Source organism: Chiloscyllium punctatum, chromosome 31 (assembly GCF_047496795.1).
Source record: "Chiloscyllium punctatum isolate Juve2018m chromosome 31, sChiPun1.3, whole genome shotgun sequence".
Classification (NCBI taxonomy): domain Eukaryota; kingdom Metazoa; phylum Chordata; class Chondrichthyes; order Orectolobiformes; family Hemiscylliidae; genus Chiloscyllium; species Chiloscyllium punctatum.
Window position 1 is genome coordinate 12,928,454 of NC_092769.1, and position 144,179 is coordinate 13,072,632.

Genomic DNA, 144,179 nt, shown 5'->3' on the forward strand with positions numbered 1-144,179 from the left:
GAGAGCTTACAAACTCCTGTGATACGAGAGGGTGGCAGACCCTGAAACAGTGTATTGCTATAGAGCTGGAGTCGGGTAATAAGCAGTTAAGAGAAAGAGAGTCCCAGAATTGTGAATAGTTGATGTAAAATGTTCACTTTCAGAGTGAAAAAAACGAAATTGGTCGTTTTATTTAAACAGTGGAAATTGGCAGATCTGTCCCTCATATTTTAACAGTTTACGAGGCGAATTGAGCATTTCTTTATGTTTCATTTAAGTTACCAGATGAGCTTCACACCGTGTCCTAACCATCCCCGTGTGTGTATCTGTGTGTCTCTGTGTGGGGCAGGTCTGGCAGTCTCAGTGGTGCTTAAAGTGCTGCAATGCCACCCTCTGCTGGCCTCCACACGCCACTGCACAGGCATTGGCGGAGGGTGAAAACCAACAGGGATTCATTCAGAGAGGGGGAGGGAGAGGGCAGCTGCTCGCAGCACCATCCAAACTGATGTCTTATCCATGTACTGATCTAAATGTCCTTTAAATGTTGTAACTGTCCCTGTTTTCACCACTTCCTCTGGAAGTTCATTCCACACACAAGCCAGCTTCTGTCTAAAATAATTACCTCTCATGACTTTCGTAAATCTTTTTTCCTCGCACCTTGAAAATCCCTCAATTTTGATTCCTCAACTCTAGAGAAAAGACATCAGTCCTTCAGCTTCTCTGTACCCCTCATTAATTTATAAACCTCTGTAAAGTTACTGCTTAATCTCATATTCTTCAGTGAAAAAAGTCCCAGCCGATCCAGCCTCTCCTTGCAGCTCACTCCCTCCTTTCCCAGCAACATCCAGGTTAATCTCTTCTCAATCCTCTCCAGCTTAATAATATCAAGGTCAATAATATCAAAGTGAATAGTCAAGGTATTTTCTAAGGGTACGGGGAGTTCAAAACTAGAGGACATAGGGTTAAGGTGAGAGGGGAAACATTTAAAAGTGACCTAAGGGGCAAATTTTTCACCCAGAGGGTGGTGTGCCTACGGAATGAGCGGGCAGGGTGACCAGACTAGACACAATATTCTAGAAGAGGTCTCAACAATGTCTTGTACAACCACAACATGACATCCCCATTCCGATACTCAAAGGGTCTGACCAATGAAGACATGTGTGTTAAACACCTTCTTAACCACACTATCTATATGAGATGCAAATTTTAAAGAATTATACCTGACGGCCGAGGTTTCTGTACTACAGCACTGCCAAAGGCCCTGCTTTTAATTGTATAGGTCCTGCTGTTGTTTGATTTACCAAATCCAATACCTCGCATTAATCCAAACTAAAATCCATCCGCCACCCCTCAGCCCAGTGAGTGACATTACTGTCACCTCAGCCTCTCCCTTCAATTTTAAAATGCCCATCCCTTTCCAGGAGGCCTACACACTCCGGCCTTGAGTTTCACAAAGACCCTGAGCTTGGGTTGCCTTGTGTGGTTAGGGGGAGGAGGGACAGTTTGCAGACACAGTCAGTGGGGAGGAGAGGCTGGACAGTAATCAGTGGTCTGGTATCATTTAAAGGTTTTAGGAAAAGGGGAGTCGCACGTGAGAGTTGGGTAAGAGTGATCGGTGTTTTGGGGCCAGAAATTAAGCTCTTCCTTCGTCTCTGGTGTTCAGTAATACATATCTATTTGAGACCCTTCATTGGGCAGAGTGTGTTTGCAGGATTTCTTTCCTTAATATTGTAGACTATAGATAATAGCGATTAAAGATTTTTATAGTTAATTTTGATGGCACAGCACGTACCCTCAATATCCTACAGTTGAGAACAACTATCTTGCGTTTGCTTAACAATACAAAGTGTTTTGTGCAGTTCAGTAATGGGAACCTGATTATAATAAATCCACACTGAGCTGAAAGTGGGCAATAAAATATGACCCAACATCTTGGTATGGTAGTGTAGTGTGTAGTGTCCCTGTGTATGAGCCAGAGCTCTGGATTTGATTCCAATTCCTGTACTAGTGTTCCTAGCTCTGGACTAGAAGGCCTGGATTCAAGTCCTGCCTGTTGCAGAGGTATGTCCCAGCATGTCAGAACAGTCTGATGAACAAACACACAGGAGAATAATGTTACAGCTTTATGGGTATTGTTGAGTGATGCTAGTGTCCCTGCCTCCGGGCACAAAGGTCCAGGCGTAAAGCCCACAGAAGTGTCTCAGGATACATCTGAACAAACTGATTAAAATGGATTTAAAATTGTGACTTGATGGAGAAGGAAGAGGTGTCAATATTGCATTTCAGAATGTAGCCCAGAATGAGTGAAAGTACATCCATCCGTGTTGATTGGGGTCACATTTCACACCAGTGAAGGGTTTATAAAGTCAAAATGGCCATGGATAGGGTGAGTTGTCAGAGGTTTTTCCCCAGGTTAGGGTCGTCCAAAAATAGAGGGCATTGCTGGAAAGTGAGATGGGAAAGGTTTTGAGGAGGCCTAAAGGGCAACATTTCACACAGAGGGTGGTGTGCGTATGGAATGAGCTGCCAGAGGAAGTGGTGGTGGCTGGTACAACTACAACATCTGGGTACTGAGAGACCTGGTGAGCTTCTCCAGCAATTCCTGTATTTCTTTTAAAAATGCATTCAGTTTAACACAGGTATTCTGAATAAATTAAACATTTTTATTTTTTAATGACGCAGGGACATATAAATATATCTTCAAATTGACCGAGACCATTTTCTGTGAAGGGTATGGCTCTGTGTATGACAGCAGCAATGATGCACCGACATGCAACAGGGAATGTGATGGAGACATAGTTTGGACAATGTACAAGGAGACCTCACATGGTCCAGTTTGGGAGAGGATGACATTACTGTGTGATTCAACTCAGAGAGTGAGAAAATGTAATCTGCCTGAGAAGGAATGGCCTATTGCACTCTCTCTCCTTCATTGTTCCTCATCACAGCAATGTGTGCGAGCTAAAAAAAAACCTCGACAGTCATCGTTACCATTCTTATTTTTATGGAATCCCTGCAGTGTGGAAACATGCCCTTCGACCCAACAAGTCCATAACAACCTTCCCAAACCATTCCCCTATACTTACCCCTGACTAATTCACATAACCAAGATTTCCATGAACATTACAGACAATTTAGCATGACCAACCCACCGAACCTACACAGTTTGTGGTCGGAAACTAGATCACCCATTAGAAGTTCACACAGGTAAGGGGAGAATGTGCAAACTCCACACAGACAGTCACCCAAGGCTGGAATCGACCCCAAGTCCCTGGTGCTGTGAGGCAGCAGTGCTAACCACCGTGCTACCCTTTGGATGATCCCGAACCAGAATTCACTGGAATCTATTCACTGCCTAAAGCAAAGGGAGTTCAGCCAAATCCAAACTCTCCCAGGATGAAATCACATTGCTAGCAGCTTGTGTGAGTACAATATCTTCAGAAGCAGAATAACGTTTTGGACAATCTCACAATTTTTCCATTGTCATGAGTTCCAATAATACTTTGGACCAAGTTCTTTCAAGTTAAAATTGTGTGTGTGTTTGTGTGTGTGTGTGTGTGTGTGTGTGTGTGTGTGTGTGTGTGTGTGTGTGTGTGTGTGTGTGTGTGTGTGTGTGTGTGTGTGTGTGTCTCAGTGTTTTTAGAATGGGAAATATTGATTATATAATTACAATACCCAAACAGTTTGCCATTCAGCTTTCCACCATAGTTTGAGTAACATTGCTCTGGATCATAAACGTGTTGGTTTAGCAGATTAAAGAAACGAGCCTGATTTGTTCCTAAAATTGACCCTGACCCAGTCTGAGACCGATATCATCGGCCATATCACCGACCTGGTCACATTTAACATTTGTTGTGAGCAGTGGAGGAGTAGGACTAGAAAAGGAAACAGTGACCCAAAAGTCGGGGAACGATAGACGGGTGAGCCTGATGTCAGTGGTGGGTAAGTTGTTGGAGGGGTTTCAAAGGGATAGCATTTACATACATTTGGGAAGGCAAGGGCTGATTGGGGTAGACAACGTGTCTTTCTGTATGAGAAATCATGTCTCATTAATTTGGCTGAGTTTTTTGAAGAGATGACAAAGAAGATTGATGAAGGCAGTTTGGTAGACATTGTCTATATGGACTTCAGCAAGGTGTTCATTTAAAGAACAAAGAACAAAGAAAATTTACAGTCCAGGAACAGTCCCTTCGCCCTCCAAGCCTGAGCCGATCCAAATCCACTGTCTAAATCTGTCGGTCAATTCCTAAGCATCTGTATCCCTCTGCTCACCACCTACTCATGCATCTGTCCAAACGCATCTTAATTGAATCTACCGTGCCTGCCTCTACCACCTCTGCTAGCAACACGTTCCAAACGCCCACCACCCTCTGTGTGAAGTACCTACTGCGTGTATCCCCCTTAAACTTTCCACCTCTCACTTTGAAAGCACGACCTCTCATTACTGAATCCTTCAACCTGGGAAAAAGTTGATCTCTATCCACCCTGGCTAGATTTTGCAAACGTTAATCAGGTCCCCCCTCAATCTCCTTTTATCTAGTGAAAATAAACCTAGCCTACTCAGCCTGCCTTCATAGCTAGTATTTCATTCTGATTGGAAGACAGATTAGTAAGTTTCAGTCACATAAGATACAGAGGAAGCCAGTCACAAATGGCGTGAAGGAAGAGGGATATTTTTTAGCCTGGAAGCTTGTGAGCAGCAGTGTGCTGCAAGAATCAGTACTGAGTTCACTGCATTTCATCATTTATGTAAAGGATTTAGATGTGAATATTGGGGCCATAGTTAGTAAGTTTACAGATGACATTAGAAAGGTGGTGTGGTAGATTATCTCAGAGTACAACTAGACCACAATTAGATGGGACAAAGGGGCAAGGAGTGACAGATGAAGTCTAATTTAGATAAATATGAAGCTTTGCATTTTGGGAAGACAAATCAGGGCAGATATTATATACTTCATGGTCAGGTCCTGGGGCATGTTGTGAATCAAAGGGACATAGGGCTGCAGGTGCATTGTTCCTTGAACGTGGAGTCGCAGGTAGAAAGTGTGGTACAGAACACATTTGGCACATTTGCCTTAATCAGTCAGAGCATTGAGTATAGGAGTTGTGGTGGTATGTTGTATCTGTACAGGATGGTGGTGAGGCCACTTTAAGAATACTGCGTACAATTCGGTTTTCTGCAGAAATGACTTACACGGATGTTCCAGGACTGGAGGTTTAAGCTTTAGGGAGAGTTTGATTAGGTTGAGGTGTTTCCCCCTGGAGTGTCAGAGGCTGAAGGGTGACATTGTGGACGTTTATATAATCATCAGAGGCATGGATATTCTGAACAGCCACGTTCTGCTCTCCAGGATTGGGGAGTCCAGAACAAGAGGGCATAGGCTGAAGGTGAGGGGGATTGATTTAGAAGGGACCTGAAGATAAATGTTTCACACAGAGAGTGGTGTGTACAGAAAGTGCTGTCAGAGGAAGTGCTGAAGGCGGTTACAACCGCACATTTAAAAAGTATCTGAAAGAAGAGGGATATTGGCCAAATGCTGACAAATGGGACGAGATCGGATTTGATATCTGATCGGAGTGAACAGGTTGGACTAACGGGTCTGCTTTCGTTCTGCATGACTCTCTGATTCTATAAGAGGGATGGTGAAACAATCTGTAAGGTCCTTTCAAGTCGGACTTCTCTTCTCTGGAAGTTTATCGTGCCTCTATGTTTACATTGATTGAAAGCTGCATTAGTTAAATATTTGACAAAGAAGTGAGTCACGGATATTGGGATACAGACAGGAAAGTGGGGCTGAGACCCCAACCTGATCAGCCACAATCTTCGTTCCTGGTGGAGAAGGCTCAAAGTATCTAATGACCCACTCCTGCTCCCACGTCCCATATTCCTGTGTGCCATTCAGCCCCTCATACCTGCTAGACAGGAACAGTTGGAGACCATTTGCTCCTATAACCTAGTGCACAGAAACAGAGGAGACCATTCAGTCCCTCAAGACTGTCACACACACTTTGAGGTGATTTGGAAAATGTAATTGGAAAATCCAGCCTGGGTATGAAAGAGGCCCCTCATCTCTCTTTAGAAAGCTTCCCCTAACTGCAGCTTGTGCTCCATTTGTTGGTCATGTTGTACACCCAGATTCAGTGTGAATACAGCCCACATACCTCATCCAGAGATGGCTCACAAAATCATCTAGTCTCCCTGACTGCAATATGCAATACCAGAATCATTCATAAAAATAACACCCACTAACTTTCCAATAACAGAAGGGGAGAACATCAGAAACAGGGGCATGTCGTTCACTCCCCAAACCTGCCTTGCCCTTCACTAAGATCATGGCTGATCTGCTCCTGGCCTCAAATCCTCTTTCATACCCAATTCTTCATAGCCCTCACCTCTCTGACAGGTCAATATCCATCTACTCCTCTTCAAATACTTTCAGTCATCTAGCTCCCCGAACACTCTTGAGAAGAGAAATCCTGACATTCAATCCCACCTGTTTGAAGAAAACACGTGCTGCTCCTATATCATGGACTATTGATATGAAAAAAAGAGGTTCCCGGTAAAAATGAATGGCCCTGATATCAAGACAATGGTTGACTTCTGTTGACATCAAGGAGCTGAACTTAATGGGAATCAGAGTAAACTCTCCAGTGTTTGGAGTCAAACATGGCACAAAGGAAGATGTTCATCATCTCAGTCCTGGGCCAGCTCTGTGGGAGATCCTCAGGGTAGCTTCCTCTTCACAAACATCTTTAGCTGCTTCATCAATGTCTCCCCACCCTCACCCGCCCCACCATAAGATCAGAAGTGGGGATGGTCACTGAAGATTTTGTCCCCCGTCAGCTCCTGAATTGGTCTGTGTCTGTGTGCAGCAAGACCCAGACTCCATTGAGGCTTGTGCTGCTGAAGTATCAGTAACATTCATATACCAGCACTGCCTGACACTGCACATTGTCACAATAAAACAAGAGTTCATTCAGCACCTCACTCTGGTTTCACAGGAATATGAGGAAGTCGTTCAGCCCATTGACGTTACTGGAGATGAACTGGGATAGCCTATTCAGTGCCTCCAGCCTATTACTCAGGAGGAGAAGAAGTCTAGTATGATGGACCACAATAGAGCACCTCGAAAATATTTGATGGCAATAGCCTAGATTTTTATGTTTTCTTATTTTAAAGGAAATGTAAAGTGTCTGTTCCAGATGCAATGTGACTGGTCAAACTACGCGGTGTGAAGCAAAACACCATCTATTTCAACACGAAAGAAGAAATAACACCACAGAAAGAGGAATTTAGAATAACGTAATTGTATTGACAGCTTAACAGAATAATAGATCTAGGAACTATTACTAATGAACTGTTCCAATATAGGGAAATCCCATAAACACAGCCCTTGGCAAAAAGAAATATTCAGACACAGAATGTCACAAATATTTCTCCAATCCAGGAATTAAAAACAGCATCAAGAGAAAATTCAGAGAGAGTAGCAGCCAGGAAACATTCCCTGAAGCTTCCAACTCTGTGGAGACCCCAATAGTTTCTGATGTTACTGAGAAACCAAAACCCAGAGATCCTTATCTGTGAGAGCTGGCCACACCCATTCAGGCTGCATTAAAATAAACACAAGGCTTCCCTAGCTGTTACTCAAGTGGTCTTAACTAGCCAGCTTGGTAACAATCGTTCAATCTCTCTCATAAAAGAAACCAGGATAAAAATAACCTCTTTAAGCTGCAGCATTGTCACACTTGTCAGCACATCTAGCTGTTAAACAGGAACCAGGGGTAACCAGCCAGTCCCTTGGCCCTATCCAATTGGACGAGGAAGAAGCCAGTCAGTCCCTTGAGTCACTTATACAGGAACAGTAGGAGGCCATTCCCACCTCAATGCACTTACACGGGGGCAGAATGAGGTAATTGATGCTGATTCCGGATGAATGTCTTATGCCCAATACGTCGATTCTCCTGCTTCTCGAATGCTGCCTGACTTGCTGTGCTTTTCCAGCAATGACTCTCTACTCTGATCTCCAGCATTGGCAGTCATAGGTGTCTACTAAATGATGCTCTAACATGATGAACAAGTGGGGCAGAGGCTGCACAGACAGACTGTTCCACGTTGTGCCAGGTGGCTCCGTTGCTCATGATAAACATGTGGGACTTTAACATTGCTTTCTAGTGGTAAGCAGGGAAGCCATATGTCTTGTGTGAAGTCTCAAGAAGGCACCTTACATCTCTGAGAAGACAGTCTGGTGTTCCCGATGTAGGGCGGAAGCTGGTGGGAATTGGTACCTGCTTCAGACGGAAGGTATTGTGGCTGCTGTTGGGGATTGTGAGCAACCTGACGTTCAGTACAGGGTTCACGCACCGACTGCACAATAACATGGGGAGAGTTATTTTAGGCATATAAACTATTAGGATAGTCACGTTAGACTGATAAATGGACTCTCTAAGTTCAAATAATCGTGATCTTGTTCATGTTGATCTTGTCCAGTGCACGTCCTGTGCAGTGTAACCTGTGTGCCTTACTCTGTCCAAGACTATTTGCTCACTATGATCTTCCTCCACTGCTCATAAACAAAGTGTTTCCCTGGACTGAGATACACATGGCAATAAATCAAACCAATCAATCCTGGGTAAAGTATGGAATTTCTCACCCTATCAATGTCTCTTTTGGAAATAAGAGTTCGCTGTCACTCCTCGTGATTCAGCATCACCATTTCTTCATCTCTCACAGCTCTCCAGATTAAACACTCAGCTTATTCACTCTATCCCCATGTTACCATCACCAGTGTCTGTCGTAAGGAGATCATTCCTTACAAAGGAGATCAAATCTGCACAGAGTGCCCCTAATGCTCTCTCAGGAAGGCTCTACAACAGCAGGAAGATGGCTTTACTTATGTACTTGAATCATCTTACAATAAAGGACAACATACCATTGACTGCATCCCTTCCTTACACAGGGTTTGATTCAGACCGGTCAGCATAGACTTGTGAGTGGGAGATCATGCTTGCCAAATTTCTTAGAGTTCTTTGGTGAAGTGACCAAGAATGTTGATGAGGGCAGAGCGGTTAACGTAGTTTCTATGGATTTCAGTAAGGCCTTTGATAAGTTTCCACATGGCAGGCTGCTCTGGAAGGTTCCATCACGTAGAATACTGGGGGAAATTGGCCAATTGGATACACAGTTGGCTTGTTGATAGGAAGCAGAGGGTTTACTGGAAGGATGCTTGTCAGACTAGAGGTTGGGTCCATAGCTGTTTGTTATCTATGATTTGGTTGAGAATGTACAAGGCATGATTAGTATGTTTGCAGATGACACTAAAGTAAGTGGCAGCATGATCAGTGAGGAAGTTTATAAGAAATTGCAGCAGGACATTAATCAGGTGGGGAAGTGGGCTGAGAAATGGCAAATGGAATTTCATATAGATGTGTGAGGTCTTGCAGTTTGGAATCTCAAATCAAGGTGGGAGTTTCACAGTGAATGGGCGGGCCTTAAGGGGTGTAATGGGCAGAGAGACCTTGTAATTCATGTGCACAGTTCCCTGACAGTGGAATCACAGGTAGGCATTGAGTATAGAAGTTGGGAATTTATGTTGCAGTTTCACAGGGCATTGGTAAGGCCGCACTTGGAGTATTCTGTTCAGTTTTGTCAACTTGTTATAGGGAGGATATCATGAAATTAGAAAGAGTGCAGAAGACATTTACAAGGACGTTGCCAGAACCCAATGGTCTGAGTTATAGGGAAAGGTTGGACAAGTTAGGACCTTTTCTTTAGAGTGTAGGAAACTGAGGGGGACCGTATAGAGCTGTATAAGATCATGAGGGATATGGATAGGGTGAATGATCTCAGTCTATTCCAAAGTTTAGAGAATCAAAGACGAGAGGGGACCAGTTTAAGGTTAAAGGGGAAGGAATAAAAGGGACCCTGAGGGACCACTTATTTACATAAATGGCTGGTACGTGGATGAGCTGCCAGAAGATGTGGCTGAGGGGGGTGTATTAACAACATTTCAAAAGCATTTGGATAAATATGTGGATAGGAAAGGACTAGAATGATATGGGCCAACTGCAGGGAAATGGGGTTAGTGTGGATGGACATTTGCAAGCTGGAGTCAAACCCCTTTGTTAATTAAAACCAAACACCCAGAAAAGCTCGCCTCACATCGTAATCTGTTAACATATGAGTGACACAGATCTCCTACATTCCACTATTTAAACAAAAATTAACAAGTTAGTTTCTTAACTTTTATAGTGAACACTAAACAAAAACTATTCGCAAATACAAGCCCCTCTTTTCTTAGCTACTTACTATCTGACTCCAACTCTGTAAAATATATGCTGTTCCAACAACCCACATATTAAACGTTACAATCTCAAGACCGCACAGTCTCTATCTTCCCCGCTGTGTTCACTCTTTCAGCTGCTGATCTCCCTGGGTCATTTTTTTTAATGCAAGTACGTTTTACATGAACATGTGTCTTTGATAGAGAGTGTTTGAGATGGTCAGTTAGCACTCCTGCTCTACAGCATTTAATCTGCTGTTGGATGGCAGCGGCTCTCCCTCTATTTTCAAAATGCTGGATTTATTTACTTTCCATGATACAATAATGATCATATTTTGATTGATTTCCAGGTGTACGAATAATAATATTCAAATTCCATTGGCTTCGGATATTCTGAGCATTATTTAAAGTCTAAAATTGCATTTGAATTGCTGTCAAAACAGCAACCAAAACTCATGCTTCCATTTCCCAGCTAATTGTTACATTTGGAACAGTCTGACCTTTATCTGGCATCTGTGGATGTACTTTCGATTCAGCAAAACCCGTCCTATCTTAAAGTGAACAGACATTGATTACATTCCAGGCAGTAACACATCCCGGGCTATCTGTTATTCTGTATACTAACCTCCTTGAACCCCTCGATTAGATTCCAGGCTGTAACTCAATCCGAGATATCCGTTAATCTGTATATAAACAACCCTGAACCCCTCAATTACATTCCAGGCTGTAATTGAGTCCGGGGTATCTGTTAATCTGCATATAAACCACCCTGAACCCCTCAATTAGATTCCAGTCTGTAACACACCCCAGAATATCTGTTATTATGGATATAAACCACGCTGAACACGTCGATTCGATTCCAGGCTGTAACTTCGTGTCAGGGTTGAAAGGGTAGGCTGGTAGTTATAGGGAATGCTGGCTGACTAATGAAATTGAGGGTTTCGTTCAGAAAAAGAAGGAAGCATATGTCAGGTATAGATCGAGTGAATCCTTAGAAGCGTAGAAAGGAAGTAGGAGTATACTTAAGAGGGAAATTAGGAGGGCAAAACGCAGACATGAGATAGCTTTGGAAAATAGAATTAAGGAGATTCCAAAGTGTTTTTACAAATATATTAAGGCCAAAGGGTAACTAGGGAGAGAATAGGGCCCCTCTATGATCAGTAAGGCGTCCTTTGTGTGGAGCCACAGAAAATGGGGGAGATAGTAAATGAATATTTTGCATCAGTATTTACTGTGGAAAAGGATATGGAAGATATAGGCTGCAGGGAAATCGATGTTGACATCTTGCAAAATGTTGCAGATATACAGAGGAGGAAGTGCCGGAGGTCTTGAAATGGTAAAAGGTGGATAAATCCCCAGGTCCTGATGAGGTGTACCTGAGAACTCTGTGGGAAGCTAGAGAAGTGATTGCTGGGCCTCTTGCTGAGATATTTGTATCATCAATAGTCACAGGTGAGATGCTGGAAGACTAGAGGTTGGCAAACATGGTGCCAATATTTAAGAAGGGCGGTAAAGACAAGTCAGGGAACTGTAGACCAGTGAGCCTGACCTCGGCAGTGGGAAAGTTGTTGGAGGGAATCCTGAGGGACAGGATGTACATGAATTTGGAAAGGCAAGGACTGATGCGGGATAGTTAACATGGCTTTGTGCGTGGGAAATCATGTCTCACAAACTTGATTGAGTTTTTTGAAGAAGTAAAAAAGAAGATTGATAAGGGCAAAGCAGGAGCAGTAGATGTGATCCATATGAACTTCAGTAAGGCATTCGACAAGGTTCCCCATGGCAGACTGATTAGCAAGGTTAGATGTCATGGAATACAGGGCGAAGTCGCCATTTAGATACAGAACTGGCTCAAAGGTAGAAGACAGAGGGTGGTGGTGGACGGTTGTTTTTCAGACTGGAGGCCTGTGACCAGTGAAATGCCACAAGGATCAGTGTTGGGCCCTCTACGTTTTGTCATTTATATAAATGATTTGGATGCGAGGATAAGAGGTACAGTTCGAAAGTTTACAGATGACACCAAAATTGCATGTGTAGTGGACATCGAAGAGGGTTTCCTCAGATTATAACAGGATCTGGACCAGATGGGCCAATGGGCTGAGAAGTGACAGATGGAGTTTAATTCAGATAAATGCGAGGTGCTGCATTTTGGGAAAGCAAATCTTAGCAGGACTTCGACATTTAATGATGAGGTCCTAGGGTGTGTTGCTGAACAAAGAGACCTTGGAGTGCAGGTTCATAGCTCCTTGAAAGTGGAGTCGCAGGTAGATAGGATAGTGAAGAAGGCGTTTTGTATGATTTCCTTTATTGGTCAGAGTACCGATTACAGGAGTTAGGAGGACATGTTGCGGCTATACAGGACATTGGTTCGGTCACTCTTGGAGTATTGCGTGCAATTCTGTTCTCCTTCCTGTCGGAAAGATGTTGTGAAACTTGAAAGCATTCAGAAAAGATTTACAAGGATGTTGCCAGGGTTGAAGGATTGGAGCTACAGGGACAGGCTGAACAGTCTGGGGCTGTTTTCTCTGGAGAGTCGGAGGCTGAGGGGTGAATTTATCGAGGTTTACGCTGGGGTAAGGGAGTCCAGAACCACAGTGAATAGGTTTGGTTTGACAGGGGAAAGATATGAAAGAGAACTAAGGGACAACTTTTTCACGCAGAAGGTGGTACGTGTATGGAGTGAGCTGCTAGAGGAAGTGGTGGAGGCTGGTACAATTGCAACATTTAAGACGAATTTGGATGAGTATATGAATAAGAAGGGTTTGGAGGGACATTGGCCAGGTGCTGCCAGGTGGAACTAGATTGGGTTGGGATATCTGGTCGGCATTGACAGGTTGGACCTAAGGGTTTGTTTCCATGCTGTACATCTCGATGATTCTATGACTCTATAACTCACTCCGGGCGACCTGTTATTCTGCATATAAACCACCCTGAAACCCTCGATTAGATTCCAGTTTGTAAGTCACTCTGGAGTATCTGTTATTGTACATATAATCGTCCCGAATCCCCTTGATAAAATTCCAATCTGTAACTGACTTCCAATTTTAAGGGACTCTGTACATTAGCCACTTCAATCGTTAGATCAGATTCCCATCTGTATCACACTCCTGGGTATCTGTTATTCTGTATTTTAACCATCCAATCCAAACCCTGTTGAAATTGTCCACAGTGTTCAAGGATATGTACGTGACGTGCATTAGTCAGGGGCAAATGTGGGGAAATGGATCTGGATGGGTTATTCTTCTGTGGGTCAGTATGGTCTTGTTGGGTTGAAGGGCTTGTTTCGCCACTGTCGGGATTATATGAATCACCTGGAACCCTCTCGATTAGATTCCAACGTGTAACTCACTTCCATGTATGTGTGACTGGCATGTTTCAAAAACACCCCAAAACCTTCAATTCTATTCCACTTCGATAAACACGAGGCGCTGCATTTTGTGAAAGCAAATTTGAGCAGGACTTATATCTTAATGGTAAAGTGCGAGGGAGAGTTGCTGAACAAAGAGACTTTGAAGTGCAGGTTCGTAGCTCCGTGAGAGTAGAGTGGCAGGCGGATAAGATAATGAAGGCTGCGTTTGGTTTGCTTTCCTTTATTGGTCAGTGTTTTGAGTATAGGCATTGAGAGGTCATGTTGTGTCTGGACTGGACATGGTTTAGGCCACTGTTGGAATATGGCATTCAATTCAGGTCTCCTTCCTATCGGAAGGATGTTGTGAAACTTGGAAGAGTTCATAAAAGATTTACAAGCAGGATGCCAGGGTTAGAGGATTTGAGCCACAGGGAGAGGCTGAATAGGCTGGGGCTGTTGTCCCTGGAGTGTCAGAGGCTGAGGGGTGACCTTATCAAGGTTTATAAAATCATGACGGGCATGGATAGGAGAAATAGACAAAGTCTTTTCCTTGGGGTGCGGAGTAAAGAACTAATGGGCATAGGTTTAGTGTGAGAGGTAATATGAAAGAGACCTAAGGGGCAACTTGTTCACTCAGAGGGTGGTACATGAATGGAATGAACTGTCAGAGGGAGTGGTGGGGGCTGGTATAATTGCAACATTTAAAATGCAGTTCGATGGGTATATGAATGGGAAGGTTTGGAGGGAGATGGGCCAAGTGCTTGGAAATGAGACTAGAGTAGGTTGGAATATCTGGTCGGCATGGTCGGGTTGGACCAAAGGGTCTGTTTCCATGCTGTACATCTCTATGACTGTATGACTCCGTGATTTTGTGACTCATTCCTTGTTATCCGTTGTTCTGTATGTAAACCACCTTGAACCCATCGATTAGATCCCAGTCTGTAACTCACTCCTGGGTATCTCTTCTGCTGTGTGTAAACCCTAAACCCCTCAATTAGATTCCAGTCTGGAACTCACTCCTGAGGATCTGTTATTGGATCTGTGAAGTGATCCTTGTTGGATGTTAGGCCGAAGACAAGATAAACTAAATGGTCAAATGTTACATTGAGAGCAAGAACACAGAAAGCTGCTGGTTCATTTCGGTCCTGTTACATATCTCCAAGTTTCAGATTGAGACTGAATTTCTGTCACAATGGGGAAAGTCTCAAAAGCTGTTTACTGTCCTGCATGAATGCATCATCATAACATGAATTCTCTTGCAAGATAGGAAATGGAGAAAGCTCCTGGAAGGTGTCTGTATGTCTGTGTGTGTGATTCTGTGTGCGTGTTCAATGTTTTATATATTTTCAAACTGCATTGATGTTGCCAGTCTAATTTATACACACTCAATAGACAATAGACAAAGACAATAGGTGCAGGAGTAGGCCATTCAGCCCTTAGAGTCTGCACCGCTATTCAATATGATCATGGCTGATCATTCCTAATCAGTATCCTGTTCCTACCTTATCTCCATAACACTTGATTCCACTATCTTCGAGAGCTCTATCCAACTCTTTCTTAAATGAATCCAAAGACTGGGCTTCCACTGCCCTCTGGGGCAGAGCATTCCGCACAGCCACCACTCTCTGGGTGAAGAAGTTTCTCCTCATCTCTGTCCTAAATGGTCTACCCCGTATTTTTAAGCTGTGTCCTCTGGTTCGGCACTCACCCATCAGCGGAAACATGTTTCCTGCTGCAAGAGTGTCCAATCCTTTCATAATCTTATACGTCTCAATCCGATCCCCTCTCAGTCTTCTAAACTCAAGGGTATACAAGCCCAGTCGCTGCAGTCTTTCAGTATAAGGTAATCCCACCATCCCAGGAATTCACCTCGTGAACCTACGCTGCACTCCCTCAATAGCCAGAATGTCTTTCCTCAAATTTGGAGAACAGAACTGCACACAGTAGTCGTGCAGTTTTACTGATATAAAATGGTGGCTGTGGACAAATCTAAAATGTTTGCCTGACCGATTTGTGTCAGGAATACTTTCAGCAAGGGAGAAGGGGCAATGTGTCAAAAGTCATTTCCATTCATTGATGCCAGTTGAGATAGGAAATGGAGACAGCTCTTTGAAGGTGATTAAAATGCAAATACCAGAACCTGTTTACAGTGAATGCGGAGAGACAATGTGACATTCCAGTAAGGTCTGCCTTACTTTCCAAGCTCCTAATATATGAGAGAGACATACTATACAAAACCTGATAGAGCTCAGACACTGAATTGTAGATTTGCAGCGTTGGATCAGAATCCTGCCTGGCTAGGCCTCATCCCAAATTGAAGGGTTTCTCAAATTCCACACTGAACTTCTGTGGGTTCAAATTTGTGTTATCTACAAATAAAAGAAAATAATGCACCTTCAATTGAACAAAGCGTTTCTGGAACTTTGTGTCTCTGTTGGTTTAAGTATCTTTCAACGGGATTGAATATCAATGAGACAGTGAGAGATAGGTCGCACTATAACCAGAATGTCAGTGCAGTATAAAAGGTATATTAATACTTTCAGTGAAAGGGGAAAACAGAGGAGGATAGTCCTCAAACAAGGAAAATTGGGAGTCAGTAAAGTTGTGTAGTTTGTGACTGCATTATGTTTATTTGAGTCAAGATTTGAAACCACTTGGCCAATAGTACACTTTGTGACTCACTCCCAGTTACAGGTTATTTCACATAAAAAGGTGAACATATCCCTCGATTAGATTCCAGGCTGTAACTCACTCCGGGCTATCTGTTATTCTGTATCTAAAACTCCCTGAACCCCTCCATTAGATTCCAGGCTGTAACTAAATCCTGGGTATCTGTTATTCTGTACATAAACCATCCTAAATCCCTCGATTAGTTTCCAATCTGGAACACACTCCAGGCTATCTGTTATTCCGTATATAAACCACCCTGAACTCCTCGATTAGATTCCAGACTGTAACTGACTCCATGGCATCTGTTATTCTGTACATAAACCATCCTAAACCACTCGATTAGGTTCCAACCTGTAACACATTCCAGGCTACCTGTTATTCCGTTTATAAACAACCCTGAACCCCTCAATTGGATTCCAGGCTGTAACTCACTCTGGGCTATCTGTTATTCTGTATATAAACCACCCTGAACCCTGCAATTAGATTCCAGGCTGTAACTCACTGCGGGCTACCTGTTATTCTCTATATAAACCACCCTGAATCCCTCGATTAGATTCCAGATTGTAACTCAATCCGGGGTATCTGTTATTCGTATATAAACCACTCTGAACCCCTTGATTAGATTCCAGATTGTAACTCAATTCGGTGTATCTGTTATTCGTATATAAACCACCCTGAACCCCTTGATTAGATTCCAGATTGTAACTCACTCCGGGGTATCTGGTATTCTGTATATTAACCACCCGGACCCCTCGATTCGATTCCAGTCTGTAACTCACTCCGGGCTATCTGTTATTTTGTATATTAATCACCCTGAACCCATTGATTTGATTTCACTTCCTGACATGTTAAGCTCATGTTTCCAACACAATTTAATCTCAATAATGATTAATGTATCACTGGTCCTCCTATCTGCTGGCACTACCATCATATTAACTTTCTGATGTTAACATACATGATTACATTTAGCAGTGAGTCGCAGGTAGACAGAGTGGTGCTGAACACATTTGGCACATTTGCCTTAATCAGTCAGAGCATTGAGTACAGGAATTGTGGTGGCATGTTGCATCTATACAGGATGTTGGTGAGGCCGCTTTTAGAATACTGCGTACAACTCGGATTTCTGCAGAAATGACTTACCCGTATGTTCCAGGACTGGAGGTTTGAGCTATTGGGAGAGGCTGATTACGTTGAGGTGCTTCCCCGTGGAGTGTCAGAGATTGAGAGGCAATATGATAGAGGTTTATAAAATCATCAGGGGCATGGATATTCTGAACAGCCATGTTCTACTCCCAAGGATAGGGGAGTCCAGAACAAGACAGCATAGGTTGAAGGGAAGAGGGCGAATGATTTAGAAGGGACGTGAAGGTAAATATTTCACACAGAGAGTGGTGTGTGGACAGAAAGTGCAGTCAGAGGAAGTGGTCAAGGCGGGTACAATCACAGAAGGAATATTGACCAAATGCTGGCAAATGGGACTAAATCAGATTTGATATCTGATCGGAGAGAACAGATTGGACTAATGGGTCTGTTTCCATTCTGCATGACTCTCTGATTCTATAAGAGGGATGATGACTAATTCTGAAAGGACCTTTCAAGTCGGAATTCTCTTCAGTGGAAGGTTATCGTATCTCTATGTTCACATTGATTGAAAGCTGCGTTAGTTAACTATTTGACAAAGAAGTGAGTCATGCACAATGGGACGCAGACAGGAATTTGGAGCTGAGACCACAACCTGATCAGTGACAATTTTAGTGCCTGGTGGAGAAGGCTCAAAGTATCCAATGACCCACTCCTGCTCCTCAGTCCCATGTTCCTGTGTTTCATTCAGCCCGTCAAACCTGCTAGACAGGTGCAGTTGGAGGCTACTTACTCCTGTAACCTGTTGCACAGAAACACAGGAGACCATTCAGCCCCTCAGTACTGTCCCACGCGGTTTGAAGTGAATTGGGAATGTAATTGGAAAACCCAGGCTGGGTATGAAAGAGGCCCCTCATCTCTCTTCACAGAGCTTCCCCTCTCTGCAACTTGTGCTTCATTTGTTGGTCATGTTGTACACCCAGATTCAGTGTGAATACAGCCCCCATACGTCACTCAGGGATGGCTCACAAAATCCTCTGGTCTCCCTTTCTGCAACATTCAATAAGAGAACATTCATGAAAATAACACCCACTAACTTTCCAATAACAGAATGGGAGAACATCAGAAACAGGGGCATGTTGTTCACTCCACAAGCCTGACTTGCCCTTCACTAAGATCATGACTGATCTGCTCTTCGTCTCAAATCCTCTTTCATATCCAATTCTTCATAGCCCTCAACTCTCTGACAGGTCAATTTCCATCTACCTCCTCTTCAAATACGTTCAGTCATCTAGCTCCTCGAACACTCTTGAGAAGAGAAATCCTGATATTCAATCCCACCTGTTCGAAGAAAACACTTGCTGCTCCTATAACATGGCCTATTGATGTGAACAAAAGAGGTTGAGACAAGGGTTCAGGTAAAAATGACTGGCCCAGATATCAAGGTAGTGGTTAACTTCTGTTGACATAAAGGAGCTTAACAAAACTGGACTTAGTGGGAATCAGAGTAACCTCTCCAGTGTTTGGGGTCAAACATGCCACAAAGGAAGATGGTCATCATCTCAGTCCTGGGTCACCTCTGTACGAGACCCTCAGGGTAGCTTCCCCTTCACAAACATCTTCAGCTGCTTCATCAATGTCTCCCCGCCCCCACACTCCACACCATAAATCAGAAGTGGGGATGGTCGCTGAAGATTCTACAATGTTCAGAACATTTTGTCCCCCGTCAGCTCCTGAACTGGTCTTTGTCCATGTGAAGCAGGATCCAGACTCCATTGAGCCTTGTGCTGTTAAAGTGTCCATAACATTCATGTAACAGCACTTCCTGACACTGCATATTGCCACAGTAAAATAAGAATTCATTCAGCACCTCGCGCTGGATTCACAGGAATATGAGGAAGCCATTCAGCCCATTGACACGATTGAAGAAGAACAGGGACAGCCCATTCAGTGCCTCCAGCCTATTACTCAGGAAGGGAAGGAGTCTAGTGTGATGGACCACACCAGAGCCCCTCAAAAATATTTGAAGGCCGTAGCGTAGATTCCAATGTTTTCGTATTTTAAAGGAAATGTAAAGTGTCTGTTCCAGATGCAATGTGACTGGTCAAACTACTCGGTGTGAAGAAAAACACTATCTCCTTAAACACGAAAGAGAAAATGAAACCAAAGAAAGAGGAATTTAGAATAACGCAATTCTATTGGACAAGTTAACAGAACAATAGAACTAGGAACTATTACTAATGAACTGTTCCAATATAGGAAACTCCCATAAACACAGCCCTTGGCAAAAAGAAATATTCAGACACAGATTGTCACAAACATTTCTCCAATCCAGGAATTAAAAACAGCACCAAGAGAAATTTCAGAGAGGGTTGCAACCAGGAAAAATTCACTGAATCTTCCAACTCTGTGGAGACCCCAATAATTTCTGATGTCATTGAGAAACCAAAACCCAGTGATCCTAATCTGTGAGAACTGGTCACACCCATTCAGGCTGCATTAAAATAAACACAAGGCCTCCCTAGCTGTTTACTCAAGTGGTCTTAACTAGCCAGCTTGGTAACAATCGTTCAATCTCTCTTAAAATATTCCAGGGCAAATTAACCTCTTAAAGCTGCAGCATTGTCACACTAGTCAGTACAATGAGCTGTCAAACAGGAACCAGGGTTAACCAGTCAGGCCCTTGGCCCTTTCCAATCGGACGAGGTTGAAGCCAATCACTCCCTTGAGTCACTTACACAGGAACAGCAGGAGGCCATTCCCACCTCAATGCACTTATACGGGGGCAGAATGAGATAATTGTTCCTGATTCGTGATGAATGTCTTATGCCCAAAACGTTGATTCTCCTGGTCCTCGGATGCTGGCTGACCCACTGTGCTTTTCCAGCAATTGATGCTCTACTCTGATCTCCAGCATTGGCAGTCCTCACTGTCTCCTAATTGATGCTCTAACATGATAAACAAGTGGAGCAGAGGCTGCACAGACAGATTGCTCCACGTTGTTCCACTTGGCTCTGTTGTTTATGATACACATGTGGGACTTTAACGTGGTTTTCTAGTGGTGAGCAGGGAAGCGATATGTCTTGTGTGAAGTCTCAAGAAGGCATCTTCCACCTCCAAGAAGACAGCCTGGTGTTCTCTATGTAGGGTGGAAGCTGGTGGGAATTGGTACCTGCTTCAGACGGAATGTATTGTGGCTGCTGTTGGGGATTGTGAGCAACCTGACGTTCAGTACAGGGTTCACACGCCAACTGCACAATAACGTGGGGAGCGTTAATTTAGGCATATAAACTATTAGGATAGTCACGTTAGACTGATAAATGGACTCTCTAAGTTCAAATAATGCTGGTCTTGTTCATGTTGACCTTGTCTAGTGCATGTCCTGTTCAGTGTAACCTGTATGTCTTACTCTGTCCAAGTCTATTTCCACCCTATGATCTGTCTGGCCATGCTTACTTTGATCTGTCTCCACTGCTCATAAACAAAGTGTTTCCCTGTACTGAGATACACGTGGCAATCAATCAAACCAATCATTCCTGGGTAAAGTATAGAATTTCTCTCCCTGTCACTGTCTGTTTTGGAAATAAGAGTTCGCTGTCACTCCTCGTGTTTCAGCATCACCATTTCTTCATCTCTCACAGCTCTACAGATCAAACACTCAGCTTATTCACTCTATCCTCATGTTACCATCACCAGTGTCTGTGGTAAGGGAATCATTCCTTACAAAGGACATCAAACCTGTACAGAGTGCACCAAATGCTCTCTCAGCAAGACTCTACAACAGCCGGAAGATGGCTTTACTTATGTACTCGAATCATCTTACAATGAAGGACAGCATACTATTGTCTGCACCCATTACTTTCACCGGGTTTGATTTGGAGCAGTCAGCATAGACTTGTGAGTGGGAGATCATGCTTCCCAAATTTCTTAGAGTCCTTTGATGAAGTTACCAGGACGTTTGATGAGGGCAGAGTGATAGACGTAGTCTCTATGGAGTTCAGCAAGGCCTTTGATAAGGTTCCACATGGCAGGCTGCTCAGGAAGGTTACATCTCGTAGAATGCGGGGGGACCTGGCCAACTGGATACACAGTTGGCTTGATGGTACGAAGCAGAGGGTTGTGTGGAAGGATGTTTGTCAGACTGGAGACTGGGTCCATTGCTGTCTGTTATCTATGATTTGGTTGAGAATGTACAAGGTATGATTAGTAAGTTTGCAGATGACACTAAAGTAATTGGGAGCATGATCAGTGAGGAAGTCCATCAGAAATTGCAGCAGGACCTTAATCAGGTGGGAGATGGGCCGAGAAATGGCAAATGGAATTTAATATAGAAGCGTGAGGTCTTGCATTTTGGAAACTCATATCAATGTAGGAGTTTCCTAGTGAATGGGAGTGTCCTGAGGGGTGCAGTGGGCAGATGGACCTTGGTGTTCAGATGCACAGTTCTCTGAGAGTGGAGTCACCGGAATACAGGGAAGTGAAGAAGGCTTTTGGCACATTGGCCTTCATCAGGCAGGATATTGAGTATAGAAGTTGGGACCTTATGTTGCAGTTACACAGGACTTTGCTAAGGCCGCACTTGGAGTATTGTGTTCCGTTTTGTCACGTTGTCATGGGGAGGATGTTATTAAATTAGAAAGGGTGCCGAAGAAATTTGCAAAGACGTTGCCAGGACCCAATGGTTTGAGTTAGAGGGAGAGATTGGACAAGCTAGGACCTTTTCTTTAGCGTGTAAGAGACTGAGGGAGTCCTTATAGAGCTGTATAAAATCACGAGGGGTCTGGATAGGGTTAATGCTCTCAGTCTTTTTCCAAGGTGTAGAGAATCGAGGATTAGCGGGGATCAGTTTAAGGTTAAAGGGGAAGCAATAAAAGGGAACCTGAGGGGCCACTTCTTTACACAGAGGGCTGGTACTTGGATGAGTTGCCAGCAGATGTGGTTGAAGGGGGTACATTAACAACATTTCAAAAACATTTGGATAAATATGTGGATAGGAAAGGACTGGAAGCATATGACCCAACTGCAGGGAAATGGGGTGAGCGTGGATGGACATTTACAAGGTGGACTCGAACCCCTCTGTTAATTAAACTCAAACCCAGAAAAGCTCGCCTCACCTTGTAATCTGTTAAAATATGAGCGATACAGATCTCCTACATTCCACTATTTAAACAAAAATTATCAAGTTAGTTTCTTAACTTTTATAGTGAACACTAAACAACAACTATTCACAAATACAAGCCCCTCTATTCTTAGCTACTTACTATCTAACTCCAACTCTGTAAAAATATGCTGTTCCAACAACCCACATATGAAACATTAAAATCTCAAGACCATACAGTCTCTATCTTCCCCACTGTGTTCACTCTTTCAGCTGCTGATCTCCCTGGGTCATTTTTTTAAAAATTGCAAGTAGGTTTACATGAACATATGTCTTTGATAGAGAGTGTTTGAGATGGCCAGTTAGCACTCCTGCTCTACAGCAGTTACTCTGCTGTTGGATGGCAGTGGCTCTCCCTCTCTTTTCAAAATGCTGGTTTTATATATTCCCCATGATATAATAATTCACATAATCTGATTGCTGTCCAGGTGTCCAAACAATAATATTCAAATTCTGTTGGTTTTGGTATCCTGAGCGTTATTTAAACTCTTTGGTTGGATTTGAATGGCTGTTAAAACAACAACCAAAACTCAGGTATCCATTTCTCAGCTAATGGTGACATGTGGAACAGTGTGACCTTTTGCTGGCATCTGTGGCTTTAATTTCTAATCAACAAAACCCGATGTGTCTTAAAGTGCCCATACATGTTTTTGGCTTCATAAAATCTTCCCACTTCAGAAAATAAAATGAACCAGCAGAATGAAAAGATGGCATCATTTCTTTTCCTCTAATTCTTAATCCCAACTATATGAAATACAAAAGTATTAATCTCAGTTATATCATTCATATTAATTCTGCACACCAATACAACACTGGAATAAGTCAAATCTTATCTCCACTGCTTTCCTTTAAATCCGCGAAAACCCATCTGCTATCACATTGTAGGAGCCGCAGCATGTACATTTTGTGAGTTTAAAGTCGGTAAGGTAAGACTCCAATGAAATAGTCTCATATTCTGGTCTTTAAATATTCCAAAAAATGCGAGAGATTTGTCGTTGTCCACAACCATCTCCGACAATTTGTTTGTCATATACACATTAAAATATTGTCAGGCCAGTGTGAAACTTAATCATTCTTGTTCAATAATGGAGATTTTGTATTTTTTTTTCTGGTGGATATTGAGTTTTTCAACAAGTAGCCAATTAGCCATTCAATTCCATCATCCGAATTCTGTATCAAAACATCTCTGACCCCTATATCCCAAGCATCAAAAACAATTTTCAAAGGGTTTCAGAATATTTGGTGTATCTAAAACTGGTGTGGTGATTAATCCTGCTTTAAAATTCTCAAATGCCTCCTGGCATTGTTCTGTCCACCACAACTCTGTGTTCCTCTTTAATAAATCCATCAGTGGTGCCCATACGCTGCTGACATTTGGAACAAACTTCCGATAGAATCCACTCAGTTCCAAAAATCGAAGCACCTCTTTCTTCGAGGATGGTCGTGGAAATTCCTCAAATCCCTTCGTCTTTGTGTTCCATGGGGTCAACCTTCCATGTCCAATGTAATGTCCCAAGAACATCCATCTCTGCTTTCGTGAATTCTGTTTTCTTTAAGTTTATTACCAAGTTTGCTTCTTGTAATCGTTCAACATGCTCTGTCAACTGTAAAATGTGAGCTTTCAATCACTTGGTAAAGATCACTACATCATACAGATAAGCTGCACAATTTGTTCATCTGGCCACAACTCTGTTTCTGGGTCTTAAATGTGGCTGGTGCATTATTCATCCATATGAAATACTCGATAAAGTTTTTTGTCATCTCTGGTATCTTTACTAGATAGTTTAACTGACTCCACGTTTTTTAAAATTTGAAACGGGCCACTAAACCTGGATTTAAAGAGATTTCTTACCATTGGTGGCAATACTAATACGTCATCCCCACGGGAAATCTTCAATTTTTCAGTGTTTTTATCTGCCACCTGCCACCTATTCTGTGCTCTTCATATACTGTTTAGCAAACTCACCGACTCCATTTACTCTCTCCTTTACCTCGTACACATAACCCAGGTGTGAGATTTCCGACTTCGGTCCTGTCAATTTATATTTAATTAATTTCAAAGGACCTCTCACTTCATGTACGAATATTATCTCAAAGGAAGTAAAGTGAGTAGATTTATTTGGGGCATCGCTAATGGCAAGCAATTTAATGGGGCACCTTTATCCCAATCGTTTGGCCAACCATGACAGTACGCTGTTAATATGGTCTTCAGCGTCTGATGCTAACTTTCCAAGGCTCCCTGGGATTCAGGATGGGACGCCCTTGATTTGAAGTACTGTATGCCTAAGCCATCCATGACTTCCTGAAACAGCTGAATGGTAAAATGAGACCCTTGGTCTGACTGAATCTCTGTGGGCAGTCCACAGTGAGTAAAGAAAGCTACCAACTCCTCCACCTCCCTTTTTGCCTTGATACTCCAATCATTGAATTGCCTCTGGAAATCTGGTAGACACATCCATTATGGTCAGCAAATATTGGTTTCCACTTTTACTTTAGAAAGGGGAGCGACACAATTAATCATAACCCACGTGCAAGGTTCTTCAAATGCAGGAATTGGCAAGAAAGGTGCTGGTTTTATTACTGCCTGTTACTTACCTACCATTTGGGAAGTATGTCACGCACAACAAAAATTAACAGCGTCCTCGTGCATTCCAGGCCAGTGGAAATGCTTCTGCACCTTATCTTGAGTCTTCTGTACACCTAAGTGACCGCCTGCAGTTAGTTTATGAGCTACCCGTAACACTGTACGTTACTGCTAACACAATCTGGTGCACTTCGGACCATTTCCTTTCTGCAGTAACCTATCGGGGTCTCCATTTTAATTTTATGATTCTTTCTTTAAGTTAATAACGTTCAACAATATATTCTGATTCCTTTTCTGTGTGTGTGCATGTGTATGTGTGTGTGAATGTGTGTGTATATATCTGTTGTAAGTCCATTAGCCTTTCTGGACTAAATCTCCCTGCCTGACCCTCTGCCTGTTTAGGTTTATCCTGCACCGTTACATCAAACAGGGGGTCAGTTCACTGAGCATCACCCCATTTGTCTTTTTCGTTCGTTTTTCCTTCCTGCTGTAACTTATGACAGTGGGATCTTGTTACTACACAGTCTGGAAATTTTTCTTTTAACTCACCAATTCCCTCGTCTTCCTTTGGCTTCTCCACCACAAGGGGTGCCTCTCCCACCTCACCTCCTGCTAAATCGTTCCCAAGAACAAACTATATTCCTGGATCTGACACTCTATTACTCACTGTCACTGTTACTTCCCTAATCTTGTTTGGCATTCCATCCCGATGTTACACAAGGGAATGCTTAATTTCTGTTCTCATTCCACATGTTAACACGGTCTTGATTAACACGCCAGAAAGAGTGAAAAAGACTTTCATCTCTTACTATTAGAGGGTGAAAGAAAGTGAGGGCTGCAGATGCTGGAGATGAGAGTTGAAAAATGTGGGGCTGGAAAAGCACAGCACGTCGGCAGCATCCGAGGGGCAGGACGTTGACGTTTCAGGCATAAATGCTTCATCAGGAAAGTGGGAGGTAAGGGAGGGGGAAGGAGGTTGAAAAATAAATGGGAGGGTGGGGGTGGAGCTGGGTGGAAGGGAGCTTGGAAGGCGATAGGTAGATGCAAGTGGGGTGTGATGGTGATAGGTCGGACAGGAGGGTGATAGGACTCCTATCGGTGGTAGGACAGCTGGAACCCTCAAACCGTATAGCATCAACGCTGACTTCACCAAATTCCAAATCTCCCCTCCACCAACCTCTCCCAGATCCAACCGTTCAATCTAGCATTGCCCTCTTGGACTGCCCTAACGAGCCATCTTCCTTTCCACCTATCGACTCCACCCTACCCTCCGACATATCACTATCAATCCCACCTATATCTTCTTATTGCCTTCCCAGTGACCCTTCCACCAGCTCAGCTACTACCCTCGTATTTATCTTTCAGCCCCCTTGTCCCCCCGCCATGTTCCTGATGTTGGGTTTCTGCCTGATATTCGACTGTCCTGCTGTCTGGATGCTGCCTGATCTGTTGTTCTTTTCCGGTGTCTCACTTCTCAACTATTAGAGACTGAGCAGATCCCGTATCTCACAAAATTATAACTTCTTGTTCTTCTCCCCCTGTTCTTTCTGAGTAAACTTTATCCACAGAGGTGAATTCTGTAGAGAGATCAGGCACTGCCTCCATACCCAGCCCTTGCCTCGGCTGTGCAATTTCCTGCAGCTCCTCGGCTCCACTTGGGGTCTCCTTTACCAGTTTCACTAATGCCACTGGGCTTAGCCTCTTCTACAACATCTTTCCCCAAAGTGTCTTCCTTTAACGCCCAGCACGGTGTGTCCCAGCTTACTGCAGTGAAAACAACTTTTTCCCTGTGCCCTTCTTAAACCACCAGCATTGTAATTTTATGTTTTCCACTCCCTTATCGTGAGAGCACCTGAGGCCTTTCACCACCTTTCAACCCCCTTGGGCTTCTTACTTCACCTGTAGTAAACTATTGTGAGCTACTGTTCCCTTTGTAATGTGTGATCGTCCCTTCTCCCAATTTCTATCCCTCACAGGATGAAATTCCTGCCAGAAGCTAAATGTCATCACATGCCCCAGTGCATATTTACCTGCCATTTCTGCCGCACTTCTCACTTCTTGAACTTTCGATTCATTCACATGAATTCTTACTATCTCTGGAAGTGAGTCTTTTAACTTCTCCAGCAGATTAATCTCCCTTCAAGCCTCACAGGTCTTATCCATTTTTAAGGCCAGCACCCACCTGTCAAAATGACTGTGGTTAATTCTTTCAAACTCAATATAAGTCTCTATTTTTCTGAACTTCTGTCTATATACTTCTAGTACCAATTCATAACCAATCAAAATAGCCAATTTGACATCTTGATAATCTCTTGATCCCTCATCTGACAGCGCTGCACATACCTCACCAGCTGTGCCCACCAGCTTAGTCTGAACTAGCATGATCCACAAGTTCACTGGATACTACATCTGCCTAGCCATTTTTCAAATGAAATAAAAAAGGTTTTGACATTTTTCTCACCGAAATATGGCAAGTTACTAACCTAGTTGTATACATCCCTACGTTCTCCCTTCATCTCTATCCTGTTAATTTAACTTTCTTGTCTAATTCCTAACTTCTGAATTTCAAATCCCCTCTCTCTTTCTTTTTCCTCTCTTTCTCTTTCGTCTCTCTCTGTTTCCGTTCCTTTATTTATCTTCTATCTCCAGTTGCCACATTTGCAATTTAAGTTTTTATAACTCTACTGCAATTACCTATTTCTCTGATGCATTAAAGTGCTTAACTAACTCCATTACAATTTCCGCTTCCCTTTTCTCCCTGGTTAAACACAATTCCAACCTATTTGCTAATTCTAAAAAAATGTCCTCCTTCTGTCTTTCTAAACTTCCTTGGAAAATTTGGGAACCTCTTTCGTAATTGTAAAAGCTATTTCCCTCACATTTCATTTTACCAACCACAAGTAACAAAATTAAATGAATTTTCCCACTGGTTTTATTTGAAGATCAAAGACACTAATTCCAATGAGTTGGAATTTACTGGGACCTGTTGTATCTCAAATCTGTTCAAGTCGGTCCAAGTGCCACATGGCAAGGCCCCAAACTGTTATGACATCAATGTCGAACCCCTTTGTTAATTAAAATCACACACCTAGAAAAGCTCACCTCACATCATAATCTGTTAAAACGTTAGCGACAGAGAACTCCTAAATTCCACTAATAAACAACAAATAACAATTTATATCTCTGCAAGTTAGCTCACTGAGCTTGAAGGCATGTTTTCAGAAGTTTCGTCACCATGACTAGGTGACATCATCAGTGAGAGTATCTGCTGAAGTGCTGGTGGGATGTCCCGCCTCTCTATTTATAGGTCTTGGTTTCTTAAAGTGGGTGATGTCATTTCCGGATATTTTAACAAGACAATGTAGACAGGATCTAAATTAATGTGTTTATTGATGGGCTTCTGGTTAGAATACCATTCCTCTGAGAAGGTCCTTGCGTGTCTTAATATGTGTGTGTGCTTTGTACCAGTCAAAGTGGTGCCCTTCTTTGTCTGTATGTATGGAACATAGTGATAGTGCGTCATGTCTTTTGGTGGTTAGCTGGTGTTCATGTATCCTCGTAACACAACAACAGGACAGTTTCAATGGTGGAAAAATGATTTTATACACACTGTTTAATCAATGTGTGTGTGCAGATAAGTCGCATTTTTCATATGTGCACAACACATTGTAAATGAACAACAGAGACACAGTTAACGAAAAATGATGCATATGATGTATAAAATTGATAAAAAAATTAACTTGATTTGATCCTCTCAACGTTCCCTCCTTTTCTGGAATTCCCAACTCTAATCTCTCATTCTTACCAGGATGTGTGCTCCAAATTCTTGATTCTGGTGTCCCAACTTATTTCAGTTAACCCCCTTTCTACCGGGACTTCAATATGTTGGCCTGCTGGTATCTTTCCAAAGCTAGGGTCTGTCATATTATTGGAGATAAATATTCTGGCATCAGTTCAGCATTTCAACATATTACTCTGTTGTGCATGCACTGTACCAAGGACCACAGCACAGAGGCATTGCTAAAACATTGGGGGATGTTCATCTACTTCTTTCGATAATGTAGTTTTCTCATTTTCCACATCTACATATCTGTATCCTGTCTCTCGTTCTCCCTTTGTATCTAGTTGAGAAATCCACCAATTATTCTTCGTGTCCCATCTCCCAAAACTCCTTTTTTTCAGTTTATATCTAATGCTCTCTTCAAGATGTAATGTGGTTATAATTAAGCAATGTAACTACCGAGACATGCAGGAGGAGCTGGCCAGAGTTAATTGGAAGGGGAGCTGAACAGGGAGGACCATGGAGCAGCAATGGAAGGAGGTTCTGGGGATAATTCGGAAGATAATACCAGAAATGCAACCCCAAGAGCTTGAAACATACTCATGGGAGAACATGGCAGCCATAGGTGATAATGCATCAAACCAAAAGAGAAAATATACAATGTGGTGAAGATGATTGGGAATCCAGAGAATTCATTGGCTTTGCAATTACATAACGCTGGCATCACTGACACTACAGAGCTCTTAATCATAGTCAGGGAAAGAAACAGAGGAAAAAACATTCACTTTAAATACAGAAGATGCTATTTCTCAAGGAAAAAGATTCAGGTGAATTAAACATTTGCATTAAGATCAGTTAAATTCTTTTGCGGAATGTGTCAGATTGGAAGCAAGACCCAGGGAGAGACCCTCAGCAGAAAGAGATTATGAAAATGGAAGTATTTCCACATCAGAAACCAGGTTAGGCCACTGAGTGCAGGGCTGATGGGTGAATGGGTCTCAGGGAGAATTGGGGAACAGACAGCAGAATTGCATTGCAGATATTGCAGCTCGAAACTGCGTATTCATGTCGTGCTGCAGACCACAGCAGCAGGAGAAGGAGAACACCATTCAACCACAAACTGTAACTTTTTGCCAGGATAACACCTCAGTCTGTCATCACCATCAACACCATCTATGGCTCAGTGACGAGTGTGGGTGAAGATATCAGAGTCAGAATCACATGAACTTTAACCTGATGCTAACTCATTAAAGCTACCAGACTTGACCAACAGATCGGATCGAAGCACTGCAGTCCTGTCACATTCAGTCATAAATGATGATGGACGATTAAACAAATGACTGGAGGAGAGGGCTCCACAAACATTCCCATCCTAAATAATGGAACAGACCTGCACATCAGTGTAAAAGATGTTTTATCTGCATCATCTTCTGCCAGAAGTATTGAGTCGATGATACACATCACCCTCATCATGATGCCCACAAAATCGCAGATGCCAGTCTTCAACCAATTTGATTCGCTGCACGTGACAGGAAGAAACAGGTGGACACAGTGGAAAGGACACAGACAATGGGTCCTGACTCCATTCCTGCAATAGGACTGACGACTTGTGCTGCACAACAAGCCGTGTCCCTGGGGAAGCTGTTTCATTCCGGCTCCAACTCTGGCATCTCCCTGGCAGTGTGGAAAATTACTCAGCTATTTCCAGTCCCCTAAAACGGGAAAAATTACAATCTGAACAATTACCACCTCCTCAGTCCCATCATGACAGTCAAATTGGTGGGAGTTCTTTTTGACAGAGCTGTCCAGCAGTACAGAAATAACCTGCTCAGTGTGGTTTTTGACAGGTGAAGATGATGTGAAGGTGGTGCTGTTGTGGAAATGTTACTGGATTACTAATCCAGACCAGGCTAATGATCTGGCAGCGGGTGGAAGTTAAAGACAATTAATAAAATATCGAGATCTAAAATCTGGGGTCAGTAACAGTGACCTTGAAGCCAATATCGATTGCAAACAGAATTTCCTTCTCCAATGTAGTTTTAGGAAGTGAATCTCCCATGATTTCCTGTGCTGGCCTAAAAGTGACTCCAAAGACGCTAACATGTGATAAACATTTCAATGGTCTCTGAAATTGTCAAGCAAGGGCACTCATTTGTATCAAACTACTCCAAGGTCTGAAAGGATGAAACCGGACAGAACACCCGGCCTCAGCATCAATGGGAACACAGTCCTGTCAACCCTGCAGAGACCTCCTTCCGAACATCTGAGAGCTTGTGATAGCGTTTACAGAGCTTTCCCAAGGACTGCACAGAAACATCGGGAATGGAAAACACATTTAGCCTCCCCATTCTAATTCATGGAAAAAAATCTCCTAAATGCACTTACCCCACACGATATACATATCTGTTAATGTGAGTAACCTTGGGAAGCTATAAAAATAGGTGGTGCAGTAGTACGTTTGGTCCTTCGAGTATGCTAACCAATTCAATATAATGATGGTTGTCCCTTCATTTCCACACCGTACTCCTGCTCTCCCACCATCCCTTTACTGTCTCTAAATCCTTATTTATAATCAGTGTCTCGGTTTCCAGGTGCGAGCGAATTCCCCAGGTTCCCCAGTCAGCGAGAGCAGACATTTATTATCATCTAAATGCAGAGAGACTGCCTGTACCTAATATTGTGGCCCCGTGTTTTAGAAGTGCCAGCCAGGGGAATTATCATCCCTGCTTCCAATCTGTCTCACCCTATCAGAGTTTTATATATCTCACTGAGATCTCCACTCATTTTCCTAAATCACATGAAATACTGGCCCAGTCACCCCAAACTCTGCTCCCACAACAGGCCTGTCATCCCAGACATCAGTCTGGTCATCCTTCGCTGCTCTCCCTCAATGTCAGTTTTGTCCTTTATTAGGTAAAGAGACCAAAACTGCACACAATACTGCACAAGGTTCAAGATGATATCTCACCAAGGCCCTGTACAGCTGCAGTAAGACACCTTTTCTCCTGGACTCACATTCCCCTGAAATGAAGGTCAACACTCCATTTATCTTCCTCACTGCTTTCTGTTTCTGCAATATTACTTTCAGCGACTGGTGTACAAGGAGATGCAGATCCTTTTCAATGTTACAGCTCCCCACTTGGTGGATCTGTGTACACTGGGCAGCGTGCCAATGCCATGCCCAGTATTGACTTCTGGTTGCAGAACTCACTGCACTGCATGGGCCTCAGAGGTTTATGCAGAAGGAAACAACAAAAAGGAGCATACGTCCCTTTGTAGATCAACATGTTTCAACCAATCCCTTTCAACTGGTAGGCTGCCAATTTATCGTTGCCACCAAAAGGCACACTGTCTCCTCTATCCACATTGTTCTCCATCTGTCACGTATTTACCCATTCACTCCACGTGTCTTACTCTTCTCGGTGCTTTTTTATAACCTCCTCACCCACTCATAATTCCACATCCGTTAGTGCTGTCAGCAGGCTGGGATATATTGTATCTGATTCCAGCAACCAAATGTTTAAAGGGCATTGTGAACAGCTGGGCCCCAAGCACCGATCCCTGCGACACCTCAGCAACCGTCCTCTGTTAATTTCTATTTATTTAGTTTGTGAATCTCGGAGTCACTGGCTGGGCCAGCATTTATTGCCCGTCCCTAGTTGCTCTTGAGAAGGTGGTGGTGAGCTGCCTTGTTGAACGCTACAGTCTCCCTGCTGTGATTGACCTCCAATGCCATTAGGGAGGGAATCCCAGGATTGTGACCCAATGACTGTGAAGGAGCGGTGGTATATTTCCAAGTCAGGATGCTGAATGGCTTGGAGGGAACCTGAAGACAATGGTATTCCCATACATCTGTAGTCTTTGTCCTTCTAGATAGACATGGTCGTGAGTTGGGAAGATTGTCTCTGAGGATCTTTGGTGAATCATTTCATTGCAGCATGTAGATAGTAAAACACTGCTGCTGCTGCTGAGCGTTGATTGTGGAGCATTGTTGATGAAGGGACAGTCAAACTGGCTGCTTTGTCCTGGATGGTATAAAGCTTCTTGAATGTTGTTGGTGTTGCACTCATCCAGGCAAATTGGGAGTCTCCTATTACACTTCTGACTTATGCGTTGTAGGTGGACAGACTTTTGGGGGTCAGGATGCGAGTTACTTGCCGCAGTATTCCTAGCTTTGGACCTGCTCTTATAGTTACTGTGTTCATGTGGCGAGACCAGTGTGTATCTGAGCAATGATTACCCACCAGTTATCTAATACTGGGGGAATTCAGTGATAGTAGCACCATTGAATGCCAAGGGGCAGGTTAGATTGTATTTTAGTGGTGATGGTCATGGTCTGGCATTCCTGTGGGCTGAATATTACTTGCCACTTGTCAGCCTGGATACTGTCCAGATCTTGTTACGTTTGAATATGGACTGCTTCAGTATCTGAGGAGCCACAAATGTTGCAGAACATTGTACAATCATTGGCGAACATCCCCACTTCTGACCTTGAAATGGAAGGAAGGTCATTGATGAAGCAGCCCTGAAGAAGTTTTCGGTCAATGCTTGAGGGACTCCTACAGGCTTGGAGCTGAGTTGACTGAACTTCATCAACCGTGACCATGGCCTTCGTGTCAGGTATGATCCTAACCAGCAGGGAGTTTGCCCCTGATACCCATTGATTCCAATGTTGCTAAAGCCCCTTGATACCACACTTGGTCAAAGACAGCCTTGACTTAAAGGGCTGTCACTCTCACCCTACCTCTGGAATTCATCCCTTTTTTCCATGTTTGAACCACGGTTATGAAGTCAGGAGCTGAGTGGCCCTGGTGGAGCCCAAACCGGGCGCCATTGACCAGGGTATTGCTGAGCAGGTGTTGATTAAAAACACTGAGATCTTCCACCACTTTACTGATGATCGAGAGTTGATTGATGGGGTGGTATTTGGCCGAATTGGATTTGTTCTGCTTTTTATATACTGGAGATACTTGGGGTATTTTTCCACATAATGAGGAAAAGCCATTGTTGTAACTGTATTGAAATAGTTTGGCGAGGGATATGGCAAGTTATGGAGCATAAGTTTTCAGTACTATTGCCAGAATGTTGTCAGAGTATGGACTCTTTGGAGAGTATCCAGTATCTCCAATCGTTTCTGGATATCGCGTGGACGGAACCAAATTGGTTGATGACTGGTAACTGAATTGCTGAGGACCACTGGAGGGGGCTGAAATGGATCATCCACTCAACATTTCTGACTGAAGATTGTTGCGAATGCATCAGCCTTATCTTATACACTGAAGGGTTGGGCTCTTCCATCATGGAGGAAGGGGTTATTTGTGGAATCTCTTCCTCCAGTGAATTGTTTAATTGTCCATAACTATTCTCGACTAGAAGTAGATAGACTGCAGAGCTGAGATCTGAACCGTTGCTTGTGGGATAACTGAGCTCTGTCTATCACTTACTGCTTATGCTGTTTGGCACGCGCGTTGTCCTATTTGGTGGTTTCACCAGGCTGACACCTCATTGTCAGGTATGCCTGATGCTGCTCCTGCCATCCTGCACACTCCACTGAAACAATGTTGATCCTCGGGATTGATGGCAATTGTTGCGAGGGGGATATGCCAGGCCATGAGGTTGTGCAGGAGTATAATTCCACTGCTACTGATGACCCACAACACCTTATGGACATCCAGATTTGAGCTGCTAGATCTGTTCGAATTCTGCCCTATTCAGCACTGTGATAGTACCACCCAAAATGGTGGATGTTATTCTCAATGTGCAGGTGTGACTTTGTCTCCACAATGACTATGCGGTGGTCACTCTTACCGGTACTGTCATGGACAGATACTCCTGCAACTGGCAGATTAGTAAGGCTGTGGTCAAGTATGTATTTTCCTCTTGTTGGTTCCTTCACCAACTGCTGCAGAACCAGTCTAGCAGTTATGTCCTTTGGGATCTGGCAAGCTCGATCAGAAATGCTGTAGCTGAGATACTGTTGGTGGTGAATATTGAATTCCCCCACCCAGAGTACATCTTGCGTCCGTGCTAACCTCAGTAGTTCCTCCAAGTGTTGGTCAGCATGGAGGAGTACTGATTCATCAGTTGCGAGAGGCTGGTACATGGTAATCAGAAGGAGGTTTCCTTTCCCATGTGCAAACTAATGCCATGAGACTTCATGGGATACGGAGTTACCGTTGAGCACTCTAAGAACAACTCCATTCCAACTGTATCCCACTGTGTCGCCACTACTGCTATGACCATCCTGCTGATGAGACAGGAGACACACGGTGAAGGTAATGGGGAGTCTGGGACATAGTCATACTCATAGAATCATACATTACAGACAATGTCAGGCTATTACTTGATGAGTCTGTTTATTTCTATTCACTGTTTCCTGCCAGCTGTCCCATTCTAGAAACATGTCCATATATTAGCCCCAATCCACTCAGATTTGATTTTGCAAATTGGGCTTGGAGCTTTACCAACATTTTTCTAAAAATCAAAATGTTTTACATCCATTGCTTCTCTTTCATTTGTCTCCCAGTTTGTTTCTCAAACATAATTCCTATTTCATAAATCTATGTTAGTGTTGTCTATGGCCATTCATTTCAGCCACAATAATTTCTGCTAAAACATTTACTTACTATGTTCTATGTTCCATGTACTCTATCATTTTCCTCCACCAGACTTGGTTTTCCTTGTATTGTTAGAAAGTTTTGTGAAGACAGAACTGAAGTAGTGGCTTCATAGTTCTGCCATTTCCCTGTTTCCCATTCTCTATTCTCTGGTTTCAAACTGTAAGGAAACTGCACTTGTTTTCTCATATTTCTCACATTGACACAATTTAACAAGCTATTACAGTTCACTCTTATAACCCTTATGAATATAACTCTTCAGAAACCCATCCATTCCTGCCTTAAACTGCTCAATAATTGACCTTCCACACCATACACTCACAGGAGCATGGACTCTGTGCCAACAGAAATACAGCACGATCTATACTAGTCCCACTTTCCTACACCAGGCCCATAGCCTGGAATGTTATGACACTTCCAATTACTCGTCCATGTGCTTTTTAACGATTGTGAGGTGATCATTCCCCTCTCAGGAAGTAATCCCAGAACCCCACACTCCGAGGTGAAAAAATATTTAAATCCTCTCTGAACCTCAAACTCTTCACTTTAAAAGTGTGCTTCTTTGTTCTTGACCCTCTCACTAAAAAGAATAGCTGCTGTCAATCCACCCTGTCCATGTCCCTCATAATCTTATCCTTCTGAATCACTGACTCCTCAGCTTTCTCTGCTCCAAAGTAAACAACCCGAGCTTATCCAGCCTCTCTCCATAGCTGATATGCTCCATTCCAGGGAACATCCTGGTGAATCACCTCTGCACCTTCTCCAGTACAATCACATCTTTCCTGAAATGTGGCTCCCAGAACTACATACAATACTTCATTTTGGCCGAACCAAAGCCCTGTATTGCTCTTATAATCTACACCCTGGTTAGGAAACGCTACACCCAAGGTCCAATTCTTAACTAGTCCATTAACCTGTCCAGGAGAAAGTGAACACTGCACTTGGTGGAGATCAGAGCTCAAAAAAATGCGTTGCTGGAAAAGTGCAGCAGCTCAGGCAGCATCCAAGGAGCAGGAGAATCAACGTTTCGGGCATAAGCCCTTCTTCAGGAATTTGCCCGAAATGTCGATTCTCCTGCTCCTCTGAGGCTGCCTGATCTGCTGCGCTTTTCCAGCAACAAAATTTTAAGCATTATCTTGTCCAGTCACATTCAGGGATGTGTGGAGAAGCACAATCTGAGCTTCCTAGTGTGCTGCCATTCATTGAGTCCTCCCCTGCCTGGTTCCATCTCCCAAAGTGCATAACCTCATATTTATCAGGGTTACATTCCATCTGCCATTGATTTGCCCATCTGACCATTCCATCTGCATCTTCCTATAACTTAAGGCCTTCCTCCTCACTGCTAACCACCCAGCCAATCTTTATGTCAAACATACACTTACTTATCACACCTCCCCCACTCTCCACCGAACCCACTCCACATTCACATAGTTTTTAAATGAAAAACACAAACAATAAGGGACACAACACTGATCCCTGTGGTGCACCAGGGGACGCTTGTCTCCAGTCACACAAACAGCCTTCTCCCACCACCCTCTGCCTCCTGACGCTAAGACAATTTTCCTTGTAACTTGTCAAGTTATCCTTCATATTGTGAGATTTTACTTTATTTTTTAGTTTCCCAGCTGGAAATTTGTCAAATTCCTTCCCACAAACTAAACAATCGACATCCTTAAACTAATTCAATCAAACCCATTGGATGTGACTTCCTTCTGATAAAGTCAAGATGATTATCCCTGATCAAACCTTGTGACTCTGATTGGAGTTCAATTTTCTCCTTCTCTATTTTCTCCAGTAGTTTCCTTAACAGTGATCTAATACTCGTTCGTCTATAGTTCCCTGGTCTATCTCTCCCACCCTTACTGTGAAGTGGAATCGTATTAGCAGTTCTCCAGTTCTCTGGCACCTCCCTTATGGTCAGATTCTAATTAAAATATTCAGTCATGGTCTTTCCTCCCTTGACCCCAACAGCCGCCTGTGATACAACTCATTCAGACAGGGAGATTGGTCCAAATTTGTACAGAACAAAGTCTCAAAATCCTGATAGTATGTTACATCAATCTGTTCAAGAGTTGTCCAGCCCATCTTTTTGAATTCTGTACCTGCATCCTTCTTCTCCCAAGTAAAATAAATGTGAAGGTCTCATGTAACAATCCATCAATGTTCTCCAATTTGACAAACAGATTGCCCGTTTGGTTTCGACCAGACACTAACTGTTTGCTGATTATTCTGTTTGACTTGTCCGTGTAGAATATCATGGGATTCTCCCAGATCTCGCCTACTTGTACTTCTTCATGTCCCTCTGTTCTTTAGTCCTTTCGATGTTTCTAAGATTCACTACAATCACCTCTCATGTTTCGAAAGTCGAGATTACAGGCTGAGTTACCCCGTCAGACAACCTTGCCAACTTAGGGGTTAATTTGGAGAATACCTTTTGCAGTTCCTCTGTAGTCATTATATTCTTTCTTAGATTGGGACTCCGAACGATACTCAATATTCTATGTTTAGTCTCACCAACACTCGATGCAACTGGTGCACGACATCCTCTATTCTCCAATTACATTCACATGAATTTTTACTTCCCCATTTGCATATGTTCTTCCCAATACCTCTCGCTTTATATCGCTTTAACTTTTCTTCTGAGCTCAGTGTGTGAGTTCTTTTAAAAAAGCTCATGAATATCCAACTATACGTTATCCATTGGTTCTTCATTGCCTATGTCCACAAGAATCATCTTCAAAACATTCCAAAAAATGTGTGCCACTTCTGGTTTTCCTTTCATCGGTACACTCTCACACTCCACAGTTATGTTGTTACCTTCTAAATATCTAGTAGCATGTTCTTTGTAATCGAGTCCACCAGACATCCGACTGCGGATGACAAGATAACTGGTCTGTAGTTCACCATTCCCAAATCCATCCTTTCTTAAACTGTTGGATAATATTTATAACCTTTGCTTTATCCAGTTTGGCTGAATGCCTTTCGGGAATGTGTCGGAAAATAAAGTGAAAATCCGCGATGCAATCAACATGTCTATTGCTGCTTCCTCTGAAATTTTTGAATGAAGTACATCTAGTCTGTCAGATTTATAAATACTCAATCCAGCTTTCTTTTCAAAGATGACCTCAACATTGATAAGAATGATCTTAGACTTTATTTACACAAGTCCCATGGTCACTTGGTATTTCTGGGAGAATTTCTGGACATTCTTCCATGAAGATAGACACAAAGAAACTGTTTCTTTCCCCTGCGATTTCTCTGTTCTAAGCAATAAATTATCCTGAACGCACACCAACCGTTCCACATTTGACCTTGTTTTTATTTTTTTCATACATTGATCGACGCTTTTTAGCAGTCTTTGTGTTTTTCTTTCATTTGCACGCTTTTTCTCTTTCTGATTTTCTTCTCAGTTTCTTGGTTATCCTTTGCTGGGTCCTACATCTCTCTGAATCCACTGGCTTACTGCAACACTTGGCATTTTTCTAAGCTGCCTCCTTTCATCTGATAGGTAGATGAAGGTGGGGTTGAAAGTGATAGTCGGAGAGAAGGGTGGACCAGATTGATAGGAAGGAAGGTGGACACATAGGAACATTCAAAAGGGCGGTGCTGACTTGGAAGGTTGGAGTGGGATAAGGTGGGATTAGGGGAAATGGGGAAATGGGGAAATCCACTATGATCCCCTTTGGTTGGAGGATCCCAAATCAGAAGAGGAGGCTTTCTTCCTCCAGGCTTCTGGTGGCTCAGGTTTGGCAATAGAGCAGGCCCAGGACCCTTATGTCCTTGGTAGAGTGGGAATGGGAGTTAAAGTGCTCTGCCGCAAGGCAATGGAGTTGTTCAATGTGGCTGTCCCAGAGATGTTCTCTGAAATAATCCACAAGTTGACCTCCTGCCTCGCCAATGTAGAGAAGACCACATCGGGTTTAATGGATGCAGTAGATGAGGCGTTCTGTCTCCCTTCGTCACCTATCATCTTCATCTATCTATCGTAATCCCAGCTACCTCCCCCTGGCGCACCCCCTTCTCATTTATTTCCCAGCCCCTTTGGCCAATATGCTTAATTCCTGATGAAGGGCTTATGCCCGAAACATCGATTTATCTGCACTTAGTATGCTGTCTGACTGTGCTTTTCCAGCACCACACTCTTCGACTCTGATCTCCGGCATCTGTAGTCCCCACTTTCTCCTCACACCCTCATGGCCTGCATGAATCAGATTTATAACAGTTACTTCAAATAAAACAAAAACTGTTGTGTACTCAAACATCATAAAAGAAAACCAATACATTATGGTCACTGTTCCCAAAAGGTCCTTTCCAGCAAAAATTTCAATTAGCTCTTCTGATCATTCAACAGCAATTCCTAAATAATCTGATCTTGAGCTCAGTGCTCGACATACTGTTTATGTAAAACATCTCACACGTGGTCACGAAATCCATTTTTCCCAGCAATGGTATTCAATTGGGTTAACACAGTTTAGATATAATTTAAACAGTACATTATTACTGCAGTACCCACAAATGTGAATATCTCATTTCCTGTTTTATAACATGCCCAACATTTGTATTGCAGGTTTCAATTTGACATTTAACTCCCATCAATGTTTGTTCCTCCTTGCTGTTTTTGTGCTCCACCTTACTAGATTCTGTGGAATCTGACCGACGTGGGCTGTGGGGAGATTAATGGTAGAGATCATCTCGCCACATCATTTATAATGTTCTCAAACTTTAATTTCTCCAGATCTCCCGTGATGCTGTGGAATGGAGAAGGACAATGATCTTCCAACAATGCTTTGTATTCCCCCAGAGAGCTGAGACAGCTCTAACCTGGGAGGGAACCTTACAGCAGGCTGGTAACGTGTTGCTGCTGCTGTACAGGGTCTTAGTGAGTTCACATCTGGAGAAGTGTGTACAGACTTAATCTCTTCAATGAAGAAATTATGTGGTATATTGGAAACAGCTCAGAGATGATTCCTGCATGAAGGTGCTAGCTTATAACGAAAGGATGGTCAGGTTGACCCAGTAGCCATTGGAGTTTACAAAAATTAAGGATGATCTTATTTCAACATAGATGATAGAAGGAGTCAACAAGTGAAGTGAATTACGCAGATAGTGGAGGAATCCATTCCGTTCTCCAGCCTGTTACACAGGAACAACAGAAGGATATTCCGGCCTTTGAGCCTGTTACACTAAAACAGGACGAGGCTATTCAGCCCCTGGAGCCTGATGTACATTTACAGAAGGATGTCAATCAGCCACTGGAGCCTATAACACTCGACCCAGAGTAGGCCATGCTACACCAGTATCATGTAACAGAGCAACAGGATCGGTCCATTCAGCCTCCTCAAGTCCGTAACATAGGAACTGGAAGAGGTCACACAGTGACTGGAGATTGTTACACTGGGATATCAGGAGGCCATTCAGACCCACCGAGCCGATTTCAAGGGAATTGGACAAGGATAAAAACTATCTGACACTTCTTTCATGATAAAGGAAGAGGTCATTCAGACACGTCTGCAGTTTGGGAACAAGAGAAGACCAATCACTCCCTCGGTCCCATCTCCAGGATACATGCGGAGACCGTTCACTATCTCCACCTGTTATGGAGAAGTATGACAAGACCCATCAGCCCCTCAATATATTACACTGCAACGGGAAGTTTCCATAATAACCCACCCCTCTAACGCATCAACGGGAGGAGGTCATTCTGGCCTTGGAGATGACAACATGTGAACACCAGAAAGACGTCACCCCATCGATTTTGTACACCAGCAGAATGCTGAGTCCAGTCAGCCACACATGCCTCAAGCAGGAATTGGAGCAGATCTCTTAAAACCTTTTGCCGATTAAACAGGATTCAAAGAAAACGTAAACGTTTTTGAAAGGGAAGAAATCATAACTGTATACATTTGGGAGGAAAACGTAACGATAAACTATTGTAATTTAAGACAATTACTAGAATCCATTGTTGAGGACATTTGCATGGGAAAAAAAAAGTATATAAAAAGGAACCTGAGGGGTAACGTTTTTACACAGAGTGTGGGATGCATACAGACTGAGCTGCCAGTGGAAGTGATTGAGGTGGGTACAATAACAACATTGAAAAGGCATTTGGACAAATACACAGATAGGTAAGGATTAGAGGGATACAGAACAAGGGCAGGGGAATGGGGTGAGTCAGGATGGACATTCTGGTTGCCATGGTCCAGTCATACTGGGAGTCTCGTGCAATATGACTGTAAATGAGTGTGTTTTGGAGTGAAAACAGAGTGGGGGAGACTGAGAAAAAATGTCATTGAAGGATATGTTCACAGGTTTCAGAATGCTGAAATGAAGACATTTCGATAGTATCATGCAACACGGCTCAGTACTTTGAAGAATGATGAGTGAAAGGGATATTGCTGTGAGTTCAGGCAATGGAGACTTTTGGATGAGCATTTGTTCTGCAGCTTTGTAACTAGGAGTGAGGACAGCAGAGTCTTCGCCTCACTGGGCTGAATCTAACAAAAAACTATCTCAGTGACATTTTCATTAAGTGTGACAGGGATTGTCTGCACGAGGCTGAACTACTTTCCTGGTGCTATCTTACCAAACTCATCTCATTAACTACCCACCCCACTCCATTGTGTCGCTCTCATACAATGCCAGCTCGATTCTCCCACCCATCATGACTGGAGGTACTCAAAATCGCCCGGATGCTCCTGGATATTCCATGACACTGGGCCATTTTTAAAAGGCCAAGGGGCACACGGTTGAGCTTTCTCAGTTTGCAGCTGTCCGGCACAGTTTACCCTGAGCATGGCAGATAAGGGGAAATTACATCACGGTTTTCGACAGGGGCACAGAGGTCCTGGTGGATGAGCTAGTACAAAAGGAGACCATTCTCTTCCCAGAGGGATCGCTCCACCAGACACACCGAGCCTGGTCTGAGCTCACCACCCAGCTCAGTGCAGTGTCTGTGGTCTGAGTAAATGTCCAGCAAAACAGGACAAGCTTCAATAACCTTCCCCACTCTGTCAGGATAAGGGTCACCATATTCTCTCTGCTCCCTCACACTCACTGTATATCTGTTAGAGCACCGGTTCCCGAACAAGGCTCATGCTCTCCCACTCTCACTACTGCATACAGCACCATCCCTCTCTTTCTCTCTGCATCTCTAATGCCCCCCCACAGAGTTACAGAATATTCTGGGGAATGCCAATTATGGAATTTTCCAGATCATGTTCCAACTTATTCCCAGTTTCAGTAAAGCGGCTGTGCCCCAGTGTGTGACATGTAAGAGGATGGAGTAGAGATGTACGTTTTTCAAATCACACACAATTGAAATCCATCATGAGGCCATTCAGTACTTCAAACATGCTCCAACATTCAATACGTTTGGAGGTGAAATGATAGTTTTCTCAGCTCCACGTTACAGGAACTTTCAGTCATTCAACTCCCAGCTTCCTGTTACCGAGCAGACGATTCTCAGAAACTTTTTACCCAGTGTTTCTTCTTGCATGTGTCCGATGGCATTTCCCATGGGGACAGACTCCTCGAACAATATATTTCATCTGCTTTCGAAATTCATACAATAGTCAGCATGCTTTCCACAGACCAATCAAAAACATGCACTTAATTTACGGTTATCGATATCCAATCACAATTAGACATTCTGGTTATTTCACTTGTCTCACCTTATTGTATTCAGTAAAAGAAAGCTTCCAAAAACTTGTAAAATACAATTTCAAGAAGAGAACGTTTTTATCCTCAGCCCTTATCATGACGATTATCCCAAATACACCTTTTTTGTGTCATGAATGTTTCTTTTGCCCTTTGTCTGTGACTGATTCTGTGTGTAACAGTTACACAGTCTCCCACTCAGTTGGCTGGATGGTTGGTTTGTGATGCAGAGGGAGGGCACCAGCGAAGGTTCAATTCCCCAAACTGACTGAGGTTACCATGAAGAGGATGCTCTCTCAACCTCACCCTGTCACCCAAGGTGTGGTGACATTCAGTGTAAACCACCATGAGTGATCTATCTAATGAGAGCTCTTTGGGACTCTATTCTATCAATGTTAGCATTTTAATTTTTTTAAAAAAATTTTGACTGAAAAATAGATTTTTATTATTATGTTAAAACAAAGCAAAACAACTCAAATAACTGAACAATATTTCACCCATGTGCATGTACATACAAAATAAGTTAAAGTCTATAAACGGACAGAAGAAAAACAAAAATAAACAATAAATAATAAATAAATAATACAGCTCAGAAGAAGAAAGCGATAGCTCTTGTTCTTCGAGAGCATTAACTGATATACATTAATATGTTCACAATTCTTCATATTAGTTTCATTAGACAATATCGTCATTGCTATATAAAAGCCATTTTTAGACTGGCAGTTAAGCCTAATCGTGATAATCCAAAAAAGATTGCTATATCTTATATAAGTCTCTGCTTTCTGGCGCACCATACAGGTCAAAACGTCCAAAGGGATATTCTCCATGATGAGCTTACCACGAGCCAGCAGACCCGGGGGGTGGAGGGGGGAGGCGGGGGTGTTTCAGACATCAGACACAACACAATACTTTTCCTAGTAAAGGAAGTGTGGGGGAGGTACGAAACGAGTATTTTGCATCAGTATTTACTGTCGAAAAGGATACGGAAGATATCACATGTAGGGAAATAGATGGAGACACCTTCCAAAATGTCCATATTACGGAGGAGGAAGTGCTGGGTGTCTTCAAACGTTTAAAGGTGGATCTATCCCCAGGACCTGATTAGGTGTACCCTAGAACTCTGTGGGAAGCTAGAGAAGTGTTTGCTGGGCCTCTTGCTGAGATTGTTGTAATATGGATAGTCACTGGTGAGGTGCCGGAAGACTGGAAGTGGCAAACGTGGTACCACTGTTTAAGAAGGGTGGTAAGGACAAGCCAGGGAACTCTCGACCAATGAGCCTGACGTTGGTGGTGGTCAAGGTGTTGGAGGGAATCCTGAGGGACAGGATGTGCATGTTTTTGGAAAGGCAAGGACTGATTAGGGATAGTCAACATGGCTTTGTGCATGGGGAATCATGTCTCACAAAGTTGATTGAGTTTTTTGAGGAAGTATCAAAGAGGATTGATGGGGGCAGAGGGATAGATGTGATCCATATGGACTTCAGTAAGGGTTTCGACAAGGTTCCCCATGGGAGACTGATTTGCAAGGTTAGATCTCATGGAATACAGGGAGAACTAGCCATTTGGATACAGAACTGGCTCAAAGGTAGAAGACAGAGTGTGGTGGTGGAGGGTTGTTTTTTAGACTGGAGGCCTCTGACCAGTGGAGTGCCACAAGGATCGGTGCTGGATTCACTACTTTTTGTCATTGACATAAATGACTTGGATGCGAGCATATGAGATACAGTTAGTAAGTTTGCAGATGACAACAAAATTGGAGGTACAGTGAACAGCGAAGAGGTTACCTCCGATTACAACAGGATCTTGACAAGATGGGCCAATGAGCTGAGAAGTGGCAGATGGAGTTTAATTCAGATAAATGCAAGGTGCTGTATTTTGGGAAAGCAAATCATAGCAGGACTTATACACTTAATTGTAAGGTCCCAGGGAGTTTTGCTGAACAAAGAGACCTTGGAGTGCAGGTTCATAGCTCCTTGAAAGTGGAGTCGCAAGTAGATACGATAGTGAAGAAGGCGTTTGGTATGCTTTCCTTTATTGGTCAGAGTATTGAGTACAGGAGTTGAGAAGTCATGTTGCAGCTGTACAGGATATTGGTTTGGCCAGTGTTGGAATATTGCGTGCAATTCTGCTCTCCTTCCTATCGGAAAAAGTTGAGAAACTTGAAAGGGTTCAGAAAAGATTTATAAGGATTGGAGGATTTGACCTATAGAGAGAGGCTGAATAGGCTGAGGCTGTTTTCGCTGCAGCTTCGGATGCTGAGGGATGACATTATAGAGGCTTTCAAAAATATAAGGAGCATGGATAGGTTATATAGGGAAAGTCTTTTCCCTGGGGTCAGGGAGTCCAGAAGTGGAGGGCATAATTTTAAGGTGAGAGTAGTAAGATTTAAAAGAGACCTACAGGGTAACTATTTCACACAGAGGGTGGTACGTGTATGTAATGAACTGCCAGGTGAAGTGGGGGAGGCTAGCACAAGTGCAACATTTAAGTGGCATTTGGATGAGTATATTGAATAGGAAGGGCTTGGAGGGTTATGGGCCGGGTGCTGGCAGGTGGGACTAGATTGTATTCGGATATGTGGTTGGCATGGACGGGTTGGACCGAAGGGTCTGTTTCCATGCTGTGCATCTCTATGACTCTATGACTTATATTAATCTGTTTTTTGGTGCACCATACTGGTGAGAAAGTCCAAAGGGATATTCACCATGATGAGCTTACAAAGACCCAACACATCCTGGGAGTTTCAGACATCCAACACAACAGAATATTATTTCCTAGCACAGAAAGTAAGGATATATTTTTTCCCATGTGCATCTGCGTAAGATACTCTGCGCAGGTGCAGGGAAAGAGAAACCATGTCCATCTCCAATTCGGTCCCCCAAGACCCACTCTACCACACCGAACACAGTGATCCGATATATACGAAACCTGCAGCAGGACCACATACAATGAGTAAGAATGCCTGTAGTCATTCTGCATTTAGGACATGCTGAAGATAATCCCACTTTGAATTTTGAGAGATAATGTGGTGTTAGATAGGCCCTATGAAGAATTTGCAACTGCATGGAATTGGTCCTTTTACAGATCAAAATCCTTCGAGCATTTTCACAAATATTCTCCCATGTCTCCAAAGAGATCTAAACCCCCTAACTCTCCCGCACAGACATCACGAAGCTGCACAGTCTTGTCTGAGGGGACACTCTCCAACAAATGATAAAGGGTACTGACAGAGAGTGTATTCTTAGCAGTAAGCACCCGCTTCTCTGTATCGGATCTATAAGAGTCTGTTAAAAGAGTGTGTTTTTAAAATCAAATCTCTAATCTGGAAAAAAACAGAAGAAATCTCTACTAGGTAGTTCATACTTACGAGTTATTTGATCAAATGATATCATTGTTTCTCCCTCAAGTAACACGTGGTGGCTCAGTGGTTTGCACGGCTGATCCACCGCACCAGGGTCACGGGTTTGGTTCCAGCCTTGGGTGACTGGCTGTGTGGAGTTAGTATGTTCTCAACTGTGACTGCGTAGGTTTCCTCCCACAGTCACAAAGATGTGCAGGTTAGATGAATTGGCCAATGCTAAATCACTCAAAGTGTTCAAGGATCTGTAAGTTCAGACATTAGTCAGGGTAGGTATAGAATGGTAGGGGAATGGGTCTGGGTGGGTTACTCTTCAGTGGTTCGAAGTTGACTTGCTGGGCCCAAGGGCTTGTTTCCACACTTTAGGGATTCTACTAATTCTAAATCACTCAAGCAAGGTACTCCCCTGGCTGCCCACAGTTTACACCTGGAATCCATTATCCCCGGTTGACAACCCTGGTATAGCAATTAAAGCGGTAAGAAACATGATTTTGGCTGTATTGCTCTCGATCTGACGCATTGTTCTTCAAGTTTTAACAGTATTGATAATCATTAGTTTTTGACAATACTCCATAAATCCCAGGCACGAACATAGGATGATTAAAAAAGCTTACTTGATTGCTTTTAATCTGGGAGATCTACCCCCCGCAATCTGTGGGGCAGTTGCAATTTTGTTAGCTTGATAAGGAATTGCTTATGGTGGCAAATAAAAGAGCTAAACCAGCCATTCTATTTCCGAAATATCTGTCTGGGAAACATCAAAGAAAACATTCACACGGCGTCTCGGAAATGAGGAAGGACAGTCATTTTAATAACAGCTATCCGATCTAGCCAGGATATTTGAATTGCCTCCCATCTTTGAAGGTTTTGTTTAATTTTGTCAAACAAATGGACACCGTTCACATTAAATAAATGATCAAAGACAGATGTAATGACTATACTGAAATAGGGAAACCACCCCCGTGACCATTTAAAAGGAAACCAGGATTTGCCCTTAGTATCAGGTATTTCCCTAAGATCTCCCATAGGCATGGCCTCCCACTTTGTAAAATTAATTTATTGCCCGGAAAGGCGACAAGCGAATTCATGCATTGCATCACATGACCTACCGAAATTACGGGATTTGACAAAAAACATAAGACTCTCATCTGCATACAATGTAATCTTTCGTGACTTCTATCCCACTTCTGGGTCAGATGTGTTGACATCCCTACGGATGGACTCCTCCAGTGGCTCAATCCCCAACGTAAACAACAATGGTGAAAGGTGTCAACCTTGTCAGCTGCCTGGAGAAATATTAATATTACTGGTTGGCCACACTATTAGTGAGAACCGCAGCCAGAGGATCAGGGTAAAGGATCCTCACCCACTTGATAAAATCTTTGCGTAGACCAACCCGTTCTAATGTACAGAAGAGATCCGGCCACTCAACCCAATCAAATGCTTTCCCTCATCAAAAGAGATCAATAATCCCTGGACAGATTGTTGTTGACACTCTTGGATCATATTGAGTAAACTCTTCACATTGTAGGAAGATCTGCGGCCCTTTATAAAGACTGTTTGGTCCTCTTTGGTAACGGAAGGCAGCAAAGTTTCCAGCCTTAATGCACGGGTCTCAGAATGGATTTTGAAACCAACATTTAAATTTGAGATTGGCGTGTAAGAAGCACAATCCTCCAGGGTCTTCTTTTCTTCATCATCATAGAGATATGAGCCTCTCTTAAGGATAGAGGGATGGGTTCGTGACTGTATGAGTGACAGAACATGTTAAACATCAGCCCTGACAATAGGTTTATAAATTATCTATAAAATTCACGAGGAAATCTGTCAGGAATGTGCACCTTTGCATTCTGAAGCTGCTTCACACCCTCCTGCGCAGACAATGGTGCATTAAGGCACACCACTTATTCAGGGTTACTCCTGAAAAATGAAAAGTGACTCCATTTTAATCCATCTGTCCTCATAATGCTCAGTCTGAAATAATTCGGAGAAAAATCTTGGACAGGAGACACCAAACTTTTTGGAATTGAAGGTAAGGATCCCAATACCTTCCCTAATTGAGGTAATGGCTTAGAGGGGCGCTTGTTTTCCTGGCAAGATAGAATAAATACCTGCCTGACTTATCACCATGCTCAAACAGCCTTTGTTTAGCAAAAGTAAGTTCCTTCTTGGCTGTCTGTGTGAGCGTGGAATTCACTGTAGACCGAAGCGTTGTAATCCTCTGCAGCTTAGCTACTGAGGGTCTATCACAGTATGCCCTCTCGGCTGCCCTCAGCTGTGCCTCAAACCAGCGTTCCTGCTCCCCCTTCTGCTACATCCTAAGGAATAATTATTCCCTTGGCATAAGCCTGAACAATTTCCCATAGAATGGATGGTTTACTGGTTGAATCTGAACTAATGGCTAAGAAAGATCTGAATTCATTACAGAAATACTCAATGAACTAACTAGTCTTAACAATAAAGGGATACATTCGCCAGTGTCTCGAATCTGTTATATTTCCCTAAATCTTTATCAATAAGTATGGTCAGAAATGGTAATATTCCCAATTGTGCAGGATGCCACCGAATCTAAGATTGTTACAGGGATGGGGAAGAAATCGAACCTGGTGTGGCATTTCTGCGGGTAAAAGAAGATATTAAAAGCCCTACTTGTGAGGTAGATGTACCTCCAGACATCCACCAGCTCTAGTTCTGCACACAAATCCACCAATTACTTACATTATAAAGAGGGTATTGAGGGACCTTCGGACATTCTGTCCACTGTGGGTTCCATAAGACAGTTGAAATCTCCTACGATAATGTGCCATGATGCTAGAAAATGCATCTACCAGGATTTTAAGAGGGTACGCCGAGGTGGGGGTGGGGGGTCGCAATTACTGTTCAAAATATTGGATTATTTACCATAGTTCAAGGCTTGGGGGATTATGATCCTTCTGTGAGTATCAAATACAATCTAGCAATTTAAATGGAAGATTCTTCTTATCCAGTATGGCTTCTCCCCTACTCCTACTATTAAAAGACGAAAATTAAAACCCATTCAAACCCGCCCTGCTGTAACGTCAAATATTTCTTGTCATCGAGGTGCATCTGCTGCAATAGGACAAGGTCAACCCTCTCCTTGTTAAGGCTAGAAAGTACCTTTTTCCTCTTAACTGCGTCCCCTTAATGCTCAAGATATACCATTGAAGCATGACATTAGCCATAACACACTGGAACAACATTTGAACTCCAGAGAGGAAGAACTTGAATGACAAATCGCTGAGCATCAATGAAAAAAGACTCATCGAGCCTAAAAAAAACATACTAACTAAAACTACAACAACTAACACGCTTTCAAAATGTTCTACAACTAAATACATATAAAAACAAACAAAAAACAGGCTAAAAAGTGTCAATGACACTCAGGAGGGGCATTTACACCTCCCCCCTCCCCCACTGGGGGCAGTTGTGTGCGAGATAAGTGGCTGTCCAGCCCCATCTACGGCACTTTTTTAATTTCCCTTCCCAGGAACAAAGACACGGAGGAGTCTGTCCAAAACGTTTTCATTCAACTTTGCAAAGTCGGGTGCTGTTCCCAAAGGTACACACACACAAGCATAGTAATCTCCACGCATTATATACATGTATATGTGGGCTGGGTTTCCTACTGCTGCCTTGACCAACGAGTGCTCGGATTCCCCACTGTTTTCCTTATTTGGGTTCTGGTGCCTGCGATTCTTTTATCATTCACTTGGCCAATCAGTGTTTGAGCTTCCCATTCTTCCCTTATATGGATGATGTTGTACAACTGTGGTTAAGGGCGGCCTCTCAACTATCGAGGAAAGCTGTTACAACTGTTTCATTCATATAAACGTGGGGGAGGTCCGGCAACAGTTGAGTGTCTGCTTGTGTTTACTATGAGGTAGAAAAGACTAAAAGGCAGCTAACCGTTTAAAAATTACACTACCCCCTACAGTTGCACGTCGCAAATCTTTATCTTCTACCGCATTATCAATACAGCATCCCGGGCAATTAATCACAAACATCGGGATTGAACTTCCCTAACGTAGGCATTCAGTCTTCATGATCAGCTTCATAACTCCCTCCAGCTTGAGCCGAACCCGACACACAATCTAAGCCCGAGAAAAACGAATAGTAATGTTCATCAAGTTAAAATTGTGTACTCTACCCTGACTGTAATTTAACATTACTTAATACCAAGAAAGATTCAACAAACGTTGTTTAAAACGAGAGAAGAATGATTATCGATATCTATTAAAGCATCCAGCCTGCTTTATAGCGTCCACAAAGTTTTCGCGTCCTCTGGAGCGCCAATGGATCTATTGAAAGATCCACCAGTGCATAGAACTATTGAAAGCATATGGAGCACCGCTGCGTTCATGAAGGAATACTGAATCTCAAGTTCCCTTAATCTTCTCTTGATATCATCAAAAGATTTTCTTTTCTGAATCTGCCGCTGAAAAGACCTGGAGAAAAATAATCCTGGAGTCCTCGTCGGATCTTTTCCCTGTGTTCTGGAAGATTCCATAAGTCTTTGATTGTCTCTGCAACTACGTAATTGCACAAGAACAGGGTGAGGGCTTTGGTCTGAGTCTGACCTACGCTCCATAACCCGATGAACTGTCTCACTCTTCACTCGTCCCTCTTCAGCTTCGAAGTGAAGGAACACGGCAGCCAGTTCTCGAAAAAAACTCACTGGCTGAACACCTTATGTCTCCAGCAGACCGATGATATGAACATTCTTCATTCTGCCCCTGTTTTCAAGGTTGTCAAATTGTTCATTTAAGATACGGACCTGTTTTCCAAGGGCGAGGATCCGCTCCTTAGAGGAATCGATCACTGACTCTGCCCCTGTAGTTTGACGCTCGACCTCATCTGTTCTGTTTCCAAGACTTTCATATTTGCTGCTCATATTTTTTGGAGCATGGCTGAGAGTGGTTCTAGCCTCCTGCTGAACTTTTCTTCAATCATGCCTTCAATCATTTCATGTAACTTGGTGAATTTGATGACCAAGACCTGCTGAGTAACTGGGTCCATCGAACGAGCAGAGGGGGTTGCAGGTGCGGCCACAGGCATGCTGAAAACTTCTGACGGGTGCCCTGTGTGTTGGGACTTAGTCAATCCTTTCCCTTGTTTTGTCATTTCCACTTGACAAATTGGCATTATTCAGTATTCTGTAGCTCTTTTATTGTTGACCTTTAAGTAAATGACTGTGGTGGGGTGGGATCGAGCATTACATTCAGGACTTTCAGATCGCTGCAATCCTGATCCCCTTTAAAACTTTATCGATCTTATCCATTTTGACTAATTCCTGGATTTTCTGGAGCCGTGTCATTCGGAACCACTGTCTACAATTTCCCCAACACTGCACATTGCTGCTCGATAATCCTTGACTCCTTTGTGATTCGTGAACATTGCCTCAAATGTATCCAATATCTCTGCCTCCCATGTTCTGCGGGGAAGAGTGTTTATAAGACTCACTCCACTCTGAGAAAACAAAAATAAACTGATTCATCGGTGTGAGATTAGCTTTATTTTTGCATTCGTATCTGAGCAATGATATTGTAACACTGGAAGCAGTTCATAGATGTTTCACTTCATTTGTTCCATGCATGAAGGGCTGATATTATGGCGACTTTAACAGGCTACCGTTGGAATGAGAGCTGATTTTATTGAAATATACAAAGCCTTGTGGCGAGTGGATCAGGTATATACCAACTGGGAGTTTGTATAGCCCAATCTTGACGCCGTTGTCATTGAAACCCTACAGGGTGGCAACAGGACATTCGATCCATCGAGTCCACACCAACCCACCGAACATTATCCTATCCAGACCTGTCCCCTTACCCTATCCATGTAACCCTGCATTTCCCATGACTAACCCACTTAACCTACACATTCCTGGTCACTCTGGGTAATTTAGCATGGTCAATCAAATTAAGCTGGATATCTTTGAACTGTGGGAGGAAACTGGAGAACTGGGAAGAAACTCACACAGACATAGGAAGAATGATCAAACTCCACATCGAGGGTCGGACGAGGTTGGAATTGAGTTCAGCTCCTTGTTGATATGAGGCAGCAGTACTGACCACAAATCTAACATTCTGCTCCATTAGCCCTATTTGTTACCTGCAGCTGATGAAAGAAATCTGCCTGACCTGTTCCTAGCACTGAACCTGACCCAGTCTGAGACCTTTATCATTGGTCATATCACCAACCTGGTTGCATTTAAAATTTGTTGTGAGCAGTGGAGGAGTGGAACTAGGAAAGGAAAAAGTGACACCCCCCAACCTCAGTCAGAACCGGAGTGAGGAAAAAATCACAAAGTTGGATTTCATTCAAGTGGGAATTCTCTTTCCCAGAAGTTTGAATCTTTATATTAATATTATATAATATTATATTATCTTTTTATGGCTTTGTCTGATTTTCCGTAGACAGATGAATCAGGGATAACGCTGCATGGAGAGAAAAATGCAGCTGGGAGCACAATGAGAGGAGCCATGACCTTCTTTACTGGTGGAGTAGTGTCAAAGGGCCGATTGGCCCACTCGTGTCCCTCAGCCCTGTATTCTGATGTCCGTTTCAGCCCTTCGGATCTGGTACACACAGACGGATCAAGGCCACGCCGATGGTTAGATGTAGTTACGGAAATACACTTCGAAATTCCAGGTTTGGTCAGGAAGTGACCCCCCAGCCGCAATCCCTTTTTCCAGGCTTCCCCACTCTGTAACTTCTGCTCTGGAATTGCTCAGAATACTGCCCTCATATCCCATCCAGGGTTAACTCAGGCATTTTTTCTCCTGTCACGAATGCAACATTGTACAACACGACTTCCAGGAAAATAACTCATTAATTTCCAAAATCGTAACATAAAAACTTAAGAAGTAGGAACATGACTCGGCTATTCGGCCCCTCAGGCCTGAACTCTCATTCAATAAGAACATGGCTGATCTACTTCCGGGTTCAACTCCAATTTCCGACCAAATTCCCTGTATCCCTCCACAACTCTCTAGTTTAGGGAATTCCAGACGTTCACTTCCTTATGAGAGAGTACATCATTTTTCACCTCAGATTGAAATCGATGTTCCTTATTCGTTACCTACCACCTCGAGTTCGAGACTCAGGTGAAACACCTTCTCAGCATCTACCTAGTCAAGCTCCCTCTGTATCTTGTACATTTCAGTAATATCACCCTCATTCATTTCAACCACAATGAATAATCTCCTCACCATTTTAGATGTATTCAATAATTCAACCCTTCCATCCCAGGAAGCCGCCTCATGAACCAACCTAGTTACTTGCTGCATCAGCATGCTGACGTTATGATTCATACACAGGAACACTCCAATCCCTTTGTACTGCTCCTTTTTTGGGAGTCCTCTTCATTAAAAACACAGCCAGCATTTTGGTTCTCAGTGTCATCCACAAACTCGGATGTATATTGCACTCAGCTTTCACCTTCAGGCTATCAGTATAGATTGTAAATAACTGATGCCGTCAGACTTATATTTGTGGTAATCCAGTAGATACGTCTTTATCATAAAGATCAATTAATCCTGACTCTCTGATTTCTATGTGTTAAGCAACTGTCATCCCATGCTAATATATTTTTCATCATACTACGAGTCTCTGTCTTGTGACAGAGCGTTTATTTTGTGATACCTTGTGTAAAATCTCTGGAAAGCCTCATGTTGACCAGTTCCCTTTATCAAATCTGCCTGTCACATTCTCAGGTGTTCCTGATGAAGGGCTCCTGCCCGAAACATTTAATTTCCTGCTCCTTGGATTCTGCCTGCTATGCTTTTCCAGCATGACTCTAATCTTGATATACTCGATTTTACAGGACAAAAATAGTTTCCCCTTCATAAAACCATGCCAACTCTGCATTAAGCTTTTCTAAGTGCCCTGCAATTCCTTCCTTAATAACAGGCTCTAGCAGATTCCCAGCAATAATGGTTAGGCTAAATTGTTCCTGCCTTCTGTCTCATTACTTTCTTGAAGACAGGCGCCACATTGGAAGTTCTCCAGTTTCACTGGAACACTCCTGTAATCCAAAGAGTTATGGAATATTTCACACAATGCCGCTAGTCACTCTGTGACCACTTCTTTTAAAATTAACTATGAATTACTGCTGACCCGCCTACCCTTATTCTTATCTGTTAGTTAAAAACCTTGTTCCTTTTGTTAGAGACAGTTCAAGAACTGCCCTCCTATTACCATACTGTTTATACAATTGACATGCTTACAGTACTTTTTCCACGAACAGTGAATTAAAATACTAGTGTAAATTATCTGCCTGTTCGCTGTGGCCGGTTCTCCAGTCACACCCTCCTAATGGCCTCAATGTACTTTCCTCACTTCACTTCTGCTTCAGCTCACACACACATCTTCAAGCTTTTTTTATGGAGATACGAAAGCTCTTGATGCATGTTCTATATCTCTGTCCGATTTATTACATCATATCTTTTCGTACATTTTCCTCACTTTCTAGATTCATACAGTCATATCGTGCACAAACAGACCATTTGATCCAACTTGTCCATGCTGACCAGGTTTTCTTATCTAAACTAATCTCATCTGCTTGCACTTGGCCCATATGCCTTCAAACGTTTCCCATTCATATGTTGGTCTAAATGCCTTTGAAATATTGTAGCTGTACAAGCATCTACCACTGTTTCTCTGGCAGCTCATTCCATAGATACATCACCCTCTGTGTAAAAAATGTTGTCACTTTGTCCCTTTCAAGTTTCTCCCTTCCACCTTAAAGCTATGCATTTGTGTTTGAACTCCCCGATCCTACAGAAAAGACCTTCGGTATTCACTCTATCCATGCCTCCCATGATATTATAAACTTATAGAATGCCACCCCTCAAACTCGTACACTCCATCTGATACTAACTTCAAGATCAAACATTTAACGATAAGCTCGACAAATTGGAAAGAATATTAAAAATGACAGGTAAAGAAAACAGCCCAAATGTCATACTGTTAGTTTTGTTCTATGTTACAAAACTAAGGCAGCATGAAACTCTTACTCGTGCTAATAAGAGGTCAAGCACCTGACTTCCATAGTGTGAAGGCAGTGATGATGTATACTGTCAAAACGTATAGATCTGGATCTATTTAATACCACATGGTCAACATTCTCCCTCCTGTTCTTCCTATGACCTTGTGTGGTTGTGTCTTCTTCATCTTACGCTCAGTTCGAGAGAACCCCTTTCCCCCATTTACACCTGAATTGAAACCCATTTTGCATTATCTTCTCGTTTACCACTGCTAATAGCCCGCTTATCTTTTGCCATGCCCTCTTTTCCAAGTCACCCATCCCCCATCTACGGCAAGGGATTACAAAGCCCAGTTTCCAACCTTTTTCAGTTCTGAACAAGTCACACTGGGCTTATAACGTCAACTCTGTTTCTGTTTTTCTGCAGATTCTGTCAGGCCTGCTGAGTTTCTCCAAAAACGAATAGGCACAGCAAAAAATTCAATTAAATAAATAACTATGGATACTGGAAATAAATACATAAATTGCTGGAGAAACTGTGAGCTTTGTAGAGGGTCACTGGATCCGAAAGATTAACTCTGCATTCACTACAGAAGATGCCGCCGGACGTGCTTTATTTCTTCAGCAATTTCTGTTTTTGAACAAGTTCCAATGACGTGTGTGAAAGCTGCTCAAACGCCCTGTCCAACACGGAGTGCCCAACACTGGGTACTGAACAATAACGCAAAGTGCTTATTTTCATTCGCTCAGAACCTGCATAAGGCTGGCATCACTGACACCAGAGAGCTCATAATCATGGTCAGGGAAAAAAACAGAGGGAAACACATTCAATTCAAATGCAGAAGATGGCATTATGAGAAAGGAACCGTTTCAGATGAATATGTTAAAGGGTTTGAGTAATGTAACAAATTTGAAGCATGACACTAAGGAGAACTCTCAGCAGAATGAGAATATGAAAGTGTTACTGCATCAGAAACCAGGTTCGTTCACTGAGTACAAGGCTGATGGGTGAATGGGTTTCGATGTGAACTGGGGAACAGTCAGTAGAATTGAATTGCAGATATTGCAGCTCAAACTAGGCTATCACGTGATGCTGTAGACAACAGCAGCAACAGAAGCAGGATTGTATTCAAACATAATCTGCCACATTTTCCCCAGGATATTCCATCAGTCTACTATTATCATCAAGCCGAGCGATGGTTCAGTGACGAGTGTGGGTGAACATGCCACGGTCAGAACCATGTTTAGCTAAAGCTGATGACAAACCATCAAAGCTACGGCGCTTGAGTGGTTTCATTCCAAACAGCAGAACTAACATCTGATAGAGAGGATGAAATGATCCCAAGACCAACAGATCAGATCTAAGCTCTGCAGTCCTGCCACATGCAGACATAAGTGTTGGTGTACTCTTAAACAACTTACTGGAGGAGAGGACACCAGAAATATCCCCATCCTAAATAATGGAACAGCCCTGCACCTCAGTGAAAATGACAAGGATATAGTATCTGCACCATCCTCAGCCAGAGGTGTTGAATGATTCAACTCACCCTCGCCATGATGCCCACAGAATCACAGATGGTAGTGTTCAACAAATTCGATTCGCTGCATGTGACATGAGGAAACAGCTGAACACAGTAGATACGACAAAGGCAATGGGTCCTGACTCCATTCCTGCAATAGGACTGAAGACTTGTGCTGCACAACAAGCCGTGTTCCTGGGGAAGATGTTTCATTACAGCTCCAACTCCGACATCTCCCTGACAATGTGGAAAGTTACTCAGCTATGTCCAGTCCCCTAATAGATGAATAATTACATTCTGACCATTTCACACCCCCTCAGTCACTTCACGATAAACAAATTGGTGGGAGTTCATCTTGACAGAGTTGTGAAGCAGTACAGAAATAACCCGCTCAGTGTGGTTTCTAATAGGTTCCTATGTGGAGATGGTGCTGTTGTGGAAATGTCACTAGATTACTAATCCAACACAGGATAATGCTCTGGCAGCTGATGGAAGTTTAAAAAAATAAAATATCAAGATCTCGAATCTGGTGATGGTCACAGTGACCTTGCATCCAATGTTGATTGTAAACATCGATCTCCTTCCACAATGTATTTTCAGGAAGTGAATCTCCCCTGCTTTCCTGGTCTGGTCTAAAAGTGACTCCAGACACACAGACATGTGATAAAGTCTTCAATGGTCCCTGAAACAGCCAAGCAAGACTCTCAATTGAATCACACTGCTCCAAGGTCTTAAAGGATAAAACCAGTTAGAATAAACGGCACCAGCCACCATATCAGAAAAGGGAACGGGAATCACAGTCCTGTTGACCCTGCAGCAACCTCCTTCCTAACATCTGCGAGCTTGTGACAACATTTACAGTGCTTTCCCACAGACTGCACAGAAACATCGGGAAAGGAATAGGTCATACAACACATTGCGCCTTCCCCATTCTAGTTCATGGAGAAAATCTCCACAATGCAGTTTTCCCGAAACAGTGTTCATATCCATTAGTATGTTTAAACATTGTGAAATATAAAATAAGAACTGTTGTAGTCCCTTCAGTCCATCAATCTTACTCCTCGATTCAATATACAGGCAGTTTTCTGATAACGCGGGTTTATTAAACGTGATTTGACAGCAATGCGATTCGTGAATTGTGCACCTTTTCTCTATAAAGTGAGCTCCCGCTCACTGTGGCGCGATTCGTTGCCAGGCACCAGCTGGACAACAAAACCCAGCTTCAGGATCCTCTGTCTGCAAAATGCACCCTCTGAGTGTTCAGCTAAAACAGGAATGCAATCCGCTCTGCAAAGCCTTAAACCTGAGCCTGAATCGGGAAAGTGTTCTCTCCAATTAGAAGGAACTTTATTTCAAACTGGGGGAGAATCTTGAGGAGAAATGGAATTCCATGTTGGCATCAGGTGGTCAGTCAGCCCTGCGCGCTTTCAGGTGAAGAATTTGGTGAAAGGTGCAGGGATGTAGCCAGTGACTGTATTGTGAAAGTGTTGTGTTTACAGCACTATTTCATTACAATATATGATTTAAAGGTTTTATTAGACTGCGCTAGGGTGTGTGTGTTAGACGAACTTTAATTTTGGTTTTTTACTGATATTTTGCGGTTTACCCATTATTCTGTTTTCCCCATAGGCCACATTATTAATATTACATGATTTTCTGCAACACATGTGATGTACAGGAACACAGCTACCACGTTATTGAAGAACAACCTGTAATGATATTTGATCCTCTATCTTCATACCATACCCTGCTCTCTCCCTATCCCTTTAGTTTCCAGAAATCCATTTTTATATTCAGTGCCTTGGTTTCCACAGTCTGATCTGGGAGATAATTCTCCAGGTTCACCAGTCTCTGAGTGCAGACACTTATTCTCATCTCAATGCAGAGTGGTCTGTCTGTACCTAATACTGTGGCCCCTTGTTTTGATGTCCCAGCAAGGGAAATAGTCACCCCTGCTTCCAATCTGTCTTGTCCTGACAGAGTTATATATATTTCACTGAGATCTCCACTCATTTTCCTAAAGCCCATGGAATTCAGGCCCAGCCACCCCAGATTCTGCTCCCACAACAGCGATCAGTCTGGTCATCTTCGCTGCTCTCCCTCAATGTCAGGTTTGTCCTTTATTAGGTAAGAAGACCAAAACTGTACATAATACTGCACAGTGTTCGAGATGAGGTCTCACCAACGCCCTGCAGTAAAACACCCTTACTCTTGTATTCAAATCCCCCTGAAATGAAGGTGAATACACGATTTATCTGCCTATCTGCTTTCTGCTCCTGCAATATTGCTTTCAGTGACTGGTGTACAGGGAGATCCAGATCCTTTTCAATGTTACAGCTCCCCACTTGTTGGGTCTGTGTACACTGGTCAGCGTGCCAATGCCATTCCCAGTACTGACTTCATGATTCAGATCTCATTGCCCTACACTGACCTCGGAGGGCTGCACAGAAGAAACAAAAATACAATTTAAGTTCCTTTATAGATCAACATTTTTCAACCAATCCCTTTTCAAATGATAGGCTCCAGTTCTGTTTTTCCCATCAAAGGTCACAATATCACATAACCCCCCCCTCCCCTCCCCATTGCTCCTCATGTGCCACATATTTGCCCAGGCACTCCACTTGTCTCAATCACCTTGGAGCATTTTGACATCCTGCTCACCCACTCACAATCTGATATTGTTTAGTGCCACCTGCAAACTTGAAAATATTGTACTTGATCCACTCAATCATACATATGATGTGTATTGGGAATAGCTGGGGCCCAAACCCCAACCCTTGCTATATCATCCAAGCCTTCCATTCAAAAAATGCATTCTTTTATTTCTACTCACTGCTTCCTGACAGCTCTCCCATTCTAAAACCATATTAGTCCCAATCCCAGAGGATTTGAATTTGCATAATAGGCTTTATCAAAACTCTTACTGAAAATGCACATATTCCATTGATTGCTTCTCCATAATTATGCTAAAGGCACTTTCTCAAATATGATTCCCATTTGATCAATCTCTGTTGAGTTCGTCTGTGCTCATTACTTTCAGTTCCAATACTTCCTCGAAAACTGTTCAGGTGCTAATTTCATTCTATTCCCTTTTTCTAAACAAACTAATGTTCACTAGTTTTGTTGGGAAGTTTTCTTTTTTGTTTCGTTTTCTTATGTGAAGACATAACTGAAGTATTTGCTCCACAGTTCTGCTTTTTCCCTGTCCTCAATTATCTGGTATCAGACTGTCAGAAAGCTGCACCTTTTTTTTCCCGTAATTTTGCCATTGACATATTTTCAGAAGATATTACAAGTTCAATCTTAAAATCCTTGTTAATATACTCTTCAGAAACCCATCAATTCCTATCTTAAGCTACTCACTTATTGATCTTCCACAGCCATACAAACACAGAAGCACAGACTTTGTCCCATCAACAATACAGCACGGTCGACATAAGCCCCACTTACCAACACAAGACCGTAGCCGTGAATCTTATGGCATTTCATGTTCACAACCGTGTATTTTCTGATGGTTGTGAAGTTACCTTGACAATTCTTCTCTCAGGAAGTGCATTCCTGACCCCAGCACCCTCTGAGTGAAAAACAATCCTCAATTCCTCTCCACATCTAAAATCCTTCACTTTAAAATGTGCTTCATTGTTCTTGGCCCTTTGCCTAAAAGGAACAGCTACCATCTATCCATCCTATCCATGTCCCTCGTAATCCTATCCTTCTGAATCTCGGCCCACTCAGCCTTCTCTCCTCCAAACTAAACAGCCCGAGCTTATCCCGCCTATCTCCATAGCTCATATGCTCCATCCGAGTGAACATCCTGGTGAATCTCCTCTGAGCCCTCTCCACCACAATCACACTCTTCCTGTAATCTGGCTCCCAGAACTACAATCAGTATTCCATCTTGGCAAAAGCAAACTTCCGCATAGCTCTTATAATCTATGCCTTGATGAATAAAGGTTATATCTACGGTCCCTATGCTTTCTCAAATTGTGCAAAAACCGGTTTAGTCACAATCAGGGATTTGTGGAGAAACACCCTCTGAGCTTCCTCGTGTGCTGCCATTCATTGAGTTCTCCCCTGTCCAGTTCCTTCTTCCAAAGTGCATCAATTCATATACATCAGGGTTACATTCCATCTGCCATTGATCCACCCATCTGACCATTCCATCTGTATCTTCCTGTAACATAAGACCTTCCTTCTCACTGCCAACCACCCGGCCAATCTTTGTATCAAACGCAAACTTAGTTGTCACACTCCCGCCACCCCCGTCTATATTCACAGCTGCATCACTTATGAATACCACAAATAATCAGGTTAAAGATGACACAACACCAGGTTATAGTCCAACAGGATTATTCGGAGGCACTACCCTCGAAGAGCTGCTTCTTCATCAAGTGGTTGTGCGCTTTGAAATCTCGTTCCTCTGAATAAACCTGCTGGACTATCACCTGGTGGTATGTGATTTTTAAGTTTGTCCACCCCAGTCCAACACCAACACCTCCGTATCACAAATAATAAGGGACACAGCACTGATCCCTGTGATACACCATTGGACACCTGTCTCAGTCACACTAACAGCCTTCAACCACTACCCTCTGTCTCCTAACAGTAAGGTGATTTGGATGCAACTTGGCAAGTCACGAATGACTCCTACTTGTTCCTTTGTTATTCTTTTCAGCTTGACACACTTACAGAATATCTGGGGATTCTCCCTAATCTTGCCCTACCAGCAGTTTTCTATGCCCCTGTTTTAGGCAGTTCTCACAAAGTGAAGAATTTCCTCATTATTGCGGTCTTAATTGCTCTGTCTCTTAAACTGCAATTATTTGCCTTGTATGTGGAACTGACAGCCAGGGAAACGTCATGTTTATTTCCAACTTGACATATGTTTTGTGAAGTTTCCAAGTTTCATTGTGACCCTCCTCTCATTCGTTCAAACTCTAAAGAACACAGGCCGAGTTTCCTCATCAGGCAATCTCGCCATCTAGGGATTAATCTGGACAATGTCCATTGTACTTTTTTGTGGTCAGTATATTCTTTCTCAGATTGGGTCACCAACACTTTACACAATGGATGTAGGTTTGCTCACTTCATTTCCAGACGATTCTTTATCTTACAAGGTTACATCTTCAGTGGACCTCATGCGAAACAATGCTTAAAATTTTTTGCTTTCCATTTATATGTTTGGATTTCTTTGTATTGCTGATGCTATTTCCTGTGGCGAAGTCACTTCCTGTTTCTTTTCTCAGAGGGTGGTTGTTGGGGTATGAAAACTAATAGCACATCGAGTTAGACATCTGTCAGGAAGACATATGGATTTTCTCCATTATTACTGTTAATCCCTAAATATCCAATATCACATGCTGTATAATAGATTCCAACAGTTTCCAACTTGCAGATGTCAAGTTAATTGGTCGGCAGTTCTCCAAACTATGTCTTCTTCCCTTTATAGATGCTTTGATTCCTTCCATTAATCTATAGTGCTTGGACCACGTTTAATAACTTCCATTTATCCGGAATGGCTTCCAGCCTCTGCAGAATGCACAGGAAAATGAAACACAGTCATCGACTGTGCAATTAATATTTCTGTTGCCGATATATGTCTGACATTTTAATATGAAGTACATTCGGTTTGTCAGACTTAGCAATGCTCAATCCAGTTACATTCTCAAATACCTCCTTGTTACTGACATATGTTGACTTTATGTCTTCAGTTGCACAAGCACAACATGATCACTCGGTATTTCTGAATAATTTTGTGGATCTTCCTCCGTGAAGACAGATGCAAAGTAACTGGTTATTTTTTTGGTCATTTCCCTGTTTTTCACAATAAACCCTCCTCTCCCGATTACCAGTTTCCATATTTGACCTTGCTTTTGTTTTGTTTCCTTTGAAATACAGCTTGTAGACTTATGCAGTGTTTTTGTTCTTGTTTGTTAGCATTCATGTTCTGTTTTTGATTTCCTTATCAATTTCATGGCCCTTGTTTCTAGATCGTGAACTTCTCCGAATTCTCAGGTTTTCACAATGACTGAAATTCTTCCGAATCCACTTCCTATCATTAATACCTTTTCTAATTTGTGTTAAACATCATTGTGTCATTTTCCCTTTCTTTGGTGTTTATACCTGAAATAAATAGACGTATTTTTCAGACTTTGCATTATTTCTATAAATCTCCTGGTCCTGACCAGATATATTCAGGAACACTGCAGGAGGACAGAGAAGGAATTGCGGGAGCCATGGCTGATATTGTTACATCATCGCTGGCCAACAGGTGAGGTCCCGGAGGACTGGGGGAGTAGCGAATGCTGTGCCCTTACTCAAGAAGGGCTTAAAAAGAAAAACTTTGGAACTATGGACCACTAAACCTAAATTCTGTAGCAGGTAACTTCCTTGAAATGGTTCTGAGCGATAAGATATACGTGTTTTAGGAAAGACAGGGTGTGATTCGGAGCAAGATTAGAGTGGTGCAAGAAAAGCACAGCAGAGCAAGCAGCATCCGAGGAACAGGAAAATCAACGTTTCGGGCAAAAGTCTATCATCAAAGTTAGCACGGCTTTGTGCATCGGACACCATAGCTCACAAATTTGTTCGAATTCTTTGACGAAGTGACCAGCAACGTTGAGGAGATCAGGGTGGTATGCGTAGTCTATATGGATTCAAGTAAGGCGTTCAATAATCTTCCACATGGTGCGCTGCTCTGGAAGGTTAGATCTCATGAAAATTGAGGAGGACCTGCCAAATTTGATATAAAGTTGGCTTGATGGGAGGAAGCAAAGAGTAATAGTGGAAGGGTGCTTGTCAGACTGGAGGCCTGGGACTAATGGATGCATCGGGGCGATGCTGGCACCACTATATATTACATATATCTATAATTTAGATGAGAATGTACGTGCATGATTTGTAAGTTTGAAGCTGACAATCAAATAGGCGGTTACATAGAGAATGACAAAGGTTATCAGAAATTTCAGAACTTACAGCAGTACCTTGATCAGCTTGGGAAGTGAGCCGAGAAATGGCAAATGGATTTTAATGCAGATCAGTGCAAGTTCTTGCATTTTACAAACTCAAATCAATATCGGAGTTTTATGGTGAATGGCTGTGTCTTCAGGAATCTAGTTGAACAGAGGGACCTTGGAATTCAGGTACATGGTTCTCTGAAAGTTGATTCAGAGGTAGACAAAGCAATGAAGAAGACTTTTGGCACACTGGCATTCATCAGTCAGGGCACTAAGTAGCGAATTTGGGGAGCTATGCTGCAGAATACGGGGCACTGATGAGGTTTTAATGTAATGGGTCCGAAAATGAAATAAAGATGACCCTTTCCATTTAGTGCTGTGCGGTCTGTGGTATCCTCATCCTCAGGAAATAGGGAATATTGAGGATACGTTGAGGATGGAATATAGACTGAGCTCGACTGATCTTTGCTGGACAGGAGAGTCAATGTTTATCGGGAACAGACAGGAGAGGGATGATCAAATACAATTGGACCAGCCATGAGCATTCTGAATGTGTTGTTATCTCAATCCACCCTCGATGCTGTTATAGAGATATACTGCTGCCCCTACTCCATGTGTTGTTCCCTCAGTCCACCACTCAAAGCTGTTACAGAGATATACTGTTGCCCCGACCTCATGTGTTGTTCCCTCAATCCACCCTCGATGCTGTTATAGAGATATACTGCTGCCCCTACCCCATGTGTTGTTCCCTCAATCCACCCCTCGATGCTATTCCAGGGTAGGGGACCACCCCAATCCGTCAGACAGGATCGTTATAATGAGACAAGAGGAGACCATTCTGCCCCTCTAAGAAATTACACAGGAATATCGAATTAAGTAATTCAGATCGTTGGGTACATTACACAGACCAGGACGAGGCCATTCAACCCGCCTGAGCGGCTACACAGGAACAGGGAATATGTCGCTAGCAGGAAATAGTGAGTAGAGAGAAATGTTTACTTTCAGGCTGCAAAGCTCTAACTGATGGAGTGCCTCAGAGATCACTGTAGAGTCATCAATGACCAATAATCTGTATCAATGATCTGGAGGAAGGGGAGGGAATGGCTTGGAGCTCAATTAGCACGTACACCAAGATTCATTGTGTCGTCAAATTGAGATACTGAGTCTGCAATATGATTATAGACAGGGATAGTTTGTGTGCAATCCTTCAGTAGAAATAACATAACGTAAATTGTCTGTTTTGGCATGAAGGATAAAATAATGGTAATCAATTTAAATGGAGAGAGATTGCAGAACTCTGTGATACAGGAGGTTTCCATGTTCTTGGGACATGAATCATGTGACGTTAGTCTGCAGATGCAGCAAGTGATTTGGAAGGTAAGTGGAATGATGCTGTTTTTGACAAAAGGTTAAAGTTAAATTGCAGGAATGTTGTACGGCATCTGTACAGGGCATTGCTGAGACCACATCTGATGCACTGTGTACAGTTTTGATCCCCTAACACTAAAATAACAGGATATAATTATTTTTGAAATTTTCAAAGAGGTTTCCTTTTCTCATTCCTGGTATGCTGACCTTTGGTTATGGGGGATAATCAGTTCCGATCTTAGCCTAGAAATAGTATTGAACCACCATGACTTTCAGAAAAGTGCATCACCTGGATGCATATTATCTCTTATCAGGGAGACTAAAACTAGATAAAATATTTGAAGAGAAAGATGTATTGATATTAACACACATACTATGAAGACACCTACCAATATTTACAAATTACACAGACACGTGTAAGTATGTCATCAAATTATGAAATGGGGACATTTTTTTGAGATTGAATGGAATTGGGTACAACAAGAGCAATGATGCCGCTGCATATAATCCATAATCAGGTTTTCCCGAGAATGTTCCAGGAGAGCACACGTGGTCCAGTTTGGTGTTCAGCTAATATTATTGTATGTTTCAACACAGAGAGGGAGAAAATTGTTCCCTGCCTGGGAAGCAACAGCCCATTGATCCCTTTCTCTTACTTTGTTCCACAAGATAGCAAAGTCTCAGTCTATCAAATCCCTGAGTTATCTTTGCTACTTGTGGTGGATTCCTGGTGAGGATTCATTGGAAACTCTCATATGCCCGAAACAAAAGGAATTCAGCCAAATCCAACTGTTCCAGAAAGAAATCCCACAACCAGTAGCTTATTTGAACAGAATAACTTCAAAGGCAGAATAACATTTGGAACACTCTGTCATTTTACTATTTGATACGAGTTCAACGTTCTGTGTCTTACATTTTCTTTCTCGAAAATGACCTAATCTGAGACCGATATCATTGGCCACATCATTAAACTGGTTCCATTTAAGATTGGTGTAACCAGTGGAGGTGTGAGACGGAAAAGGAAACAGTGACCCTCCAACATTGGCTAGAACACAAATGAGAAATTTTCAAAGGGCTGTCCAAGTGGAAATTCCCTCCCCAGAAGTTTGTGGTGCCTGGATGTTTACATTTATTCAAAGTTGTATTTGTTGACATTTGACAGAAAAGTGAATGTAGAAAATGGTATACAGACAGAAAAGTGCTGGGGAGATCACAATCACATGACCCATAATCTGTGTGCATGGTGGAGCGGTGACAAAGTGTCTAATGGCACACTCCTGCTGCTCAGTGCTATGTTCCTATGTTCCATCCCACCACTCACAGCTCCTGCAAAGAGCAGTTGGAGGCCACTTGCTCCAAATACCTGATCCACAGTAACACAGCATCTCATTCAGTCCCTAAAGACTGTCACACACACACGGTTTAGTGTGGGTTGGAAAATGCAATTTGGAAATCCAGGCTGGGTTCGAAAGACGCCTCTGGTCTCTTTGCAGAGTGTCTCCTCACTGCAACTTGTGCTTTATTTGTTGGTCATAATACAGGTCCAGATTCACTGTGAATACAACCCTCATATCTCACCCAGAGATGACTCACAAAATACTTTGCACTGTCTGATTGCAACGTTCAATAACAGAACGTTTCGGAAAAGTACGAACATTAACTTTGTAATTACAGATTATGAGGCCATAAGAAACCGGATCAGCTAATTCGGACGATCATGCCAATGTCTACCATCATGGCTGATCTACTATTGGCATTAACTCCTTTTTAATGTCCAATTATTCACATCCCTTAGCTGTCTGACAGCTCAAAAATCCATCTACCTCCTCCTTAAAGACTTTCAGTGATGTAGATCCCATAACTCGCGAGCCCAGATAATTCCTGACATTGATTACCCGCTGTGAGAGGAAAACATTCCCTACACATACATCGTCACCTAATTGATATGAACGAGAGGTGAACACAGGGGCTCAGCAAACAGTGAATGGCTTTGATATCAAGTGAGTATTTGACTGAGGATGGCATCAGGACCACCCACTTATTTGAGCTGAATGGAAATCAGGTGTAACCTCCCACTTGTCTGGGTCTCTCAGAGCACAAAGAAAGATGCTTGTGGTCGGTGGCCAACAGTCCTCACAGTTCCGGGACATGTCTGCAGGAGATCCTCAGGTTAGCCTCCTCAGCACAAACATCTTCAACTGCTATATCAATATCTTTCCCCATCATAAGATCTGAAGTAAGGATGATGACTGAAGATCACACAGTGTTCAGAGATTTTGTGCCCCCTCAGCTCCTTAACAATCTTGTGTCCATGTGCGGCAAGACCTGGACAGCATTCTGTTTGTGCTGGTAAAGTGTCGGTAACATTCATGTAACAGCGCTGCCAGACTCTGCACATTTCCACAGTTAATAGAGAGCTCAATCAGCATCCCAGGCTGGTTGCACACTGATATGTGGAAGCCATTGAGCCCGTGGAAACTCATGAAAAAGAAGAGGGACAGCCCATTCAATCCACCTGCCTATTCTACAGGAATAAGAGGGGTCTGGTCAGTACATCGAGCTGTTAAACAGGAACAGGCAGAGCCGAATCAGACCCTTAAACCTGTTTCATGAGACCAGGAGGAGGCTATTCAGCCCCACGAGATAGTTATACAGAAACAGGAGGACGTCATTGATACTCTAACATGACAAACCAATAAAACCGAAACTGCATTGATAGGGGGCTCCATGGTGTTAATCATGGTTCCATTGTTTGTAGAACGTGTGCTACCTTAACATGGTTTGCTGGCAGTGATAAGGGAAACCAAATATTTTTTTAAAGTCTCAAGGAGGCATCTTCCATCTCCGAGAAGACACTCCCATGTGCTCTATGTAGGTCAGAAGCTGCTGGGAAGAGTTAACTCTTTTATAATGAAGGTACTGTTGCTGCTGTCGGGATTATGAATGGTATGATGTTCATTGCAGGATCACGCACCAATTGAACTGCATTAACGTTGGGAGAGTTTTTTTTTAAAAGCCTGAACCTCTCTCTCTGTTTCTGAATCGAAATAGGGAGTGGGGGTGGTTGGGTGGAACGTTCTCAGAGGCTCTTAAACTATCGAGAACCATGTAACCCGATTGAAAAAAAGCCATGGAATTTATCACCGTAACAGTGTCTGTTTAGAACATCATAAGTGATTGTGCATCCCCCTTAATGTTCAATGCAATCACCTTATTCTCTCACTGAGCTTCACTCACTGTTCATGTTGCCATCATCCCAGGGATTAGTCTGGTGAGACTTGAGAGAAAGTCTATCCACAGTACCCCAAATACTGCCTCAACACACTCAGGGATGATCACAATAATCCTTTTCTCTCACTTAGACATCGCCGTTTCCTTTCTGTGTTATGAAACGCCATTATTTCTCTATGCACTACGACTGACATGGAATTTATAAGTTCCTTATATCTGTACGTCAGCATCAATAAAGCCAGCACCAGAGTTGCCTATGGAGATGTGCATCACACTCGGGGAGCATTTCAATGAGATCGAATACACCTAAAAGATGTAATGATCACCGACCTGAATAGAAATGAGCTGTACAAATACGGAAAACAGGTAGAGGATGGGAGCTACCTTTACTTTTGTTCTTCTCTCACAGGATGTATGCAGCCCTGGTCAGGGCAGCATGTTACGCCAATCTTAAACTGAGTTGCTGTTTCAGTTGTTCCACAGGACAGCAAAGAGTAAAACACATTGCTGGGGGCTTGTCGTGTTACAATTCAGGATAAATTCTCCTGCTTAATTAAAACCAGCAACAAAGAAAAAAATTATCCAATGTGTGATGTTTCTAGAGTCTAAGAACTATTTAAAGTAATAATTAACAACTTTATTTCTTAAAGTTTTACAGAGAATAATCATCGAACGAATATTTACAACTTCTTCCTCTAAGCTATCTTTGACTTCCCCCTCCACAATACGAGTCAGATAAAAGTCTTAATTAAGATTTACAAAATAAAACTTCTTATCGCAAAACCAGGAAACTTTCGGTTCTTCTCCATAGTCCTGTCTTCTTTTCTTCTGGGGAATTCTGCTTCACTAGTTACTAATCAATGAATATACTTTTTAGGGAACTATTTTTTAGGCAGTCTTTGCATGCTGTTAGCTTGGCAGCTCTGCTCTCAACTGTTCAATTTTCCACGGCCTTGTACCTCAAACTATTGGATTGTGTCATTGGCTTTTAAGATTATCAATCTATTACATTCAAACTTGATTGGAAGTGGGTCATTTGAGGTATAATTTAAACTGTTTGGCTGAATTTGTTTTTGTCTCAAGACAATGAGCTAATCGAGTTGTTCGATCAAATGTTAAATTATATCTATTTTTCAGAAGACTTGGTGCTGTCAGGTAGTTTAACGGTGCAGTACACCCACATGTTCATCACTGAAGTCACACGGAAACCTGATTGGGGAAGTTTGACACATTGACTTACCTAAAGGACTTCAGCCAAGTAGATGGACTTTTATAACAAATGATAATGGTTGCTTTTAAATTCCACCACTTTCCTTCATGAGATATCAACAGACTATTATTCTGTGGCTCTAGATTATGAGTCAATGACTTGACTACCATAAATTGTCTTCCTGTACATGCAGGGAACACGTCAAACATCCTCAAGAGCAATTATTTCGTGATGGACATGTGATTAGAAGGCACTTGAAACTGTTGCATCCAGATTGAACAAAGGCAAAAATCATGGTTCATTCAGAAGTTGCACTGAGCCTGCAGACGAGACTGAGATATCATGATGCTGGTTTTGGACAGGATTGGTGAGTGGGGAGGACATGAAGATGTAAATCCGAGAAGGACAAAATGGATTAAGGAGTTTGAGAACATTCTGTGTCCTTCTCGCTTATCAGTGAGTAATTTATAAAAAGTAGTTTGATAGTTATAATTTATAAGGAAAGGATTTTTTGTTTGGAACTGAAGACATTGACTTGCACTTTCCACAATTTGTATATCATGAGCAGAAATTGAGTTCAACCCAGTTTAGTAGATAAATATAATGACTTACCAGGAACACCAACTATCGCAAGGATGGGATAGTAACCACCTTGAATAATCCAAAGGATAAACAGGATCCGTGATGCTAATGATATCGAAGGCGAAGAAAGAAAGTAAAGACCCGAGGATAAACTTCTGTCCATTGTTGGAATATGCCAGTCTAATGTTCTCAGATTCTGATACATTGCTGTACCAAACCAGTCAAATGTTCTCAGATTCTGATCCATTGTTGGAACATTCCAATCCGTGGTCCTCAGATTATGAATCATTATTGTAACGTTCCTTTCTAATGTTCTCAGATTGTGATCTCTCCTCCCGCTCTCTCTCTCAAGCTGCTGATCCCTGTTCGTGCTGTCAGTGATGCTCCTACTCTCGCTATGTGATAGCACATTGAACAGAGCCCATTTATATTTCAACCATGGAAACTCTCCACTGCCATAATTAGGATCCACTGAGACTGAAATTAATCACAGTCACTGAACAAATAGCTCCAGTTAACCACATTGAATTCAATAATGATTTTATTAAAATTCAAAAGAACTTTTAAAGTTTACACATTTGGCTTGGGATATGTGTGGGGGGTGAACAGGAAGAAATATTTGAGATGGTAGATTGATTGTATGTAATCATTCAATCTGCCTTAGATATGACAGTAATGTCAAAGGATTGTCAGAACTTAAACAAGTTTCTCGGATTATAAATCAAAATATACAGTCTGTAACTACTGATCAGTGATTATAATGTCAGTAAAATATGTAGAGAACGTTTCTAGTCCATTATCTGACAGAAAATTGCTTATGACAACATGAGTGATAACAGACAAATGGCATGGATATGTTAACAGAGAATATGATGTGACACACAATTCAGATGATTATTCAAGGATCAGAGAGGGCAGGTAAGGGTCCTGCTGTTAATATTATCGATGTCAATCAACTGTATTGAAGTAAATGTCACTGGATTTCAATTGCAGTGTGATTATGATATCGGGGCATGGCTGCTGAGAGTGGAGGGAGGGAACATGATATTTCCCAGCCATCAGTATTGGAATTTTATTCTTCATAAATCATATGAAGATCAAACTCAAGGGTACATTGCCAATGAGGAATGAGGAGAGCCAATATTAACCACACAACCAGAAGACATTGGATCAGAAATTGGGCCATTAGGCCATTTGAGCCTGCTCCGCCATTCCATGATGGCTGTTAAGCTTCTCAACCGCATTCTCACACTTTCTACCTGTAACCCTTGATCCCCTTTACAGTCAAGAACCTATCTGTCTCACTCCTAAATATACTCACTGACCTGGACTCGACAGCCCTCTGTAGCAGTGAATTCCATAGAATCACCACTGTCTGGCTGAAGAGGTTTCTCATTATCTTTGTTCGAAAAGATCTTCCTTTTCCACTGTCCCCTCGGGTACTAGTCTCTCCTACATTGGATACATCTTCCCAAAATCCCCTCTCTCCCAGGTCATTTAGTATTCTGTAAGTTTCAATTAGACCTCCTAACATCCTTCTGAATTCTACCAAATACAGACCCAGAGCCCTCAAATATTTTTTATATGATAAGCTTTTATTTCCTGGCACCATTCTCGTGAATCTCTTTGGAAAACAAACCAGGACCACTGCATCCTTCCTGAGATATGGGACTCAAAACTGCGCACAATAATCCAAATGTGGCGTGACCAAAGCCTTGTAGAGCCTTAGAAGTACATCCCTGCTTTTATATTTAAGCCTTCTTGAAATAAATATCATCATTGTATTTGCCTTTCTAACTACTGACAAACGGCAAGTTTACCTTTCAAGACTTCTGGACTAAACCCCCGAGTCGTTTTGCCCTTCAGACTTCTGAATTTGCTCGCTATTTCGAATATAGTCCATGCCTCTATTCATCCTGGCAGAATGCTTTCCCACACTTTCCCACATTGTACTCCATCTACCACTTCTTTGCTCACTCTCCAAACCTGTTAAAGTCCTTCAGCAGGTGAAAGTGAGGACCGCAGATGCTGGAGATCAGAGTCAAAAAGTGTGGTCATAGAAAAGCAGTCTGTCGGGCAGCATCTGAGGAGCAGGAGATTCGACGTTTCAGACATAAAGCCTTCATCAGGAATGTGGGGTGGGTTGAAGGGGGCAGAAAGATAAATGGGGGGGGGGGTAGCTGGCGCTGGGAGAAAGGTAGCTTGGAAGGCGACAGCTAGATGAAGGTTGGTGATGATCCTGATAGATCAGAGTGGAAGGTGGATTTGATACTTGGGAAGGTAGATGGACAGGTAGGACAGTTCAAGAGGGCGGTGCTGAGTTGGAGGGTTAGATCTGGGATAAGGTGGAGGGAGGGGAGATAAGGAAACTGGTGAAATTGTCCTTGATACCGTGTGTTTGGAGGGTCCCAAGGCAGAAGATGATGTGTTCTTCCTCCAGAAGTCAGGTGGCTAGAATTTGGCAGTCGAGGAGGCCAAAAGCTTGCAGGGCTTTGGCGGAGTGGGAGGGAGAGTTAAAGTATTCGGCCACAGGGAAGTGGGGTTGTTGGGTTTCCGTGTGTTCCCTGAACCATTCTGTAAGTTGACATCCTGCCTCGCCAATGTATAGGAGACAGGAGCAATGGACTGACGAGATTAGGTGTTTGGATGCACAGGATGTTCTCTGCCTGATGTAGTAGGATCCTTTGGGGCCTTGGGTGGAGGTGAGGCGGGAGGTGTTGGCACAGGTTTCAAATCTCTTGCAGTGTCAAGGGATGGTGTTGGGAGTGGAAGGTGGCTTGGTGGGGGCGTGTGGACCTAACGAGGGAGTCGTGAGGGAATGGTCTCAGCAGTATGATGATAGGGGTGGGGCGCGAAGTATATCTCTGGTATTGGGGTCTGACTGTTGGTGGCAGAAATGGTGGAGGATGATGCGTTGTTTCCCGAGGTTAGTGGGATGAAGGCGAGCACCAGAGAGGTTCTAACTTGTTGTCGTTGGAAGAGTGGAGTGCAAGGGCGGAGGTGTGGGAAGTTGAGGAGATGCAGGAGAGCACCCTCCTGCAGCCGAACCAACTCTTCAATGCTACCTGTCCCTCTGTCTATCTTTGCACTGTTTGAAAGCTTAGCCAGAATGCCCTCAGTTCCTTCAGAAAGATAATGAATGCACAAAGTAAAAAGTTGTGGTCCCAACACTGAGTTTTGTGGAACACCACTTGTCACTTGTTGCCATCCAGAGAAGAGCACTTTTATCCCCACTCTATGCGTTCTCTCAGGCAGCCAAACTTCTATCCATGCAAGCACCTTGCCTCTAATATCATGGGCCCATACCTTTCTCAACAGCCTCATGCATGGCACTTTGTCAAAGGATTCTTGAGTGCAGATGGATAACATCTATTGGTTCTCCTTGATCTAATCTGATCATTACTCCCTCATTGTTTTCTAGCCGGTTTGGCAGGACTGATCTCCCCTTGATGAAACCATGCTGACTCTGTCCTATTTTACCAAACACCTCCAAGTATCAGAAATCCCATCCTTCACGATGGATTCCAAGATGTTACCCACAACCAAGGTTAGGCAAATCAGTCTGCAGTTTTCCATCTTCTACCTAACTCCCTTATTAAACGGGCTGTCATGTTTGCAATTATACAGCCACTTTGCCGTTTCCTGATTTTAGTCATTCCTGAAAGATTACCACTTACGCTTGCACTAACTCTTCAGCTATCTCCCTTACAAGGCTGGGGTGTAGTCCATCTGGTCCAGGTGAGCTATCCACATTCAGGCCATTCCGTTTTTTAACATGCTCTTCTTGGTGATGACCTCCATATTCAGGACTGCCCTCTCACTGTCAATTCTTGAGAAATTACTCGTGTCTTCCACCGTGAAGACTGATACAAAGTTCCTCAGCCATTTCTTTGTTTACCACTACCGTCTCTCCAGCATCATTTTCCACTGGTCCATGTTCACTTTTACCTCTCTTTTGCACTTTATATATCTAAAGAATCTCTTAAAGTTTCCTTTATATTAATGGTTAGAAGGGCTTTTGCCCGAAACGTCGATTTCGCTGCTCGTTGGATGCTGCCTGAACTGCTGTGCTCCTCCAGCACCACTAATCCATTATCATCCTACGTGTAACATGCCGTTATTGCTCAGCATGTATCTCTGCAGTGTCTCCTGAATTAATCTTGGAATTTTCTGCCATTACTGTTCCGTTGTCTTTCCTGCTCGACCCCTGTCCCGGTCAATTCTACCCAGTTACTCCCTTGTGCCTCTCCAGTTACCTTTATTCAGCTGAAATATTGTTAACTCTGATTCTACTTTCTCTCTCTCAAATTGCAGAATAAATTCAACCATGTTCTAATCACCGCTTCTGAAGTTTTCTTTCACCTTAAGCTCCCTTGTCTAGCCTGCGTCATTAAACCTAGTGTTATCTGTTCCAGAGTGGGCTCCACCACATGATGCTCCAAAAATCCATCCCATAGACATTCCTCAAATTCCTTTTCTTGCGAACCACTCCCAACCTGGTTTCCCATTCCACTTGCATATTGAAATCCCCCTATGATCACTGTAACTTTGTCTTTCCTACAGATCTTTTCTGTCTCCTGGTGTATCTTGTGCCCCAGCTTCTGACTACTCTTTGGAGGCCTGTGCAAGTCTCCAACTGTGGTTGTCTTATCTTTGTGATTCCTCAATTCTACCCACGCAGATTCTACAACATCTGACTTTACTTCCTTTCTTAATATTGATTTAATTTCATTTCTTAGTAATAATGTAAACCCACTCCCTCTGCTACCTATCTTTTCGATAGGATATATGTCCTTGAATATCCTGATCCCTTGCAACCACTTCTCTGTGATGCCCATCACGTCATACCTACCAATTTCAATCTGTGCCATAAGCTCATTTACTCTATTCCTTATTCTGCTCGCATTCAGATATAACCCCTTCAATCTTGTATTAACGGTTCCTCTTCTCATTGTTATTTGTTTGTCCGGTGTGCTTGAAGTCTGATTGCTTACACTTGCCATACACTCTGTCTTATTTGCGTCTGTGCTGGAGATTTTAATAACCTTCCTGAGCTCTGTACATTTACCTCCTCTTTTCTAAATAACCCTATAACGGACCCCCCACCCTGCCAACACAAACACTCTCCTAATCAGTTTTGACCTCTGTCTACAGCCTTAGTTAGGATTCAAACGGACTCTGGTCCCAACACAAAATAAAGGGACAAAAAACAAGCTTTTCTGTACATACCAAAACATGAAAAGTACAAAGATGCAAGATTGTTAAAATACACTTACGATGTGGAGTTATATGAATTGAAATGTGAATTTAAAAACCACGGACGAAGTTTTCAACCTTTATCAGTCATTATTTGACCCACAGCTGAGATGCTGATCTCCCCCCTGTCAGTGATCCCCCTAATTGAGAATCTCTCGCCCTGTCTCTCACACCGTGTCTAGAGGGACTACAAGTTCCTGTTGGCCCAGAATATTTAAATGAATTCACCTTCTCCATGGAACTAATCTATTGTTCTTTTGGATCCTGTTCAGCGTCAGCAACCCGGTTCTGTTATATTATTAGCGATAAATGATCTGGGATGACAGCATCGTGCTCACAGGGTACGGACCAGACAAAGGGCTTGCAGTCTGTGGGAGTTTCTAAATGAAATTTCTGTATATTTCTCCTCATGCTGTCTTCTGATATAACTTCAGACTCGTCTGACACCCCTTGCTCTCACTCACTCTGTGGTTCCGTTTTCTCTCCATTCCTTTTATCTCTCTTCACTTCCTTTTTTCTCTGTTGATTTTTTTCTCTCTCACACACACACACACACACACACATTCTGTTCTCTCTGTTGACAAATTGTGCTGTTGGAGAGCTCGTTGGTGTACAATGGGCTAAATGGCCTCCTTCAGTGCTCTATCAATTCTGAAGTTCTCTGACCCACAATAAAGACTTCAGGTGCCTGGAGAGTCAAGCTGATACTGAGAAGGACACAGTGCAGAATCATCCTTTATCTCTTCATGTTGTCTGATATGCAGCGGCCTTGAAATATCTGTTCCAAAAAAAGATAGAAATTCGAGCAGTTGGGAGAACGTTCACGAGATGATTTTGCTGTCAGGATTTAACAAGCAGTTCCCTCTTACAAAATTGGATTTGCCTGATAGTAGCTCCTCCCAATTGACACGTCCTAGCTCTGCCTGATGCTGACGTAATTTGCCTTCCGCCAATTCAGTAGATTCCCACAAGGTCCTGACATATCCGTGTTCATAGCTATCTTAAATCTGAAGGAACTGTGACCACTGTTTCTAAAGTTATGTCCCACTGAAAGGTCATTCACCTGACCAGGCTCATTAGCCAATACGAGGTCCAGTATGGTTCTTCCTCTCGTTGGACTATCCACATACTGCTGCAGTTAACAAAGTTTGCCCCATCTAAACCCGTGCTCTAATGGACTTCCAGTCATTATTGGGGATATTAAAGTCACTCACTATGACCACTCTGTTTTTAATACATCTTTCCTTAATCGACATACATATCTGTTCCTCAATCCCTCCGTGGATGTTGGAGAGATTATAGTAACGCAGTGCTTGTATCCATCTTATTTTTGAGCTTGACCCATATTGCTGCAGTGGATGGTCCCTCCTGTCTGTCCTGTTCACGTGCAGATGTAGCATTCTCCCTGATCAGTAAAATAACTCGTCCACCTCTTTTAACTTCTTCTCTTTCTCGCCTAAACCAATGAAACCCTGGATACTTTGAACGGCCAGTCCTTTCCCTCTCTCAACCAAGTCTCTGTAAAGCCGTAAAATCATAGTCCCATGTATGGATTCAGGATCCCAGTTCATCGTCCTTACCCATAACAATTCTTGCATTGAAATAAATACACTTCAGCCAAACTCCATCAGATCCTGACCTGATATTTGGTTTGAGTTTCCCTGATGTAAATTCCTCCTCGTCTATTCTCTGGGAACAGGAGATTACAAAGGACTGTCAGTAAAGTGGAAAATATTGGAAACAGACAATTTCAGTTTCCTCCCTTGTCCCTTCAATCTGTACATTGCATCTCACACTGTCCAATTCCAATAAACTGGTGGGTAATTATTTTGCTTCAAACAACCGTCTCCAGCCTCTCACGGCACATTCTTCTACTTGCTCTGGACCCATAAGATTGATAGTTTTCTGATCCCTCTCTCAACCAAATCTCTGTAATATTTGTATCATGGTTATATATATTCATCTGTCGTGCCTGTCACACTGCTCACATTAAAATCAGCATACTTCAGACTTTCTGTCCCAATGTGTTCACTCCCCTCTGCCAGTTTGTTGCTGGTCTTAGTTGTACTGGGATTAGTCTCCAACTACTCTTCAGTCACTGTGTTTGTGGATGTACTGCTCTGGCTCCACCCTCCCTCCCCAACCACCACACTAGTTTAAAACCTCCTGAGTGACAAAAACAAACCTGCCTGCCAGGAGATTGCTGCCAGTTCACGTCCATCCCGTCCTTCTTGTGTATTTCATACTGACCCAGGATTCCCAATGACCCACATATCTGAGATTGCTGCCAGTTCAGCTGCATCCCGTCCTTCTTGTGTAAATCCTACCTACCCGGGAATCCCAATGATCCACATCTTGGAAGAGCTGCCTTCCCTACCAGCTCTTTGACCATGATTTTAACTTTACTACCTTCCTATTCCTAACCTCACTGGCACGTGGCATAATCCAGTCTCCCCAACATTCAAATATGCTTTCAGCACAACTCCAGCAAGACCTTTACTTTAAAATGGATAGACGTGACAATAAAAACTTAAGTGTAATCTCATGAACCAGGAACGCGGAGCCCAACGAATCGTCGTGATGATCATAAGATCTGATATATGTCACCTCCACCAAACCTGTGTGACTAGATATACTTATGGAGCATCTATTTGTACGTGGACGAGGATAAACAGAAATTAGTCCAAAAGACCTGAAAATGTCATAACAGATGGGTGCTAGTCAGCCTGTTTACTCTGCTTTGCTGTTCAATTGGATTTTAGCTATTCTGTTCCTTTTAATGGCTGGGACTTTACCCCGGATCCCTAGCGCGTCAGGAAGTGCCCAGTGTCTTTGTGCGCTCACTGAGTAAATAGCATCTAGTGCCAGGCGATGGGGTGTGGGGGATCCCGGGGTGGCTCGATGAAAGGCTGCATGCAGTGACGGATGGACTCAGGGATTGAGAGAGACAGAGTAGGTAATCAGGGACATTGACTCACATAAGTAGATGCGCAAGATTCCCAAGCACTCAGGAAGCCTGAGGACCAGAACCACTTTTACAATAAACCCGTCATATTTGCTGAAATTCTCCATCAAACACAAGCAAATATACTGTAGATGGCAGAAACATGAAACAAACACAGAAACATATTGTGGAGAGAGAAAAGAGGCAATTCTCCCAATGCAGAGATTGCAAAATCTCCAGAAAGACAGGGTCCAGAGATTGGAATTAAACCCGAGTCCCTGGCACTGTGAGACAGCAGTGTTGTGTCACCACGCTATCCAATAATGGACAACAGGATTAGGACAGTTACATTAGTATATTTTCGACAGTTAGTTAACAGGAATGCTCTCACGCAGCCTATCTAAGATTGGGAAGCCTTTATACAGCAGCAGAGGACAATTCAAGAAGCAATAAAGTGATGAACACGACACATGTAAGCTAGCTTGCTTTAGAAATGGAGCTTGCGGGGGTTTTGTTAAGATATATAAAAGGGGAGAGTGAACATTGGACAACCAGAAATTGAGGGTGGCTGCAGAGAAATGGAAAAAAAAGAATTGGAGAATGACCTGAATAGGTACTTTCTGTCAATCCTCACAATGGTAGATATTATGAACAATCCAGACCTTAAAGCGAGTCAAGGATGAGGAACGGATGTAGTGATCAGCGTTGAGGAGAAGGTACTGGGGAAGCTGTAATGTTTGAAAGTGGATAAATCACACAGACTGGAAGGATAACAGCTAAAGTTCTGATGGAATTAGCGGAGGAGATTGTGAAACCTTTGGTCGTGACTGTTCAGGAATACCTGTCATCAGACAGAGTCCCAGAGAACTGGAAACTGGACAATTTAAAATCTCTGTGTAAGAAGGAAGAATGGCAAAATACAGGAAATCATAGGGTAGTATAGCCGGGCATCGGCCTTTAGCAGGGATTTAGAGTGTATTGCTAGCAATGACATTGCAGAGTACCTGGAGGTGCATGGTTAAAATAGGGCTGAGTCAGCATGGCTTCATCAAGGAGTGGTCCCGCTGACAAGTCTGTCAGAATTCTATCAGATGATAATGAGCAGGTTTGACAAAGGGAGGATGTGATCTCATTTGCTAATAGGCAGTGTGTTAAATTTGAATCTGTGTTAAATTGACTCATGTTAATTTATTGGTTACAACTTACGTAAGCAGACGTACATTAACAAATAAAATTTCAAAGGAACAATTCAATAGTAGATAAATAAAATAAGGATGGAGGATCGGGTGATGTGTTGTTTCTACATGATGTGGGAGTGGTCGACCCAACTGTGGTTCCCAGTGACCATGTCTGGATTAAATGTCGCATGCAAGAACAACTCTGGATCTGAGTCGGTGAGCTGGAGTTTGAGCTTCAAACATTGCGAGGCATCAGGGAGGGGGTGAGTTCCCTGGATGCTGTGATTCAAGAGACAGTTACACTCCTTAGATCAACTGACTCAAATTCAGCCAGTGGTTAGAAATCAGAGAGATTATCTATGACTGAGGCAGATAAATGGATCCAGGATGGAGAATTGCTGGAGCCTCAGCCCCTGTCCATGTCTAAGAGGTTCAAGAGTTTTGTTCCCTGTGTGGATGGGATGGTGACTGCAGGGAGGATGAGCTGATTGGCCACAGCACCGAATTGAGGAAAGCTTTCAAGTGGGGCAAGAGAAGACAAATGTTAATGTAACTGGGGATAGTATAGTTAGCGGCATAGACACTGTTCTCTGTGACCTGGATTGAGAGTCCTGAATGCGGCGTTACCGACTGGTGTTTGTGTAAGGGATATCTCATCTGGACTGCAGGGGAACTTCGAGTGTGAGGGTAAAGATCCATCGGTCATGGTTTGTGTAGGTACCAACGACAGAGATAAAACTAGGACAGAGGTTCTGCTAAGGGATATAAAGAGCTTGGAGCTAAATTAGAAAACAGAATCAAAAAGGAAATAATCTCTGGATTACGGCCTGAGCCCTGAGCGAATTAGCACAGGGTCTGCAGGAAAATGCGTGATTCAAAGTTTGGTGTGGGAGAAATGGGTTTGTATCATGGGACATTGACACCAGACACTGGGGAAGGAGCGCACTGTTCTGATCGGATGGTCTTCATCTGAACCGTGTTGGGCCAAGAGTCCAAGGAAATCGCATAACTAGGGCTGTAGATTGGGAATTAAGCTAAATCGGGGTGGGGTGGTGTCAGTTATAGGGAAAATTATAAAACCCGAATTAAAGGAGCGAGTAAGACTGCAGATCTCAAGAAGAAGGCGTTTGGTATGCTTTCCTTTGTTGGTCACAGTATTGAGTACAGGAGTTGGGACGTCATGTTGCGGCTGTAAAGTTCATTGGTTCGGCCACTGTTGGAATATTGCATGCAATTCTGATCTCCTTCGTATCAGAAAGATGTTGTGAAACTTGAAAGGGTTCAGAAAAAAAATTATAAGGATGTTGCCATGTTCGGAGGATTTGAGCTATAGGGAGAGGCTGAGCAGGCTGAGGCTGCTTTCCCTGGAGCGTCGGAGGCTGAGGAGTGACCTTTTAGAGATTTACAAAATATGATAAATAGACAATGTCTTTTCCCTGGGGTCACGGAGTCCAGAACTAGAGGGCATAGGTTGAGGGTGAGAGGGGAAAGATATAAAAGAGACCTAAGGGTCAACGTTTTCACGCAGAGGGTGGTACGTGCATGGCATAAGCGGTCAGAGGATGTGGTGGAGGGTGGTAAAATTGCTACGTTTAAGAGGCATTTAGATGGGTGTATGAAGAGGAAGGGTTCGGATGTATATGGACCGGGTACTGGCAGGTGGGACTGGATTAGCGATATCTAATAACTGGACAGGTTGGACCGAACGGTCTGTTTCCATTCTGTACACCTCGATGACTCTAAAACTCTAAGTTATTCAAATCGTCAGCACAGACGCAGAGTATGGAAAGTGTTCGCAATCAAACTTCAAACACTCAGGACAAACAAATGACGATGAGAAGAGGGATGGTTCCTACAGGGCTGAACTGTTATATTGGAATGCATGCAGTATAAGGAAAGAGTTAAATAAGCTTATGGCTCATACACAAATTGGCAGATCGCCATCACGGAGACGTTGCTGCAAGAGGATCAGGATTGGGAGCTGAATATTCAAGGATATGCATCCTATCAAAAAGATAGGCAGTTGGGCAGAGGGGATGGGGCTGTCTTATTAGTAAGAAATGCAATTAAATCAATAATAAGAAATGATGTAAGGTAAAATGGTGTAGAATCTGTGTCGGTAAAATTGAGGAATGAAAAAGGTTAAAAACAAGTAGTTGGGGTTCGGTTCAGGCCTCCAAACAGTACTCAGGCACTGGGGGGCAAAATACACCAAGGGCTAGAAAGATGTGTAGGAAAGGTCGCCTATGTGTGGAACCAGAGGAGATGGGTGAAATATTAGACAAAATAATCTCGTCAGTATTTACTGTGGAGAAAGACATGGAAGCTCGGGAATGTGAGGAAATAAATAGTGATGTCTTGGAAAGAATCCTCAACAGAGAAGAGAAAGTTCTGGAATCTTAAAGAGATATGTATATTAGGCACAGTAAGATGTTGGAAGACTGGAGGTTGGATAATGTTGTTCCATCACTGAAGGACTGCAGGGAAAAGCCAGGAAATTACAGCCCCATGAGAACAGTGATTGGGAAGTTGTTGGAGGAGATTCTGAGAGAAAAGAGATCCTTACATTTACAAAGGCAAGGGCTGATTTGAGATGGTCAGCATGGCTTTGTGAGTGGAAAACTACGTTTCACAAACCGGATTGACTCTTCGAGGAGGTGGCAAATGATAGATGAAAGCAGAGCAGTCAACGTTGTCCACATGGACTTTAGCATCTAATCAAGAGGAAGGAGGAAGCTTACTTAAGGTCGAGGAAGCAAGGATCAGACAGGGCTCCAGAGAGTTACGTTGGATGGCACGGTGTCTCAGTGGTTAGCACTGCGACCTCATAGCACCACGGACTCCATTTCGATTACAGCCTCTTTCGACTGTCTGTGGGGTGTTTGCGCATTATCCCTGTGGGTTTCCTCCAAGTGCTCCGGTTTCCCCCCCACAGCCCAAAGATGTGCCAGTTTCGTGATTCATCCATGCTAAATTACCCATAGTGTTCACGAATGGGTAGGTTTGGCACATTGGTCAGGGCAAACGCAGAGTAATAGGGTGGGGGATTGGCGCTGGGTTGGATACTGTTTGGAGGGTTGGTATGGAGGTGTTGGGCCAAATGGCCCATTTACACACTGTAGGGATTCTCTGAAGGTACCAGGAAGGAACCAAGAGATGGAATTAGGGCAACTAGAAGGGGGCATAAAAAAGCATTGTTGGGAAGGAGTAAGGAAAACCGTGAGGCATTCTCCACTTATGCGAGGAACAAGAGCAAGGCCAGAGTGAGGATAAGGCCAATCTGGGATAGTGGAAGGAACTTGTGCCTGGAGTCACAGGAGGTAGGGGAGGTCCTTAATGAATACGATGCCTCAGTATTCACTGCTGAGAAGGGACTTGTCGTTTGTGAGGACAGCGTGAAACAGGCTGATGTACATGAACAGGTGGATGTTAAGAAGGAGGATGTGCTGAGAATTTTGTAAAAGATAAGGACAGATAAGTCACTGAACCAGACTGGATGCATCCAAAGTTACGACAGGAAACAATGGAGTGGATTACTGAGCACCTGGTGATGACCTTTGCAGCCTCACTGTCCACTGGAGTCGGACCAGATGATTGGAGGCAGGAAAATATTATTCCTTTGTTCAGGAAAGGGAATAGGGATAATTGTGGGAATTGCACACGTGTCAGTCTTATGTCTATGGTGTGCAGATTATTGGAGAGGACTCTGGGAGACAGGATTTATTATTACTTGGAAAACCATAGTTTGATTAGAGATAGTCAGCATAGTTTTGTAAGGGGCAGGTCATGCCTTACAAATCTTATTGAATCTTTAAAGAATGTGACAAACCATCTTTATGGCTCATTCAGAAAGTACGGAGGCATGGGGTACAGGGAAACCTGTGTGTATGGATACAGGATTACTGGCCCACAGAAGACTGACGGTGATGATAGATGGAAAGCATTCATCCTGGAGCTCAGTGACCAGTGGTTTTCTGCAGGGAGAGGTTACAGGACCTCTGCTCTTTGTGAGTTTATGAATGACTTGGATGTGTGATTGAAAGAGGGGTTAGTAAGTTTCCCAATGACACAAAGGTTGGTGGAGTGGTTGATAGTGTGGAGGGCTATTGTAGGTTGCAACGGAACATTGACAGGATGCAGAGTTGGGCTGAGAAGTGGCAGATGGAGTTCAATCTGGGAAAAGTGTGAAGTCATTAATGTTGAAGATTAAATTTGAATGCATAATGCAGAGTTAAAGGTAGGATCTTTGGCAGTGTGGAGGAACAGAGGGATCTTGGGTTCCAAGTCCATCGATCCGTCAAAGTAGCCACCCAAGCTGATTGGCTTGTTCAGAAGCAATATATTGTGTGGTATTTCATTAGTTTGGGGATTGAGTTTTAAAGCTGTGAGGTTATGCTGAAGCTCTATAGAGACTCCACTTGTTCGACCCCACTTGGAATATTGTGTTCAGATTTGGTCCCTTCATTGCAGGAAGAATGTGGAAGCTTTAGAGAGGGTAAAGAGGAGATTTACCAGGATGCTGCCTGTACTGGAGGGCATGTCATATGACGAAGGTTTGAGGGATCTAAGGCTTTTCTCATTGGCGTGAAGAAGGGTGAGGGATGACTTGGCAGAGGTGAACAAGGTGATGAGAGTCATAGATAGTGAATCGAGAGAGATATTTTTTAACCCTCATATAAGTAGTTATTACAAGGGGGTATAATTCTCGGGTGATTAGTTGATGGTTAAGGGGAGATTTCATAGGTAGGTTCGTTACATACAGAGTGGTGGCTGAGTGGAATGCACTGCCAGCGGTTGCGGTAAAATTAGATGTATTAGGGACATTTAATATACTTCTGGATAGGCACATGGATGATAATAAAATGAAGGGTATGGAAGTTAGAGTCGTAGAGTTGTACAACATGGAAACAGACACTTCAGTCCAACCTGTCCATGATGACCAGACATCCCAACCCAATCTAGTCCCACCTGCCAGCACCCGGTCCATAACTCTCCAAACCCCTACTATTCATATACCCATCCAAATACCTCTTAAATGTTGCAATTATACCAGTCTCCACCACTTCCTCTGGCAGCTCATTCCATACACATACCACCCTCTGCATGAAAAAGTTTCCCCTTAGGTCTTTTTTATATCTTTCCCCTTTCATCCATAACCTATGCGATCTAGTTCTGGACACCCCAAACCCAGGGAAAAGACTTTGTCTATTTACCCTATCCATGCCCCTCATAATTTTGTAAACCACTATAATGTCACCCCTCAGCCTCCGACCCTCCAAGGAATACAGCCCACGCCTGTTCAGCCTCTGCCTACAGCTCAAATCCTCCAGCCTTGGCAACATCCTTGTAAATCTTTTCTGAACCCTTTCAAGTTTCCCAACATCTTTCCGATAGTAAGGAAATCAAAATTGCACGCAATATTCCAACAGTGGCCTAACCAATGCGTTGTACTGTCGCAACATGACCTCCCAACTCCTGTACTCAATACTCTGACTAATAAAGGAAAGCATAACAAACGCCTTCTTCACTATCCTATCTATCTGCGACTCCACTTTTAAGGTGCTATGAACCTGCACCCCAAGGTCTCTTGGTTCAGCAACACTCCCTAGGACGTTACCATTAAGTGTATAAGTCCTGTTAAGATTTGCTTTCCCAAAATGCAGCACCTCGCATTTATCTGAATTAAACTCTATCTGCCACTTTTATTTTTGATCTTATGGTCGGATAAAAGATTGGCATGTCATCAATTCCGAAGGGTCTTGTTCTGTACTCTTCTGTGTTCTACGTGTCGGATGGTAAACTGGGTAATTAGCTCAGATGAATGTAGAAGGTTATGGCGTTCAGGAGGAGTTAGTCAACTGGACAGAAAATTGGGCTGGATGGTAGGAGACTGAGGGTGGTGGGAGACATGTTGTTTTTCAGACTGGAGGCATGTGACCAGTGGTGGAGTGGGTCCACTGCTGTTTGTCATTTGGATAAATGGTTTGGATGGGAATATTGTCAAGTAAGTTAACTATGTTTTTTGGGTGACACTGAAATTGGTGGTAAACAGGACAGTGATGAAGGTTATCTATGATACAACAGGATGAACAGTACTGCTGGGATAGTGGGCTTAAGAATAGCTGATGGAGTTTAATTAGATAAAGGTGGGGTGTTCCATTTTGGTGAAACAAACCAGGGCGGGATTTGTGCAGTTAATGTTCGGGCCCTGGGTAGTGTTGTCAGTCTGTGACCCAGGGATGCAGGTACACAGTTCTTTCAAAGTGGTGTCACAGGTCGACAGGCTGGTGAAGTAGACGTTTGGGATGGTTACCTCCATTGGGTAGAGCATTGAGAGTAGAATTTGGGATGTTATGTTCTATCTGTACAAGACATTGGTCAGGTCACCATAAAAGCATTGTTAATCAGTGGGAAGAACTCATCTGGTTCACTGACCTCCTTTTGTGTAGACGATCTGACATTTTAACCTGGCCTGCTCACATGTGACTCCAGACCCATTGCAATATGGCTAACTCTGAGCTGTCCTCTGGGTAATTAACAGTGACACCCACATCCCATGAATGAATAAAGAAAAATATATATGTACCTCTCGAACTCTGCAAACCCCTCCAGCTGCAGCGATCCGTACTGGTTTTGTAACATTGTTCAGGTCCTGACGACTCTCAGTAACACTCTTACCACCTCCAGCACCTTCACCTCTCCCTGTTCCGTTTGTGACATTGAACCCCGACAAGGATTCCCCTTCCCACTGCCCAACTCGTGCTAGCAGACCCTTTGCAATCCCTTTAACACTTACTCCTAAAACACTCTCTCACTTCAGGATTTTAAGTACTTTTTGGTGATCTTCTAAGCCTCATAATCTAATATGATACATTTTGTCTTGAGTGAGGGGCCGGTGGGAATTTCTTGCTCAGGTTTTGTCTGCTTCAGTGGAATGTTCTTTTGTTGAGTGATTTACACTGTCCTTTCAAATGTTTTCCACTGTTCATTTATAGGCACAGATTTCAGTCTGTTTCGCCTCTTTCCCTTGGTCAGTTCTCCTCTCAAACCCATGTCATTGTCTGTGTTTGTTTCTAGTTGTAGTTTGTCCTTTCTATGATTCACTTTAAAACTTTATATTTCTTTAAACTGCAGTTCATCACAATATCCCGAAGGATCTCTCCAGGTGACATTACTCATTCACGACGTTCCATCACACAACGGTCGCTCTGAGATAGTTATGTCCCCGCCAGTTGCACAATTTGTTATTCAAAGAAACACTGATAAAAAAATCTCTGAACTCCTCATCCAATATCACTGTTGTTAGTGTGATTGTCCCAGATGAAGGGAATATTGACGTTTCCCAAAATTATCACAAAGTGTTTGTTAAAAAATTCCAATGCGTTCCTGTGTAATGCAGTGATGAGGAATGGAATGCTGTTCAGTGGCTAAAACTGTTCTGCTCCTTGTGTCCTTGGCAAGTAGTAGCCAGAATTTACATTCAGACTGACTCTACGTCATGATCTGAGGTCAAATGATTTCTCTGTACTGCCTTTGTTATCCATTATTGTTAGCGTTACCCATTTTGCCTGAGTATCCACAAGGCTGTGATCCATTGAATATTTATGCCCACCTTTTGTTTGCCCTGTAACCACGTCTCTCTTGTGTCTAAATTTCTTTTATCTCTGTGTCACAAATCAATCTACCTTATTGAAGTGAGTTAAAAATCACACAACACCAGGCTATAGTCCAACAGGTTTAATTGGAAGCACACTAGCTTTCGGAACAATGCGCATTCATCAGGTGACAGTGGAGAGCTCGATCGTAACACAGAATTTATGGCAAAAAATTACAGTGTGATGTAACTGACATTATACATTGGAAAATTGATTGTCTGTTAAGCGTTTCATCGTTTAGAATACAGTGATAGTTTCACTTCTTTCATGTGTAAATCACAAAACATTTTTTTTAAAGTTGCATTCTCGTGTTAGCTGTGAACAATGGTGATAGCTGGACAATATGTTGAAGGTATTAGACCCCTGTGTTCACTGTCTAGGCCCTGATATTTAGATTGATTCTAATCTAAAAAGTGAGTTAAGAGTTTGACATAAATTCATGCACTTTTTGAGCTCAGAGTTCTACATGAATGCATGCAGTTTTTGAGCAAAGAACAATGTAATCCTGTAAGTAGAAATTCACCCCACAAAATATATGTGTGCCTGGGGGTCTTTGTCTGTCTGTGTGTGTTTGCTGTCTGGGGGGGGGGGGGGTTGTGAGTGTGAGAAAGTGTGTCTGGAGTGGGTGCAGAGTGTCTGAAGTCTGTGAGGTAGTGCATGTTTGAGTGTGGGAGTGTGTGTGGCTCTAAGGGTGTGTGTGGGTGTCTTTGTGCCCGTCTGTGTGTGTATGTGAGAGTGTGTGTGTAGGAATATCTGTGTATGTAGGAATATCTGTGTGTGTGTGTAGTGCAATGGTGATCACCTGTAATGTGACATGAACCCAAGGTCCCGGTTGAGGCCCTCCCTATGGGTACCGAACTTAACTATCAGCCTCTGCTCGGCCACTTTTCTCTGCTGCCTGTCCCGAAGTCCGCCTTTGGAGGATGGTCACCTGAAGGTCCGAGGCTGAATGTCCTAGACGACTGAAATGTTCCCCAAATGGGAGGAAACCCTCCTGTCTGTTGATTGTTGTGCGGTGCCCATTCATCCGTTGCCATACCCTTTGCTCGGTTTCCACAATGTACCATGCCTCCGGGCATCCTTGCCTGCAATGTATAAGATAGACAACGTTGGCTGAGTCACATGAGTACTTTCAATCTTTTCTGAGCACTTTCAACTTTCACAACATCCTTCCTATAGCGGAGATTCTGGAATTGCAGAGAACTCCAAATGGGGTCTAACATATTACTCTTGTTCCCTGAGTTCCCCAGTCTTTGTCCACAATAAGTTCTGGAGTAAAAAAAATGTGTTCAAGGTCTTAGACATATCTTGCTGTTCCACACATCAGTAGTCTTATTGATCTTTAAGGGACAGCATTTTGCCATGTACAAGGTGGGAGGTTTTCCCACGCGTAATAGTGGTATCTATGTCCACAATCTGACAAGTCTTGCAGCGTCCACCGTGAAAGGTTTGTATGGAGTTGTCCTGAGGGCCATCCGCTTTATCCTCGAATACAACGTCTTCACTGTCCACTGTGCCACCCTCCAGCCTTTCCAGCACATCACACATGGTTATCAATGGTACAAATATCTTTGCTCGGGGCTCCACAATGTTCTGTGATACACTTAATCAGGTCCTGGGGCTTTCCATAACTTTGTGTTTTAAAACCTTCTATAACATGCACTATTTTCAAGTCATAGAAATGTACAGCATTGAAACAGACCCTTCGGTCCAACTCGTCGATGCTGACCAGAAGATGTCAGTAAATACATCCCATTTGCCAGCATTTGGCCCATGTACTTCTAAACCCTTATTATTCATATACCCATCCAATATCTCTTAAATGCAGTCGTAGTATCAGTATCTGCTACTTTCTCTCTCAGCTCATTCCATACACACACCACCGTGTGCATCAAAAAGCTGTCCCTTCAGTGCCGTTTAAACCTTTCCCCTTTAACCTTAAACCTATGCCCTCTAGATTTAGACTCTCCAACCCCTGGGAAAAGATCTTGAATGTTTACCCAATTCATACCCCTCATGTTTATATAAACCTCTGTCAGGTCACCCCTCAGTCTCTCATGCTCCAGAGAAAGTAACCCCATCTCATTCAGCAGTAACCCTGGCAATATCTTGTCAACCTTTTCTGAGCACTTTCAACTGTCACAACATTCTTCCTATAGCGGGGATACTGGAATTGCAGAGAACTCCAAATGTGGTCTAACGTATTATTCTGGTTCCCTGAGTTCCCCAGTCTTTGTCCACAATAAGTTCTAGAGTAAAAAAAATGTGTTTAAGTTCTTAGATGTATCCTGCTGTTCCACACATCAGTGGTCTCACTGATCTTTAAGGGACAGCATTTTGTCTCGAATTAATCTTTTACTCAATATATTTATACAATCACTTTTGGATTCTCCTGATCATTCTCTGCCAAGGCTTTACTCAGCGGGTTGTGAGTTCATGTAATGCCCTGCCAGTATCAGTGGTGGACTCTCCCTCTTTATGGTCATTCAAGCGGGCATTGGATAAGCATATGGAGGTTATTGGGCTAGTGTAGGTTAGGTAGGCTTCGGTCGGCGCAACATCGAGGGCCGAACGGCCTGTACTGCGCTGTATTTTTCTATGTTCTATGTTCTATGTAATGCATGTACACTTTCTGTAATCCTGATTTCTACACAAAGTGTATTCCTACAGCCCCTGTGATCCTCAGCCCCTTGATCCAGCTGGCTATACCTGACATGTACCCCCTTTTCCTTGACCAAACCATCAGTAGACAGCAAGTGTTTACAAATGCTGTCTGCATTGACCTGCACACAAACAGGAACATGCTGGTGGTGATCACTCAATTTATCTCACTTTTAAAATATTCTCACTTACCCGACTTCCCTTTCCCTGCAAATAGACTCCCCAATCACCTTTTGAGAGTTCCTGGCTAATATTATCAAGATTACTCTGGCCCCATTTTATAACTTGAACCTGGGGACCAGCCCTGTCCTTGTCCTTCGCTATTTTCAAACTAATAGACTTGAGTCACTTTGGCAAAATGCTTTCCCACTCACACGCCAGTCCCTTTTCCTACCTTGTTTCCAAAGGGGAGGTCAGGTTTTGCCCCTTTCTCTTTTCAGACCATTTACATATTGATTGGGAGTTTTCTGGAACACAATTAGCAAATTCCTCCCTTGCAAACGCTGAACATTGACAGTCCCAGTCTAGGTTTGGAAAGTTCAAAAAGCCCAATCATAACAGCCCTTATATTATGATTGATATTTGAGATCTCCTAATAGGTTTGTTCCTCAGTCTGCCACTGAATATTCAGGGTCAGTACGATAATCATGTCAGAGTGATGACCCATTCTTATTTCTCAGTTCAACTAACATAGCTTCATTGGGCGATCCCACATGAATATCCTCTCTAGGTACTGATGTAATGATTCATGCAATGAAAACCCACCACCACGGGTCCTCTCTTGCCTCCCCTTCGATGTTTCCTGTAGCATCTCTACCTTGAAACAATGAGCTGCCAGTCCTACCCCTCCCTCAGCTTTGTTTCTGTGATAACTATAATCTCCCAGTCCCATGTTCCAATCCATGCCCTGAGTTCATCTTCCTTAGCTGTCAGGCCCCTTGCATCGAAATAAATGCAGTTTCATCATCAGTTCCCCCTCCCCCATTCCCTGCTATGTTCTTGCCTGCCTTGTCTACTGAAATTGCTGTCTTTAACTTGTGCACCAACCTCAATCTTCTTTCTGGTCTTATGACTGTTTAAGGTCCAACACCCTGCCAGATTAGATTACATCCTCTCAAGCAGCTCTAACAATTCGCCCCATCAGGATGTGGTTCCCCCTCCTGCTCCCAGTTCAGGTGCCTTCCCCACCCTGTCAACCTGTGCTGACACCTTCAGGTATCCAGGGACTTGCCCACCAAGGTCCCGGTGTTACTCAGTTCTCCAGGAGGACCTACCCTTCATGATGTATATCCTTCGCTTATGAGACTTCCCACAGTGCATTACCTCACAGTGATGAGAAGTAAACTCCATCTGCCATTACTCAGAGTGTGTACAACTCTGAGTATGACTAACTTCATCCAGTCTCCCCAACCATCCCTACCTCTAATTGTTGAGAGAATGCACAACCCTCCCTATTGCGTTAACCTCCTCCAGTCCCTCTCATGGACACCATCTATGTAAGCTTCTCCTGTTCCTGACTATATTTTCCTCCTGTTCCAATAAACCCTTGTGAACTTTGTGACCTAGTCCAATCTCTACAGTGCTCTGTATAATCAGCCTCACTGTGCCTGGAACCTGGCTTCAATTCCAGCCTTGGCCGACTGTCCGTGTGGACTTTGCATGTTCTCCCCGCGACTGTGTGGGTTTCTTCCGGGTGCTCTGGTTTCCTGCTGTAGTCCAACATTTGCACGATACGTGATTGGCCATCATAAATTGACTGTAGTATTCAGGCAAGTGTGTTTTAGGTGAGTTCACCATGAGGAATGCAGGGTTTATTGGACAGGGAGAGGGATAGGTCTGGTTAGGATGCTCTTTAGAGGATTGGTGTGGACTCATTAGGCCAAATGGCCTAATTCCAGTCTGTGGAGATTCTATTCAGGTTATTGTCCAGTCCTGTCAACCATCCCTGTCTCTTGAAACTTGCCTCATCCCCAATACTCGAGGAGAAAGTGAGGACTGCAGATGCTGGAGATCAGAACTGAAAATCATTTCCTGAAGAAGGGCTGATGCCCGAAACGTCGATTCTCCTGTTCCTTGGATGCTTCCTGACCTGCTGCGCTTTTCCAGCAACACATTTTCAGCTCATCCCCAATACTCTCCTTATATGTGAAATCTCCAACAATTTCTATAACATTCCTTGCTGATGTAAGCTTCTCCAGTCCTTACCGCAATCGATATGACTGTCATCTCTTTCTGCTTTTCGAATCCTCCCGATAACTATTGCCATTTGTTACATCACTCCCAATCACTGTTCCATCCTGAAAACCCAAAAACCTTTATATCTCTGTAAACTCATCTGGACTGTCTATACTTCCTTTTGACAGTCCCGTTCTGAGACTTTCTCTATATCAAAATTGTCATTAAGTGTAGGTAACCCTTATTATTGTAATCTCCCTCCAGCCTTACAGCACTGAGGATCTGTAGAAGCTCTCTTCAAGCCGACAGCCATCTCTGTGTCTGTAATCTGCTCCAGTCCCCAGAATTCATTCTCTCTTAGTTCTTCTGTAATCCATTAAACACTCTTTAACACTGTCTGTATCAGTGTAACCTTCACCAAAGACACAACCTTCCCTATCTGTGTAAATCCCAACACAGGTCGCTATCCCTCTAAGCTCCGTCTAACAAAACAACCCTCCATGTCTGTGTATTCACCTTCAGTCCCTACTCACCTGCCTATCTGTGTATCCTTCTGCATGCATTTTTGCTTCAGTCTCTTCAACTGTTCCTGTTAGTGTAATATCTTCCGGACCTGAAAACGCTCCCTCTCTTTAACTTTCTCAGGCCACACAGCCCTCAGTATCTGTGACCTACTCCTGTTGGAGAACCCTTCCTCTGTGAACTGCTCCCAATCTTCAACTCTCCATAAGCTCCTGCAGCTCTTACAGCCTTCCCTATCTACCAAATCTCTTCCAGTCCCTAAAACGCCATCAATCTATGGAGACCCTAACACCATCCCTATCTGTGTTATCCTCTCAGGTCCCTGCAACACTCACGATCTGTAGATCCCATTCCAATGTCTGGGCGACTCCCGATCCTGTTCCTACAAGACTCATAAACAATGTAATATCCTTCCGTCACTATCATCCACCCTGTAAATTTAAGCTCCTCCTGTATCTTCATCCACCTACCCATCTCTATAACATTCTCCAGCTCTTCCCCCCATCTGTGTAAACATCACTATCCACTCGAACCCTCCCTACCACAGGAACTTCCTTCTGTTTGTGCTATGCTCCCTTATCTGTGAAACTGTCTCCAACCAAACTTGCTACCCCAATCTCTCAAAAAGGAATCCAGATTTCACACCCTCCATGTCTAAATGACCCCCAGAACCTAAGCCTTCCTATATCTATAAACATCTTCAATCACGATGACCCTCCATATCTCTGTTTGTTCCTTCAGATGATACAAACCTCTTTATCTCTGTAATCTGTTCAGCTCCCTAAAACACTCCCTGTCTGTGTAATCCAGCCCTGTCCAACAAACATCCATATCCCTGTAAACTTCTGTATCCATTCCAACATTCCCAACTCCATTAACCAGTCAGCCCTGCAGCTCTCCACATTTCTGTAACCTCCTGTGGCTCTGTGGTCCTCCCTCCTCGTGAAACCACCTCCAGTCCCCACATCCCTCCCAATCTGGGTCCTCTGCTCCAAATGAGACCATTGCTGTCTTCGTAAACACCTCCACTCCTGACAACTCTCCTCATTTGTGTAACTTATTTCAGACCCCATACTCTCCAGCTTCCTGCATACTCTTCCTGCCACTGCAACCGAAATCACAAGTTTATGTAATATCCATCAGTCCTTAAACCTCCCCAACTCAGTCACCTCTTGCAGCCCGAGCAAAACACCTAAACTAAGAAACCTCTCATTTCCCTACAATCCTACCTCCCTCCTCAAATGCCTTCATCACCATTAAACCTCACAATTACTGAAGCCTCCTTTTGGCATTGCAAACCTCCTAATGTCCTCGTGTCCTGATATCCCTCCCTACCTCTGTAACCGCCACCACCCTCCTTCTGGGGAACATGGCAGAGGAGAGAAGATTTGTAGAGTCTGGACCATATTACGGAGGCAGAATCCTGGAAATTACAGATTTGGTCTAATGTCTGTGGTGTGCAGATTATTGCCGATGACTCTAAAGACAGGATTTTAGACTACTTGGAAAACCATTGTTAAATTAGAGACAGTCAGCATGGGTTTGTGAAGGGTAGGTCATGCCTCACAAACCTTATTGAATTATTTGAGGATATGACAGAATACTTAATGGCTCATTCAGAAAAGAAGGATGATTGGGATACAGGGAAATCTATCTATCTGGATACAGGATTGGATAGCCCAGAGAAGACAGAGGATGGCAGCAGACGGACAGTATTGAGCCTGGATCTCAGTGACCAGTGGGGTTCTGTAACAATCAGCTCTGGGACTCTGCTCTTTGTGGTTTTTGTAAATAACTTGGATGTGGATGTTGGAGAGTGGGTTAGTAAGTTTGCCAATCACATCAAGGTTGGTGGAGTGGTGGGGAATGTGGAGGGCTGTTGGAGTTTGCAATGGAACATTGACAGGACACAGAGCTGGGCTGGAAGTGGCAGATGGAGTTCAATCTGGAACAGTGTGAAGTGATTCATTCTGGAAGGTCGAATTTGATTACAGAATACAGGGTGAAAGACAGAATACTTGGCAGTGCGGAGGAACAGAGAGATCATGGGGTCCATGCCCATAGATCCCTCAAAGTTGCCAAACAAGTTGGTAGGGTTGTTAAAAAGGCATATGTTGTGTTGGCTTTCCTTAGCAAGACGATTGATTTTAAGAGCCGTTAGGTTTTACTGCTTCTCTATAGTGACCCGGTGAGATCACACATGGAATATTGTGTTCAATTTTGGTCCCATTTTTACAGGAAGGATGTACAAGTTCTAGAGAGTGTACACAGGAGATTTACCAGGATGCTGCCTGGAATGTAGGGCATTTCGTATGAAGAAAGTTTGTGGGAGCTAATTTTTTTCTCATTGGAGTGAAGAAAGGGGTGGGGTGACTTGGTAGAGGTGAACAAGGTGATGAGAGGCACAGCGACAGTGAATAGTCAGAGACTTTTTCTCCTATGGCTTAATGGCTATTATAAGGCGGCATAACTTTCAGGTAATTGGAGGATGGATAAGAGGATAGAGAATGGTAGGTAGCTGGATGGACTGCAAATGGTGGTAGTAACATTAGATACATTCGGGACATTTAATAGACTCTTGGATAGACACATGGATAATAATAAAATGAAGGGTATGTAGGTTAGTTTGATCTTACAGTCGGATAAAAAGTTGGCATAGCATCATGGCCGAAGGGCCTTGGGCTGAACTGTTCTGTGTACTATGTTCTGTCTGGTAAACTGGGTAATAAGCTCAGATCAGTGTAAAAAGGATATGGCATTCTGGAGGAGCTCGTGAACTGGATACAAAATTGGCTTGATGGTAGGAGACAGAAGGTGATGGGCGACATGTTTTTCTGAATGGAGGCATGTGACCAGCGGTGTAGTGGGACCCCTGTTGTTTGTCATTTGGATATATGGTTTGGATGGGAATATTGGTTTCCTGGTAAGTAAGCTCCTTGGGTGACACTGACATTGGTGGTAAATTAGATAGTGGAGAAGATTATATGATGCAACAAGATTAACAGTACTGTTGGGATAGTGAGCTGAAGAATAGCAGATAGAGTTTAATTAGATAAATGTGAAGTGTTCCATTTTGGTGAAACAAACCATGGTGAGACTTGTACAGTTAATGTTCAGGCCCTGGGTAGTGTTGTCGGTCAGTGACCCAGGGACGCTGGTACACTGTTATTTGAGTGTGGTGTAACAGATAGACAGGCTGGTGAAGCAGGCGTTTGGGATGGTTACCTTCATTTGGGAGAGCATTAAGAGTAAGAGTTGGGATGTCATGTTCTACCTGTAAAAGGTATTGATGAGACCACCATAAAAACATTTTTGATCAGTAGGAAGAACTCATCTAGTTCACTTACTTCCTTTAAGGAAGGACATTAAATATTCTAACCTGGTCTGGCCAACATTGGACTCCAGAACCACAGCAATATGGCTGACTCTGAGCTACCCTCTGGGTAATTAGCAGTGGGGTCAAAGAATGTTTGTCCAGGCAGTGACACCCACATCCCATGAATGAATAAATAAAAATACATATGTCTCTCTCTACATCTGCAAACCCCTCCAACTGCAATGATCCATACTGACTTTGTAACACGGTTCAGTCCCTGACCACTCCCTGTAACACTCTCACCATCTCCAGCACCTTCACCTCTCCCTGTTCCTATCGTGTCAATAAACCCTGACAATGATTCCCCATCCCACAGCCCTCCTCCTGCGAGCGGACGCTTTGCAAACCATTTAAAATTTACTCCTAAAACACTCTCTCTCATTCAGGATTTTAAGTAATTTGTGGTGATCTTCTCAGCCTCATAATCTAGTATGATCCCTTATGTCCTGAGTGCGGGAGCACTGGGAATATCTTGCTGAGGTTTTTACTGTTAAGTGGAATGTCCTTCTGTTGAGAGTTTTACACAATTCCTTCAAATATATTCTGCTGTCCATTTACAGACACATGTCTCAGTCTGTTTAGCCTGTTTACATTGGTCAGTTCTCCACTCACAAATATGTACTTGGCTATTTTTGTTTCGAGTTGGAGCTTGTCCTCTGTGATTCACTTTAAAACTTTATATTTATTTAAACTGCACTTTATCACAATTTCCCGAAGGATCTCTGCAGGTGACATGACTCCTTCACTAAGTTTCATCACACGGTCGCTCTGCGATAGTTATGTCCCTAGCCAGTTGCACAATCTGGTTTTCAAGGAAACACTGAAAAAAAATTAACCGATCTCCTCTTCCAATATCAATGTTAACCGTGTGTTTGTCCCAGATTATACAAATATTGAAGTTTTCCGAAATTATCACAATGCCTTTGTCAAAAAATTCCAATGAGTTCCTGTGTAATGCAGTGATGAGCAATGAAATGCTGTTCGGTGGCTCAAACTGTTCTGCTGCTTGTGTCCTTGGCAAGTAGTAGCCAGAATTTACATTCAGACTGACTCTACTTCATGATCTGCGGCAAAATGCTTCGTCTGTAATGCTTTTGGTTTCCATTATTGTTAGCGTTACCCATTTTTCCCGAGTTTCTGCAAGTCTGTGAACTATTGAATATTCCTGTTCACCTTTTGTTCGTCATGTCACCACGTATCTCTGGTGTTTAAATCTCTTTCACCTCTGTGTCACAAATCCATCCACCTTATTGAAGAGACTTTGTCCATTCCAAAAAAATACGTAATTTATTCTTTCCCACAATTTCCTGTCGCAAATCGATTCGCTGATGTATAGTTTTAGTTAAACTCTGTCCCATCCTGTTCCTTTCTGCTTGTCTACGGCCACATTCCCCGTGATGTTCTGATGCGTCACCTTTTCTCTTTGGATTTGGAAAGCTCCTTTCACCTGTCCCTGCGTCGTCTCTGTCAGTTTAAAGTCCTGTCCATAAACCTACTGACATGATTGGCTAGGTCACTGGCCCAAGCACGGTTTCAGTGGGACCATCGGAATGGATTTTTTTAACAAGTCAAGTATGGGATATGGATGTCTCTGGCTAACCAGCCTTTCTTGCCCAGCCCTAGCTGCCGTTCAGCTGAGTAACTTACTCGGCCATTTCAGAGGGTAATTGAGAGGCAACCATTTGCTGTGGGGATGTCATGAGGAAGGGCAGATGTCCTTCTTAAAAGGCGAAGTATTTGGATCTATTGTACATCAGTAATGGTATTTCTAGATTGTCAATTACTATTTTTAAAATAATTTATTTCAGATCCTACCATTTCAGATGGTGGGGTTTAAACCTTCCTCCCCCGAACATTAGCTGAGGTTTTGGATACATGCTCTAGCAATAACAACACTAGGTCTTCACCTCGCCTGCTCACAGGCTATTCACCCCTGAACACTGATACCAGTGCATCATGGAGCTAAACCCGTTTTTCCTTCATGATTGTTTGATCCTGATACCTTCCTGCACTCTGGTGATAGCACTCAGTTTCTCTCCATGTGGTATTCCTCATTGTAGGAGTCCAATTTGTACCTCTGTCAGCGCCTCTCGCTCTTGCAGCTACTCCAGATCCTGAGCCAACAGAATCCTCCACTCCAGGGAGACACAACAGCACAGGCCAGGAATGGAGACTGGGATTTTCCAGATCTCTGTGGGACTCACTGCCATTCTCTATGTGTAATTCTCACTACATCAGTCTAAATTCCAATCCTGCCTATTTCTCTATCTCCTGCAGGTAATCAGGAAGAATAGACTTCCCAACTACTGGGTATCTTGTACATCACCACATTGAAGATGGCTGGTCAGCCAGAGAGACAAAGGACAGGGATATCTGGAACTTTCAATAAATCCTGCAGTGAGGTAACATCACTGACAGTGAACAGAGCAGAGAGCAATGAGAGGGCTCCAAACATCGGCTAACAAGACATGACTTAGATACAGTGCTGGAGGGGGAGCCCAGTACAGACACACCCCAGGACAATCACCACCCCTACTGTAAGTTTTGTTGAACTGAGACAGCATCGGGAGTGTCACAGATATCTATCCAGGCTTGTGATGTCTTAATGAACATCAGTATAACAGAGGGGAAAGCAGGCTTGCCATGAGTGTGTGAGAATGCTGCCTGGGATTTATCTGTTCTGTGTTCTCTCTCCAACACTGTATATATACCATATCTCGTGGACCAGTGTCTTCAATAATGTTTAACTCCTATAACAGTTCCTATTCCTGTAACCTCTTCCCTTCCTGATACTCCCTCCACAGATTTGAAATATACTGCATTCCAGACTACCATATCCATCGCTGTAACTTGCTTCAGTGCCTACAACATGCGTTATCTCAGTAGTCTCCTCCTCCAATAACTGGAGAAAGAGCCATGCAGATCAAAATTGTTCCTTCGATCCAACTAGTCCATGCTGACCACGATTCCTGCACGAGTCGCTTTTGCCTGCGTTTGGTCCCTATCCCGTCAAACCTTCTCGTCTCCATTTTCCTACCCAAATGTCTTTCCCATGATGGAATTGTACTTTTCTCTACCACTTCAGCAGCAGCTCATTCAATATGTGCACCATTCTCTGTGTAGAAATGATCTCCTCTAGTCGTTTTTAAGTATTTCGTCTCCCACCTCATATTTTTGCCCTCTAGTTATGAATTCGCCTACCCTGGGGTAGAGACCTTCACTATTCACCCTACGCATACCACTCATGTTTTTATAAACCTTTATTCGGTCACCCCTCAGCCAGCTACACCCAATGGAAATATGAAGGATAATGATACAAATATCTCTGCCACGTTCCCCACTGCCACTTTGCCTCAATGTTCTGGGATACACTTGTTCAGGACCTAGGGCTTTCTCTACCTTTGTGTTCTAAGACCTCCATCACCACCTCTTCTGTAATGGGGACTCTTTTCAAGACATCACTGTTTCTTTCTTTTGTTTCCTAATCTTTGTCCACAGTACTTTCTGACAAGAAATATTCATTTCAGGTCGCGGCCATCTCCTGTGGTACCAGGCATAGATTGCCTCATTGATCTTTGAGGGGCCTTATTGTCTCTCTAGTAGCTTTTTTGTACTTGTATGCTGTAGAATCTTTTTGGATTATCCTTAACCTTATCTGCCAAATCTATCTAATTTCACCCATGTTGCTTTCCAGCTTATCCAGCCTCTCTGTTTCTGTCAAACCCTGCAGCATCAGTAACACCTTCATCAATCTTCGCTCCATTTGCAGATTCAGAATATGCTTCCTAAATCAGGATGATCAGAATTCTATACAGTACTCCAACTGGAGATCCAGCAATGTCTGATACAACCATATCATGATGGACCAACTCATGTATTCAATGCCCTGACCCATGAGGGCTAGTGTGCCTAATCTGTTTTCCCCATCCTTTCCACCTGTGATGTCACTTCCAAGGAACAATGTAAATGCAGCCCTTGGTCTCTCTCCATTCGACAACACTGTCCAGAGCTCTGCCATTAGTTGTGTTAGTCGTCCCTGGTTTGTCTTAACAAATTCAGCTCCATCTTTAATTTCTTAACCCACTGGCTCAATTGGTTAAGGTCACCTTTGATAATTGTATTCACTGCTCACTGTAACTCTTATTTTACTATCCACAAACTTAGTAACAACAATTCATATATTCTTGTTTATGTAAATAATACACATGCGTGACCCCAGCACTAATGCTTATGGCACACTGCTGGTCAGAGTCCCCAGTCTGCACAACAATCCTCTCCCACCATCCTCTGTCTCCTACTGTCAAACACATTTTGTGTCTGTTTGTCTCGTTAGCCCTGATCCCATGTGATCTAACCTTACTAACCAGTGCACCACGCTAAACCCTGTCTAAGGCTTTGCTGAAGTCAGGATAGACAACGTCCACCGATCTGCCTTCATCCATCTCCTTGGTCACCTCTTCAACAAACTCTGTCAAGTTTGAGAGACATGACTTTGTATGCACAAAGCTATGCTGACTATGCCTAATCAATCGTTGCCTTTCCAAATGCATGTAAGTCCTGTCTCGTGGAATTGCTTCCGACAACATTAGTTACCTAACTTACCCCAATGTCCTGGATATACTTGATTACTTCCAAGGCAGTTGTCTAATTTTAATGCGTTTGAAAACCTTCAGCACCTCCTGTTCTCCAATGTGCACTCTTTTGAAAACATCACTGTTTATGTCCCTGCTTTCCAGTGTGTTTTCCACAGTAGGTTCTGTCGTGAAGTGTTTGTTTCGGATCACACCCATTTCCTGTGGGTTCACACACTGATGGCTTCATTAAAATTTAAGGGGTCACATTCTGTCCCGAGTTATTCTTCTGTTGTTAATATACTAGTAGAATATCTCTGGATTTTCCTGAACCTTCTCTGCCAAAGTTCTGTCAGTTCCCTTTTACGCCCACATGGTTTCCATCTTTAGAGTAATACGACACCCACAATGTTCTTCAAGGGATTGACTTAATCCAGCTGGCTGTATATGACATGTGTCCCCTTTTTGTCTTGACCAGCACCTCAATATCCCCAGTCATCCAATTTTTCCCACTTGAGTCAGCATTGTCCTTCACACTAACAGGAATATGCTGGCCCTGACATCTTAATTTATCTCTCTTTTGAAAGAATCCCACTTGTCCGACGTTCCTTTACTTGCAAATAGCCTCCACAAATCAATTTTTGGACAGTCTTGCCTAATACCTTCTGGACGGGGCAAGGCCAGTTTTGATCTTTAACTTGTGGACCAGGCCTGTCCTTTTCCATCGCTATTTTCAAACTAATAGAATTGTGGTGACTTTGCAAAAGTGCTCCCCCACAAACACTTGAGCCCCTTTCTCTGCCTTGTTTCCCAAGGGGAGGTCAGGTTTTATCCCTTTCTCCAGTCAGGCTAGTTACATACTGATTGAGACAGTTTTCTTGAACACACTAAACAAATTCCTCCCAGCCAAGCTGTGAACACTCTGGCAGTCCAAGTCTAGTTTTAGAAAGTTAAAATCCCCGACCATTACAACCCTATCATTCTTACAGATATCCGAGATCTCCGACACATTTGCTGTTCAATTTCCCGCTGACGACTGCAGGCCTGTAGTACAGTCATATCGAACTGATTATTCATTCTTATTTCTCAGTTCCACTAACATAGCTTCACTGGGCGATCCCCAGGAATATCCTCTCTCAGTGCTGCAGTGATGTTTTCACTGATCCACTCCCCCTCCTCCCTTGCCTCCCCTTCTATCCTTCCTGTTGAATCAGTCCTCTTGAACAATGATCTGCGAGTCCTGTCCGTCCCTCAGCTGTGTTTCTGTAGTTCCTGTCATTTCCCAGTCCCATGTTCCCATCTATCCCGTGCGTTCATCTGCCTGACCTGTCAGGCATTTTACATCAAAATAAATGCAGCTTAATTCATCAGTTTTCCCTTATTGCCTGCTGTGCTCTTACCTGGTTATCAGTTGAAATTGCTCTGCTGAAATTCTGTCCCAGCCTCAACCTTCAGACTGCAGCCTGAGGCCATCCCCCTAACTGTGGACAACGACCTCACCTTTCACGTCTTTTACAAACGTACTGACGAAAACTTCTGCTTTCACATCTGAGTGATTAATGCCCCTCATATGTTCCTCCCCATCTCTGTGATATTCTTCAGTTACTGCATTTCTCATTTTTTATCTCCAGAGCTTCCAATCCCCCTGATCGATGTAAGGATATTGATCCCTTGCAGCATGTTTAACACCAGTAGCAGCCTCCAACTCCTCAACGCATCCTGTCGCTGTAACCTCCTCAAATACTACAGCTCACTGTCTTTCTAATATCTTCCATAATCTGCATTCCTGTTGATTTCTGTAACCTCCTCCAGAACAGCACTCCACATCTCTGTGTAACTGATGGGAATGCTGCAAACCTGCCTTCACAGTCCTCAGTAGCTCTCTGAACTCCTGCAGCCTTACAACCATCAGTATCTCTGGCTCTTCCAATCCCGACACTTCTCCCTGGCTGATCCAGACCCTTCAACCCTCTCTATCTCCCTTTCTCCTGCAGCTCCAACTTTTGTCCATGTCAGTGTAACTCCCAGCACCAACAATCCTCCCGGGCTCTATAAACTCCTCCAGCTCCAAGTATCACACCAACTGTCTCCAATCAGTGCCTACAATCCTCCCTTTCTCCTAAAACCTTTGTAGCTCCAACTACCACCAATATCTGTGTAATCTCCAGTCCCGACAACCCTCCCAGTCTCTGTATCTCCTGAAGCACCAACGGCCACACCTATCTGAGTAATCTCTAGTCGCTATATTCCTCGCTATCGTTGTAACTCCTTCAGGACTGATAACCCTGTAAATCTCCTTGACATCTTTCAGCCCGACAACCTATCTGATTTCGAACCACCAACAGTGACCTCAAACCACCCGAACTCTGTAACATCCTCCAGTCTCTACAACCCATCTTTTCTCTGTTAGCTTCTCTGGTGTCTGTATTCCCCTTTATCTCCGGTTACAGATCCTTGCTCAGTGAAACAATGTCTCGGTACCGAATCTGTAAGAACACAAGAATCTTCAGTGTATCAATAAATTTGCCTCATTTTCTAAATTTTAACGACTGCAAGTTCAACCTTCTCCACCTCTTCTCATCAATATCCCTCCATTTTGAAGACCAGCCTGGTCAACCTTCTCTGGGCTGCCTCCAATGCAAGGACATTTTCCCTCCAGATAGGGGACCAAACCTGTTCACAGTATTCTCAGTCTGTGCAGACTGGAGTCCTCTATAGTTGTTACAAGCCTTCCCTATTTTTATTCTCCATTCCCTTTGAAATCAATGCCAGCATTCCATTTGCCTTCTCTATGTCCTGCTGGCCCCGTATGCAACCTTTCTGAGATTTATACACGATGATTCTTAAGTTACTCTGTGATGTAGCTTTCTGCATTTGATCGGAAACCAAGTGGTGACAACAATAATCAGGAAAGTGCTGGAATGTATGGTAAACAATATGCCAGAAATGATAACTGAACACTTGGAAACCTACAGAAAAAGGGCAGTCCATCAGACCATCATGTATAGGAGCAGCATTAGGCCATTCGGTCCATCGGGTCTATTCCACTATTTGCTTATGGCTGAATTGTTTTTCAACCCCAATCTCTCACTTACTCCGGGTAACACGTGATCTTCTCACTCAGCAAGAACCGAGTTATCTCTGAGTTAGATACACTGAATCACTTAGCATCCACAGCCCCATAATGCAGTGAGTTCCACTGATCCATCACCCTCTGGCGGAATAAATTCCTCCACATCTCTATTCAGAAGGGTCGTCCCTTCACTCTGAAGCTGGGCCCTTGTCCCCGAGTCTCTCTTGCTCGTGGAAACATCTTGCCCCCTCCCACTCCATCCAGGCCCCTCAGTATTCTGTAAGTTTGAACAATGTTCTACGCCGCCGCCGCCTAAACTTCATCAAGTGCAGACCCAGAGACTTCACCTGCTCCTCAGATGACACAATATTCATCGCTGGGATCTTTCTTGGAAATCCATTTCTCATACCCCTTCACATTCTTTGTCCAGACTCTGAATGAATAACGTGTCGACTGTGGTCCCAACACTGACCCCTGCGGAGCTCCCCCATCACCAGTTCCCATCGTGAAAAAGACCCCTTTCTTCACACTCTCTGTTTTGTGCCAATCAGACAAATCCTCTATCCATGCTCAGCATGTTGTTCTGAAACGGAAATTTCATTTCACACCCACTACTGGATTTATTTTTCTGTCTGGCTGTAAACAGCTGAGTTTCACCATTACCTTCCCACCTGTAATTCCCTGGAGAACGTGGTGGTGAGCAGTCTTCCTGACCCACTGCAGTCCTTTGGGTGCAGGGACAGACACAGCGCTGGGAGGATGGAGCGTGTAAATGTTTGGTGTTCATCTGCATCTGGAGCTCCTGTCGTTCCAGGGGATAGTGGTTCCGGGTTTGTGAAGTACTGTTGAAAGGGCCTGCCTGAGTGACCACAATGCTACTTATAGATCTTTTATTCCTTCATTCATTCATGAACATGAGCTTTGTTGGCTGTGCCAGCATTTATTGGTGATTTGGAGTTGTCCCTGAGAAAGTGGTAGTGAGCTGCCTTCCTGAGATACTGCACCAGCCGTTGGAACTGTTGTTATCTGTGTCCCATCCAGCAGGTGCTTTTCCTGATGTCTGTAACTGCATACAGACAATTCAGCTCTCCCTTTCATATCCTACATACTCCCCGCCATATAAATCTGACAGTTCCTCATAATATCTCACCTCCTCCATTCCCATCTGTGCTAGTGATCACTGAAATTCATTTATTCTTGTTTAAACTTCTGATCACAATAGATCTCTCCCTTTTAAAATGTGTAAACCCTTCAGCTTCTGGAACACTCCATATAACTGTAATCAATGATAGCACAGGTTCCCTTCCTAAATCTCTGTAATTACGATGGTTGCGTGTGCCACAATGGCACTTTTCATCCTCCTTATCCATCTCAGGACTTCCAGCCCATATAATCCCAATATTTGGAACGCTCCCATTCTCTGCACCACCTCATGTCCTGAGGATCCTTGAACACCACCAGTGCTCCAAAATTTTATATTCCCCCCAGTAACTGCAAATCTTCTAACTCTGTAACATCCAACAGTCTCGACTACCATACAACACTTGCTGGCTCTCAATTTGTATTTGTTGAAGTCTCCACATCTCGATAACTTTTGACTCTACAAAGCTCCGTCATGAACAAGCCACTATCTCTCTATTTCCTTCGCCTTCTTCAGTGTCTGCAACTCTTACTGTATCTTCCAATAACCTGCTTTCGACACTGCAGGTCTGCCGAGCTCCCCAGATAACCTGTTCCATCCCATACAGCTCGCTCAGTCACTGTAACACCCTCTGCTCTGTCTACCCTCCTCTTTCCCACTGTCGTCCAGGCACAACAACGATTCTGTAAGACAGCAGTGCGGAATGGGATGTTATAAATCTTAGTTGAGGCTTGAAGCCTACCATTACCTCGGAGTCACAAGGGGAGGGAACCTGAGAGAGAGCAGCACAGAACAGGAGAATATTAATCAGTAGCGAGGATCGAGGCCGAGGAGGACTTGGAGTTGGAGAAGCAGCAGAGCAGGAGTCTCGAAATCAGCACCGAGTCACAGAGGGAGTGACCATGTGATGGAGCAACTTGGAGTAGGAGCATGAGGCTAACATAACTGGGAGTTGCAGAGGCAGCAACTGAGGATCGAGGCCTAATCGTCCCTGGGAGTCACAGAGACGGTGACCCTGTGAGGGAGCAGAGTGGAGTGGGAGCTGGAGGATTACACGTCCCTGGGATTCGCAGAGACGGTGACACTGTGAGGGAGCGGAGTGGAGTGGGAGCTGGAGGATTACCTGTACCTGGGAGTCACAGAAACGGTGACCCTGTGAGGGAGCAAAGTCGGATGGGAGCTGGAGGATTACATGTACCTGGGAGTCACAGAGACCATGACCCTGTGGGGGAGCAGAGTGGGGTGGGAACTGGAGGATTACACGTCCCTGGGAGTCACAGAGATAACTTTCTGCTACTGGGACCTGCCCGCACTGAGTTTTGAAGAAGTACAAGAGCAATCACAGAAAAGGCTGTAAATTCATTGGCAGATAATACACCGTTATTAGCGACTGTCAGTAAATTGATAGAAGTTAGCAAATTTATTTTATCAACTTCTGAAATAAGGGTTGAGCTCAGAAATAAGAGGGAGATGTGAAATTCTGAGCCAATATATACATTACTCTCAATAAGTCACAGTTGAATAAGGGAGTTAATCAGATTGTTTTTTTTTTTCCGCTGATGTTAACTTCATTCTAAGTAATTAATTAAGTTGCATTTTAAGACCTGACAAGACATGTTTGTCAGATGGAAAATATGTTCTGTTACATTGGGAAATAATAGCCCCTGTTCGTGTCCTAGATAAACACTGGGTCTTGGAGCTCAGATAGTAACTAGAGACTCTATGGGACATCTGTGATGCTGAGAGTTAGGTAATTAGCACACACAGAGAGCAGATCACCCTGCAGACATGACAGCCGAGAAGAAGAAAAGGAATAGGGGACAAGACAATCGAATAGAAACATTCAGGGAATGGAAGAATATCCTGATATCTCCCTCCCAATTCATTTTCCTGGTTTGGAAGTTGATGAAGGCGCGGGCTGTTCAGGGGAGGGCAGTCAGAGCCATGTCTGCGGCACCACAAGCAGCCTGACTGTACAGGAGGGGAGGGGAAAGGAAGCAAGGGCAATAGGCACAGGGGAGACAGGAAATTGAAGAAGGTGTCAGTGTTTCATTAATTCCTGGATAGTGGGGTTAAGAATTATGCGGTGTCTGCAGGACATCCGTCTGGGGGACAATGAGCAGTCAAAGGTCATGTCCATGTTGGTAGGAATGACCTGGGTAGGAAGGGTGAAATGGTCTGGGAATCAGAATTTAGGGAGCTAGGTGCATGGTTAGCAAACAGGACCTCAAATGTAGCTATCCCTTGGTTACTACCAGTGCCGTGTCCAAGTGAGAACAGATCTCGGGGTTTTAGGTAGATGAGAGTGTGACTGGAACGATGGTGCTGAAGGAAGGGCTTCAGATTCCTGGGTCATTGGGACTGGTTCTGGGGAAGGCAGCAACTGTACAAACTGGATGGGCTAACGTGACAGAGCTGGGACTGAATTTCTTACGGGGTGTTTGGAAGAGATTGAAAATAACATGGTGTGTGCTTAGGATGCAAAAAGGAATAGTAGAGGAGACTACCAAGATTGTCAAAATAATGGGAGATACAGTTGGCACTAATTTACAACAACAAGTTTAACAGTGGAATTTGGAGTAAGAAAGAAAGCTTTAATCTGAGGTAGTCTGCATGGACGTGAATCATCGGAGTTTGGGGAATTACAAATGCAGGTGGGTGTGTGGAAATCTGATGGACTAATCACTGAGAGCTGGCTCAAGAATGGCAGGAATGGGTGTTAATATTGCTGGGTATAAAGGATTCCAAAATAATAGAAGGGAAGGGAAGGGGGGAAGGGTTGAAGTATTGGTTTAGATTAGCATTAGTTAAGGATTCCAAGAGAAAGAGGATCCGTCAAGGGACATAATCAATTTGGCTGGAGCTACAGAACAAAGAGTGTACAATTGCACTGTGAGGTACAGTCTGTCAGCCAGCAACCATTGGAAAGGTTGGAAAGAATAAATATGCAGGGTCATTTGAGAGCGATGACAATACTACAGATTAGTTACACTGAGAAACTGAATTTCTCCAGATATTGACTCAGTTACTGTTGGTGCAGATTCATGAGGGGCCAACACCCCTGGATTACATGAAGGAGAGCTCACTTCAGGAGTATGTGCCCAGCCCAAGAGAACATGTACAGTTGGACCTGGTCCTTGGGAAAGAGGTGGGGCACGTGGATCCAGTGTCAGTAGGGGAATGTTTTGGGGCGCAGCGATCATTTTATTGTAAAGTTCAGTATGATGGTACATAAATGAGGAAAACCTTTGATTATCCAGTTCTCAGTTGTGATCACACTGCAACCCCATCTCATAATCCCAACTCAATCTGACCTGTTTCACTCTACTTAAAGCTCCAATTTCACTGGCCTTATTGAAAAGTTCCCAGCATCATTCTTGCTCCATTGAAGGTTGCTCTCAATCAACTAATGTTTTTCATTCTCAATTACTGCATATAATTCTCAATTATATGCAATAATTGTGAATGAGAAACATTAGTTGATTGAGAGCAACCTTCAATGGAGCAAGAATGATGTTGGGAACTTTTCAATAAGGCCAGTGAAATTGGAGCTTTAAGTAGAGTGAAACAGGTCAGATTAGCTGGGATTATGAGATGGGGTTGCAGTGTGATCACAACTGAGAACTGGATAATCAAAGGTTTTCCTCATTTATGTAGGAAGGACAAAAAGGCCAACACAGTGAAGTAGCATTATGTATAAAGGATGGAATCAGTATTATCGTGATGCTAATCAATTTAGACATTGCTCCTCCCTGCCCTCACCCTTCATCCCTACGTAATGATCCTATCAGATATTGGTAACTTTTGAAAACTTCAGAAAATAGCACAATCTAGAGGAGATCACTCTGTCCACTGTCTGCATTGGTCAAGATGTGACATTGTTTTTTTCAATCCCTAGTTCTCTCTCCCCGGATAGTGGAGGACTTCAAGTACAGATCCAGGCACATTATGAAAATGGTTTGAGAGTTTCTGCCTCTACTTTGATTCTATGTGTGACACCCAGAACCCGACCATATTCTGGGTGAAATAATAAGTTTCCTCACCACTTCGCAAATATTTCAACAAATTACATTAAATATTTCCCGCTTGTAACTGAGCTCTTCAACAGGAACAAGGTGTTCTCTCCCTTTCTACCCAGGCTCCTGACAATATGTGCACCCCAGTCAAATCTCCTGTCAGCATCCGCCGTTCCAAGTTTTCCTCATAACTGCACTTCCACTGTCACCTGGTGGAGAATCTCCTCTGTACTCTCTCCAGTCCAATTCCATCCTTCCATGTGATGGCGTTACCAGAACTGTACACTGTCCCCAAGCTGTGACTGAGCTCATTATTTATACAGTTCCTGCATAAGCTTCCTGCTCTGAAGTTCCGTATTTTGTCAGATAGAGGAAATAATGCCATTTGCTGTATTAATAAGATTATTAATGTTTCCAGCTTCCTTCTGGCCAGACTGACTATACTCTCATTTATTGTGTATTCTTCTCTATTTTTGATTCTCCCAAATGCTTTGCCTTGCACTTCTCTGGGTCGTTTGCTCCATTCACCTGGATCCTATAGTTGCTGTTTTTAAGCAGCCTACCATGGGATCTCTCGTCAAATCCAAGTAAGTCACATGCAGTTACAGGTTAGTGCCTCAAACCGACACAGTCAGATTAATTACACACTATCTTCCTTGCACAAATCCAGACCGATTGTCCTGCTGTCCCTGGGACTTCCTCAGTGACCGTTTATCCACTGTCTCAGAATTCCAGCCGCGACCGATTCAGTCAGTCCCTTGCTCTACATTAATCAAAGCTGCGGTGTTAGCCATTCTCCTATCCTCCGGTATCATCCCTGCATCCAGTGAGGATTGGATAACGTGGGTAACTATAAGTCTGCGGATTTTCCCCAGCTCCTTTTAACAGTCTGGAACATTGTATTATCCCTTTTTTTAAGGATTTGTATCTCCTGCAAAATTTGATGCTCCTAATATTTCACACTGCATCCCTATTTTAGATCAGACAGACAGAGGCCTAAGCCATCTAATGATTTGGTCAAGTCTCATTTTAATCGAGTTTCATGGAGTGTTTCTCTCCACAAGGTGAAGTGCATTTTCTCATGATACCATCTCCAATCTGCCCCATTAACTACCTTCCCTAACCACGTGGTCTTCCTCTCATCTGACACTAAGCGGATGTTTTTTCCCTTCATCATAACAACTGCCCACTGCCTGGATACCCCAGAATGCACCAGCCTCCCTGTTACAGGGGCCATCTTTAAAACGTCATTGTACTCTTGGATTGTCAATCCGAAACTGGCCTGGACATGGCAGAGGGGGTAAAACTGGGGCTTCACTTTGAGACCAAGCCGCTGAGATTCTGGTGGATGGCATGGTGCACGAAAGGGACATTATCTTCCTCCAGGACTGGCAGGGGAGGCCATGACACTACACCCTGCCAGTTTGGTTGGAGGTTGATCCCTGTGTCAGTGAGATGCCAGCATTCTTGGTGAATGCCAAGCAGTGTCGGAAGGAAGTCAGTGACCTTCTCCACGCCACCATGGTATGTACCACCATCTGCATTTTATGACCGTGCCCTCACTGTCTCTCTGTTACTACATAAACCCCCACAAAGGCTCATGTTCTCCCACTGTCACTGAATGCAGCACCTTCTCTCGGTCTGTACCAGCTGTTACAAACAATTCCACCTCCCTTAATACTTCTTGGTAATTGTCACATTTTGGAAGGAACCACCCCACACGAGAGCAGAAAGAGCCAAGAGGGACAGGGGGCTCCCAACATTCAGCTCCTCACTCCATCACAGCGGAAGGATCCTGACCCAAACAACCATGAGAGGCTGACTGACCATGTCCAAGCTGTCAGACTGGGATCTGAGATTCAATGTGATGGGCATTTGACTGACTGTGGACAATGATATCAAGCTTCCTGGTTTGTGTCTGTGCTAAACACCAAGACAATACAGCAGTCAGATGAGTCTGGTAGCTCTGACTGAGGGGAAACACTGCTGAGTGCAGGGTAAAGCAAGGCAATAATTCTGTAAGTATTCAAGTCAGTTCAAAGTGAGTGTGTACAAACACCGAATGAGCAGCCCAGAGGGACAGTCCCTGAGCTGGATGTGTGTCCCTAAGCAGTGTCCTTGCAGCAGCATTGCAATGAGAGTTGTCAGTGCATCCCTGAGCTGCAGCATTGAAATACAGAAGCGTACTGTCATTGCGTCGGATGTGTGCTGGGATGGCATGGTGAGGCTAGCCTGTGACAGATGACAGCATTGGTGGGTGTGGAGTACATGCAGCTTCTGTCTATGCAGTGTCCCCCGAGATGTTGGTGTCCAAGGTAGAAGGCCGTCGGAGCGACGGGCGAGATTAAGTCACCAGGAACCAGCTCGGAGTTTCACATCCAATTCTCCATGTTGAGATTCCCTGCTGTGGGTGGAAGGGTATGAAGCTGCAAGTTGTTGAGAGATCCACTGTATGTGTCTGTTGATCATCAGTCATCAGTCAGTCAACATCTTGCCACTCCTGCACTCAAATCTTGTTTTAAAGACCAGTCCAGTATAGGAACAGGCCCTTCATCCCAGCAAGCCCGCACTGACACATGATGCCTGTCTAAAGTTCAAATATTTTTTTTTTCTGCGATACCTTCTATGTCATTCTATTCCCTACTTACTAATACTTGTGCAAAGATGCCTCTTAAACTTTGCTATATTGGCTTTTACCCCTCGATCAGTGCATTCCAGGCAATTTCACGTTCTGTCTGGAACAGCAAAAAAACCTTACCTATCACATCTCCTGAAGTTTCTCCCTTTTACCTAAAACCTACCTGTTCTTCTATCTATGCCTCTGATAGTTTGTAAATATCTTTCAGGTAGCCCCATATCCAATGATGCCCAGGTGCATACAAACCATGTTTGCTCAATATCTCCTTCTGGCTAATACCCTCCAAACCAGACAACATGCTGGTAAAACCTTTCCATACCCTCTCCAACACTTCCACATCGTTCTGTTGGTGTGGCAACCAGTAATGTACACAACATCTGAAATGTGCCTGAACTAAGTTTCTCTACAGCTGCAATATGACCTGCTAATTTTCATACTGCATGCTCCAATGCACAGCTGCAAGTTTGCCATCAGTCTTCTTGATCACCCTCTCCACCCGTGTTGTCACTTTCAGGGAACTGTCGAGCTGTACACCTAGATCCCTTCGGATGTTGATGCAGCCAGCAGTTTTCCCATCCACTTTATACTTCTCTCCTGCATTAGACCTTCCAAAACACATCACATCGCAACTGCCCAGATAAAGTTACATCTGTGTTTTCTCTGTCCAAGTCTGCAGCTGACCGAAATCCTGCTGTATTCTCTGATAATCATCCTCATAATTTGCAACTCCACCAATATATTTACAGATCTCCAGTTACAAAAACATTGTTCCACCACGAGTCTGTCATCTATGATCAGGCAGTTCTCTATCCATCTTACTAACTGACCGCTGATCCCATTTCACATCACCTTCCGTATGAGCCTGCCATAAGCAACCATATCAAAGGCCTTGCTAAGGTACAAATGGCCAGCATCGAGCCCCATGTCCTCATCAATCAATTTTGTCACTACCTCAAAGTAATCCATCAAATTTTTGAGACATGATTTTCCCCACACAACTGTGTTGCCTGTTGCTAGTAAGTCTGTACTAGAGTACTGTTGGAGTTGCAGTCATTCAGACAAGTGATTATTCCATCATATTCCTGACTTGAACCTTGGAGGTTACATTAGATTCCCTACAGTGTGGAAACATGCCCTTCAGTCCAATCAATCCACACCAATCCTCAGAAGGTCAACCCAACCAGATCCATTCGCCTGCCCTACATTTAACCCTGACTAATGCACCTAACACTGTGGGTAATTTAGCATGGCCAATTCACCTGACCCGCGCATCTTTGGACTGTGGGAGAAAACCGGAGCACCCGGAGGAAACGCAAGCAGACACGGGGGGCCGGGGGGGGAATGTGCAAACTCCAAACAGACACCCAAGGCCGAAATTGAACCTAGGGCCTTGGTGCTGTGAGGCACCAATGCGAAGCACTGAGCTCTTGATGGTTACTGAACAGTGGGAGGTATGTCGTACCATGATGGTTACTATACAGTGGAAGGTATGTTGGGCCGTGATGGTTACTATACAGTGGGAGTTAGGTCGGGCCATGGTGGTTACTGTACAGTGGGAGGTATGTTGGGCCGTGATGGTTACTATACAGTGGGAGTTAGGTCGGGCCATGATGGTTACTGTACAGTGGGAGGTATGTTGGGCCGTGATGGTTACTGTACAGTGGGAGGTATGTCGGGGTGTGATGGTAATTATACAGTGGAAGGTATGTCGGGCCGTGGTGGTTACTGTACAGTGGGAGGTATGTCGGACTGTGGTGGTTACTGTACAGTGGGGGGGAGGGGGGGTATGTCGGTCCAGGAAGTTGCAGACTATGATTTGTACAGAATATGATTGTTCTGCTACTGATGGACCATTGTACCTCATGGATGCATCGTCATTGTTTGCTTAATCTGTTTAAAGTCTGTACCATTCAGTACATGTCATGGTGTGAAGGTTCTTCAAAATGTGAAGTTAGCCCTTGTTCCCCATAAGGACTGTGCAGTGAACATTGTTACCGATATATGAAATGGATGGATGTATCTGCAGCAGGCAGATCGGTGATGATGTGGTCAATTATAGGTTTCCCTTTTATTGATTCGCCATAACCTGCTGCAGAGCAGTCTAGCCGCCACAGGATCCAATATCAATGCTGAGCACTATGATTATATTAGATTTCCTACAGTATAGAAACAGACCCTTCGGCACAACCAATCCACGCCAACCCCCTCCAAAGAGCAACCCACTACCATGGCCAATTCAACTGACCTGCATTTCTTTGGACTGTGGGAGGAAACCCTTGCACACACGGAGAGAGTGTAAAAACTCCACACAGGCAGTGGCTCAAGGCTGGAATCAAACCTGGGTCCCTGGTGCTATGAAGCAGCACTGCTAACCATTGAGCCACCATGCCGCCCTATACTGACTATATGTCAAGGAGCTGTCCCCCTCTGCCTGGCTGTGTCCTGTCAGTGGGACAGAACATACCACAGAGGATGGTGATGTTGCCTGGGACATAGTCCTGTTCACATAATCTTGCTTTCCAGACAATATCTGATTGTTGCATTTTTAATCTGAGGGATTACATTTTGTACAGTGAAGAGTTAATATCACTTTATTTCTTACATATTTTAAAATAAACCAAACATCATTGTTTTTCAGTTGAAAGCAATTGAAGTGAACAATAATTGAATTACCAGAGCGCACACCGAACTATGACACAATTCAGTGACTGTAGTAAACAGCCAATTCATGTTCAGTTCAGTGAACACGTCATCTTGCAGGCAGCAAAGCTGTTGGAAATGACATTGAGAAAAAACCTACATTCATACACAGTTTTACTGGCCCTCACCACGACCTCCACAACACTGGCCATCTCCAAAATCTGTTCAGAGAGCTTCCTAACTTGAGCTGGACAGTTACTCACACAATCCCTCACAATAGACTGGTTAGAGACATACCTGAACAACAGGTATGTGTGTGGGGGCCAGACTGGTCAATGGACTAGCCAATGGCACTAGTCCAGTTGCAATTCCACATTTGTAACAATGACCTGTAAACAACCATGTCTTGCAAGTATACCCCTTCTGGTGTGCCACCTAAACTCTGTAATTCTGTACCTTGGGCCTAATCCTGAATTAAGGTGTTATAAAGGTGATGGGCTCCTGCAGCACATGGCATCTTACATTGAATCCCTCATAAACAAGATCCAGTGTATGCTATTTCCACAATGTCAGTATCCAAACAGAATTGTGCGGCTCCATTAATGGCTGGCATCAGCCCAGCCCAACATCTTTGTGTGTGACTTGAGCTGGAAATCTCTGGAACTGTTTGCAGCATTTTTCTAACCATTAACAGCAAAGTCTTTTTCCTGAAGGTCCGACATCCTTTCGTAATACCAACTTTTAGATCGTCCAGTAAACACAAAATCCCTCCTTTATTCAGTTCATTTTTATAACAATATGATGAAAACAGTGCACAACTCACATAATGGAACATTGAAATGATGGGTCTCAGTTCCACACCCAAGACCAAGTTATTATTAAGTGCAAGGACTTTTGAAAAAATAACATAGAACAGTACAGCACAGAACAGGCCCTTCAGCCCACGATGATGTGCCGACCATTGATCCTCATGTATGCACCCTCAAATTTCTGAGACCATATGCATGTCCAGTAGTCACTTAAATGTCCGCAAAGATCTTGCTTCCACAACTACTGTTTGCAACGCATTCCATGCTCTCACAACTCTCTGTGTAAAGAACCCGCCTCTGACATCCCCTCTATACTTTCCTCGAAAACTATGACACCTCGTGTTAGTCATTTCTGCCCTGGGAAATAGTGTCTGGTTTTCGACTCTCTCTATGCCTGTCATTATCTTGTATACCTCAATTAGGCCCCCTCTCCTCCTCCTTTCCTCCAATGAAAGAAGTCCGAGCTCAGTCAACCTCTCCTCATACGATAAGCCCTCCAGTCCAGGCAGCATCTTGGTAAACCTCCTCTGAACCCTCTCCAAAGCATCCGCATCTTTTCTATAATGGGGCGACCAGAACTTGACGCAGTATTCCAAGTGCAGTCTAACCAAAGTTTTATAGAGCTGCAATAAGATCTCACAACTCTTAAACTCAATCTCCCTGGTAATGAAAACCAAAATTCCCTGTCCACTTGGGTGGTCATTTTAAGGGATCTTTACAACCCTGTCCCCTTGGGTGGTCATTTTAAGGGATCCATATACCTGCCTACCAAGATCTCTCTGTTCCTCCACACTGTCATGAATCCTATCCTTATTCCTGTCCTCAGCTTTCAAATTCGACCTTCCAAAATGAATCACCTCGTATTTATCCAGGCTGAACTCCAACTTCCACCTCTCAGCCCATCCCTGCATCCTGTCCATGTCCTGATGCAGCCTACAACAGCCCTCTATACTGTCAACGACACCTCCAACCTTTGTGTCGTCTGCAAACTTGCTGAACCATCCTTCAATCCCCTCATGCAAGATATTAATAAATATTACAAGCAGTGGAGGCCCAAGGACAGAGCCCTGTGGAACACCACCTACCACTGACTTCCAGGCAGAATATTTTCCTTCTACTACCACTCGCTGTCTTCTGTAGGCCAGCCAATTCTGTATCCAGACAGCTATGTTCCCCTGAATCCCATTCCTCCTGACCTTCTGAATGAGCCTACCATGGGGAACCTTATCAAAAGCCTTGCTGAAGTCCATATACACCACATCCACAGCTCGACCCTCACCATGACCTGCCCCTCACAAAACCGTGTTGACTGCATTTAATCAGGCCATATCTTTCCAGATGGTCATAAATCCTATCCCTCAGAATCCTATCTAACACCTTGCAGACGGCAGACGTTAGGCTTTCTGGACTGTAATTGCACGGGAAATCCTTATTTCCTTTCTTGAAGAGAGGAATGACATTTGCCTCTCTTCCGTTCTCAGGAACGTCTCCAGTGGAGACCGAAGATGCAAAGATCTTCGCAAGTGATGAAGCAATCACATTTCTCATTTTCCAAAGCAACCAAGGACAAATCTGATCCGGGCCTGGCGTCTTGTCAATCTTAATGTTGCTCTTCGGAGGATTTGTATGACTTGTTGGTCCGAAGGGCCTGTTTCCACACTGTAAGCTAAAATGTGCTTAAAAAAAGCAGTGTGTGTGTCATCATTTTGATTCAAACCTGGACCCTCAAAGCCTCATTTGAAGACCCTTCCAAGATATTGACCATCCTTTCAGCAAAAACTGGCCTGTAAATTAATAAAGCAACATCACATCCTCTTTAAAACCCTGCCCTGTCCGGCCTTTCGTTCCAGTTCAACAGCGTATTGATTTGTTAGCCCTGACCTCCCTCAAATACACCTCTGTGATAGTAAAAATGTCACACCTCCACATGTCAACTCATTCCCTTATCACATCTGTCAGCCTGTCTGAAAATACTCCCAGCATTAACGTAAGCTGGAATATAATGCCTGGAATACCCTGTACCTTGGAGTTCTTCAGTCATTTCCTGTTTGTAACCAAGCTGCTGAAACCATGAACCACAACTCTAACTCTGGCACTGAATGAATATCTGTGGAATTGTAATTTCTTTTTTAAAAAATGTATTCATCAAGTGCAACTTTCCAGAACTGAGCAGTCAGCTCCACATACAATGAGTTTCTGATGGTTAATTGCCCACTCAGTGTGCAGAGGGGACAGCCCTCAGTAATGGAGAAAGTGAGGACTGCAGGTGATGGAGATTTGAGTCAAAATGTGTGGTGCTTGAAAAGTACAGCAGGTCAGGCAGCATCCAAGGGGTAGGAGAGTCGATATTTCAGCCATAATCTCTTAATCAGGAAGGCATTGGTGCATTCCTTTATTATTTTCATTCCATTATTCACAAAATGTTGTGAACTGTACTTACTCAGGAAGGCAAAACTGTATACTGCACTGAAATGGAAAGCAGTCAATCAGTTGGTTGGACAGGGTGTACAAAAGTTGAAGGGATGTATACACTGATTGAATGAATTACAAACATAAGGATAGGTAAACCCCCTGGGCCAGATGGGGTTACCCAAGGTTACTCCAGGAAGTGATGGGAGAGATGGGCGTGCCTTTGGCGATGATGTTTGTGTCCACACTCACCACTGGAGCAGTGCCAGCCAGATGTTTGGAGGGTGACAAATGTTATTTCCTTGTTTGGGAAAGGCAATAGGAATAACTCTGGGAATAACCGAACAGTCAGTCTTACATCAGTGGTGGGAAAAGTATTGCAGACGTTTCTGAGAGACAGTATTTACAATAACTTAGAAAACGACAGTTTGGTTACAGATAGTCAGCATGGCTTTGTGATGAGCAGGTCATCCGTCAGAAATCTTATTGAATTCTTTGAAGATGTAAAAAACACATTGGTGAAGGTAGACTAGTAGATGTGGTCAACAAGAAGTTTAGCAAGGCGTTCCCCATTGTAGGCTCATTCAGAAGGTATAGAAGCAAGGGGCGCAGAGAAAGTTGGCTATCTGGATATGGGCGTGGCTGGCCCACAGAAGACAGAGGGTGGTAGCAGATGGAAAGTATACAGCATGGAGTTCAGTGACCAGTGGTGCCCCACAGGGAACGGCTCTGGGACCTGTGCTCTTTGTGATTTTTATAAATGACTTTGATGTGGAAGTAGACAAGTAGGTTCGTAACGTTACCGGTGACTCGGATGTTGGTGGGGTTGTGGATAGTGTGGAGGGCTATTGTAAGTTGCAACAGGATATTGACAGGATGCAGAGCTGGTCTGATAAGTGGCAGATCGAGTTCAACCTTTAAAAGTGTGAAGCAATTTATTTTGGAAGGTTGCAGTTGCATAAATAATACGCGGTTAAAAACAGTATTCTTGGCAGTGTGGAGTGACAGAGGGACCTTGGAGTCATTGTCCATAGATCTCTCAAAGTTGCCTCCCAAGTTGATAGGGTTGTTCAGAAGGAATACGGTGTGTTGTCTTTCATTATCAGGGGGATTGAGTTTAAAAGCCGCGAGGTTATTTCTTTGCTCTACAAAGCTGTGGTTCAACGACACTTGGAATATTGTGTTCAGTTCTGGTTGCCTCATTATAGGAAACACATGGAAGCCTCAGAGAGTGTGCAGAGGAGACTTACCAGGGTGCTGCCTGGACCGGAGGCCATGCCTTACAAAGAAAGGTTGAGCGGCTAGAGCTTTCCTCCAGCGGTGGTAGTAGAGTCAGATACATTAGGAATAATTAAGAAGACTCTTGGGTAGGCACACGAAAGTTAGTGCATTGAAGGTTACGTAGGTTAGTCTGATCTTAGAGAGGGATAAAAGGCTCACAAAACATTGAGTGCTGAAGTGCCTGCACTGTGCTGTGCCATTCAATGTTTAAAGTTTCATCAGATTGTGGATTCTCATCAGTTAGTGGAAGTGTGAGGGAGTGAAATGTATGAGGGAATGGGGTGTGTGAGGTCAGGAAGGTGGGGAGGGGCGTTAGATCAGTTTTGGTATAATTGTTACATTTACCTGAGTGTCACCACAGTATGTGTGGTTATCTAGACCAGACAAAATCCACCAAGTTCAGTTATTAAACGAGTTTTGGCTTGCCATTTGCTCCTGATTTCTTCAGAGACATTCTGTTGGGTGACCTATGAATTAATATCTGACCATCCACAGACATGTATAATTTTATTTTGGTACTGTTGAATGCGAAGGTACACTTATTGGATATAGTTTCAGAGGGTTTACTCTGAGACACAAAATACTGCAATCGACTGTCAACTGTGAACCTTTTCACCCAGTGTCTGGTCCAGGGTGCAGATGGGGGACATGCCAGATGTCGTCACCATAAGTAACTTGCGCAATGTGATTCTGATACTCCATGTCCATGCATCTGCTCCCTGGGCCATGCTCTGACTGATGATGAATTTATAAGGCATGGTTCCTGCTCAGTCATTGGTATTTAATTTAGACAGCATTTGTACCTACACTGAGAGTAGTGATAGCCTGTTGGCTAGTTTCCTCCTGCTCAAGTTGGATTCCAAATGATTCTCTGTGAGGGAATGTTTGAATGACTGCCCTGACCCAAGTTGGAAACTCTCTTCACAGATTCAGGACCAGGACAGGGTCTCTCTGAGTGCAACATGCAGCTGTGAGGTCCAGTAGCACTGTACCCGAATTCACCCTTTTTGATTCCACTTTTAATGTCGGTCATGATGCAAAATAATGGGTTTACGGCCCTGCACAATAAATAGGAGTTTTCCATGTTTGTGAATCGTGCAATAATAACGTATGAGCTACAATTATTCAACTGAACAATAACTGCATCATCTGTGAAGCCAATAAAATTGATTCTATGTTGATGGAATTAAAATATAAACACTGAAAGACTTTTATGATTCAAATGTAAAGAATGAACATTTTGTTTTGTATCGAAAAAGAGCATGTTGTCTGACCGTGATGGTGATCACAATTACACATTGAAACTCAGTGTTCCAATGCATATATTGTTGCTCTATCATTCGCAAAATAGTTGAAATCTGACAGATTGAATATTCAGAGTGAGCATTTGATTGAACAATTAAATAGAATTATAACATTTAAATATAATCAATCGATTTAATTTCTCATCTGAAATGTGTGAGCTTCAGCTATTTGCCAACAATTCTGTTAGTTTTAAAATAATGATGGAAAAGGATAGACGAGATCTAAAAGTTGAAGTTCTAAATTGGAGAAAGGCCAACTTTTACGGTATTCGGCAAGATCTTTCAAAAGCTGATGGCGGCAAATGTTCACAGATAAGCAGACGGCTAGAAACTGGGAAACCTTCAGAAGTGAGATAGCCGGAGTTCAGAGACAGAATATGCTTGTTAGGGTAAAAGGAAAGGCTGGTAGGTATAGAGAGTGCTGAATGACGAAAGACATTGAGGGGTTGATTAAGAATGAGAAGGAAGGATATGACAGGTACAGGCAGGATAGATCGAGTGAATCCTTAGAAAAGTATAAAGGCAGGAGGAGTATACTAAAGAGGGAAATCAGGAAGGCAAAAAGGGGATATGAGATAGCTTCGGCAAATAGAGTTAAGGAGAATCCAAAAGGATTTTACAAATACATTGAGAACAAAATGGTAAACAGGGAGAGAAAAGAGACCTCAAAGATCAGCAAGGCGGCTTAGTGTGGAGCCACAGGAGAGGGAGAAATACTAAGTGAGTATTTTGTATCAGTGTGTACTCAGGAGAAGGACATGGGCGATGTAGATATACGGATAAATAGATGGTGATATCATCGAAAAATATCCATATTACAGAGGAAGAAGTGCTGGATGTTTTGAAACGCATGACAATGCAAAAATCCCCAGGACCTGATCGATCAGGTGAAACTTGAAAGGGTTCAGAAAAGATTTACGGGCATGTTTCCAAGGTTGGAGGGTTTGAGCTATAGCTGGAGGTTGAACAGGCTGGGGCTGTTTTCCCTGGAACGCTGGAGATTGAGGGGTGACCTTATAGAGGTTTGAAGAATCATGAGGAGCATGGATAGGTTAATAGACAAGGTCTTTTCCCTGGGATGAGGGAGTCCAGAACTAGAGGGCATAGGTTTTGGTTAGGAAGGGAAAAATGTAAAAGAGATATAAGTGGCATTTCTTTCATTCAGAGGGTTGTACGTGTGTGGAATGAACTGCCAGAGGAAATGGTGGGTGGTTAGTGGGTGGTGCAACATTTAGCTGGCGTCTGGATAGGTATATGAATAGAAAGTGTTTAGAGGGATATGGGCTGAGTGCTGGCAAATGGAACTATATTGGGTTGGGATATTTGGTCGGCATGGGCAAGTTGGACCGAAGGGTCTGTTTCCATGCTGTACATCTCTTTGACCCTGTGACTGTAATTTAGAATTGACAATAAATTGACATGCAATATCAAATAAATAAATCGTTTACATTATTAAATTGTAGCATACAATAAGTTGAAAACTTGCTATTTTTAGAATGAATGATAAAGAACAAAGAACATTCCAACACAGGAACAGACCCTTCGGCCCTCCTAGCCTGTGCTGATCCAGATCCTCCAACTTTCTAAACCAGCCACCTATTTTCTAAATGTCTGTATCCCTCTGCTCCCTGCCCATTCATGTTTCTGTCTAAATACATCTTAGATAATGCTATCATTCCTGCCCCTACCACCTCTGCTGGCTACATATTCCAGGCTGCCACCGCCCTATGTGTAAAGAACTTCCCACGTATGGTTGCCCTAACTCTTTCTGCTCTTACTTTGAACTCATGACACCGAGTAATTGAGTTCAACAATCTGGGGGAAAAGCTTCTTGCTATCCACCCTGTGTATATCTGTCTTGATTTTGTATACCTCAAACTTCGACTTTGTAATGAAAATCGTCCTAATCTACTCAATATTTATTCATAACCAGCACCGTCCAACCCAGCCAGCATCCTGCCAAACCTACACTGTACCCTATTCAAAGCATCCACATCCTTTTGGTAATGTGGTGACCAGAACTATATGCAGTATTCCAAATGCGGCCAAACCAAAGTCCTATGCAACTGCAACATGACCTGCCAGCGTTTGTACTCAACACCTGATCCAACGAAGGAAAGCATGCCATATTCCACCTTGACCACTTTACTGACCTGTGTTGGTGTCTTCAGGAAACAATGGACCCGAACACCCAGATCTCGCTATAAGTGGATTTTCCCCAGGACTTTTCTGTTTACTGTGTTGTTCATTCTTAAACTGGTTCTTTCAAAATGCATCACCTGGCATTTGCACAGATTGAATTCCATCTGCCATTTCTGTGCCCATCTCTCCAATCTATCTATATTCTCTGACAGTCCCCTTCACTATCTGCATGTCCAACAATCTTAGTTTTATCTGCAAACTTGCTAATCAGGCAAACGATACCTTCTTCTAAATCATTGATATATATACATCACAAAATACAGTTGTCCCAGCACGGATCCCTGTTGCACACCTGGTCATAGGTCTCCATGTTGAGAAATCACATTCCACTACTAGTCTCTGTCTCTGTTGCCCAGCCAGTTTTCTATCCATCTGCATAAAACACCCTGAAACCCATGCGACATCACCTTCTCCATCAGCCGACCATGGGGAACCTAATAAAACGCCGTACTCAAGTCCCTCAATATCTTCTCTAGCAGCTTCCCTGCCACTGATGTCAGGCCTGCCGGTCTACAATTACCTGGATTATTCCCACTATCCTTCTTAAACACGGGGACAATATTAGAAATTCGCCAGTCCTCCGGGACCTCACCCATGTTCAAACATCCTGCAAAGATATATGTTAAAGCCTCAGTTATTTCTACACTCACACCCCTCAGTAACCTGTGGTTGATCCCATCGGACTTGGGGACATGTCTACCTTAATACGTTTTTAGAGTATCCAAAACTTCCTCCCTCTTTATGTCGACTTGACCCAGAGGACTCAGAGATCTATCCCTAACCCCAGCATCCGTTTGTCCCTCTCCTTGGTGAATACAGATGCAAAGTACTCGCTAAGAATCTCACCCATTTTATCTGACTCCACGCATAACTTTCTTCATTTGGGCCAAACATTTCTCTACTTACCTTCTTGCTCCTTATATATGAAATGAACTCTTTGGGATTTTCCCCAACTCTGCTAACGATATCTCATTATCACTTTGAGCCCTCTTATATCCTCGATTGTGAAAAGAAAATAAACATTTGTTCATGCAACTAGGTTTTCAGATCGTTTCAAAGTGTTTTGTGCAAAAAAATATTTGAAGTCCGTCTCAGTGCAAATAAAAAGCAAGAGAAGAAACCTCTTAGGAAGAGGAATTTTCAGCCACTGTCCCCCCAAAGTACTTCTGAGGTAGTAAAGAATGAGGGTTTGTAACATGGGCACAACAGTAACTATGGGTGATTTGAACATGCAAATTGGCTCAATTAATCAACTTGACAGTGATATCCTTGAATAAAGATTGATAGAGTGTATGAGGGATTATTTCTGAGTGCCGGACGTCATGGAACCAACCAGAGAATGGGACGGCATGGTGGCTCAGTTGTTAACACAGCACCAAGATCTAGGTTGGATTCCAGCTTCGGGGGACTGTCTGCATGTAGTTTGCACATGCTCCCCCCTATCTGTGTGGATTTCCTGTCACAGTCCAAAGATGTGCAGGTCATGTGAATTGACAATGCTAAATTGCCAATGAGTTGGTAACATTACTCAGAGGGAAATGAGAATGGGTGGGTTACTCTTCGGAAGGTCGGTGTGGACTTGTTGGGACGAAGGGCCTGTTTCCATGCTCTAGGGAATCTAATCTAATTTAGATTTGATATTATGTAACAAGAAAGGATTGGTGGATGAGCTTTGCCTTGGAATAACCACAACATGCTGGAGTTTCACATTCAGATTGAGTGAAGACTGAGTCATACATGAGAGTTTTAGTGTTCGGCAATGATAATTAAACTGACCTAAGGAAGGATTTGGCCTGGGTGGACTGGGGGAAGAAAAGAACAGTCAAGGCAGGACAGCTGAAGAAATTGGCAATAATTAGGGAGATACTAAACACTAAAGAGGAATTGCATAACGGAGAAAAATCATCTCTGTGGTATGTATTACATGTACATACATAAGGAAGTCAATGATAACATGAAGGCAAATCCCAGTGCATATCATACTGCATACGTGAGCCACACTGTGGAGGATTGGGCAAGTCAGTGATCTTGTGGTGTTGTCATTGAAGTCTAACGTGATAAACCCAGATAATGTTCGAGTGACCTGGGTTCAAGTCCTGCCACAAGTGGTGGAGCTTAAATTCAAATCTGGAATTAAGAGACTGATGGTGGTTATGAATCGATTGCCGAGAAAAACGTACCTGGTTCACTGATGTAGTTTAGGGAAGGAAACGGCCATTCCACCATAGATTCCCACTCTCAGACTGAAGATGTATCTTCTTATCTCCATTCTAAAGATTTTCTCTTGACTCTCAGGTTATGTCCTTGAATCCTTTCTCTCCTAACAGTGGAAGCATCTTCCCAACATCTACTCTGACCAGGCAACCAGTATTCTGTATGCTTCTATTAGAGCCCGCTTCATCCTTATAAACCCCAGCGAGTATAGAACCAGAAACCTCATATGTTGAGATTTTCATTCTTGGGCCATTCTTATGAAGCTCCTCTGAACACGCTCAGTGGTGGTACATCCTTCTTGAGTTATGGGGCCCAAAACGGTACACAATACTCCAATGTGGTCTAACCAGAGTCTTTCAGAGCAGTGGAAATCCATCCATTCAAGTGATCACAAAAGAAATATCATCACTGTATTTGCCTTTCTGACCAGACGGGCCAACTGAATTAATAATCTTAAGATGGACAATAGTAAATTCTTACAAAAATGAACAATGATTGAAGCATGCTGGGAAGTAGAACCCAGCCTTGACCAAAGTCTCTGTGCTCATCCACATTCTGCAGAATGCAGACAGGCTGCAGCTACCCAGAGATAGTTTGCGAACAAGCCTGACAGCTACAGACCCTGTAATACATACCTGAAATTGGAATGAAACGGGATAGTGGAATGTCGCCTTTGGGCCATCAATGTGACAACCCCAGGTTGGATCTGATTGATCAGGGTAAATTAACCTGATCATTCCATTGGCAGATCCTTCACACCCTCCCAAAAGGCGTGAAGACTTGGAAGGATAAGAATCACCATAAAACCCCTCGGAGGGTGGTAACTCGAGAATAACCACTGAAAGAGAAGACACCTACAAGACCATCAGAAGAACAAGAAGACTTCACCACGTGGAATCTGGTCAACTTCTGGTGGGGTGGTATGTGATCATCCAAAGTTAAGTTAAACCATAAGATGGATTGTAGTGTTTTTCATTATGTTATAATACGTTTTATTGTTCTCATATTAATTGTGTTCAACAAACAAATATCATTGTTTATAATAATTGACTCAGTTCTTTTGCTGAATATAAGATTTCAAAATACACTGTGCTGCAGATACAGCACCTTCCTAACTACTGACACAACCTTCTCATTTAACTTGAGACAATCCTGACCGGAACTCGCAACACTTCTGAATTTTCTCCCCAGTTATAAAATAGTCCATGCCTCTCTTCTGTCTCCTCAAGTGCATCACCTCGCACCTGCCCAAGTTATACTCCATCTGCCACGTCTTTGCCCACTCTCCTACCCTGTCTGAATCCTTCTGCATCCTCCCTGCCATCTCATTGATACCTGTCCCTATGTCTACCTTTGCGTCATCCAAACACCTCGCTGGATTGCCCTCAGTTCCGTCATCTAGATTGTTAATGTACAAAGTAAAAAGTTGTGGTTCCCTTGTGGAACACTAGTAGTCATTGGCTGCTATCCTGAGAAGGACCCTTTTATTCCCACTCTCTACCTTCTGCCAGACAGTCAAGTTTCTGTACCTTGTCTCTGACACCATGGGCCCTTATCTTACTCAGCAGCCTCCTGTGAAGCACCTTGTCAACGTCCTTCTTGAAGTCCAGAAACATAGTATCCATTAGCTCTCCTTGGTTTAACCTGTTTTTTTTATCCTCAAAGTGTTCTAACAGATTCATTAGCATGACCTCCCCTTGATGAAACCATACTGACTTCGCCCTAATTCATCATGCACCGGCAATTATTCATAAATCTCATCCTTCGCAATGGATTCCAGGAACGTACCAACGGCCGGGGTAGGCTAATCGGTTTGTAATTTTCTGTCTTTTGCCTTGTTCCCTTTTTAAACAGAGTGTCAGCAAGATCCAAGATGGCGGCGACCCAATAGGTCGATTCTGCCCAAGACTCTGGCAAAGTGCCCCCCCCCACCTCATCTCACCTGCTAAATTGCTAAAAATGTTTTTTACCCAGCATCCTTGGCCATTCTACATCAGGCTTTAGCAGTCTGATGATTTCTTAAATGACCAGAGGTAAAGGATCTCGCTGTTCACAAAAGACACTCCCCCACTACCCCTTAGCAACAGAGACGTGGCGTGACCTGCTGGGGCGAGCCTGATCTCGGAGCTTATTAAACTCCGAAAGATGATTGATGCTTCCAGTGAAGAGACCAGTCCAGGTTGGAGTCGATCTCGGTCATGCTGAAGAAACATGATGGAGACATTGAGAAACTCAGGTAGCGTGTCGGGATGGGGCGGGGCAACAGGCCACAGCCTCCGAGACCACCGCTGAGTCATCCATGGGTCAGGTCTGGGCTCTGGAACATCGAGTCCTGACCTTAGATGAACATATTGACGACCTCGAAAGTCGAGGTCATCGGAAAAAAATATTCGGTTGCTGGGCCTTCCTGAACAGGAGGAGGAAGGGCAGCTTGTTGATTTCCTGGAACAATGGCTCCCACAGCTGCTGAAACTGGAGTCAGAGCTGGGCTGGTTGCCAGTTGAGCGGGCCCATCGGGTTGCTGTGCGCCGGCTCAGGTTGGATCAGCGCCCCCGCCAGGTCCGAGTTCAACTTCAACATTAGAGGGAAAAACAGATGCTGCTCGAGTCTACCAGAGACTCGGGGAAGGATCCCCATGCCAAGATATACAGGGGCTCCTGGATAATGTTGTTCTGTGCCTGTGGTCCGCAAGAGGAAGGCATTTGATGGGGCGAAGAAGCATCTGAGGGATTTAAATATTCAATAATCTATTCGATATCCGGCAATGCTATGCTGCAGTCATGGGGGATCTGTATATGACTTCAGATCACCGGAAAAAGTAAAAGAATTCCTGAATGCTCTCAAATAGACTGCACGATTTGAGCTATATGGATAATGACATTATTTTGCCCTTCGTTTCTTCTTTTTTTTCCCTCCTCCTTTCTTCCTTTTTGCCTCTTCTCTATCTTTCCATGGTGGTGGGGGAGGGGGAGTGCCCATTCCTTATCCTTTCTATGGACTCTTTTCTATAGCTCATGCAGTTTATTTGATTATTGGGAGACGTTTCTGAGTGTTTTCTTTTATTTGGTTGCTTATTGCTTGTAATTTTGTAATTTTATATATTTTCATCTTGTTGTTTTTCTAAGTGTATCGAGGTGTTGCTGTGGGGGGTCGCCCATCTTTAACTTCTGTCTTATAAGATGTTGCAATTTATTTACTCTAATTTGTAATGCCCGGGCCGAGGGCATGCCTCTGGCTGGGAGATGTTGTGGTGGGATTATTGGAAGGTAGTAGTGCCCCTTGTGAACAAGGGGGAAAGCCTCCTTTTAAGTATGTTTTATGTTATTTGTTTTTAGGAATAGTTCTTAGTTGTTTTGATTTAGCTGTTTTAAAGAGTGTTTTATGTGTGAATCATTTTTGTTTTTTACTCAATATCTTTTGGGTAGGGTTCTTTCTCCTGGCGTTTCTCGGGTTTGCTTGGACTATCGTGGCTAGTCATTCATTTAGGTGGTGCACCTGGAATGTCAAGGGGTGCCACTCATTAATCGAAAGGGAAAATATATTATCAAGTCTTAAAAGAAAGAAAGGGTGGATGTCACCCTTCTACAGGAGACACATCTACTTGAAAAGGAGCATTCGAAGCTGCAACAGGGTGGATTTGGCCAGGTGTTCTTTTCATCTTTCAGCTCAAAAAGTAGGGGAGTTGCCAGTCTTACTGGGAAGAATCTTCCCTTCCAAATGCTAAGCCAGATAAAAGAAGAGTCTGGATGATATATATTAATTCAAGCCCTAATATATGGAGAGGAATATGCGATTTTGAATCTCTATTGCCCGCTGGTGCACCATTTAAATTTGTCATGGAAGTGATCTCCAAGTTGGTGGCTCTTGGGGTGTGCCACACGATTATAGGGGGAGATTTAATTATATCATCGAACCAGGGGTGGACAGAATGCCTAAGATCTCTGCGGGCATAGCTATGAGATCTAGGCAGTTGGCAGATCTGAGTAGGGAGTTGGGCCTGGTAGATGTGTGGAGGTGTCTTCACCCTCAGGGTAGAGACTTTACTTTTTATTCTGACCCACACAAGTGCCATACAAGAATCAATATGTTTGTGTCCCCTCGACACATTTGAACTCAATATTGTTTTGTAAAGTATGTAATATAACTATTTCCGAACGTGCCGCAGTATATATGGAGGTTAGGACTAGTGATGACGAGATAGCTTCCCGACATTGGCGTATGGACCCTTTCCGATTGAAGAATAGTACGTTCATAAAATATTTCTGGCAGGAATTTAAAACCTTCCTGGGTATCAACTCAAACACGGCCAGTAACCGTTCGGTGATGTGGGAGACTGGTAAGGCATATGTGCGAGGCTTGGTCATCTCATATTCTGCGACCAGAAGAGACAAAAGAGAGAACAGCACCGGCTCGAGGCTCGCATGAAGGTGGCCAATACAGCGTATGTGGATAGACCCTCCATTCCTAAACTAAAGCGGATCACAGCCCTTAGGATTCCACACTTACTCAAATAGCAAAGAGGGAGGTATTATTTGCGAAGCAGAGATTATTTGAATATGGTGACAAACCTGGCAGGTATCTAGCATACCTTGCCAGGGAAAAAAAAGGCTCCCCAAGCTATTACATCTATTTGAAAGAGTGCTGGAACCCAGACTTGTGATCGTGAAATGAGCAATGCAGACTTTGAAAGTTCTGTTGGAAATTGTATAGGTCAAAGGGCTGTGAGGATAGAAAGAGGAAGATAGAGTGTTTAAAAAAAAATCTGGCCCTCCTGGGCCAAATCTTGGAGCAGGTATTGTTCTTGAATGCACCCCCGGCAACCCAGGAAATACAGGAGGAGGTAAGGCAGCTCCAGGGGGACCAAGCGCCCGGACCAGATGGATTCCAGGCTGAGTTCTATAATGAATTTATTGGGGAATTGGCCGGGTCACTTCTAAATATGTATAATTATTCACATAGTCAGGGCTGCCTCTCGCCTTCTCTGATAGAAGCAAATATCTCTCTCATTCTTAAGAAGGGAAAGGCCCCAGATGACTGCTCTTCGCATAGACCTATGTCCTTGTTGAATGTGGATTTTAAAGTTCTCACAAAAATGTTGGCATTAAGACTGGAGAGGGTTTTACCATTCGTTATAAAAGAGGACTAGACGGAGTTTATACAGGGTCGCAGATCAACTAATAACATTAGAAGAGTCTTAAATATGCTATAAGCCTACCAGCAGGGAGTGATACTGGGATTGAAGCAGAGAAGGCATTCGATCGATTAGAATGGCCATATCTCTTTTATGCACTGGAATGGTTTGGTGTTGGAGAGGTTTTTACTAAATGGGTAACAGTATTAACTAATGATCACAAAGCAGCGGTTTAAGTTCGGATAGCGGTAGCGTTAGGAGACGTTGTCGTCAGGGATGCCCTCTCTCACCATTATTATTTACGCCAGTAATTGAGTTGTTCGTGGAAGCTATATGAGCTGACCCTAATATAACGGCTCTCGAGTTGGATCAGGCAAGCACAACATTACTCTCAATGCAGATGATGAACTCCTTTTCTTAAATGATCCATTGACATCTGTGCCCCGCTTAATTCAAGTGGTTACCTTATTTGGCATGTTCTCAGGTGATAAAATCAATTTTATGAAATTGGAGGCAATGCCAGTGGGAGGTCTTGCCAGTATATCCAATTTTCTGGACGCATCCAGTTTCCCCTTTCGGTGGTCACTGGGAGGTTTACTTTACTTAGGTATTTTTAATACTCCGGCATTTGGTCAGCTATATAAAGCCAATTATACACATTTAATAGAGAAAATAAGATAGGAACTTCAACGCTTGGAAGATCTCCCGAAACCTTGGCGCTATAGTATAGCTTTGGTCAACATGAATACCCTACCTCGCCTGTGAGAATGTTCGCCTTCATGCTGCTGAGACAGGCGCTGCGTTAGCTTTATGGTTGGCTCGGCTCCTTTATTTGGAGTCAGAGACGGCCCCTTATTAAATTAGAAAAGCTGCTGCTTCACAAGTAAAGGGTGGGCTGGATTTTCCGGATTTCAGGAGGTACCAATTGAGCTTTCTATTGTCCTACGTAGCTTATTGGCTCTCTTGTGACCCACAAAGAATCTGGTTAGATATGATGCCTCCCAAGCAAAATATCCCCTCATCAATCTACTATTTATGAACAAGATGACAGTTGTTACGATCATTGTAAAAATCCTACTTTATTTAATATACACACCAGAACTGCAAAAAGAGGAAGAGGAACACCTGTACAAAGTATTCGCCAAAAATGGACACCCTCGCAATTTCATCAACAGACGCCTAAGGCAGAGACAATGGGACGAGGACATGCCGCAACCCAAAGGACTAGCCACACTACCATACATTAGGAGCATTTCTGAAATGACAACCAGACTACTGCGACCACTAGGACTCATAACAGCACACAAACCAACAGCCACGCTCAGACAACAACTCACCAGAACAAAGGACCCGATACCCAACATGAGCAAAACTAATGTAGTGTACAAAATCCCATGCAAGGACTGCAGAAAACACTACATCGGACGAACAGGAAGACAGTTAACGATCCGTATACACGAACACCAACTAGCCACGAAACGACACGACCAGCTATCCTTAGTAGCCACACACACAGACGACAAGCAACATGAATTCGACTGGGACAACACTACCATTATAGGGCAAGCCAAACAGAGAACAGCCAGGGTATTCCTAGAGGCATGCCACTCATCCACAGACTCTATCAACAAACACATCGACCTGGACCCAATATACCGGCCACTGCAGTGGACAGCTCGAACTGACAACCGGAAGTGGCAGAGACAGGCCACTATAAATACCGGACAAAACAGCACAGAAGCGCTTCACAGGAGGCTCCCAAGCACTGAGGATGTCACCTAGACAGGGGACGAAACGTTTGCAAGACAAATTCCCAGCTCGGCGAACAGAACCACAACAACGAGCACCTGAACTACAAATCTTCTACCAAACTATATTTAATATAATCAAAGCCTGGAGGATAATGCGACAGGATGAGGGCAACCTACAAAAATCCTCCCCCTATCCTCCGATAGAGGGAACGTTGGAATTCCAGCCAGGGGTGACTGATGCATATTCAGAACCTGGGAGTGCAAAGGTATCTTCTGTTTTGGAGACCTGTTCAATGGGGAGGTCATGATGTCCTTCAAACAGCTCAGAAATTTGGGCTGTCTAGTAAATACATTTTTCAATATTTTCAAATACGAGACTTTATACAAAAGAAGACCACACTGATAATTAATCCACATAAATTGGATACGGAAAGGGGGGTGCTTCGGCCGACGGGTCCGCCCACAGTCAGTACACTCTACCACAAACTATTTAATGAGGTATCAAAGAACAAGGAACGGTTGTATAACACCTACAGTCAAGTATTGGGGATGGAAATCTCCTTAGAGATGTGAAAGGACGTCTGGGAAAACGCCAGGAAGATGTTTATCTGTAACAGAACTCAGGCTATCCAATTCAAGATACTTCATTGGGCTCAGATGACACCTGAGTGACTTGCAAAGCTCAAGGCAGGAGCATCTCCAATGTGTCCCATATGCAAAATAGAAATTAGTACTCTCACGCATTGTCTGAGGACATGTCGTAAGATCCACATGTTTTGGACATAGTCGTGAATGCCTTGGCAAAGATTTTGGGTACAGAGATTGGGTGGGACCCAGTGCCTCTACTTTTGGGCTCCCCAAATTTCCCTTCTTTGGATGTATACGGGAGGAAATTATTCATTATCCTTTCCTTTTGTCTGGGGAAAAACATTTTAGTGAATTGGATATCCGAAGGTCCCCTAGGACTTTCCATTTGGCCCAGGATAGTCATGGAATATATCCCCTTAACTTCCTTACGAATATTGTGCACCAAAAGACGGAATTATTTTATTGAGCATGAAAGCCCTTTTTGAACTACATAGACATAGATATATCAGCCACATTTTTCAGGGTCTTTTCTTCGCCGTGGACATGGTTCCGGCTGGTTCGGGGACCCCAGTGAGGAGGAATCCTGAATCAATACGGGTTCTGTTATGACTTAATATAATTTTTAAACATATGTATCTAGTTATTTGTTTACTTATTTATTTTCATTTCTACTTTTGTTTATTTTTAGTAATGGAGGATATCCTATTTTATGGTTTGCTAGTTTGGAGATTATATTAGTAGTTTGTTTTTAAATTCTATATTGGCCTTGTTATTATATTGTAAAACAGAATACACCAGATTGTACTATTATTATAATTCTGTAAAAAAAATTCAAATATCTTTTTTTTATTAAAAAAAAACAGGGTGTCACTTTCACAATTTTCTCGTCTTCTGGGACCCTCCCCGATTCCAAAGATTTCTGGAAGATCACCATTAATGTCTCCATCCAGCTTATTTACCCATTTAGTTTTTCAAGCAATTTCTCCTAATCAGCTCTTCCTCCTCACTGTCTTGAATTCTTGTGATTTCATTCATGTTTTCTGCCGTGAAATCTGACATGAAATAATTATTCAGTTTCTCATCTGTTATTTGTTCCACACTACTATCTCACCAGCGTCATTTTCCAGTGCCCCAATATCCACTTCTGCTTCTCTTTTTTGCCCTTTATATATCTAAAGAGACTCTTACAGCGGTCCGTTATATCCCTGGAGAGCTTATCTCCGTCCTTATTTCTAATTTTGTTCATCTTTATAAGCTTCCCAATCCTCTGGTTTCCCATTATCATTTGCCATGTTATCTGCTTTCTCTTTTGCTTTTACCCTAGATATGCATTCCCCAATTATCCATGGATGCCTCATCCTCCCTGTACAATGCATCTATTACCTCTGGATGAATCTTTGCTGTGACTCCTAAATCGCTCCGAGAAACTCCGCCATTACTGATCCACTGTCTTTCCTGCTAGGGTCCTCTCCCAGTCAATTCTATCCAGCTCCTCCCTCATGTCTTTGTCGGTGCCTTTGTACAGCTGTAATATTAACTTCGATTCTGCTTTCTCCCTCTCAAATTGAAGTTTAGGTTCAATCATATTAGGATCACTGCCTCCACAGGGTACCGTCACCTTAAACTGTCTTATCAAGCCTGCCTCATTGCACAACACTAAATCCAGAACGGCCTGTTCCCTTGTTGCCTGAAACATAAGCTGCTCCAAAACGTCATCTCGTTGACATTCCACAAATTCCTTTCCTTGCAAACCACCACCAATCTGATTTTCCCAATCCACCTGCATATTGAAATCCCCCCACTCACTGTAACTTTGCCTTTCCTACATATCTTTTCTATCTCCTCATCTATCATGCGCCCCAGCCCCTGATTATGATTCAAAGGCCAGTACATTACTACAACTATGGTTTTACACCTTTCCGGTTCCTCAATTCTACCCACAGGCATTCCACACCATCTGACCCTACTTTGAGTAATGAGAACTGAGCGATGGGACTGCAAAACACCTTAGCTTTGTCTCAAATTGATAGTTTAGACATGGAGTAAAAATATTTCATTTTAAATTACTTTGAAATGTCGCCACAGTGCGCTTCTTTGACCAAATAGTCTGCCTGTATTAGTGAAGAATACAAACTGTTGAAACTGTTAGAGAAGAAAGATATGAAGAGGACACAACCCTATAAAGAGGTATAGGTTGGAACGAGTGAACAGCCAAGTATTTGTCTATGGAACATAGTAGGAAAAATGTGCCTGTGCTCAATGATATTGGCGGGTTGAATGGAAACGTAATGTATTTTTTCAGTGGAGAGATTGGCGTTAGGCACAAAGGAACCGGGCACTTGGGTTACAAAATAAAAACTTTACATGTTCATCAAATTTTTAGGGAGGTAAGATAAATATTGAAACTTTCTGAAACTGAACGCATTTTAAAGTAGGGGCGATTTTCTACAGGTCTACAAGGAAGTGGTGTAACCACATCGAGAGAGTGATGGCCACAATGGTATGAAATGCAATACATAGAAGATTCACTCAGCTGACCCTGGGAGGAGCGTTTATTTATGGAGGAAATCTTGAGTTGACTGGCCCTGGATCTGCTGGGCTTTAGGCGAACGACATGTGACTTTGTTTAACCCCAGAATATTCCAAGTAGTCTTTCAAGTTGAATTCTGCAACAATGTTTCAGCTTGTATCAGAGATTACCATGAGTGGATGGAGACTGAAGAATATCTCTGTTAATCATCTCATTATGTTGTGTCTTTGTGTCTTGCCAGAGAGCAATGGAGGATAAGACATTGAATATTCCTAAGGCAGAGGCAGGCAGATTCTTGACTAAGAGTGACGCACTAACATTGTAAGGGCAAAGGAGGAATGTGTGATTGAGGTCACAATCAGATCATCCACGATCTTATCACATGATGGAACTGTTTTGATTCTTTACTCCTTATGTTAGTTTCTACATTTCTGTTGTCTTTGGATACTGAAAAAAAATGACACGATTGTCTTGAACATGAAGACTTTTCCTTTCAAATTTTTGGGAACAGCTTTCCATATGTGACTTTTAAACGGCACTCAAAAGCACTCAGGCAAGATTCATGACGTTGGGTCGAATGGATAACTCTAATACAGCAGATTCCATTAAGTTGTTCTTCTGAGGTGCGTTTCATTACAAAGCCAGCATTCTGTTGACACTGTTTAATTTCTATTCAGTCTATGGTGATAGACCCCTGGGGATTTTGTGGTGCAGGAACACTAACAGGTATGTTACAAAGCGAGAAACGGGGTTCTTAACAATTTGATAGTGAAGGGAGAATGATATAGCATCAAATCCTGTGTGCCCTTGGAGATTGTATTCCTCACTATTTGATGCTCACAAGCTATGGAAATAATGAGACTTCATTCTCTGTTTCCAACAATTAAAGTGGTAGACTCATATAGCATACAAACAGGCATTTCAGCCCAATACATCTATGCCAGCCAGAAAACACCAAACTACATTATTCCCAGTTACCTGCAGATCTATCGCCTACTATTCCCTGGCATTTTGCGGTTAAATGCTGTCTTACCTTGTTTCTGTGGCCTAAGCTTTTTCTCTTTCAATATATGCTCGAAATGATTTCACAGAAATAGATCACATAACTTCAATGACAGCGACAAACTCATCGGATCAATAAGATGTCCTCATTATTTAATAATTATTAAAAAATCGAATTGTCTTTTTCATTTATTTGGGATTTTAATGGAGTTACACCAGCATTAATTTCCCTTGAGACGTTCAAGTCCAGTTGGTGTTGGTCCATCCAAGTGGTTGTTGAGAGGGAGTGCCAGCTGTGCATCCTATGTGCTGGTTTAGCTGGGAGTAAATATTACTGGTGGTGGATGGAGTGTTACACAAGCCGCCATGTAGTGAGGAACAGCTCGGAGGAAAACGAAATCTTTGTCAATGCGAATATGCGAGAAGGAATTTATTATTCTTCACAGAAGTAATAACCTTACACGAGAAGTCTATATAATAATGTAGCGAAGTCTGTTTCTATGTTATTGGTGTCCTTAAAATAATGGTGTCAAACAGCTGAAATAATGCTGATGCTGTCGTTGGGCTGAGCATGTGAATTAACATGGATGTTTTTAGAGATGTATGGGCTGTCCTAGGTTGAGTAAGTGCTGATACTCCATGGGATGATGCTGGTTTGCAATCTCACCACTTACAGAGCACAGTTCGATGGAACGAACCGACAAGTCCCATTGGTTGCTGCTTCAGAATATATCAGAGCTTTCATGGCTGCCACCACATGGAATCATGTATTAAAGACAAGGCCCATTGTGTCTGTACCATTCAATGCGGATACAAGTGCTTCATAAAGTTTGTGACGTTTCCTTCCTTATCACCCCTCTCAGGCAATGCATTCTAACACAAACCATCGTCTGGGTTCAAAACAGATTCCACAAATCCTCTCTTCATGTCTTGGCTTTCATTTTTATCATGCTCCCCCTTGTTTTTGACCCTTTGACTCAGGGGAACCCCTACTGTATGTACACTCTGTTCATACATCTCATGCTCTTATACACCTCTGTCAGGTTCACTTTCCTCTCACAATGTACATAGGTTCAGTAGATTGACCATGCTAAATTACCCATCATGTGCAGCTAGGTGTGTTATCTATGGGAGACGCAGGGACAGGTTAGGGGGCGGTTAGCCATGGGAAATGCAGGAATGGAGTATGAGGTGGGTCTGGGTGCAATGCTCTGCAGAGGGTCAGTGTGGAGTCGATGGGCCAATGTCCCGTACAATAACAAAATAAAGAAAGATACTGTGGTTCTGGAACAAAACGAAACAAAGTGCTGGGGAAACGGAGTAGATGTGGCAGACTCTGCCGAGAGAAAAACAGAGTTAACATTTTGAGTCCACTCACCATGCATCAGACATGAAAGCAGCTGAGAAATAGTGTAATATGTGTTGGTGGATTGTGTTCAATATAAGGAGAAATAGAAACATAGAAAAATATAAACAAATGGACTGTGGATAATCAGATGGTATAGAAATAAATTGGGAGATCATATTTATTTATTTTTCACCTTGTCCGAAATTCCTGAGTATCATGCCCATGTAGATATACAGCCAAGTCCCTGTTTCAAAGGAGTTCTGTCCCCTCTATCTCTCCATGCTTGGTGTGGTCATCTTCTTGTCTTTATTAAAGGGACATGGGTGTTGTTGGCTGGGCCAGCATTTATTTCTCTTTCCGAGTTGATATGAAAAAGTGCTGGGGAACTGCATCTCTGAACCAAATTGCTGTGTAAGAGGCATGAGTAGCTGATTGGACTCATTCTCTTTCTGCTTTACACACCCGCTTTGCTGAATGTTCTCCTGCTGTTCCAATATTGTAGTCTCTGTAGACTTGCATGTCCTCGTCCTGTTCCTGACCAAGCCGCTCAAGATCTCAATGTCCACCTCCTGTCGCTCAATGAGAGGTCTGGGGACTTATGGAATCTCCCTGGTCAGATGTCACTTTTCAAGGGCTGAAATATTTAGGAAAGTTGTGTTTCTCACACTGGGTAGCTCAGTGATTAGCGCTGCTGCCTCACTGTCAGAGATCCCAGTTCAGTTTCAGTCTCCAGTTTCCTCCCACAGTCCCAAGATGCACATGTTCGGTGGATTGGCCACTCTCAATTACCCATAATGTCTGGGGATGTGGATGCCAGGGGCATCAGTCTTGGAAATTGCCAGTTTAGAAAGATTGGGTGGGGTGGGTGATAGGGATCGGATGAGATTGTCTTCGGAGGATCAGTGTGGAGTTGATGGGTCAAATGGCCTGCTTCCACACTGCAGGTATTTTATGATTAACCTCTTTGTTGCAGAAATCAGTTGTGGGAACAATCTTTGATTTCATTCCAATATCCTTTCCACAGTGAGGAGATTAAATCTGTGTGCACTACTCCAGATGTGATCTCACTAAGGCACTGTACAGCAGCAGCACCACTTTACCAGCATGCTGTAAGGTTTTCACGAAGGTTAGAGCAGTCTCCGCTCTCTGGGAAGTATACAGCATTGTTGTAAGGTCATTGTCCTTCTCTACTCCACCAGCATAATGGGAGATCTGGTGATAACGTCACAATGACAATTGAGAAGAACAGGTAAGGTGTGGCCAGATGATATCAATGTTAATATATGCCTCGCCAAACATCTCACCTGAATCTACCAAGAACCTCACCAGAGCCCATGTCATGCAGATTCCACAGAATCTGGTAAGGGGATCTCAGAAACAGCAAGGAGAAATAAACATTTATCAGAGTTATATATCAAATTCAAAGTTGTGATAAATATGAGGTGATGCAATTTGGGAGAAGGAATCAGACCGGGGTAAGACTCAATGAATGGCAGCACAGTAGGAAACTCAGAGGGTGCTTCTCCACACAATCCTGAATGTGACTGGCCAGGGTAATAGATGAGTTAAGAAGGCATTGGGAATCGTAAATAGCTTTTACACATCAGAACATAGATTATTAGAACTATACAGAATTTTCGTTCGGCCAAGGTCGAATACTGTGTGGAGTTCTGGGAGCCACATTATTGGACGGATATGATTCCACTGGAGGAGTGCAGAGGAGATTCACCAGGATTTTCCCTGGTTTGGAGTATGTCACCTGTGGAGAGAACCTGGAAAAGCTTGGTTTGTTTACTTTGGAGCAGAGAAGACTGAGGGGTGTGTGATTCAGATGGATAAGATTACGAGGGGCATGGATAGAGTGGATAGACAGCAGTTGTTCCTTTTAGTCAAAGGGCAAAACCAGGGAAACACACTTTTAATGTGAAGGGTTTGAGGATTTGAGGATTGTTTTTCATCCAGAGGGTGTTGGGTTCTGGTCTATACTTCCTGAGAGCGGAGCTGTTTTGGTAACCACATAACAGCTAAATAGGACTTGGACGAGCTCTTGAAGTTTCATAACATTCCCGGCTACAGGCCTCATGTAGGAGAGTGGGATGAGTGTAGACCGTGCTGTATGTCTTACGGTACAAAGACTATGCTCCTAAGATTGTATGATGTGGACATGAATTGATGGGTTCCTGAACAGAATATTAACAAGAATTATAAGGGTGAACTGTCAATGGAAAGGGTTAGAGAAAACAAGTGCAGCTTCGTTACAGTCTGAACCCAGAGGAAGGAGAATAGAGTTCAGGGCAATAACAAAACTCTGAAGCAACTACTTCAGTTCAACCTTCACAGAAGGAAACAAACCGAACAAATCAAATCTTCCCAGCAAGACTGGAAAGCGTAAGTCTCGAGAGAAAAAGAATGAAATTAGTAAATTAATGCTTTGGGAGAAATTATTGGGACAGAAGGTATGGTTGAATTTAGAATACAGATGGAAGGTGAGAAGATAAAGTCCAATACCAGGGTCCTGAGCTGAAAAAAGGAGGCAAAAATAGGATGAGGGAGGAGTTGGCTAAGGTTGGCTGTAAGCAAAGACATTAAGGTGGAACCATTGATGAACAATGGCTGGCTTTCAAAGCAGTTTTATTTTGCAAATGGTCAGCAATAGAATATAACAGTGAAATGTAAGAAAAGGGTGATCTGCCATGGATGTTTCTTGAAATGAGGGAGGCTATCAAAATAAAATAAATGCCATAAATAATGGCAAAGATCAGTGGGAAACGAGACGATTGGGAAAGCTATAAAGGTGAAAAGAAAGCAACAAAAAAACCTGTGAAGAAACATAAGTTAGATAGATTATGAGAGCAAACTGCCTCAGAATATAAAGACAGATATCAAACGATTCTAAAAATACATAAAATGAAAAGAATGGCTAAGGAAGCATTGGTCCTTTAGAGGGTGAGAAGGGTTATTTCGTGAGAAAATGGCCGAGGAATTGAATCGATATTTCGTCGGTCTTCACAGTGAAAGACACTAATAAAATGCCAGAATTGTCAAAGAGAGGAAGGTGAGGACCTGGAAACAGCCATTTCCATGAGAGAGATAGTTTTGGGAAAGTTCATGGATCTAAAGTTAGATAACTCTCCTGGGCCTGATGGAATGCATCCTAGGGTACTAACAGAGCTGGTGGAAGAAATAGTAAATGATTTGTTTTCGAAATTCACTGGATTCTGGTACAGTTCCAGCAGAGTACAAAACAGGAAATCAGACACCACTGTTTATAAAGGGTAGAAAAAAATGGGAATTATAGACCAGTTAGCCTAACATGTGTAGTGGGGAAAATACTTCAAGCTGTAATCAAGGAAAAAATAGCAATGCATCTAGATAGAAATTGTTCCATTGGACAGACACAGCATCAGTTCATGAAAGGCAGGTCATGATTAAGTAATTTACTGGAAAGCTATGAAGACCTTATGAAACGGGGACCCAGTGGATGTGGTGTACTGAGATTTACAAAAGGCATTCGACACAGAGCCGCCAAAAAAGCTGTTCATTAAGGTAAAGATGTGTGGCGTTACGGGTAATGTATTCACATGAGTAGAGGATTGGTTAACTAACAGGAAGCATAGAGTAGGAATAAATGAGTGATTTTCTGGTTACTGATCAGTGACTAGTGGTGTGCCTCTGGGATCAGTGCTGGAACCGCAATTATTCACAGCTTAGATGGACGATTTTGAGTTGGTGACCACGTGTAATATCTCAAAGAAGGTAGATGATACGGAAATGAGTGGCAGAACAAATGTGCAGAGGACTGATAAAGTTTTCAAAGCGACAAAAATAGTTGAAGTGAGTGGGCAAAGGTCTGGCAGAAGGAGCCTGGCAGAAGAAGAATCACAGAAGTTGCTCTACAGGTGCAGCAGGTAATTAACAAGGCAAATGGAATGCTGTCCTTAATTGCAAATATGATTGAGTTTAAACACAGGAGGTTATGTTGCTTTGGTACAGTGTGCTGGGGAGGTCACACCGGTAATACTGCGTGCAGTTTTGGTCTCCCTACTTGAGAAAGTATGTCATAGCACTACAGTTGATGCAGAGGAGGTTCACAAGGTTGGTTCCGGAGTTGAGGCAGTTGGCTTATGAAGAGAGACTGAGTAGACTAGAATTATATGTTGATTGGAATTTGAAAGAATGAGGGAGAATCTGGAAGAAAGAGGTATAATTAAGAAGGGAATAGATAAGATTAAAATAGAGAGGATATTTCCAATGAGAATAGGACAACAGGACAAAATCTCAAAATTATGAGGAGCATATTTAGGATTGATTTGAGAAGGAACTTCTTGACCAAGAAGGTTGTGAATCTGTGGAATTTCCTGCCCAGTGAAATAGTTGAATCTTTATTATTGAATGCCTTTAAATGTCAGATAGATCTTTTGGGCGGGGCGGTAAAGTAACAAAGGGTTATGGTGAACGGGCGGGTAAGTGGAGCTGAGGACATGAAATGATCCGCCATGATCTTATTGATGCTCCTAGTTCTTATGGAATGGAATGGGAGTCACATTTGAGAAACTGACTGGTTGATACATACAGAGAAGCAATGGATTTAATGCATTTGGATTTTCAGAAAAATCTTGGTAAAGACCCTGGCCTAGTTTACAAAGGCAAATGTTACAGGATTGGGTTTAAAATATCTTTATGGTTTTAGAATAGGAGAGATGACAGGAAACAGTGAACAGGAATAAAACAATCTGTTTTGAAGTACAAGGATCATTGGGTGTCGCAGGGTTTGGTGCTTGGGACCAAGCGGTTCCCAATGCATGTCAAACGTTTAGTTAAGGGAATCAAATGCAATATTTCCCAACCTGCTGACAGCACTAAACGAGGTTGGATTGTGATTGGGTGAGGAGGATGTAAAAAAGCTCCAAGGTGATTGAGACAATTGGAGTGACTGGGCACATACATGGCAGATGGAGAGCGATGGGGTGGGTGTGATGGTATGTACTTTTGTGGGAATAGTAGAACAGCAACCTATCATTTGAAAAGAGATTAGTTGAAACATGTTGATCTTCAAAGAGATTTATGTTCTTACTTTGTTTCTTCTCTGCAGACCTCCAATGTCCATGCAAGGCAGTAAGTTCTGAACCTAGAAGTCAATACCGAGAATGGCATTGGCACGCTGCCCACTGTACGCAGACCCACCAAGTGGTGAGCTGTAACATTGAAAAGGATTTGGATCTCCCCTTGTACACCAGTCACAGAAAGCAATATTGCAGGAGCAGTAAGCAGTTAGGAAGATAAATGATGTATTGACCTTTATATCAGGGAAGTTTGAGTACAGGAGTAAGGGTATCTTACTGCAGCTGTACAGGGAGTTGGTGAGATCCCATCTTGAACATTGTGCAGTATTGTGTGCAGTTTTGGTTTCCTTACTTAATAAACGAGAAACCTGATATTGAAGAAGTGCAGTGAAAGATGACCAGACTGATCTCTAGGATGACAAGCTTGTTGTGGGAGCAGAGTTTTGGGTGATTGGACCTGTATTCCATGGGCCTTCGAAAAATGAGTCAAGATCTCAGTGACATATATAACCCTCTGACAGGGCGAGACAGATTGGAAGCAGGGATGATAATTCCCCTGGCTGGGACGTCCAAAACAATGGGCAACAGTATTAAGTATGGGCAGGTCACTCGACATTGAGATGAAAATAAATGTCTGTACTCCGAGACTGGTGAACCTGGGGAGTTCTCTCCCACATAAGGGAGAACCTCCTGAGGATGCCAGGACACTAAATATAAAAAGGATTAGCGGACATTAAAGGGATCAGCAGACAGCTGGAGTACAGCTGTCACATGCTCTCAGATGTTAGGAAGGAGATCTCTGCCGTGTCAACAGGGCTGTGTTTCCCGTTCCCTTTTCCAATATCGAGTTTTCGAGTTTTCTGTCGGTTTTATCCTTCCAAACCTCGGAGCAGTTTGATATATTTTAGTGCCGAGAGCACTGAAGAGTTTATCACATGTCTGTGTACCTGGAGTCAATTTTAGGACAGACCAGGAAAACACGGGAGATTCACCTCCTGAAAGTACATTGGGGAAGGAAATTGGTGTTTACAATCAACATTGGTATCAATGTGAGTATTACTGGCACCAGATTTTACTGCCCAATGTTTTTAAAATTGTTTTTAACTTCCCCCAGCTGCCAGTGCATTAACCTGGTCTGGATTAGTAATTCAGTGCCATTTCCACAGCAGCACCATCACCACATGGGGACCTATCGGAAACCACACTGAGCAGGTTATTTCTGTGCTGCTTGACAGCTCTGTCAGAAAAAAAAACGACCACTTATTTGCCTTTTGTGATGGCACTGAGGGTGTGGTAATTGATCAGATTGCCACTATCCCTCTCTTTGGGAACTGGAGAAAACTGAGTAAGTTTCCGCATTGCCAGGGAGATGTCAGAGTTGTCAGCTTGGTGGTAGTGCGAGACTGAGGGATTATCCCATTAAAAAAGTTACAGATTGCCCTTGAATATAATGCTGTTTCTGCTGATGTTGCTGCTGTGATCGATAGCACCACATCAATGTCAGGAATTCTGTATTTAAGAAAGTTCAGAGATTTATATCGCTGAACGTATTTACAGAGGACTTCTTGACTTGGAAATGAATTGAGGGCAATGAAGAACTAATAGACTCTTACCCTTATACAATATGAAAAAAGGGCCTTTAACCCAATTCATCCATGCTCACCAGGTTTCCTAAACTGAACGAGTTCCATTCGTCTGTTCTTGCCACATACCCCTCCAAAACGTTCCTATTCATGTGCACATCAAATTGCCTTTCAATTGTTGTAATTGCACTCACCAATATCACTTCCTCCAACAGTTCGGCACATGTACATGCCACTCTCTTTGAGAAACAGCTGCCGTTAGATCTCAGTAAAATCTCGTCCCTCTCACCTTAAACCCATCCTCTCTGGCTTTGGGCACCCCCACCCTGGGGAAAAGACTTTGGCTATTCATCCTACCAATGCCCATCATGATTTCATAAACCTCAATTTGGTCACCCCTCAGCCTCCTACGCAAAAGGAACAAAATCACAGCCTATCCTTATACCTCAAAACCTCCAATCTCCCTCAAACCATTGAAAATATTTTGTCCCCTTTCCAGTTTATTACATCCTTCCTATAGCACGGCGACAAGAATTGTACTCAGTACCTAAATGTGGCCTTACCATTTTCTTGTATAGCCACAACATGATATCCCAATTCTTATAAACAATGCTCTGACGGATGAAAGTAACCATGCCTAATGCCCTCTTCACCACCATGTCTACCTGTGACTCCCCTTTCAGGGAAATATGTACCTGCACCCTGGATCTCTCTGTTTGACAGCACTCCCCAATG